General features: G+C 40.5%; 2 protein-coding genes and 1 pseudogene across 8 annotated transcripts; all 3 read left to right on the forward strand.

The window, feature by feature from the left end:
* Positions 1–9,180: 9,180 nt before the first annotated feature.
* LOC125094195 (40S ribosomal protein S6-like) lies at positions 9,181–9,878 on the forward strand (annotated as a pseudogene).
* An 11,796-nt stretch (positions 9,879–21,674) lies between these two features.
* UTP3 (UTP3 small subunit processome component) lies at positions 21,675–23,927 on the forward strand. Its single transcript, XM_047719478.1, has one exon. It carries the CDS (start codon positions 22,423–22,425, stop codon positions 23,851–23,853), a length of 1,431 nt encoding a protein of 476 aa, XP_047575434.1. The 5' UTR covers positions 21,675–22,422; the 3' UTR covers positions 23,854–23,927.
* An 11,811-nt stretch (positions 23,928–35,738) lies between these two features.
* On the forward strand, positions 35,739–118,881 carry RUFY3 (RUN and FYVE domain containing 3). Of its 7 annotated transcripts, XM_047719472.1 has the most exons (19): positions 51,116–51,994; positions 69,197–69,250; positions 87,589–87,762; positions 88,509–88,626; positions 89,475–89,576; positions 91,320–91,443; positions 93,328–93,389; positions 94,865–94,930; positions 96,364–96,433; positions 99,521–99,613; positions 101,143–101,226; positions 103,235–103,402; positions 104,283–104,380; positions 108,921–109,040; positions 110,494–110,593; positions 112,269–112,333; positions 114,832–114,859; positions 115,647–115,715; positions 117,433–118,881. In XM_047719472.1, the coding sequence occupies exons 1-19, from the start codon at positions 51,817–51,819 to the stop codon at positions 117,574–117,576; spliced, it is 1,917 nt and encodes a 638-aa protein (XP_047575428.1). In that variant the 5' UTR covers positions 51,116–51,816; the 3' UTR covers positions 117,577–118,881. The 7 variants fall into 7 exon arrangements, with proteins under 7 accessions (XP_047575431.1, XP_047575430.1, XP_047575427.1 ...); XM_047719471.1 differs by lacking the exons at positions 51,116–51,994; positions 69,197–69,250 and adding an exon at positions 35,742–36,330; XM_047719473.1 differs by lacking the exon at positions 69,197–69,250 and having other exon boundaries at positions 51,122–51,994.
* Positions 118,882–121,896: the final 3,015 nt, after the last annotated feature.

Consider the following 121,896-nt stretch of genomic DNA (forward strand, 5'->3'; position numbering starts at 1 on the left):
TATAAAGAAGTTAGAAAAGATCTTGGCATATGGTAAGCACTCCATTAATAGTGATTATTATCATCAGAACCACCATCATGGTTACTCCCTGTTGAGTTACACAAAATGCAAACCCAGCCTGGAGCTATCTACTTTGAGGAAAGCATTCATGGAAGAACTGGACACTTCCCCTTGGGTTGTGGGCATGTAGGAACATAGAAATTGGTATGTGTTCATGCTATATGACCCTTATAAGGTATGAAAGAAAATGTCTAAAAAAAAGCTATAGTAACCAAAACAGTATGGTACTGGCATAAAAACAGACATACATAAAATAAAAAACAAACAAACAAATAAGAACAAATACATAGACCAATGGAACAGAATCTGGAGCCGAGAAATAAATTCACACACGTGGGGTTAACTATTACTTGACAAGGGAGAGGAGAATATTCAATGGTAAAATGAGAGTCTTTTAAACAAACGGCCTTGAAAAAACTGAATATTCACATGTAAAACTATGAAACTGGACCTCTATCTTCCACCATTCACAAAAATTACCTTCAAATGGATTGATATAAACATAAGACCTGAAACCATAAAACTCCTAGGCAAAAACATAGTGGAAAAAGCTCCTTGACATTGGCCTTGGCAGTGAATTTTTGGATAGGACACCAAAAGCATAAACAACAAAAGCAAAAATCAACAACTAGAACTATATCAAACTAAAATCATCTGCACAGCAAAAGAAATAATGAACAAAATTAAAATAACAATTTAGAGAATGGGAGAAAAATATTTGCAAACCATATATCTGATAAGAAATTAACATATAGAAGATACAAGGAACTCCTACAACTACATAGCAAAAAACCCAAACAACCCAATTTAAAAATAGGCAGAGGACTTGAACAGACATTTCTCCAAAGAAGACATTCAAATGGTTAACATGTATATGAAAAGTGCTCGATGTCACAAATCATCAGGGAAACATAAATCAAAACCACAATAAGATATTACCTCACACCTGTTAGAATGGTTATTACCAAAACACCAAGAGATGACAAATGCTGGTGAGGATGTGGAGTAAAGGGAGCCCTTGTGCGTGGCTGGCAGGAATGTTAATGGGTACAGCCACTATGGAAGACAACATAAGTGCTTTTCAAAAAATTTAAAACAGCACTACAGTATGATCCAGCAATCCCACTTCTGGGCAATATCCAAAAGAATACCAGAGGAAATTAAAACACTATCTTAAAAAGATATCTGCACACCAAGTTCATTGCAGCATTATTCACAACAGCCACATGGAAACAACCCAAGGGTCCATAAATACAGGAATGAATGAAGAAAATGTGATATATATGGTGGAATATTTTTCAGCTATAAAAAAGAGGGCAATCTTGGGATGCCTGGGTGGCTCAGTCGGTTAACCCACTACCTTCGGCTCAGGTCATGACCCCAGGGTCCTGGGATCGAGTCCTGCATCGGGCTCCTTGCTTGGTAGGGAGCCTGCTTCCCTCTCCGCCTCTGCCTGCCACTCTCCCTGCTCGTGTGTGAGCCCATGCGTGCTCTCTCTCTCATTCTCTCTGACAAATAAATAAATAAATAAAATCTTTAAAAATAAAATGAGTTGCAGGCCATATCAATTGAGTCAGCCAGGCACCCACTAGACTGGAAACTTAAAAGCTTAGAAGCTAGGGGCACTTGGTTGGCTCAGGTGGTAGAGCATGTGACTTAAAAAAAGAAGAAGAAGAAGGCAATCCTGCCATTTATGACAACACAGATGGACCTTAAGGGCATTGTGCTAAGTGAAATAAAAAAAAAAAAACTTACTGATTTCACTTATATGTGGAACTTAAAAACACTAAATTCATAGAAACAGGGAATAGAATTAGTGGTTTCCAGCGGCTGAGGGGTAGAAGAAATGGGAAGATGCTGGTCAAAGGGTACAAAGGTATTTATAGATCTTGGATACTAGCCCTTTATCTGATATGTCATTTGCAAATATCTTCTCCCATTCCATAGGTTGCCTTTTAGTTTTGTTGACTGTTTCCTTTGTTGTGCAAAAGCTTTTTATCCTGATGAGGTCCCATAGAGCTACCCTATGGCCCAGCAATGGCACTACTAGGTATTTACCCCAAAGATACAAAGGTAGTGATCCAAAGGGGCACATGCACCCCAATGTTTGTGGCAGCAGTGTCCACAATAGCCAAACTATGGAAAGAGCCGAGTTGTCCATCAATGGTGAATGGATAAAGAAGATGTGGTGTATCTATACAATGGAATATTACTCAGCCATCAGAAAGGATGAAATCTTACCATTTATATCAAACTGATATGCTGATGGAAATAAGTCAATCAGAGAAAGACAATTACCAATATGGTTTCACTCATATGAGGTATATAAGAAACAGTGCAGAGGATCATAGGGGAAGGGAGGGGAAAATGGAATGGGAAGAAATCAAAGAGGGCAACAAACCATAAGAAACTCCTAACTATGGGAAAGAAACTGAAGGTTGCTGGAGGGGAGATCGGTGGGCAGATGGGGTAATTGGGTGATGGGCATTAAGGAAGGCACATGATGTGATAAGCACTGGGTGTTATATGCAGCTGATGAAGTACTGAATTCTACATCTGAAACTAAAAATGTTCTATATGTTGGCTAGTTGAATTTAAATTAAAAACAAAATGAACTTCCAGTTACAAGATGAAAAAGCTCTGGGGTTGTAAAGTATAGCTCAGTGACTAGAGTTAATAATACTGTTTTGTATTCTTAGAAGTTGCTATTAGAGAACTTTAATGTTCTTTGCATAACAAGGACAATGATAATTATGTGAGGTGAAGGATATGTTTACTAACCTTCCCGTGGTAACCATTTCACAATATACATGTATCAAATCATCACATTTTACACCTTAAACAGTTATATGCCAATTATTTCTCAATAAAGCTGGAAAAGAAAAAGAATACAACTGGTTTTACTAACGTGGGGAAGGAAGACAGCACTTGGAACAACTAGCTTTATTTGTAATAGCCTAAACCTGGAAGCATCCTAAACATCCATACACAAATTGAGTGAACAAATTGTGGCAAGTTATCAGCAATAAAAGTGAATAAACTGTTGAAACATATAACAGCAACAAGGATGAATCTCAAAATAACTTATTCTGAGTGAAAGAAGCCAGACAAAATATCTTAAAAAGAGTATATATTGTGGCACCTGGGTGGCTCAGCTGGTTGAGCGTCTGCCTTGAGCTCAGGTCATGATCCGGGAGTCCTGGGATCAAGCCCTGAGTTCTGCTCCTTGCTCAGAGGGGAGTCTGCTCCTCCCTCTCCCTCTGCCCCTCCCCTGTTCCTTCTGTCTCTCTCTCTCTCTCTCTCTCTCTCTCTCTCTCTAACGCGCACGCGCGCGCGCACACACACGTTCCCTCTCAAATAAATAAATCTTTTTAAATTTTTTAAAAAAGAGTATATACTGTGTGATTCTATATATAGAGAGAGAAAGAATGAGAGAATTTGAATATAGGGACTTAAGATAAAAAGGTTCTGCACAGCAAAGGAAACAACCAACAAAACTAAAAGGCAGCCAAGGTGCCTGGGTGTCTCGGTTGGGCATCTGACTCGGTTTCTGCTCAGGTCCTGATCTCAGGGTTGTGGGATCAAGCTCCACATCAGGCTCTTAGCTGAGAACTGCGTCTGCTTGTCCCTGTCTCTCTGCTCCTCCCCCTGCTCATGGGCTCTCTAAATTAATTAATTAAATCTTTAAAAAAAAAAAAAAAGCAACCTACAGGGGCGCCTGGGTGGCTCAGTGGGTTAAGCTGCTGCCTTCGGCTCAGGTCATGATCTCACGGTCCTGGGATCGAGTCCCACATCGGGCTCTCTGCTCAGCGGGGAGCCTGCTTCCCTCTCTCTCTGCCTGCTTCTCTGTCTACTTGTGATCTCTCTCTGTCAAATAAATAAATAAAATATTTAAAAAAAAAAAGCAACCTACAGAATGGGAGAAGATATCTGCAAATGACATATCAGATAAAGGGCTACTCTCCAAAATCTATAAAGAACTTAGCAAACTCAACACCCAAAAAATTAAAAATCCAGTTAAGAAATGGGCAGGAAAACATTAAAAAAATGTTTTTTAAGAAATGGGCAGAAAAACATGAAAAAAAAAAAACATGAAAAACATGACATTTCTCCAAAGAAGACATACAAATGGCTAACTGACACATGAAAAATGCTCAATATCACTCGGCATTAGGGAAATACAAATCAAAACCACAATGAGGTACCACCTCACACCAGTCAGAATGGCTAAAATTAACAAGTCAGGAAACAACAGATGTTAGTAAGGATGTGGAGAAAGGGGAGTCCTCTTAACACTGTTGGTGGAAATGCAAGCTGGTGCATCCACTCTGGAAGACAGTATGGAGGTTCCTCAAAAAGTTAAAAATAGAGCTACCCTATGACCCAGCAATTGTACTACTAGTTATTTGTCCAAAAGATACAAAAATAGTGATTCAAAGGGGCACATGCACCCCAATGCTTATAGCAACATTGTCCACAATAGCCAAATTATGGAAAGAGCCCAAATGTCCATCAACAGAGGAATGGATAAAAATGTTCATATACAATAGAATATTACTCAGCCATCAAAAAGAATGAAATCTTGCCGTTTCCAATGACATGGATGGCGTTAAAGTGTATTATGCTAAGCGAAATAAGTCAGTCAGAGAAAGACAAATACCATATGATTCATGCATATGTGGTACGTAAGAAGCAAAACAGATGAGCAAAGGAGAGGGGAAGGAAAAATAAGACAAAAAACTGAGAAGGAGGCAAACCATAACAGATTCTTAACTATAGGGTTAACACTGAGGGTTGCTGGAGGGGAGATGGGGGGGTAGAGTAAATGGGTGATGGGCACTAAGGAGGGCACTTGTAATAAGAAGTGTTATATGCAAATGGCAAATCACTAAATTCTACCCCTGAAACAAATACTGTACTATGTTAACTAACCTAAACTTAAATAAAATCTTAAAAGAAAAAAATTTGAATATATACTATAAAATATGTAGTAGTACATTTTAAATATTATTTTTAAATTATGTTTTAAGATATTGGTATTAAATTTTGTGCTGTATTAAATAGTATATTGCTTTTTTAATCCAAATAATTATAATAAAATTATAATTTAATAAAAATGATTGTTTTAATACAAATAATTCTAGAAAGTGAAAACAAACCTACAGTGACAGAAAACAGATCAGGGATTATCTGGGAAAGTAGGGCAGGGAGAGAAGAGAGGAAGAAGATTACAAGGATGTCTAAGGAAACTTTTGGGGAGGATACACGTTCATTGTCTTAATGGTGGTTACAAATTCCTAACTGTATATACACGTCAAAAGTTACTGTACAGTTTAAATGTGGGCATTTCATTGTGAATCTATTACATCTCAATAAAGCTATTAAAAGTTCTTCATATCTTCAGAATTCAGTTTTTAAGTATGATCTTAGGTTTTTCTTGAAAATTCTTTATCAAGTTCAGGAAGTTCCCTCCTATTCCTAGTTTCCTGTTTTTTGGTTTTTTGTTTTGTTTTGTTTTGTTTTTTTCCAGAAATGGATATTGTACATTTTCAAATGGCTTTTCTCTGATTATCAAGATGACCACATGATTTTCATTTTTTAGCTTTTTAATACAGTGAATTATAATGACTTTAAATGTTAAATTAATCTGGCATTTCTGGGGTAAACCCCACTTATTCATGATGTAATATCCTTTTTATAAGTTGACGGATTCAATTTACTAAAATTTTGCCTTGAACTTCTGCATTTATATTCATCAAGGATATTGGTCTGAAACTGTTTTCCTATAACGTCTTTGCCTAGTTTTGTTATCAGGATAATCCTTACCCAGTAGAATAAGTTTTGAAGTATCTTTTCCTCTCCAATGTGCTAGAGGAGTTTGTGTAGAATTAGTATTATTTTTTTTTTTCTTTAAATGTTTGGCAGATTTCAGCAGTCAGGCCAGGTCCCGGAAACCCTCTCAAGGCAAGAAGCTGGGGCAATGGCAGAGGCCTTCACATTTGTTTTCTGTCCCTCAGAGATAACGCCTTTTGTTGCCTAACGTCCAATCTCTTAAAAACCATTGTTTCATAAGTCTGTCAGTTTCTTCTCCTTGTTTCTGGTGGGAGAGTAGATCTGGTCTCTGTTATTCCATCTCGTTTCAAACTGAATATTAGAGATTTGAAGTTAAAAGTGAATTTTAGATATAAGTTTTTACAATGAACTAGACTTTTTTAATTTTTTTTAAGAATTTTTTTTTTAAGATTTTATTTATGTATTTGACAGACAGAGATTACAAGTAGGCAGAGAGGCAGGCAGAGAGAGGAGGAAGCAGGCTCCCTGCTGAGCAGAGAGCCCGATGTGGGGCCTGATCCCAGGACCCTGGGATCATGACCTGAGCTGAAGGCAGAGGCTTCAACCCACTGAACCACCTAGGCGCCCCTAGACTTTTTTTAAATTGACTACTCTTTAGACCTGTTTTAGGTTCAAAAAAATATATACTAGACATTTAATGATAAAAAATTTACAAAATTACTGTATCGCCTTAAAACACTGTCAAGGGAAGGCAAAGAAAAATTTAATCATGGTAATTTGGAAGCAATAATTTGGAGGAAAAAATGGTTTCATGTTTATAATTCATTAAACTCTTCACTGCTCCAAACTCCTCTCTACATCCAGTCTTACCCCCATTACTCATTATCTGCCCCGCAGATGGTGATCTTTTCAAAAGGTAAATTAGATCATATCTGATTCAAAACCTCTACTGGCTTCTCATTACACTTAGAATAAATTCAAACTCATTATCTCACCTGATTTCCCATAACTCTCTCTTTCACTTATCATTCTCCAGCTACTTACTCGGGGCCTTTGGACTTTTCAGTCCCTCTGCATGAAACGCTTTTCAAATCTTTGCATGGCTGGTCCCTCATCATCATTCAAGTCTCAAGTTAAGGATCATTGCCTCAGAGAGAATTTCCCTGGTTGGAAACCATCCTAACCCACCAGCAATCACTGTCGTATTACCCTATTTTATTTTCTTCATAGTATTTACCATACTTTGAATTTCTTATTTAGTTTATTTAGTATCTGTCTCCTCATTAGAATAAAAGCTGAAAATGGCATTGTCCTGTTGCTCACTTCTGTTTCCAAGATCAGAGCACAAAAACACCTAAAATATATTAATTGAATAAAGGATGAATGGAGAACATTTTCCTAAGGAGTTGAAAACTCTCTAATTTTAACTGTATGCAGCAATATTAGTCTCTTTTTTGAACAGGCTTTATGGTGTCAATGCTGCTTTTTGAAGTGTTGTTCCCAGATATGCATACAGTAGTCCAAGTGTTATCTGATCAAGTATAAAACAGCAGAACAGTAATATATTTCAATAAATGCCACTTAAGATAAGAGTATCACACTTTTGGCAGCTATGTCACACTATTGCCTTTTAACAACTTTATAGTCAACTAAATCCCCCTTTTAAAATATAAGTGCTTCTAGGGTGCCCGGGTGGCTCAGTGGGTTAAAGCCTCTGCCTTCAGCTCAGGTCTTGATCCCAGGGTCCTGGGAGCCCCACATCAGGCCAGGCTCTCTGCTCAGCAGGGAGCCTGCTTCCTCCTCTCTCCCTGCCTGCCTCTCTGCCTACTGTGATCTCTGTCTGTCAAATAAATAAAATCTTAACAACAACAAAAAAGCCTCTGCTTAGGATCCTGGGATTGAGGTCCGCATCAGGCTCTCTGCTAGGCGGGGAGCCTGCTTCCCCCCAACCCCGGCCTGCCTCTCTGCCTACTTGTGATCTCTGTCTGTAAAATAAATTTAAAAAGATAAATAAGTGCTTCTATAAACATTTAATATTTAAACAGTTGGGATTTGGGCATGAGATTTAGCATTGGTCCTTAAGTTTTATCTTATTAAATTCAGACCAACATTATAATTTACTAGATTCTTTTTAAGCCCAGATTCTGAAACCCAGCTCATTGGTTACTTCTCTCAGCTTCACAGCATCTACAGACTTGATACCCATGCCAACAGGGTCCTTATTTAAGTTGTTTAGAGAAATGTTCAGTGGGCTAGTGCTGAAAACAGACTTCTTCGGCACGCATTGGAAGTCTCGCCTCTAAGCTAACACTGATCCATTCATAAGCACATTTGGGGCATAGCCCTTCATTTTCAGTTAATTCATACAATACCATGCTATCACACAGACTATAATTCTCCATGTCATCCATAAGGATTGTATGAATACTTATCTTAAGTAATTAGTCTCTCCTTAGCCTATATCTTTAATATCATGTGATTTCTCCCCTTGAAAGTCTTTCATAATATAAAAAGACCTTGATTTCCTGGAATCTTGCCACTTAAACACTTAAAGGGATGATGATTTTTTAATAGCCTTCTTGGCTTTAAATCGAAGATGTAGCTGGACTCCCTTTATTTTCCTTTTAGTGGATTAAATTCTGCATTCGGTTTAACAAATCATTGTTCCCATTTGTCCTTGAACTTGATATATTAAAAACAAGTTTTGGTAATGAATAGTATTGTCCAAATTATCTCCAAAAACACACCATCTCAAATACATCACAGGGTCATCAGCAACATGGCCTTTATACCTTATCTATATGTACCATATCTCTACCTTCTAGACCTTTGAGACACTACAGAATACAAAAGTAACTTTTGAATCAACCCAGAAAAATAAACTGAGAGAAGATCCTATTAGCAACGGAGGAAGGGACTTCAGCCAAGACAAGCTGAAAAAAATGATATCCAAGAGAAATGAAGCAAGATAAAGCATTCAAAAATGAAAAATTCTTTATGTGTCTACATATACCCGATATAATGAATATATAATTGCAACCGGTTTCATTTTAAACATCCTGAAAGTCCCCCAAACATCCTATAGTCACTCAGAGTTCCACAAATCTGTTGTATATGAAGCTATTCACAAGGATTAAAGAGGGAGTTTTCTAAAGTGAGCTAAAGCCTTTTATCTGACTGGCAATCTATTCTTCCCCACAGGATGATCCTGGCTGGATTGCTCCTATAGAGCCTTCTCCTCCCAATTCCACAAGAGCAGATGGAACTTAACAGGAACCATTATCAGCTCTTTTCCATGGTGCCTTGGAGGCCGTAAGCTGCTTCAGGATGAAACTAAACATCCCTTTCCCAGCCACTGGCAGCCAGAAACTTACTGAAGTGGGGAATGGACGCAATTTTGTACCCTTTAGGAGGAGATCCGGCCACAGAAGTTGCTACTAACGCTCTGAGCGAGGAATCAAAGGATTCAACATCATGAAGCAGGGTGTCCCGACCCATGGCTGTGTCTATCAGCAGCTGAGTAAGCATTCCTGTCACAAACCAAGGAGGACTAGAGAAAGAAAGGGCAAATCTGTTTGGGGTTGCATTGTGGATGCCAATCTCAGTGCTCTCAACTTCATCATCGCAAAAAAGGGTGAGAAGCATATTTCTAGACTCACCGATATGACTGTGCCTCATTGTCTGGAGCCTAAAATAGCTAGCAGAACCCACAAAATTTTCAATCTCTAAAAAAGATGTCCACAGTATGTTGTAATAAAGCCCCTAAACAAAGAAGATGAGACACCTAGAACCAAAGCGCCCAAAATTCAGGGTCTTGTTACTACACATGTCCCCCAACACAAATCAAACATCAACATATTGCTTTGAAGAAAGAGCATACTAAGAAAATGAAGGAAGAGACCGCAGAATATGCTAAACTTTTGGCCCAGCGCATGAAGGAGGCCAAAGAAAAACGCCAGGAACAGATTTCCAAGAGACAGAGACTGACTGTTATCTTGAGGTTCTGGCAGAGAATCTACTTCTAAACTCATTCATGTTTTTGGCAGAATTCGGTCCCTTAAGCTTTAGAGGTGACGTCCCCATTCCTTTTCGGCTGGCAGGTGGAGGCTGTTCTCAGCTTCTAGATGACGACAGCATTCCCTGGCTAGGGGCCTCCTTGATCTTTAAAGGTAGCAATAGTGACTCAAGTCCTGCTCTGATCTCTGCTTTTGCCTCATCTCCTCTGCTTCCATCTAAGGAAAGTTCTCTGCTTTCAGGCCCTCATGTGATTACCTTGGCCCATCCAGGTAATTGAGGGTAAACTCCCCCATTTTAAGGCCCACACCCTTAGCCACATCTGCAAAATCTCTTTTCCTATGTAACAGTTTTACATATTCACAGGATCTAGGGATTAGGGCACTTAACTTGGTGCGGGGAGGGGGTTGCAGGGGACATTATTCTGCCTACAATAGAATCACACAAACACTGCTCCAAAAAGAAAGGAAACAGCAAGTAAAAGGCCCAAGATGGGAGAGAATTTGGACAGGTCAGGTAGCAGGGAGGAAGGCCCCAGAACTGTAGCAGAGTAAAGGAGAGAACTATAGTAATGACACCATGCGCTTCTTTATGGGAGTCATATTTTTCCCATTTGAGTATAAATTTAGAATGTATTTTGAATTTTAGAATTAAGTCATTAAATGTGGAGCATAGGCCTCCTAACTTCTAGTCCAATTCACCTTACAGAGCTACAAGTCATTAATATTAGTTGTTTCATATATACATGGAGAAATTTCTTCTATTTGACATTTTTTAACCCTAAACATTTTTGCTATTGCATACAGAATTTCTTAATATTGATCTGTATCTAATCGTGTATATGTAAAATTTACATTTAGATATCAGGAGACAAAAACTAAGTTGAAAAAGAATATGAAACATGAGGAAGAAACTTCATCCCAAATTCCTTTTAAAAATTAAAAGATTAAGACAAAAAACTGAACTCTCTTTTTTCCAACGCCTTTCCACAGAGACTTTTAGGGTAATCTTCTGTGGTTAAATGTTTATAAGGAGAATTGCACCTGTGCTGTGGTCTGTTTTTAAATAAACTTGCACCTGCAGTGGCTTTTCATAGAACTGCTATTTGGGATACATGTGTCCGTCGTTTGACTATTATGCAGAGCTGTTCTTCTTACCACACTACTTTCTGGACAGGTCCTAGTTTATAAATAACCTATTCCCAAAAATCCATTAAAAAAAAAAAGCTAACAGTTGAGATTTCACGGTTATTTTTTCAGAGACACGATAATAAACAAGATTTCCAGGAAACTCCTCAAACAATAACATGCTCCTTTTAATTCATGAATTCCAGTGGTCTGGTCCCTTGATGCTTTAAGGAAATTCTAATCTATTTTCAGAGGAGGCCTCTGCTCTATTCAAATATGTCTGCTTTCCTTTTCCTATATATGATTTGCTAATTCCTGTTTCAGAATCTTTTTTACTCTGTCATTTTCCTCACCATAAATTTCTTCTTCCTTTCTGCAAGTTCTTTTCAAAAGTCCTAAAATCATTTAAAATTAATTCTGATAAGTCTTCCCCACATAATGTCATCTCATTCTGTTCACTCTATTACTCTCTGTACTCGGCTGCCCATCTGATCTCTCTTTATATCATTTTACATGAGTTAACATATTACATTCTTATTACTTCTCTTCATATGTGTACAATTTATCTCATATACGAAATTAACGCTCTCTAGATGCAGAAGGGGGGTTAATAAAGAGAAGTAGCAATTGGTACCAAAGAACAGGATATGAGGAAATACCAAAAAAGAATTATAAAGAATCAGTTAGAAAAATGGAGGAAAAAATAAAAAATTTTTTGCTCTAACTCTTCTATTCAGAGTTTTTACATCATGTATAAGTACTATACTAATTCTGTTTTTCCTAATAATAAGAAAGCATAAATTCATGATGGAGAATCCTGAGTCAACTATTTTTAAAATACCTAATGCATTTTTTCAAGACAATTGTAGTAATTCTTTGTATCTCTCGGAGTTTCAAATGAGTTGCTTTGGCCCAAAAGGTATGCAATAATTGATTATCTCCCAACCAATTTTGCAATATTATAGTTAAAAATGTATCTTAATTTTAATAATTTATATAATACCTAAAACAACATAATACTTTACACTGTAAAGATATGTGTTAAGAGACACGCTATTCTATCTACCATCTTCCTACTGAACAAAGCAAAGGCTCTAGAATCAGATTGCCTGGGCTCAAATGGCACTTAGGTAAGTTATTTAACCTCCATTTTCTTCAGTTTAATCTATAAAATGAGCATAACTATAGTACATACTAGATGGGATTGATGAGAATTAACAGTTGTAAAATACCTAGAACATGCCGGCAACATATAAACACTCAATTATTTTAGTCACTTTTATTCCTTTTTTTTTTTTTAAGATTTTATTTATTTTTCAGAGAGAGAGAGAGAGCACAAGCAGGCAGAGAGGCAGGCAGAGATGGAGAGAGAAACAGGCTCCCTGCCAAGCAAGGACCCCCATGAGGGGCTCGATCCCAGGACCCTGGAATCATGAGCCGAAAGCAGTGGCTTAACCCACTGAGCCACCCAGGCATCCCGCCACTATTATTCTTTTATGTTGAGAAAAGATAGCATCTTCTTTCAGAATTACATAAATGCTAAGGTATAATGTTGGCAGAATAGTGGCCCATCTAAGATATGTCCATGTCCTAATTTTCAGAACCTGTGAATATGTTACATGGCGAGGAGGAACACAGGTTGCAGGTGGAAGTTTGCTTGCTAATCAGCTAACCTTCAGCTGGGGACATTATGCTAGATCATCTATGTGGGTCCAATGTCATCACAAAGAAAAGAGGGAGGTAGGACAGTCAGTGAAAAAGTGAATGAGAGGCTTGAAGATCCTGTGCTGCTGGCTAGGAGAATGCAGGAAGCATCTAGAAGCTGGGGAAAGCAAGGAAAGGTTTCCTCCCCCAAGAGTCTCCAGAGGGAACACAGGCCTGCTCACACCTTGATTTTAGCCCAAAGAGACCATGTCAGACTTCTAAACTCCAGAACTATTAGGATAATAAATGTGTATTGTTATAAGCCACTAAGTTTGTGGTAATCTGTTATAGCACCAATCAGAAATTAGGTGTCATTTCGACTCACAATATCCTAGTATAATTGGGGCAACAATATGTTTTTATTTTTTAAAAATTTCTCTTTAGGGGCGCCTGGGTGGCTCAGTGGGTTAAAGCCTCTGCCTTCGGCTCAGGTCATGATCCCAGGGTCCTGGGATCAAGCCCCGCATCGGGCTCTCTGCTCCGCGGGGAGCCTGCTTCCTCCTCGCTCTCTGCCTGCCTCTTTGCCTACTTGTGATCTCTGTCAAATAAATAAATATTAAAAAAAAAATTTCTCTTTAGCCACACCTGGCTGGCCCCATCAGTGAAGCATGAAACTTTTGATCTTGAGCTCCATGTTGGGTGGAGAGATAACTTAAAAATAAAAATACTTTTTAAAATATTTCTCTTTAAGGGGTACCTGGTTGGCTCAGTTATTAAGCATCTGCTTTTGGCTCAGGTCACGATCCCCAGGGTCCTGAGATCAAGCCCCACATCGGGCTTCCTGCTCATCGGGAAGCCTGCTTCTCCCTCTCCCACTCCCCCTGCTTGTGTTCCCTCTCTCTTGCCGTGTCTCTCTCTCTGCCAAAAAAAAAAAAAAAATCTTCAAAAAAATTCTCTTTAAGGCACTGAAATAAAGTTGCCATTATAGCAAATATGTGTAAGGTGGTCTACAAGGTTAATGCCTTACCTAGCTGTAGGTACGCCTAACTCTTACCTAGCCCTTAATTCAAATGGTCATTCATTCATTTGTTCTTTCTCTCCACAAATATCTGTTGACATCTACTCAACATAGCAGGGATACAAGTGAACAAGAAAAGTCTGAACTTTGATCAGATGGGTTGACTTTGATCAGATTGGGTAATGATAATATATATTCACAGGATGACAGTGCAATGTGTCATAGGAGCACATATGTTGGAGGAGAGGGTAGACAGTGTCAAGAAAAGCTTCTGAGAGGAAGCAATGTCAATGGTGAGATTGAAAGATGAGTAAAAGTCAGGCAAAAGAGGGATGACTATGGTTTAGGATAAAATATAACACTGACAATTTGGAGTTGAGGTAAAACATGGTTATTCAAGGAAATGAAGGTACAATATGGCAACAGAAATCCAGAGACCATGTGCTTTATATGTTTCAACATATCTTCCCTTAAGTACCTAGTACAGTGCTGTATGCAGTGCAAAATTAAAATGTATTACATGGGTGTAAATTTAGCATTATTATATGATTTGGTTGTAGAGTAGTGATTTTGTATAGATAATTGAAACAATTCTACCAAAATCACAGAAGGAAATCTGCCCAAAATTAATCAATGTGGAAATAGTAGACCAATCTCTGAATGATAACCTTTTTTATGCCTTATGATTATTTGCCTAGACTCTGAACACATCTATTGCACTCATGCCAAAACAAAACTGAGGAGATGAAATACGGTTGATGCCTCCCAATTTTCTTATTTTTCTGCCATTATGTTGGTTGAATCTGAAACCGTACCTCTGACCAATCTTAGTCTATAAATCTGAGTCAAAGTTTTTCAGTACACATTGAAGCAGGAATGCATAGGTCTCTGGGCTCTACAAGTTTTTCATTAGTGATAAAATATAGATTAGGTAACAGTACAATGAAATGATTTAAAAAACCAAGTTCAGTGCGACAGACTTGAGTTTAACCACCAGTTATATAATCTTGTGCAAATTACTTCACATTTCTGAGCCTCATCCGTGAAAAGAGGATAATGGTACCCTTCTCAGTGATATACTGTAGTAAGATAATGTACTTAAAAGACCTAATGCAGGACCTGATACATAATTAGCATCTCCCAAAATATTCAATGTTATTTTTTTTAAGATTTTAATTTATTTATTGTACAGAGAGAGAGAGACCATAAGTCTGCAGAGCAGCAGGCAGAGAGAGCAGCAGGCCCCCCGCCGGGCAGACAGCCCGATGAAGGGCCCTATCTCAGGACCCTGAGATCATGAACTGAGCCGAAGGCAGAGGCTTAACCCACTGAGCCACCCAGATGCCCCTCAGTGTTATTGATAATCGCTAGTGGAGAAGGCCCAGACAGGTATTAAAACTGGTGGACATGATAAAAATGCAAGTTGAGCACATGAGGAGGCTTTATTCAGATGGATTTTGTTGTTGGTGATGGTGATATGTTTCACAGGGCACATTATAGGTCTTAAGCTTTAACAGATTTAAATTATACATTTAAATGCATACAGCTCATTTATTAACCTGAACCTTTTAAGTTTGACACTTGGTGAGAGACAGACAGACAGTCCTGTAACTGTAGCAGCAAGCAAATAATATACTCCCTCTGGTCCAGTTCATGCGGGCTAGCTACTTAGGTAAAAGCAATCAAATCTTACTTTGCCTGTTTTCAAGTAAATATCAAATATAGTTCCATGTTCCAACTGAACGTTGAGGATCCCCAAATGTCTTTTCTAATTTAGCCATTTCTCCATAGCTTCAGACTCATATATTCGATGTCAATAGACATTAGACACTTGAACTTCTTCACAGAAGACTCAAATGCAGCAGTTTTGAAGTCTACAGCTCATTTCTGCCTGTTTCCTGCACACTGCTAACCTCTTTCCTCCTGAGTTTTCTATCTTAGTTTGGGGGGAGGTGATATCATCTACTCATTTGTCCAAGAAAACCTGGGAGTCACTGTAACTCCTTACCTCTCATACTTAATCAGACACTAAATCCTATAATACCATCTCCCCAAATAGCTCTTAATCTGTCCACTGTTTATACCCAGGACCCTAGTTTAGACACTAAAATTCATCACCTAAATGTTGAATGTAACAACCTCCACACAAACATCCTGCCTATAATCTTACCTCTTCCTATCAACTCTGTCCTATTTAAAATCCTCCAATGGTTTCCCTCTTTTCTCTTAACATAAAGTCTTAAGTTATCTCTAAATACCACAAATAGATACAGATCAATCTCCCATTTGCAGAAGCTTATTAAATTCTTGGGTTGTTTTTAATAACTTCTAATACCATACTGAAATTTAACAGAGCTCAATTTAAGTCTCATTATTTGATTAGCGATTTATCAGTACTTACTATGTATGGTAACTGAGTAATTGTGTTAGATATTATAAGGGTTAGAGATTAACAGTGATATATCTGGGAGGAAAGATGAGACAAGTATATAAATATTCTTAACACAATTGAGAAAATGTTTTAAAATCCCAACATAGGAGTTAAAGGGCTATCAGATGCTAATGGAAGGAAGCATATCAGAAAATACAGCCTGAAGAAAATATGGTTTTAGGTAGGCCTTGGAGGCCATCTAAGAATTGAGATATAGGGCAGCATAAGCAAAGGCCAAGAGATAAAAATCTCAAAAAGAGAAAAAGAACATGAGTATTTTAGTTTGGCTGGACTGTAGAATTCTTTAAGAAAAATAGTAGGAAAGTAGCTGGAAAAATAAGTCAGGACCAGATAAAGGTAAACCCTGAACATTAGGTTAAGAGCTAAGGTCTTTATTCAATACAGAGAATGAGGAATAGCTTAAAGAAAAACATTTTTTCTGAGCCATGTTCAAAAGACCTTCACCATTAAAGCTATAATTTTCATAGAATCAGTAGCTAATATGTAAATAATTGTATCCACAAGGTTCCTCATGATATAGAAATATAAAGGATTAAAATAATGTTTGGAAAACAATTACACAGTATTTAGTTATATTAGAGTTTGGAAGGAGAAATGGTATTACAATCTCATTAAATTCTTCCTTTCATAATTGAGGCCACCAAACCAAGTCATCATCAGTTAAAATCTTAGACGTGTTCATGTGTGTATCCCATATTTCAGTACAGGTCTGTATTTTACTTCCAGATTACTTTTAGGATTTGGGGGTCTTTAAATAGATACAGATCTTAGTTGAAAAAAGAAGCTATAACCTACTAGTTTCAGGGTAAGTGGTTTCTGAGAGAAATGAAAGCAGATGACAACTATGTCTTCTCTTCCATTTTCTTTTTTATGGTTAAAAATAATCCTTCTTTCTTTTCTGTACCCAAAATTAGTTCAAGGAGTTTCTGTGATTATATCAAACTATCTAAAGAAGTTGAACATCTAGGATGTGTTTTCCCATTATTACTAACATATAAAATTATTTGCACCATTACTACTTCTTTGAGCATTAAAGAACAAGCAAAAACAAGGTACTTCTTTTGACAACTTCAGTTATCACAGCCTAGTCTGTGACACTGGCATTAAAAGTAAAAATGCATTTAACTATTAGCTGAAGTACAGAAAGCCATATAATAAATATTTGATGTTTCAAATGTCACTTTTAAGTTTTAAAAAGGGGGGGGGCAGCTGGGTGGCTCAGTGGGTTAAAGCCTCTGCCTTCGGCTCAGGTCATAGTCTCAGGGTCCTGGGATTGAGCCCCGCATCAGGCTCTCTGCTCAGCGAGGAGCCTGCTTCCTCCTCTCTCTCTGCCTGCCTCTCCACCTACTTGTGATATCTCTCTCTGTCAAATTAAAAAAAAAAAAATTTTTTTTTTAAAGCTGCTGATGACTAGAGAAGGACAAAAGACACGGAAATTCATTGTTAAAGGTTGTTGTTTTCATATGCGGACACTGAGTTTAGAAACATATCTACTCAAGTACTGACCTAGATCCTGGGGATTTAAAAAACGACCACATGGATCCAGACTGAATGGGGCTCATAGATCTAGTGGAGGGAAACAGAGTAGTAGAGCACATAAATTATAACAAAATGTTTCAATAAGGGAGGGATCAAAAGTATGGCTGGAAAGGTTATTTTTGGCAAAACTGAGGGAGGGTCACATATGCCATGAGCTTTATCTTGATAGTGAGAGTCACTAAAAGTTTTTAAGGAAGGATGTAGGTTGATAGAAATCATATTCTAGGAGGATATATAAGTCCTCCTAGATATATCTGATGATACTGAATCAAACGTACAGCACAGACTGGAAATGAGACTTCTAAAGAGGATATTTGAAAGCCAGGACTAGCTAAGTGGTTAGCTAGAGCACAGTGTGGATTCTGAAGCCAGATTACCTGGGTTCAAGTTTAGTTCTACTCTGACTAGCCTTATCACCTTATTTAAATTCTGTGTGTCTAAAGTTTCTTACAGCAGAGATTAGTATAGTACCTTCCTCATATAGTTGAAGAGCTTTGTAACATATAGTTCAAGAGCTTGTAACAGTCTTGGCACATAGTAGCTGCTCTCAATGTTAGCTTTGTTGTTGTTGTTGCTATTATTGCTCTTGCTGCCATAATTGAGATCAATTTAAGCAAATCTGGTGGTAGAATATCTTCAACACCCAGAACTCATGTCCTGAATAAAGTATCCTAATACCACCTACTTCAAGATTCATAAAACCCTACCTTCCCCAGTAAGAAAATCCCCCCAAACTCCTACACTAAGGCAAAAAGGGTATACTGGAAAAACAAACAAACAAAAACCTGTTGGCCCTCATTACCTGTAGCTTGCTAATGCTAAGGCACGCATCACAATAATGTAATAAATATTCAAGTTGATGATAAATTATAGTTGCCACAAATATAATGGTTAAATGTCCAATGTTATTCAGGATTTGTTCATTTTCTCTGGGGACTGTTTTTCACTTTATTTTTTTTAAAAGATTTTATTTATTTATTTTAGAGAAAGAGATAGAGAGAGGGTGTGTGTGAGTGGGGGGAGACACAGAGGGAGAGGGACAAGCAAACTCTGCCCTGAGCGCAAGCCTCCTGTGAGGCTCCATCTCACGACCCTGAGATCGTGACCTGAGCCGAAACCCAGTCAGATGTTTAACCGACTGAGCTCCCCAGGAACCCTGTTTTTCACTTTAATTGCCATAGGCTCATAACAAAAGTATTAAGCTGTCTTTTCAGAAAAACAAATTGTTGACCAAAAAAACTTCTTCACCTAAATGGTAAATAATTCTAAGATTAAGCCATGGATGATCAGACTATGGGAACTTCTGGAATTGAAAAACTGGCTTCTGAATGGGTCTTTATCAAAAAGATCTGAGCATGTTGGACTACAGCACTCTCTCAACACACACAGGATACCTTAACTCTTTTCTAAATACTTAGCCAATGTTATCTTTAGTATAAATAATATTAGAGCAATGTGATCATTCCCATTAAAAATGTCAAAAGTAGGGCGCCTGGGTGGCTCAGTGGGTTAAGCCGCTGCCTTCGGCTCAGGTCATGATCTCAGGGTCCTGGGATCGAGTCCCGCATCGGGTTCTCTGCTCGGCAGAGATCCTTCTTCCCTCTCTCTCTCTGCCTGCCTCTCCATCTACTTGTGATCTCTCTCTGTCAAATAAATAAATAAAATCTTTAAAAAAAAAATGTCAAAAGTATTTTTCTAACTTCTCTATAAAAATACACACATTCTGGTCCTAAAGTATGGCCATAAATTCTCAAATAATTCACAACAAAATTAAGCAGAAAAATTGGGATCTCTGGGTATAAATAAAACTTAATTTGTATATATAATGAAAATTTAATAAATTTAAAGCAGGGTTATAATTACAGTCCCACTTAGATGCAACATTCTTGAAGCAGTATTTCAGAATAACAATCTAGAGGCAGTCTCTCACCCCTCTGATCTCTCACAGCATGGGGCCTACATCACACACTGCTTTGTATTTTAATAATCTGTGTGCATGTGTTCTTTTATATCTGATTATAAATACTTAATTATAAATTATTAATTCTTAGTTATAAATTCAGAGGGAAGAGACTCTGGCTAATTCACCTTTGGATCTACTACACATGTAGTATGCTGCTACAGTTAGTAAGTAGTTAATATTTTTAAATAATAAAACCTATTAAAACTTACATTCAAAAATGAATTCTGTGCTTACCATCAGGACATAGGACTTTTACCCACATTTTTTAATTCATTAAATTGTATTATATTTAAAAGGCTTTAAATGCTTACGATACCTTTTGGCATTTTAAAAATATTTAGTTCAGGGGCGCCTGGGTGGCTCAGTGGGTTAAAGCCTCTGCTTTCGGCTCAGTCATGATCCCAGGGTCCTGGGATTGAGCCCCATGTCGGGCTTTCTGCTCAGCAGGGAGCCTGCTCCCCGCCCCTCTCTCTGCCTGCCTCTCTGCCTGCCTCTCTGCCTACTTGTGATCTCTCTCTGTCAAATAAATAAATAAAATCTTTAAAAAAAAATAAAAAATAAATAAAAATATTTAGTTCAAAATATTACCTTTCTAAAAATTTGTATGATTTTTCCAAATGACACTATTTGTTCTGCAAAGAAATTGTACGTCACCTTTAATTTTAGCATCATATTGAAAGTTCAGATTCTAAGCCCCTACATTTGAAGGTGTCATTAATACTCTGAATCTATCATACGTAATATCTGAAAACGATAACCTTGAACTAGTCTAAGATTATAGGGCAGTCCTTTCATATTTCTAGCCCTAACAATACTTTCAAAGACAAAGACAAGTTTGATTAATTCTTCCCTATTCTCACCCTCTTCCTCAAATATTTTTTTAAAAGATTTTTATTTATTTATTTCACAGACAGACATCACAAGTAGGCAGAGAGGCAGGCAGAGAGAGAAGGGGAAGCAGGCTCCATGTGGAGCAGAGAGCCCGATGCCGGGCTCCATCCCAGGAGCCTGGGATCATGACCTAAGCTGAAGGCAGAGGCTTTAACCCACTGAGCCACCTAGGCGCCCCCCTCAAATATTTTAATTTATGCTCTTAGTTTCTCTGTCATCCACGCAGCAAAACCTACCCTCTGGAAAAAGTCTGAAACTAATTTACACTGAAGAGGCAAAGGATTGGTAACAGCTCAATGTGAAAGTTTGGTACGGGAGCCCTGTCCCAGGTTTCTGTGCCAGGTGTGCTAATGTAATCTCCCCAAGTCTCTGTTTCCACATGCATAAAACGAAAGTAGTTAGAATTAATGATTCCTAAGATTCATTCCTGCCCAGATTATCGCCTTTAAGGAATGTCTGCAGCCTTCTGCATCATTCATTCAGTTGTATGCAGCATTTAAGACCGGTAATCAGATACAGTACTTTCAATACTTATTCATTAAACGAATATTGATTGAACACGTATTCTGTGCCTGGCAATACCAGTGTTTGCAGAGATCTACTAGGTGATGACAAAGAAGGAGGAAAAGACAACGAAGGAAGTAAAGAGATGGAAGAAGCAGCGCTTAAGCTCCTGCAATACAGCAAACCCGTCCCAGAGTCGGGCAGGAGAACTAAACCCGTCCTCAGTAAGGGGGATTGTGTGTCCAGAGGCACGTCGAGTGTTTCGGCCGCTGAAGGCCGGGTGACAGGCTTACAGGTTACGTGCTCGCAGCACTTACCCCAATTAGAATTTGACACACTTCGTGGGATTTGATTAACGCGCGTCCCTCGCTAGATCACAAGTTCCTTAACTGCGGGACAGCGTGTGCGTGTGTCCACCATTTTTCCCAGAGTCTAACACACTGTCTCACGCTTAGTAAATGTTGAAGAATTGATTTAAAAAAACAACAACAACAACAACAAAGACCCCCGCGAGCGTGTCGCGTCCAAACATCTTCAAGAGTGAACTGTCCGCTAAGAAGTCGCGGCGCCCTCTGCAGCCAACTCGAGCGCCTGGAGAGTCAGCTCCAGGAGCGGGGCTCCGCCCGCGCACCGACCCCCCGGAGACCCCCTCGGGGTCACAAATCACCACCGTCACCGAGCCCTGCTGGCGCCTCGCTGGAGGTGGGTTAACAGCCTCCCCGAGGCCCGGCGAGGATTCTCGAAGCCGGCGGCGCCGTCCAGGCCTCCGGTTACGGTGCCCAGAAAGGCAGTATTTGGACGTCGCGGACAGAAAATCTGCTTAGCTTCCAGACAGACGGGCGGAGGGGATAGGTAACAACTGCAGTCACTGGGGAGTTCCGACACGTCTGCTCTCGCTGCCAGCCGGAAGCGCCCGGCACGCCACGACAGCTCACCGGACACGCCCCGACCTCTCCCAGGCGTGGAGATAGAGCGCCCTCTAGCGGCCCCGGAGACCGCGCCTCGAGATTTCCGCAAGATCCCGTCTCCCAGCCACGCCCAGACTCGCGAGAGTAGGAACAGCGGTCTCAAAGGGCTCCACGGAACGGAACTTCCTACGTCTAGTGTTCCTACACGGAAGGATCTTAATTCACCGGAATCAATTGGCGTTCAGGGGCAAAAGCGAAGAGGGAGGTGCTCTTAAGGTGACAAAGCCTACCGGACGGAGCGGAAGTCCTTGTTCACACGCCGCGCGGAGAGGATCCTGGGGGCCGGAAGGAGGTGGAAACTCCAGCCGCGGAGCAATTCGCGGGCGAGCTGGCCTGGGAGGAGAGCGCGTGGCTGTTGGGAGAGGCGTGTTGCTGGAGCGCGTGGCGGTTCGCGGCGGTCGGAGGTTACCGAAGGCCTGACATCGGTGTGGAACTTAAGCCCGTGAGTTATGGTGGGGAGATCCCGGCGGCGCGGAGCGGCCAAGTGGGCAGCTGTGCGAGCCCAGGCTGGTCCCGGCCCAGAGGACGAAAATGAAGACGATTCAGAATTGCCACCCTCGCCTGGGGACTCCAGCTACTACCAAGATAAGGTAGATGATTTCCATGAGGCCCGATCCCGGGCTGCCTTGGCTAAAGGCTGGGGCGAAGTGGAGAGTGAGGAGGAGGAGGACGGTGATGAGGAGGAAGAGGTTCTACCCCTAGATATTGCTGATGAGGACGATGAAGATGGAGAGAGCGCGGGGGATGACGCGGATGCCGATGACGATGGCGGGAGCTCCGTGCAGAGTGAGGCCGAGGTGTCCGTGGATCCCAGTTTGTCATGGGGTCAGAGGAAAAAACTTTACTATGACACAGACTACGGTTCCAAGTCCCGACGCCGACAGAGTCAACAAGAAGTAGAGGAGGAGGAAAGAGAGGAGGAAGAGGAAGCGCAGCTCATTCAGCGGCGCCTCGCGCAAGCCCTGGAAGAGGATGACTTTGGGGTCACCTGGGTTGAGGCCTTTGCAAAACCAGCACCTCAGGTAGATGAGGCTGAGACCCGCGTCGTGAAGGATCTGGCGAAAGTTTCAGTGAAAGAGAAGCTGAAGATGCTGCGGAAGGAGTCACCAGAGCTCTTGGAGCTTATAGAAGACCTGAAGGTTAAGCTGACTGAAGTGAAGGATGAGCTGGAGCCGCTGCTGCAGTTGGCGGAGCGAGGGGTCATTCCACCCGGAAAGGGGAGCCAGTACCTGAGGACCAAGTACAACCTCTATTTGAACTACTGCTCCAACGTCAGCTTTTATTTGATCCTGAAAGCCAGGAGAGTCCCCGCGCATGGACACCCCGTCATAGAGAGGCTTGTCACCTACCGCAATTTGATCAACAAACTGTCAGTTGTAGATCAGAAGCTGTCTTCTGAAATTCGTCATCTGCTCACATTTAAAGATGATGCTGGGAAGAAAGGACTGAATTCGAGAGCAAAATCCACCAAGGCCAAGCCAAAATCCGTTTCAGAGACTTCTGCTGCGGCCTCTGCTGTTGCAGCTACGTCTGATGATTCCGATCTTGATGATGAAGCTGCGCTGAAATTCTACAAGGAAATAGAAGACAAGCAGAAGTTGAAGAGGAAGAAAGAAGAAAATAGTGTTGACGAACAGACTCTTGAAGATCAGAATGCGAAGAGAGCCATTACCTATCAGATCGCTAAAAATAGAGGACTTACACCTAGAAGAAAGAAGATCGATCGCAATCCCAGAGTGAAACACCGGGAAAAGTTCAGAAGAGCCAAAATCCGCAGGAGAGGGCAAGTTCGTGAAGTCCGGAGAGAAGAGCAGCGTTACACCGGTGAACTCTCTGGCATTCGTGCGGGAGTTAAAAAGAGCATTAAGCTTAAGCATTAAGCTAAGCTTTTCACTTAGCTTAAGTTTTTCGGCAATAATTTTAGATCAATAAATTTTTATCTTTAACTGGTGAAGTGATTGGATTGATATATAATACCTGACCTTAGATTTAAAAAATTCTTGTCAACAGGGAAATTTGGTTTGTTGCTCAATTTTTTTGTTGTTGTTCTTTAATTTATATTGCAGTCATACTAGGAATTTGGGCAGCCATACAAAAGTGCCGGTAGAAGAGGTGGTGTGGACCAGAGTTCTCCAATATTCTGTCAAGTAGTCGCCTAGGAAAGTTTCCTGGGTGGTGAAGGAACGACTGTCAAACTTAGAACACTTTTATAATTTTTCTTGTGAAGAGAATGCACCTTTGGAATCATCTTATTTGTAAGATGGCCTATAAAATAGTTCTGACATATTAATTTCATTTACCTGAGTGTAATTCTTGAGCAGGATACTTGTAACTAACAGGTCTAATGTCAGCTTAAGGATTCTGTGTGGTAAAAGCTTAGGATGAAGAGGAACTTTAGTTAAAAGTAGAAAAAGACACGACTTAATTACATTAATTGTGAACATTTTCTGATAGTCCTTAATGTGATAAATAAGGTAAAAGTTTCATTTTCAGTACTGTACTGGGGACTTCCAACAGTTGCCGTTTGTACACTCTACTTGCGGAAAATTTGGCAGGATTACTGTGAGGTGAGTGACAAGTTCAAGTGGTAAAAAAGAACAAAAGTGGGACGCCTGGGTGGCTCAGTTGGTTAAGCAGCTGCCTTCGGCTCAGGTCATGATCCCAGCGTCCTGGGATCGAGTCCCACATCGGGCTCCTTGCTCACCAGGGAGCCTGCTTCTCCCTCTGCCTCTGCCTGCCATTCTGTCTGCCTGTGCTCGCTCTCTCTCCCTCGCTCTCTCTGACAAATAAATAAATAAAATCTTAAAAAAAAAAAAAAAGAACAAAAGTTACACCTTTCCTTAGTTATTCTGGTCTTTAGAGTAGGAGGGAGATGCTGAGATGGTGAACTTGAAAATATTTGGGATGATGCCAGGGAAGAAAATGACCAGCCTACTGAAGGAAAGTATAAAAGATGTTGTAACTATGTCAGTGTTCATTAGCTATTGTTAATTAAATATCTCTAGCTATTAGAGATACAAAGATGATCAGTGGTTAATATTTATTAAACAATCACCATGTACCAGTTGTGCATCACCTCATCTAACCTTTAATAGTAACTTTGTGAGGTGTGGTACTGTTTTATAGATTTCCCTTAGGAGGATGCTGAAATTCCAGGAGGTTAACTTTATAAAGGATGCAGGCTTGGGATTTGGACCTAAACCATCTTAACTTGAGCCTTATCTTAACCTCTGGTTTAAAGTTGCTTCCTCAGCAAATTATTTTATCTTTTGTTTTCTTATAAAGAGGTGGATTGGAAATAAAAGTCAGAAGTGCTAAGGTACTTCTGTAAGCACTTTATTTATACTTAACATCCTTACTCCTCACAATTTTGGTGCAGTAAAATCTATTAGCCATATTGTAAAGATGAGGAAGCTAAAAGAAAAAATAGCTTTAAAGGTCACGTAGCTATTAAGTAGAGTCAGGATTTCAATCCAGCCTTTCTGGCTTTCCTTTCCTGTTACATTAGGAAAAGTACAAGTTTTGCTATCAACTTACTTGGGTGCTTTTGAGTTAATTACTTGATTTCCAACTCATTTTCTTTATGGTACAACTATACCTACCTTGGAGAGGTGATGTAACAATGGTTAAGAGCTCTGAGACAATAGAAAGTATGTGTTTTGGTTCTGCCCCCAATTCTTGGCACAGAACTCCTAAACCCTTGTTAATTCCTAAGTGATAAGAGCACTCAGAGCATTTTTTTGTTCTAATGAGGTGACTGGGTGGGCTCCTGCTTGGCTCTGGAATGGGGGCTGGTGCCCAGAAAGTTCAGGCCACAATTAAAAGCTTGGAATTTTCAGCCCTACCCCCATTCAACAGAGAGGGGAGAGAGGCTGGAAATGGAATTACTGATTGATTATGCGTATGTGAGAAAGCCTTCATAAAATCCCCAACAATGTGAGGTTCAGGGATCTTCCAGATTGGTGAATGCATCCACACGGACAGGGTGATGCACTCCATGGGGACAGCATCTTCTGTGCTCGGCACCCTCCCACACTTCACCAAATGCATCTCTTCGTCTGACTTCACCTGTATACTCATATCCTTTAACAGGCTGGTAAATGTTAAGTAAGTGTTTCCATGAGTTCTATGAGCCACTCTAGCAAATTAATTGGACCCCGGGAGGGGGTCGTGAGAACCTCAGATTTGCAGGTGATGGGGCAGAAGCACAGGTTAACAGCTTGAACTGTCCAGGTAGAGAATGTCAGAATTTAGTTAAATTGTACAATACCCAGCCAGTGTCACAATTGCTAGGGGGAGGAGAGGGGCTCACATCTGGTGTTAAGAAATACTGTGAGTGTGGTACTATGAAAGAAAGAGGTGTAAAACAGTTTTCCCAATTCGAGAGCAGACTAGACTCCGGGTTTGTAACCCATTTCCATCACTTAGTCTATGAGTTGGGGTACATCTCTCTGTTCCTTAGTTTTTTTCATCTAAACTGGGAGAATTAGTAGCAGTGTCTGCTTTATAGAGTTTTTGTGAAAATTAATATTAAATTAATAAATTAATAATTAAAGCACTTAGAAACAATGCCTGTTACACAGCAATCACCTAGTAAGTTTTGGCTCTTAACTACAGGGTTGTGACAACACAGTACATAGGTGCCCAACGAATTGTAGCTAAAACAGAAACAGAATAAAGTATAGTTTGTAAGAATGATTGAGAAATTAATATTCTCAGTTTGAAAGAAGAGGGGAGCATTGGGTGAACACATTAAGGAATACAGAAAACCTAGCATAAGACAAAGGAAATGAAGTTAGAGGTTAAAAATATTTGATGTTCTATGTCAAATCTCTGCCAGATGTATAAAGTCATGATGAGGAGGAGATATTTTAAAGGAAGAAAAGCTTTCCATTTAGGAAAATGGAAAAAATTGTGCCTGTTAAATATTCCACCAAAGACTCCTTTAGAGACCTCACAACACATTGTAAACATTAATTCATTCTGGAATAGCTAGGATATAGGTGGTGCTATCCTAATTACAGACGTAAAAAATGGCCTTGCCTGATGTGAATTGATAGTTAATGAAGTAACAAATTGCTGGATATAATATTTACATCATCCAAATTTTGTATATATTTAAACATTTAAAGGGCACTGAGATGTGGGAGGTACCATCCTAACACAGGAATAACTACTCAGTGTGATCACTTACCATAGTGACTCACTTTGTGAATTCAGGAGTGTCGTGGGTAACAGTTCCAATAAAATAGATGACATCAATAAAATTGATGGCATCAATCAATATAAAGCAACATCCTAATAGTTTTATGTCAGCATGTTAAGCTATGGGTAACTTAAAAATACTAAAAAGTAAAGAAAATACCAAACTAGTGATCCAGTGATTTACTCTACCGCTAACCAGCTGACTAGCTTTGAGTAGTCAATTTCTCTAAGCCACAGTTTCTCACTTATATTCTTGTGAAGGAATTAAATAAAAATAAATGTATCCCTTTAATTTTTGTGTAGAAATAAATTTGCTTCACAGGCTTCTTTTTTTTTTTAATTTGGCAGACAGCGATCACAAGTAGGCAGAGAGGCAGGCAGAGAGAGTGGGAAGCAGGCTCCCCACTGAGCAGAGAGCCCAGGACCCTGAGATCATGATCTGAGCGGAAGGCAGAGGCTTAACCCACTGAGCCACCCCGGTGCCCCTGCTTATCAGACTTCTAAAACTACCTTAATGGTCAGAGCTTTTGGCTCCTGGGAAATTACTTTTTGTGGTCTTAAAGATAAAAATAGCTTATAACTTGAATATCTCTAAAAAATGGCTAGAATTGCTTATTCCTTGCTATTTGTCTAAAGTAAAAGTTTTAATATGTTACAGTAATATAACATTATCAAAATAATTCAAGAAAAGTGAAGGTCAGTGTAATTTACATCTCAGATCACAATGAGGAACAAGTACCACTGACTGAATAGAAACTGATCCCAAAAGATCATGTAGGATTCACCTAGAGTTCCAAATCATTCAAACTGAATATTACTTCAGGTAATAAATCAGAGTTGTTTTTTTTAAGATTTTATTTATTTATTTGATAGAGATCACAAGTAGGCAGAGAAGCAGGCAGAGACAGGGGAGGAAGGCTTTCTGCTGAGCAGAGATCCCGTTGTGGGGCTTGATCCCAAGACCCTGGGATCATGACCCGAGCCAACGCAAAGGCTTTAACCCACTGAGCCACCCAGGCGCCCCATAAATCAGACTTTAAAAATTCTTTTAGATAGTGATTCTTTTTAACACATTTGCATTATGCCACAGAAACAAATTAAAAAATGTACCACCACCCAGGAGCACCTGGGTGGCTCAGTGGGTTAAAACCTCTGCCTTCAGCTCGGGTCATGATATATACATGTGTTAACATGTATATTTTAAATTTTGCTTAAAGTATATTTTCTTAATATCAAAGTTTTTAACTTCGTTACTTCAGCTATGCATTCCAGAGGTTTTCTGGATTCCTTCAGCTATACATTTTTAAGGAAGAAAAAAATGATTTTTTTTCTTACATTTGCTTCAAAGCGAAGCTTTAAATGAGAGTAAATATTAAGAATCCACATTTTTAAAAGTATAAACAAAACAACAAAAAGAAACCCTGGAGGAAATGAATAACATGGTCTGCCTTAAGGACAACAATGTAGGGTAGCAAGTAAAAGTTTGACCTCTGGAGCCAGACTGAGTTCAAATCCCAGTGTCACCACTTACAATGTGTCTTTGATCTACTTAATCTCTGTCCCAACTTCCTCACATTGAATAATGTATGATGTTATGGCCATTTAAATAGTTAAACCATATAATATACATTTAGAACAGTACCCAGCAGGTAAGTGTTTAGTGTTAGTTAATATTAATTTTTTTTATTGTTAATCCATTAAAAAAAATCACTCCCTCCACTTGAAAGAGTTAATTTTCTCCTTGGTTCTCTCAGTACTTTACAAACCAGAGCACCTAAGGACTAGGCGGTAAGTTTAAGAAGCAGATTCCTGTGCCCTACCATCACAGACTCGGATTTAGCAGGCCTGGTGTTAATTCAGGGATCTGTATTTTTGACAGGCACCTCAGATGATGCTAATCCAGGTAACCTATAGAATACACTTTGGGAAACACTGCCCTGGGCACACTGGTTTTCGGTTTCTCTTAGCCAATAACAGAGACCTGAATGAAATTAATTACAGGAATGAAATATGGGTGGTATTAACATGGGACTACAGAACCTCAATTGTTAGTCCCATGAGAATCTGTTGAAAGCAATGGACCGCCAGGCAGAACAATAACCTAGGCTCGACCACATTTTACATACCAGGAGTGGGTTCCTGGACTCTGAAGCCAGGAGTCCTTGGGCCTCAGGAAACCTTACACTAGAGGCCTGTTCCTTTTATTTACCCTTAAGCGTTGCTTTATGTGGCCCATGCCAGTACATACACTAGGAGACCATCTTATGATGGGTGAGGGGATTATTCAAAATAAGCAGATGACTAAACAACTTTATTAGCACTCATAATTGTTTTATACTTATTACATGAGCTCTTTTAGACATACAGCTGACATTTGAACAATATGGGGATTAAGGATGCAAACCCACACCCCCATGCAGATGAAAATCCCCTATCATTTTTGACTCCCCCGAAACTTAATAGCCTAGTCTTGACCAGAAGCTTTACTGATAATATAGATGGCAGATTAACACATGTTTATGGTATGTGCATTATATACTGTATTTTTTTAAAGATTTTATTTATTTGTCAGAGAGAGAGAGATTGAGCACACACAAGCAGGCAGAGAGGCAGCAGAGGCAGAGAGAGAAGCAGGCTCCCTGCCAAGCAAGGAGCCCCGGGCAGGACTCGATCCCAGGACCCTGTGATCATGACCTGAGCCGAAGGCAGCGGCTTAACCAACTGAGCCACCCAGACGTCCCTATATACTGTATTCTTACAATAAAATAAGCTAGAGAAAAGAAAATGTTACTAGGAAAATCCTATGGAAGAGAAAATACATTTACCAAACTGGACTGTTACTTATTGGAAAAATCCACACAGAAGGGTGCCTGCACAGTTCAAACCCATATTGTCAAGGGGCAATTGTACTTACGTTTCTAATTACATCATATTCAAACCTACACATAAAGGGAAATTAAGGTCAAACAAATAAGTTTATTCCTTAAGCTTCACTTAACTCTAACTCGTCACAATCACTTCTGTTCAGGGTCCCAATGGCGCAGAGTTTTTATAAGATTTCAGGAAGAGGAAAAGGATTTCTGAGAACTACTAGAGGAGTAAATCTGTTGTGTATTGTAAAAAGGAGAAACTCAAAGATGTCAACTTTGGGAGAAGACTCATTGGTGAAAGAGACAGACATGTTGAAGTTGGACTGATTAACTGTTTAGTTAGGATGCTGTGGGACCTCAAAACAGGCATGTAGCTCTTACATAAGGAAGGCAGAGAGTTCTTTTTGAGTAGAATCTGGGAGGAAGAGTAAGTGTGGCAATATGGGGAATGCCAAACATTTTAAAGTTTATCCAGGAGCACCTGGGTGGCTCAGTTGGTTAAGTGGTGCCTTTGGCTCAGGTCATGATTCCAGGGTCCTCGGATCAAGCCCCATGTCAGGCTCCCTGCTCAGTGGGACATCAGCTTGTCCCCCTGCTTCTGCCCTTCCCTCTGCTCATGCTCTCTCTCACTCTCAAATAAATAAATCTTTTAAAAATAAAAAATAAAGTCTATCCAAAGGCGACAAGGGCGAAACAAGGTTGGAAGATAATATTGGAAAGGTAGGGAGGGGTTAGATCATGAAAGACCTTAGATTGTATCCCAGATACAGAGAAGACAAGCAAGGTTTTTATGAATCTATGCAACATAATTAGATCAACCTTCAGATAAGCTAATTACTCATTCTAACTGCTGTAGAGCAATGGAATTGGAATAGATTAAAAATAGAGGCAGGAAAACCAGCTAGGATTGCAATAATACAGGCAAAAAAGAAGATTCCAATTAAAGCAGCAAAAATAAATTAAGGAACAGATCTGACAGAAATTTAAAAGAGAATCTGATAAAGGCATGAGAAGTGGGAAAAGAGTGAATAAAGTCATACAAGGCCAGAAATCTGAACAACCACATAGTTTCAGCAACACTACTGAGGTATTAAAATTCCAAGCTGACACAAAATATTATAAGCTTCTCTAGCATAAGCCTTTGAACTCCACTTTTCCACAGTAAACACAAGGAACACCACTTTGCTCTTTGCTATTAATAGAACTTCATAAAATACATATATATATAATTATCAAACTCTTAATCAAAATCATCCCTCAACATGTTTTATTTTCTATTATAAAGGTTAGGCCTTCATCATAGACTATTTTCAAATACAGGAAAGTGGAAAAATGGAAAAATGCATCCATATTTCTTCCACCCAAAGAAAACTGCCATCACTTGATCTGGGTTAAGTATATTGCTGAAGATAAATATATCTTAAGAGTGCATTGTAATCTCATTAAGAATATTATATTAAGAGTTCCTCTTGTCTCTCTCTGCCTACTTGTGATCTGTCAAATAAAAAAATAAAAAATAAATCTTTAAAAAAAAAAAAAAGAATATTATATTAAGAGTAGTGCTTATAGGAGCACCTAGGTGGCCCAGTCAGTTAAGTGCCTGGCTCTTGATTTTGGCTCAGGTCATGGTCTTGGGATCAAGACCCTTGGTGGGCTCTACACTCAGTGGGGGGTCCGCCTGAGGATTCTTTATCTCCTTCTCCCTCTGCCCCTGCCTGCTGTGCTGTGGGCTCTCTCTTTCTCTCTCTCTCTGGGACAAATAAATCTAAAAAAAAAAAAAAAAAAAGTAGTGCTAATATTTCTAAGAGTTTAACAGATAAACACGGAGAGGACATATATATATAGACTAAGTATTTTTGTAATTAATGTTTTGCAAAAATAAGTCAGTGACAGTCATCAAAACCTTGTGAATCAAAAGGAAAGAACAGGGGACTCTACAGAGAGCTTTCACACTGAGGCTTTATATTAACTAATTGGTGTAAATAAATTTCTGGATTAAAATCAGAAGTTAAACATGAAGTCTTAAGTTGAGTGTATAGTTTTCAAATAAGCCTTTCCCCAAGTACCACACAATGAAAAACAAAAATTTTTTTTCAAGATTTTATTTATTTATTTGACAGACAGAGATCACAAGTAGACAGAGAGGCAGGCAGAGAGAGGAGGGAGCAGGCTCCCCGCAGAGCAGAGAGCCTGATGTGGGGCTCAATCCCAGGACCCTGGGATCATGACCTGAGCCAAAGGCAGAGACTTTAACTCACTGAGCCACCCAGGCACCCTTATTTTATTTTATTTTTTTTAAGGATTTATTTATTTATTTATTTGACAGATAGAGATCACAAGTAGGCAGAGAGGCAGGCAGAGAGAGAGAGGAGGAAGTAGGCTCCCTGACGAGCAGAGAGCCCGACGTGGGGCTCGATCCCAGAACCCTGAGATCATGACCTAGAGCTGAAGGCAGAGGCTTAACCCACTGAGCCACCCCAGTGCCCCCCTTATTTTATTTTTTTAAGATTTTATTTATTTGAGAGAGAGAACACGGAAGGAGAGCGAGAGCAAAGAGCGGACTCCCTACTGAGCAGGAAGCCCGATGTGGGCCTTAATCCCAGGACCCTGAGATCATGACCTGAGCTGACCCAGGTGCCCCATGACCTGAGCTGAAATACCTAACTGACTGAGCCACCCAGGCACCCTTATTTATTAAGTTTTATTTACTTAAATAATCTCTACATTACACATGGGGCTTGAACTCATGACCCCGAGATCTTGAGTTGCAAGCCCTTCCCCCTGAGCCAGCCAGGAGCATGGAAAACCATTATCTTGGGATCATTACAAGCCTATACACAACACTGAAAAAGAAAAAAAGCAAAAACAAAAACGTTCCATCTGTTCCCAAGTAGTATTTTTTTTCTCTCACCACAGTTCTAAAAAGCTGATGCTAAAAGCACATCCATGATACTGATTTCTAAAAAGTGTTGTCACATGTTCAAAGGGTCCATCCTTAAGATCACCAGAGGATTTCAAAAAACCTTATAAATAAAATAAAGGATAAATAAAATAAAATAAATAATAAATAAAATAAATAATAATAAATAATAAATAATAAAATCAATAATAAATGAAATGAAATAAATAATAAAATAAAATAAAGGATAAATAAAAACAAAATGAATATAAGTTGAGAAGCATCTCTGGCTTATTTCACAAGAAAATGAATAAAGCCCGATTCTTACAGTAGCTTGGATTTTGTCCCTTTAAAACAGTACAGTAAGATGTTCTGTGAATTTTCAAGAAGCAACATGTTTAGGCTTGTTTTTATAATCTTGGCTGCCTTAAATGTGTGCAGCAGCTGAATCAACCCTGACTGCACTGAAGCTGATGCAGAGCTGTGATCATATTATTGATCCAAAAGCTAAAAGCATAAGCAACTAGGAACTTGGAGTAGCATCCACCTTTAAAGAAAAGGCTCGGGGCGCCTGGGTGGCTCAGTGGGTTAAAGCCTCTGCCTTCGGCTCAGGTCATGATCCCAGGGTCCTGGGTTCCAGCCCCGCATCGAGCTCTCTGCTCAGCGGGGAGCCTGCTTCCCTTCCTCTCTCTCTGCCTGTCTCTCTGCCTACTTGTGATCTCTGTCTGTCAAATAAATAAATAAAATCTTTAAAAAAAAAAAAAAAAGAAAGAAAAGAAAAAAAGGAAAAGGCTCACAAAGAGCCTTACCTATAAATTTTAAAGAACTCCTGTTTCAGTTGGCTTTCTGTATTCATTACACGGCCACTTAATTAACGAAATAAAACATAAATAGAACTGCTTTTAAATGCAGAGAGGCACACACACAAAAAACAATTACACTGCAAGATTCCACAGCATGTCAGTGTTTCTTATACCTATAGGGATCTTGGCTAACTAGAGAGGAGAAAGCTGGCCATTTAGACTAGATAATGTTTTGTACTTGAACTCAATGACTTCCTTGGTTGATTGTGATTTGTGAGGACTCTGCTCTTTCCTCCTACCTTCAGTGGAGTTAAGAGTATATTCTTGTCAAATTCTTTACTGAAACATTGCAAAACATCTCTGTGAAGGAGCTATAATCATACTTAAATGTTTCTGCATGCAAAAACAAGGTAGAAGATCCAGTTAAGGATGGACATTAAAACCATATAACACACCTGGAATCTTTGTTTTTCTCTTCGAGGTATTTTACAGTTTGTCATTCCTAAAAGGCAAACATGTCTTTTATCAAGATTCTCACCCTCACCAAGACTGAAATAAAAAGGCCAAACAATCTCTCCAAATGCTAAAGATACAATGAAAAAGGTTTTTTTCCCTCAGTTGAGTTTATTTCTGAAAGTTATATGCTGCTTTGCCAGTGATAAAATATAGCTAATAACATTATAGCTAATAAGAAGATGACAGATCTTGTCTTAAAGGCTTTCCCCGTATTTCTGATTTAATCTCCACAACATGTCTGTGAGAAAGGAATATAATAATTTTTACAAAAGAGGAATCCTGGCTCAGAGCACAAGTAACTTAGTCAAGTAGGCTGCAGCGCTGGGATCAACAGGTCAGGGAAATGCCAGAAACAGAAAAAGCTACAAGAAAACGGTCAGGTTCCTTGGAGTTAGCTTCTCCTAAACATTTTTTAAAATAGTTTTTGTTTACAAGTTTTTTGGTGAAAGATAGTATTGGAAGTTTCATGTTAATTCCTTGTAACTTCAAGAGTGATTTTCAGAGAATAACAATAAAAAGGTTTATTTTCCCAGAGAAGTACAGCTTCCTCTACGGAGGGAAGGACAGAAAGAGAAAAGCAGGCAGGCGAAAACGTTCCACAACAGTGATTTTTAATTATAAGTCAACATGGATCCTACGCCAGCATTTCGCAACCTGAACACAAAGCTAATCCGCTAGGAAATCCGCGTGGAGGTTCACAGAATCCAGCGTAAGAAATAACGATAATAACCGGAAATCGTCTTTATTAGAGAAAGAAGCGTTTACTTAGGGGAATTACTGGATCCGTCATCATCGAGGCAAACACTGAAAATAAAGCAACAGCGGCCAATGACTAGCGAGACACAGGCACGATGGAAGGGAAAACCGTCGACCGGTACCAGACGCTTGTCGCATAAATTCTCCTGTTTGGTTTAAAATGCACTCATGCGCACCCGGAACACCCGAAAAACCGGGAGCTCAAGTCCAAGCAGAGACGGGGTGTCTACAGGGCGCACATGACAGGGAACAAAAGAGGTGGCGGAACGCAGACAGCCCCCTCGAGTTTCTCCCAGACGGAGCTCAGAAATGAGAACCGTGAATCAACGGTTCAAGTTCGCGTGTGTGAAAGGCAAATGGTACAGTTTAATACCCGCGGGGAGGGAGGCCCCTTTTAAGAAATCAGCTTCGCCCCTTCTCCCACCCTGATCGTGGCGCCTCCGCGCTCCGGCTGAAGTTAGGCGGCAACCCCGGAAAACGCCGCGGGCTGCTTCGCCCCGTCTCCCACCTTTCAAGCCCCGGGGGCCGGACACCCCTGACGGCCAAAGGGGGCCAGGCCCGGGGCGGGTAAGGACGCGGCCCCGGCGCCGCCTCCTCCCTTAGGGTCGGGAGGGAGGTCCCCGCCGGCGGAGGGAAGCGGAAGGTGGGACGTGGGAAGAGGAGGACGCCGCCCCCTAGGGGAGCCGCGCCGCTGGCTGGGGGCCGGGGCGGGAGGAGCCGCGCTGAGGAGGCGGCGGTAGGGGGACCGCGCCGTCGGGCGGGGCCGCCGCTCCTGCTGGCTCGGACCCCGGCAGGGCGGCCTGTAGACGGCGCGGCGGAGCGCAGACGCCGGCCCGCGGCCGAGGAGAAAGGTGGCGGCGGCGGCGCGGACGGGACGAGGCGGCGACTCGCGGCGGTGACCCTCTGCTCACCTGCCCGCGCCCGGGAGCGAGTCGCAGGCGGCGGCGAAGGAAGGAGCGAGCATGGCTGAGACCTCGCCGCCACCCGCCTCCGGCGCGGAAAGTTGCAGCGAGGAGCCGGCGAGGGGCGGGGAGCAGCTGCCGGAGGAGCCGCGCCGCGCTCCAGCCGGGGGAGCGGACCGAGAGGGCGAGGCGGGGCCGCCGCCGGCCTCCCCCGCGGGGCAGTCGGAGCCCGGCTCGCCGGTGGCCGCCCCCTTCTTCCTGCTCTACCCGGGCGATGGAGGCGCCGGCTTCGCAGCGCGCCCGCCGCCGCAGCAGCAGCAGCGCGCCTGGAGGACCCCGCCGTCGCCGGGCTCCCCGCTGCCCTTCCTGCTGCTGAGCTACCCGAGCGGCGGCGGCGGCAAGCACCGTGAGTGGCGGCGGGAAGGGGGGACTCGGCCGGCAGGGGTGCGGGGGGCGGGGAACTGCCGCGGTCGGGCCGCCGGACTGTTTACCTCCGCGTCTCCCCAGGCCGCGGGCTCCCGCCCGGCCTCCCCTCCCCTCCTGGGCCGGGCGCTGGTCCTCGCTGGCCTCCCACGTGCTCGCCGGATCCCGGCCCCGGGTCCCCGGCTGGGAGCCTTCCCCGGAGAAGCCGAGGAGGGGGCGGCGCCCGGAGACCCGGCGGCCGCGGCGGCCCGCCTTGGGAGGGCTCCCGGCGCCGCGGCCGCCGAGTAGGTGTGGCTGCTGCGCCGCCGCCGCCCGGGCGGCCTCAGCTGTACGGGTAAAATTTTTACGAGCGTTCACGCCGCGGCCGTAGATCCCACAGATTCGTCCCCCCCGGATCGGGAAGAGAAATCGGGACCAGTCCCCGAGATGTCGAGATGGGGATGTGTGGCTCTGCAGCGGCCGCTCCCGAGGTTGGAGCGTTTGGCAGGAAGAGGCCTCCACCTTTTGGCAACCCGGACGCGGGAGCCCTCTGGTTGCAGCGGACCCCACTTTGTGCTCTGTCGGTCAACAGATGTTTATTGCTGCTCGCCGTGAGCGGGACCCTAGAGCAGGCAATGTGTATAAAAAGACTGGGAGGAATGTGAAATCTGGTTTGACAAGACAGGGTCTTGCAGTATGAAAATGTGGCTGAAGATACAAGGCGTGCCATAAATGTCAAATACTTTGCTGTGTGAGTTCTGAAAAGGGGGAGAAACTTGCTTAGAGGGATGAGGGGATCTCTCTTTCCCAGAGACAGAGCTAAAGGTTTCTTTGATCGCCGCAGCAAACCTTTTAACTGCTCCACACAACCGAGAAATCCCGACTTTGCCTTTTCTAACCCCTCATCCATCCCCTATGAGAAGATTAACATTAGTCGAATATTTTCTGTGTGCATGTGCTGTGATTATCAGAGTTAATCCTCACATCTCTGTGAGATACGATGCCACGTTTTCAGATAAAGCTAAGGGTCACTATTATTGAGTGACCTGTCCCAGGTCACAGCCTTAGAGAAGGAATGAAGTTGACCCAGATTCCCTGCCTACCAAGCACGTGCTCTTTAAGCAAACCCCAGACTTTGGAAACTGATGGCATGGTTCTCCTAGCTTAGGGGCCATTGGATTCAGCTGGAGGTAGTCGTCCTGGGTGACCTTTTCTGTATTACCTAGAAAGAGGGCCAACACTGACCACTGACTAACAGTCTTAGTAAAACCATAGTTTGTGTGTTGGAGTGGTCTGTGCTAATCTCCAGATGGGAGTCTAATCAAGGTAGAAATTAGTCCTTTAATAAGCAGAGGAGATGGAGATAAGAATATTGACCACAGTACTTTCAGTTTTCTAAGGAATCTGCTTTCTAGTTTATTTAAGCACAGCCTCTTTTTTATCCTTTAAAATTTTATTTCTGTGTAATCTGCCTACTAACTATCACTATAGAGTGAAAACAGTCCTATCAATTCTTTATAACTCTCAACAGTTCTGGTACAAAGTTTGACAGAAGAAATTTTCAACTGTTGGCCATTGTCATTTGTGGGGATTATCTGAATTTAGGTTAATTTATTTGATTCTTCCCCCTATTAAGGGTTGGCTTTATTTATTTATTTATTTATTTATTTTTATTGTTAGAAAATTAGGGCCGAAGGGGCACCTGGGTGGCTCAGTGGGTTAAAGCCTCTGCCTTTGGCTCAGTTCATGATCCCAGGGTCCTGGGATCATGCTTGCATCAGGCTCTCTGCTTAGTGGGGAGCCTGCTTCCCCTTCTCTCTGCCTGCTTCTCTGCCTACTGTGATCTCTGTCTGTCAAATAAGTAAATAAAATCTTAAAAAAAAAAAAAAAGAAAAGAAAGTTAGGGTCTAAGCATGATCAAGATCAGGAATGGAAGACTTAAAACTGAAGTTTCATACCTGTGATCTCTTAGTCTCTACCTTACAGTAGTAGTAGTGTATTAAAGTAGTTCTTGAGTTTTCATTTTTATCTTATTTGATATTTACTTCAGAACACAGTCATACTTGGAAAAAGGGGTACTCTGTATATTAATTACAACATTTCTTGGTGCTCAGTGAAATATTACTTCCTATGATGTACTTGAGTATCAGAACTCTGGGTCTCCTGCCTGTTGACTTGAGCAACCTTAGAGCAGTTTTTTGTTTTTTTTTTTTTAAGATTTTATTCATTCATTTGACAGACAGAGATCACAAGTAGGCAGAAAAGGCAGGCAGAGAGAGAGAGAGGAGGAAGGGGAGCAGAGAGCCTGACGCAGGGCTCGATCCCAGGACCCTGCGATCATGACCCAAGCCAAAGGCAGAGGCTTTAACCCACTGAGCCACCCAGGCGCCCCCAACCTTAGAACAGTTTTAAGAAGATTTCTCATTTCAGTCGCCAGGGCAGTACTTGGTTTCAACGTCAACACCCAGTGAATGTTTGCCTCCTCAACACCTAGTTTTTAACTCTTGCTAATCTATTTGCCAAAAACGCATAATATATAATAACTTTGAGGTATTGTATATTAAGTCAGTGTCATCTTTTTATTTTAGAAATCTGTATTCAGAGATTTGGAAAATTAACCTTTACATTTGAGTTCAGAAGCTTTGTTTTAAATGACACTGATGAAGAAGAGCAAAAATGTGGGGCGGGGGGAGAAGTAGCCTAAACTTTTCAGAGTTCATGATATATAGTGTTTCAGTGTAAAATCCTGCTAGATATAATGTCCATAAAATATTCAGCATGCTCAAAGCAATATGAAAGAAGGCTTCTGATGTGCCTTGTTGGATCATGTCCCTTTCTGAGTCTTGGAGTGCTAATCTGGTACATTTTGATGCTTCTAGCTTTGAAATCTCGATGATTTAAAAAAAAAAATACTTGATTTATAAAAATTACAAGTAACACGTAAATCTTCTCATTGTTTAAATGTTTACCCTGCAAGAGTACATTGAGTACAAAGTACAGTTTCCTCGGGGGGGGGGCACCCCCACCCTCATTTCTTTTCAGAGGCTATCACTTTTGAGTTTGGTGAGTTTTCTTCAAGAACTTTTGCATGCATTCGTCAACGTGGATGTATTCATCTTGCATGAGGCCTTTTCACCCTGTGTAGAACCTTCCATACCAGTTTCTCATAAACTGTATAGGAAGGAGCTACTTTTGTGCCTCGGTACAGTACTTTTAATGCCTTCCTTTTCCATCCCAACTTTTTTTTTTTTTTTAAAGATTTTATTTATTTATTTGACAGAGAGAGATCACAAGCAGGCAGAGAGGCAGGCAGAGAGACAGGAGGAAGCAGGCTCCCTGCTGAGCAGAGAGCCCGATGCGGGACTCGATCCCAGGACTCCGAGATCATGACCTGAGCCGAAGGCATCGGCTTAACCCACTGAGCCACCCAGGCGCCCCCATCCCAACTTTTGAAGTCTTCTCATGGATGGCAGCATGAGTAAGAGACGGCTTCTTGGTGTTGAGGAAGAGGCACTCCCGCTGTGTATATGGTTATCAGCTTCTGTTGGCACACACTCGTTCCTTCTTCCAACTCCCAGAGCCGTAGCAAACATTGATGTTTATGACAGTGACATGCAAATGACCTGCATCTTGCCCTTGTCTTATCTCATTACAGCAGTGTACCAAAAAAAAAAAAAAAAAAAAAGTCCAATGGTTGGGCCCAGGAAAGTTCAGAGAATGAGGATTCTGGAAACATCCACAGATGCACTTTAAGAATCGATGATTTGGGGAAGGAACTTCTCGTTTATGTATAAATGCAGGAATGAGTAAGGGAAGAAAAAAGTGTTATGTCTAGTTTATACACATACACGCAATATAAAAATATATATAGATGTACATGTGCATGTACATACGTTGTTGTGTGTGTATATGTATATATTTATTCATTGATCTTAATTTATCCTCCATGGACATTTCTGGTTTTTTGTCTCTCTTTCTTCTGTTTTCATCAATTAATAGTATTCCATAAAGCATTACACGTGGTCAGCAGTTGAATACACATTAATCGGTTCATCTGCTGAATGTTTTTTGTTTTTTCTTTTTTAATTTTGAAAAGACAAAACTACTTTATCCTATTTCATAAATATAGAGGCACCTGCTCAAACTCAGAAGTCCTGGGGGTCGGACTGAACCATCAGAACCCCAGCACTTTGAGCACTCATCTTTATACTGGTAGATTTGAGAATGGCAGATTGAGTTGTGACTTTTTTAAAGACAGCTTTTTGGTATAATAAACAGAGCAGAGCAGTGTCTCAGTTTACAATACTGTGATTCACAAGTCTTCAGCTCTTTTCCAACTACATTAAGAATGCTTTCCCTGAAAAAAAAAAAAATGCTTACACCTGTGTTAAGGATCACTATCTATAGGCAGCTATAAACACCCATTAAAAAAAAAAAAACACACCCAACCCCATCCTTCAGAAATGTAGCATCTTCAGACAGTATTTAATTGTAGGTTAGTGACTACCAGAACTGGAGTTTAGGACTCAGGAGTATTTATTTATTCACTTATTTTTAAAGATTTTGTTTATTTGTTTGACAGAGAGAGAAATTACAAATAGAGAGGCAGGCAAAGAGAGAGGAGGAAATAGGCTCCCTGCTGGGCAGAGAGCCCAATGCAGGGTTCGATCCCAGGACCCTGGTATCATGACCTGAGCCAAAGGCAGCAGCTTAACCCACTGAGCCACCCAGGCGCCCTAGGATTCAGGAGTATTTAAATAGCTAAATGCAGGTAGGTCCCTTCCACCTATAGCTGCAGTGACCCGAGCTGAGGTAGGGGAGCTGGGTCATGCCCCCATTTCCTGTGTCCTGTGGCTGCGGTAACCTGTCTGGTGCTTCCTCTTCCCAAATTGGCTTTTATCACCACTGCTGCCTAAACTTTCACTTCTCCCCTTCCTCCTGCCTCCTTCCTTTTGTTTGCACCTCTGGTCTGGCATTATCAAAAAGTCAAAGCACGCTCTGAGATTGACAAAGCAATGATTTCAGAATATTAGAGGTTATCTCTGGGACTTTTTTTAACTGTTCCCCTCCTGTTCGTCATTGGTTGATTGTTAGAGAGTTTTCTTTTTTCTTATTTCTGATCTTAGCTTCATTCTGGATACTGGAGGATCCAAAAAGACTCCATTAGATGAAGTTTAACTATAGTTCTATAACCCAAACAACTTTAGATAAAGAATGTGAGTAGTAAGATAATAGTAGTACTTAGAAGCAGCTGCCATTTATGGAATATTTAGGTGTGCCTTGCAGAGAGCTAGAAAGTTCACATGTATCATCAATACTTACCGATTTTTTTTTAAGATCTTATTTATTTATTTGACAGAGGGAGAGATCATAAGTAGGCAGAGAGGCAGGCAGAGGGGGGGGGGGGGAAGCAGGCTCCCTGCTGAGCAGAGAGTCCGCTGTGGGGCTGGATCCCAGGACCCTGGGATCATGACCCGAGCCGAAGGCAGAGGCTCAACCCACTGGGCCACCCAGGTGCCCCAATACTTACCGATTTTTAAATTTCATAATATTTCCAATAGGTAGAAGTGCCAATACATAAAACTACTCTCTTAACAATGAAAACTGAAAAGAAAAAAATGGGAAGGAGTAGTTCATATAGAATTCATAGATGGATACAACATATTTTTCATCAGAATATTTGATTCAGTATCTCTAAGTAACTTTTCTAAATTATTATAAAATACAGAAATTCTGGTAGAGTTACCTTGGATTTCGAAGTTGACATTCCAGAGACACAGATCTTGTGGTTTTAGGATAGTTCTTACCTCAAATTTTAGCACTTATCGGAATCACCTGGATGTCTTATTTGCACAGATTATCTGGCCTTATCTCCAGAGGTGTTTGGTTTATTTTTTGTGAGGTATAATTGACATATGACATTATATTCGTTTTGCATATACCACATAATGATTCAATATTTGTTTATAATGCAGTTTTTTAAGTGAGGTACAGAGAATGAATTCATATTCCTGCATAGTATGATACTATAGTTCATGTCCTTAATCATTGTATGCTCCCTCAAATCAGTTTAGGTAGAAGGCAGTAAAATTTGCTGAGAGAGAGAGCAAAGGAAGGGTGGCAAAGAAAGCAACTTTTAGGGCTAAAAGATTAGTATTGTCCTCAAAACATATTCACCTGACTTATTCTGTCTTGTATCTTTTTCCTTTTTGTTTGGCTTTTAAAAGAAATTTATGTTAACGAGGTAGAATCTTACAAAGAAGCTAAGGGAACATATTTTTCTAGTGTAGGTTATAGATAGTAAAAAGTCTGGGAGGATGATGGTGAGAGTGTAGCAGAATTAACTGGGTGCTATTTCCTTGTTGTCTAATATTTTTGGAAAGTCCTTAAATAAGAGCATTGCCTAAGAGATAAAGTGCCTCTTTATCATTGTACAAAAGGTAACATGTAGCCATCATAAATAAAGGAATCCCAGGGCGCCTGGGTGGCTCAGTGGGTTAAGCCGCTGCCTTCGGCTCAGGTCATGATCTCGGGGTCCTGGGATCGAGTCCCGCATCGGGCTCTTTGCTCAGCAGGGAGCCTGCTTCGCTTCCCTTCCTCTCTCTCTGCCTGCCTCTCTGCCTACTTGTGATCTCTCTCTGTCAAATAAATAAATAAAATCTTTTAAAAATAATAAATAAATAAAGGAATCCCATTTTATTTATTTATTTACTTACTTACTTACTTACTTATAAGTAAGCCCTACACCCAATTGGGGCTTGAACTCATAACCCCAAGATCAAGAATCACATGTTCTGAGCCAACCAGGTGCCCCAAGGAGTCAAGTCAGTCGAGTATCATAAGCATGGCTTGCAATTAGGAGGAATGAAATGCTTTATTTTTTTTTAAGATTTTATTTATTTATTTGACAGACAGAGATTACAAGTAGGCAGAGAGGCAGGCAGAGAGAGAGAGAGGAGGAAGCAGGCTCTCCGCTGAGCAGAGAGCCCGATGCGGGGCTCGATCCCAGGACCCTGGGATCATGACCCGAGCCGAAGGCAGAGGCTTTAACCCACTGAGCCACCCAGGCACCCCGAAATGAAATGCTTTTAGAGTTTTAAAAGCAGTCATATTTGAAAGAGTACCAATATGGTCCCCTCCTCTACTGTAGCTACATCTAAATAATTATGAAAGGTTCATGGTCTTTCTAAAACATCAGTCAAGGGCTTCTGGCCAAGCTGGTATCCCTGTTTGCAGGGCCCCTCTTCATGACTGACTGGTTCTACAGTTGCTCCATACCAAATCGACTTGACAGGCAACAGGTGTCAGAGGGAGAGGCGTGGAGGTGGGGCAGAGGTGGGAAAGTTTGAAACATTATAGAACGGAGGAGAAGAGAAACTGTCACACACTCAGCAAGAGGCATGTTGAAAGCAGAAGTTGTTTGAGCAAGCTGCCTTTTAGAATGTGGTTCCTCTAACTTTAAATCTGTTTAGGGACTCTCCGAAGACATACGCATCTGTTTCCCGTGCCTTTTTTATGAACTTAAGAAATCTGGTCATCTGATATGAATGGTAAAATTCTGACCCATCTCTTCTTCCTTCCTCAAGGCCTGAGAGATGCCCCAGCATACCCTTTGCTCACATTTCCTTTTTGTTTTCCTCTACCTCAGTCCTGGGAGCATCTCACCCCCCCCCCCAAATTCTCAAGCACTTATAGCGACGGTAATGGCTGGTATCTATTGACTGCTTACTTTGTACAAAGTGCCATGCTGAGCATTTTATTTACATTACTTCCTTTAACTCTGAAGTAGTTAATATTACGTCTGCATTTGCCATTGAAGAAGCAGGCACAAGTGGCGCCTCGGTGGCTCAGTGGGTTGAGCCTCTGCCTTAGGCTCAGGTCATGATCTCAGGGTCCTGAGATTGAGCCCCGCATCGGGCTCTCTGCTCAGCGGGGAGCCTGCTTCCCTCTCTCTCTCTGCCTGCCTCTCTGCCTGCTTGTGATCTCCATCTCTCTATCAAATAAATAAATAAAATATTTAAAAAAAAAAAAAAGAAGCAGGCACAGAAGCAAATAATTTGCCAAGATTACTCAGCTTCCAAGTGGTGGATCTTGGGTTCGCTGTGGGTCTTCTGGCCCTAAGTCCACATGCTCTCAGCTTCCTTCATCAGTTCCACTACTGAAATCCCATCCTAAATTGAGGGCTCCTTTTCAGACAGCAGCAACCCTCTAGTTTCTCATTCTACTCAGCAAAGCTCTGCTTGCTAAATGAATAAATGAATGTGAAATCCACAAGTCACCAGTTTGATAGAGAAAATAGTTATATATGTAAACAAAACACTGATTAGTCGTCTGTGTGTCAAGGACTTAGGAATTTCTTAAAAACCTTTAATTGCCTATTTCTTGTCTATTACCTTGTTCTTCATGTTTATAGTGACTAACACAGTGTAGGTGCCCTGTGCATATTAGATGAACGAATCTATTATGTACAAATGAATAAAGCCTGTGTTAGAATGACTTGATTATTGGGGCATAAATACAGCTTGATTTTGCAGAACTTGGGGGTTTTCATGGTTAAGGTGAAATAGGAGGGTGAAAACATACCATTGCAAGAATACAGAGTGCTTTGGAGTTCTATATTTATACCAAGATCTATTGAGACTGATATTTGGTAGGTGCTACTTTTAAGCAGTTGTATAGAGAGGTGTGCAAAGCAGGCAAGGTTCTCAAGGAGCCCATGATCTTTGTGAGGCTAGTTATTTAGTTTTATTTTATAGCTGCGTAAATTGGGACCAGAGCAGGATATATTTGCCTGGAATACCTACTAAGTTGCTGGCAGCCTTACATCTGTGGATCATTGCCTGTGGCACTTAGCCACGAAATTGGTTTTTGTTATTAAGGTAGGAGTTAGTTGGTCTTCTGCTGGTTAATTTTTTTTTTTTAAGATTTTATTTTTTTATTTGCCAGACAGAGATTACACGTAGGCAGAGAGGCAGGCAGAGAGAGAGGAGGAAGCAGGCTCCTCACTGGGCAGAGAGCCCGATGTGGGGCTTGATCCCAAGACTCTGGGATCATGACCCGAGCCGAAGGCAGAGGCTTTAACCCACTGAGCCACCCAAGTGTCCCATGCTGGTTAATTTTAACAAGTGAAAAAATTATACGTTATAATACTCCTGGTGGTGTTTGTTTCTAACAAAATAATGATTACTCAGCTTCTCGGTTATAATCATTTTATAGTACTTATTACCATTCTCAGTTAATACTTCAAAGTAGTACTGAGTCATTCAAATGTTATAAACCTAAAATTGTAGAAATCTTAGCATCAGAGGTGGACATAATAGATTTTTGTTTGAGAGAGGGAAGGAAGTGAGAGGGAGGGAAGTGGGAGGGAGGACTAGAGCATGTGAAAAAATCATGATCATTCAACTGAATAATCTTATAATTTAGGGGCATCTGTGTGGCACAGTCACACAGATCAAGAGCCTCAGACTCTTGATCTCAGCTCAGGTCATGATCTCAGAGTCATGAGATGGAGCCCTGTGTCGTCAGGCTCAAACTGGACATGGAGCCTGATTAAGACTCTTTCTTTCCCTCTGCCCGCTCCTCTTTTGCACTTTCTGTCTCTCAGAAAAAAAAAAAAACTTATAATTTAACAGAAACATCTGTACCTTCCACCAGTGTCATCATGATGGTAATTTATCAAAGAAACCCTTCTGTGCTAATAGCAACTAGTAAAATGTGGGGGGCGTGGGGGTAAGATTTTTCTTCTTAAATTGTAAAACTGCGATCCAGGAATCCTGGGGAAATAGAATTTGTGAGCTTTACAAACGATTTAGTTGCACAAGTTGATACATTTTAAAAAACACCATTATGTGCAGTATAGAAACTAGATAATAGAGGAGGAGACAACTACCTATAAAAGAAGTAAGTGAAATGGTCTCTTACCTTCAAATCTTTTAAGAATTGACATACATGGGGCACCTGCGTGACTCAGTTGGTTAAGCAGGGGCCTTCAGCTCAGGTCATTATCTCAAGGGTCTTAGGTTCAAGCCCTACCCCGCCCCCCAGTGGGGGAGTCTGTGGGTTATCCCCAATGGGGGACCTGTTTTTTCTTCTGCCTCTCCCCTCGCTTGTATTATGTCTGTCTCTCAAATAAATAAAATCTTAAAAAAAAAAAAAAGAATTAACATACCTACAAGGAATCTATTTCTGAAAAGTATCTAAATAACATCATTTGAAACAAAAAAAGATTAGAAATAACTAATAAAATAACTAATAATAAATAAATAAAATAACTAATAAAAATAACTAATAAAAAGATTAGAAATAACCCATATATACTTATCAGCGTGAAAATGGATCAGAAAATTCTTTACACATATACAATGGAATATTACCTCATAATACAGCAGCCAAAAGGATAAAAGGATAGTGTGCACCGTGGCTGCACACTACGGTGTGGATGAGTCTTTAAAAATGCAGTGTTGGGGCACCTGGGTGGCTTAGCGGGTTAAAGCCTCTGCCTTCGGCTCAGGTCATGATCCCAGGGTCCTGGGATTGAGCCCCACATCGGGCTCTCTGCTCAGCGGGGAGCCTGCTTCCTCCTCTCTCTCTGTCTGCCTCTCTACCTACTAGTGATCTCTGTCTGTCAAATAAATAAATAAAATCTTTAAATAAAAAATAAAATAAAAATGCAATGTTGACTGAAACCCTTTCTGTAAAGTTAAAAGAAGATGAAGCTAAATATATTGTTTAGGTATCCATATAGTCATAATAGTATTTTTTAATTTTTTTCATAATAGTGTTTTTAAAGTAAGGTAATGATTTACACAAGCTTCAGAAGTAATTGCCTCAAAAGTGGGGGCAGGAATTCAGAAGAGAGAAGGAGCACAAATTCAAGTTGTTGGTTCATCAGTTGGGCGATGGTTCTGTGGATATTGGTTATGTTTTTTAATAATTAAAATCATACATTGAAGTTAGCTATTTAAAGAAGTTCTGGAATAAGTCGTTTTAGAAAATAATTCCCCCCTTCATTTATCTTTTCACACTACTGATTCTGTCAAGTGTTCTTAAGAGGCCCTAAGTTAGCAGATGAGGAGGAACCCAGTTATTTTCAGCTCTTTTCCTTAGTGGGGGGTACGGTCAGTAGTGTATCCTTCGTGGTGATCAGGAAGAATTTGGTTTCAGCACGCAAGAGGAGAGATCTGTGCTGGGTTCTCAGTGTCTCAGAAAATACTTACTATAAATCTGACCAGAATGTCAGTGGAATATATGGTTTGTAAAGTGTGAAAGCTAATAAAAATTTCCTCTTCCTCTAATCTTAAATTTGTTGAAATTAATATTTGGGAAATTTTATGGGGATGGTGCCTCATATTAAATTGGTTTTGCCTTTTGTTTAGTTTTTATTTTCCCTAATTAAAATTTAATCCTTGGGTTGGAGTGCTGACATGTCAAGGTATGAAAGAAAACATGGACTTTGGTTTGGGGAGCGCCTGAGGGGCACAGTTGGGGAAGCATCCAACTCTTGATTTCGGTTCAGGTCACAATCTTAGGGTTGTGATTGAGCCCAACATAACAGGCTCAGTCTGGAGCCTACAGCCTGCTTGGGATTCTCTCGTTCCCCCTCTGTCTGCCTCCTCCCCTCCGAAAGGCAGATCTTGAAATCTTGGGTATGCTGCTTGCTAGTTGTGTGATCTTGGACCAGTGATTTGGCTCAGCTTTGGGTTTTTTTTGTATGTAAAGAGTTGATACCAGTATCTGCTTTGCAGAGTTCTTGTGAGGCTCTGATACAGTATTTGTAAAGGACCTACAGGAAAATAGAGGTCCAGTACATGATAGCTACCTTAAGTAATAATTTTTCCACGTTGTATAACAGGGACATTGAGCATGACAAATCAGTCTTCCTCTTTTAATAGTAGCTGAGTAAATATTCTTTAAAAGGAATGTGACTTCTGACTTTGACATGTGAATCTCATTTGCTTTGAATCAATTACAATGTGGAAAATTTGAGCTGTGTAAGCAGCTAGAACATAGTATTATTCAGATCATCACCTTGGATTTGAATTTCACTTAAGCCTGTTAGTTCCATTTTAGGGCCACAGGCTACACCTCAGTCCTCCTCACAACTACCTTACAAAGATGTGCTTTTATTCACAGGTAAGAGCAAAAGAGAAAAAAAGTTCCAAGGTTTGTCTCACTGATGACTTAATGGTATCTTTACATTCTAAGCTAGTACTAAACGATGTTCAGAATTATTTTTATTAGTTTAAAATAGTGCCTGTTTTCATAGTGAATTCTTGGCTTGTGAACAATGAGAAACTGTTCATGCTGAAGATTCCGGGGTGTTTACCTGCCATCAGATACGCTTTAGAGAGTGGAAATACAGGATTTCCTTCTTACCCACAGTTCTTATTTCTGAAATGACTGCTAATACCTCCTCCAGCTGATAAATAGGGGCAACTAAAAGCTAGCTCACGCAGGAAGGCTTTTCTTTCCCTTCAGCTTCTCTCCTGGTGTCTTCTACCTGGAGAGAAGGACCTTTGGCAGAAATATTAACCAGGTTTCTCTGCCGTTGACTGGGAAGTTCTTGTTATGCTGGTGTGTTGTAATCAATCCCTCTGTGTTCAGAGTGAGTGAATGCTTCCTGGTTGGTTGGTAAAAAGATTGTCATGGTTTGTGACAGGCTCAATTCAGGTATTGGTGGACCCAGGACATGTCCAAGTATTCACATTTCTTTTTGTTTTCACCGTTCTGTATCTTAAGAATGTATCAGTGACCTACAGTGTTGATGTCATGTGTACAGATAGGCCGGGCTGTTTGGCATTGCGATTCCTGGAACTATACAGTGTAAGTTTAATTTAAAGGTTTTAACAATTGCTTACGAGATTTTGAAGTATTGCATAGCTTAAAGTGAAACTATAACCTATTTCCCTTAAAGTTTTGATGTGTAAGATGGAAATGTATATGGCTAGAAAGGAATCAACCTGTAATTAAATGTGAATGTATTAAATGAAGACTTGTGTTCAGGGTTTGGATACATAACTCTGCCTCCTTGGAGAGGTGACCTTGTCTTACTGCTGCACACCCAGTGCCTGGATTGCTGCCTTGCATGTGGAATACTCGTAGTGAGTATTTACTGGAGGAATAAATGAATGAATGAATAGCTCTGGGTCCAGATGTAGGATAATGGTGGAAGAGATTTAAATAGAAATGAATAAACCTAGGATATTTCATTTTCCTTACTTGCTAATTTTCTTCCTAATTGTAAATGATCATATACGAATATACATTTTGACCTTTACCAGTTTGCTTTCCCTCTACCAGTATGAGAAATGCCTGTTTATCTACAGAGTCTTGTTTTTAGCGTTATTTCTTTGAGATCAACCTCAAATTAAGATGAATCATTTATGAAATTTTAATATATGTGTAAATGTAATATATCATGCATCTATATTGTATATAAAATACAATTAAAATAATATTCAAGGAGAATTTTTTTTGTTTTCAGAAATCAAAGTATCCTTCTGATAAGAAATCCCCAGTATATAATAAATCATCTTAGGATATATTTCTTGAAGTTATAGGTTTCTCCTTAAAATCAGATCCTTAGGGGCACCTGGGTGGCTTAGTGGGTTAAGCCTCTGCCTTCAGCTCAGGTCATGGTCTCAGGGTCCTGGAATCGAGCCCCTCATCAGGTTCTCTGCTCAGTGGGGAGCCTGCTTCCCCCCTCTCTCTGCCTGCCTCTCTGCCTACTTGTGATCTCTCTCGCTCTGTCAAATAAATAAATAAAATCTTAAAAAAAAAATCAGATCCTTAAATAGAACAGATACTTGTTTTCAGTTGTCCAAAGCATTTTCAAAGAAAATCTTTATCATGCCTTATCTCGTCGTTTATGTGGCTCAGAAAGCACACACCTAACCTTGAGCTCCCAAGGTATAAATGCCTCATTGGATAATATAGTAAGCAGATAGGTGTGTGGGTGGGTGAGTTGGTTGGCTGATTTAAGAGAATATGATAATATGCCCTTGGGATATTTATTCCAGGATGAGAGGCTTTTAAAAATATAACTTAGCTTTATCTTCTGACTAGAAACATAATACAGGGGTGCCCAGGTGGCTCAGTGATTAAGTGTCTGCCTTCCGCTCAGGTCGAGATGCCAGGGTCCTGCGATCGAGCTCTGCATCAGAATCCCTTATCGGAGGGAAGCCTGCTTCGCCCTCTCCCACTCCCCCTGCTTGTGTTCCCTCTCTCGCTGCATCTCTCTCTGTCGAATAAATAAATAAAATCTTGAAAAGGAAACATAAGACATACTTTATGCAGACACTTGGTAAATACAGCAGCATCAGAAGGGGGAGGGTGCCATTAATTGGAAGGGATTTTGCTTTTTTACACCATCAAGTTTTTTTCTTGCACTTCTGTCCTGTCTAGAAAAGTCAGGTTTTTGTACCTTGGGGAAAGAAATTATAAATGCCTTCGAGTATGATATTTAAATTGCAAATCTGCCTTAGCTTTTTCTTAAAACACCACCGTTGGCAGAGTCAAGAATTTTAATAGCTAGGTATATGAGAATAAGAGATTAGAGGTGAATTATGTACTCGTTAAAGTAATCTGCCTCTTTCCCCCATCTTTGCTACGGAGTGCCGCCCAGTGTTCATTGTCTTCCCGTTATCCAGCCCTTTTATCCCGGATCGGGCAATGGATGAGGATCTGTGCCTTGTGTTATGTCTGATCACAGTTTGACTAGCACAGTCTGGGAGTGGGTGGTCCAGGATGAGAACAGCAGCCTAATTGCTCTCCCTGCATCAGCAGCATCTATAAAGCATCCTGGGAATTGCTCGCCCCACGTTCAGAGCAGCTGGTCACATGAGCCTGGGTTTTCAGCTCAGTTCATTAGTCAGCCATTTTGGTCAACACCCTGCTTACCGCGCACAACCAATCCTATTAGAACTCAGCATCCCGGCTCATCTGAGCAGATCCTGGAAGTGATTTCTGCAGCTCAGGATTTTTTTAAGCTAAATTGAAAAATATTATTTTGGGGGGATTTTTTTTGTTTGTTTTTTGGTTTTTGGTTTTTTGGTTTTTTTTTTTGTCTGCACAAAGGAGGATTTTTCACTTACTCATGCAGAGGCCAATTTTTTAAAGGCAGCTAAGGTGGCATCGGCTGTGCGGGATTTAAAGCCTATAGCTCAGCTGCAAAAGGAGGGGGAAGGGAAGATACAAGGAGAGAAGCTAGGAGAAGACCAGGCATCATCTTCTTTTGCTATGTGCTAGGAACTATCTACGAGAAAAGATAGTACAGAATTGTTTATCTCGAGCAATTGGTTCTTAAACCGTAAGGCATTTTTCCTTGTGTTTTGTTTTAATCTCCCCCACCCCTTTTCTTGAGAGCTTTGTTCCAGAGCTTTGGATTTGGGGTTTTTTGGTGAGGAGGTTTTATTTATTTTTGTTGGGGTGAGTGTGTATGTGTGTGTGTGTGTGAGTGTGTGTGTGTTGTGGTCCCAGCTGAGTCATCATGTCTGCTCTGACGCCTCCAACCGATATGCCAACCCCCACCACTGACAAGATCACACAGGCTGCCATGGAGACCATCTACCTTTGCAAATTCCGAGTGTCTATGGACGGAGAATGGCTCTGCCTGCGAGAGCTGGATGACATCTCACTTACACCTGACCCAGAGCCTACCCATGAAGGTATGGTCAGACCCTGTCCACTAGTATCTCACTAGCATCCTCATTGTTACAGTAGGCTGGGAGGGTCAGGGATAGGTAGGAAGATCCCATACTCTAACCTTTTAGCAACCACGGAAACCTTTCATCCTTACCTCCTACCCAGTTCCCCTTCTCTACTCTATGGGGAAAAGATACTTTTTCCCTGCCGCGAGGTATCCTTTCAAAAGATGCTGGTCCCTACTTAGAGCTCTTTGTCTTTAAGCCTCTAAAGAGAAATTTGAAGTCACTTATCACATTTGGCCCTAATTGATAATGAAGAAGCTATTAATACTGATTATGTACTAAGATATTATGGAAATTGCAGTAATTCTTAATAAAGTATGTTAAGACAGCATGACTATAAGATCGTACATGACATAATTGAGACACTTGGTGTTTTACCAAGGGGCATCAGGGTATAATGTTAAACAGGCTATGATATCTAGAAATTATTTGGTCAGACATTATCTTTTTCTAATAATGTGGACTATAGATGAGAAAGCAGTTTTACATTCAGTGCTTATTGAATGAATATGGATGCTTTAAAAAGGATAATGCCTTGAAAAGGTTAAACATGATTAATAAGGTAATCGCTACCCATGGGATCTATTGGCCATTGCTTTTTTTTATAAGTTATTTGTGGTAACTGTGATTACCCATTTGAAATTTCCACGGTCAATACCTTTGAGACTCTTGTGGTCGCTTAACTTGTGACTTCCTCCCGGAACCTTTTCTAAATTATCAGAGGTTTTCTGCTTGTACCCCCTTAATTCTCCTAACTCAATGCTGTAAGGAAGAAAATTAATTTGAGTCATAGATGCAAATATTTTTGTTTCTTATGTAGTGACTTCTTAGCTAGTGTTTATTCTCTAGCTTTTAAATAATGAAGACAGAAATGAGAAATTCTTTATCAACATCTGTCTGGTATTTAGGCATATCTGCAGAATAGAGAGCATGAGGTGAATTGCACATAGCAGATTGGGTTAGGGAAAAGTGGTTCCTTGCCCTTGACCTTGTATTGCAATCTTATCATGACTCAGATCTCACCCTTTATTCCGAAAAGGATTTTTTTTTTTTAAGATTTTATTTATTTATTTGACAGAGATCACAAGCAGGCAGAGAGGCAGGCAGAGAGAGAGGAGGAAGCAGGCTCCCTGCTGAGCAGAGAGCCCGATGTGGGGCTTGATCCCAGGACCCTGAGATCATGACCTGAGCCGAAGGCAGCGGCTTAACCCACTGAGCCACCCAGGCGCCCCCTGAAAAGGATTTTATTTTCCCATTTGGGCTTAGCCTTGAGAAGGTTTTAGAGAGGATTAATTTCACAGAACACAAAGTAGTCATTTTAGTGTGTCTTTAAGGGCAGTGTTTAAGTAGTTTTTAAGGCCCTTTGCATCTTTTCACAATTGGTTTTTCAGTTAGGCAGCTTCCTTTGGCTCTGAGTCTCAGACTCAGAACATGTACAAGGGTTAGAAGACATCAGCTGGAATTCCACAGAATGCCGGTACTGTTTACAACGGCCTCCAAAGGTTTAAGAATCTTAAGGGAAGAAAAACACATTTTTAGAAGGCTACCAAGAAGTCTATAACCAATGCCTCAATTTTCATATTTTGTTTTCAAAAATTTTCTCCTCCATATTGAACGATATGAAACATGAAATACTCCCTTAATTATAAAACCCAGTATATCAGTGTCTCAAAAATAATTTTCATCAGTGTCTTAAAAATAATTTTTATCAATTTTAGGACTTTGACTATGTATTTGTTTCTTGAACAAGATTCCTATGAGTGAGCAAACTTGAGCTGTTTGGTTCCTGTAAGCAATTGTAGTGGTGCTGTATGAATCCTTCAAAGGGGCCTGTGAATATATATATATATTCATTGGAAAATATACCTGAGCCCAAACCAAGCTCTAAGTGGCACATTCTTTGATGAAGGAAAATAGACCAATAGGGAGTTCTCAACATCTTAGAACCAACTCTAGAGGGTGTGGAGGAAAACAGAGAAATGCTGTCATTGAATTTTGGAGTTTGGCTTAAATTGGGCAAGAGAAACAACAACTTCAAGTGATTAGAAATGGAAATAATAAAAGAAAGTCCAGGCACAGGAAGGCATCTAGGTTTAGTGATCTAGGAAACAAGGCGGTGCTTTACGGGGCTTTGATTTCCTTTCTCTGCTGGCTGACTCAGAATGTCTGAACAGTCATTTGGACTCAGGAAGTGCCTGCTTCAATATTAGTGCCAGTGGTAGTTATTAGGTATAATTTAGCCATCACCAGGCCAGTGGTAATGTGACTCTCACCTTGTTGACAAAATGGAGCACCTGGTACCTGGACACACAGGACTGTTCACACTGTAGTTCGCAGCTGACTCGCTGACGGAAAGCTGTCTGACCACACAATCCTGCAGTGAGGTGTTCTGACTCCCACAAGAGAAAAATGGGCAAAAAGCAGAATATACCCTCATGAGACGATAATCTATATTATGTGTGGCCTCAGCAATCGAAGCTTTGCAGTTTCCAGCTTTTGTTTCCTGAAAATGAGCTCCTCCCACCCCTCACTGTGCACCCCAAAGTACAGGCCTAGACCTAGAGTTTCTGCCTAGCTTAACCCTTAAATGCACGGGAATGGAAGCATTCATTTCATTATTTCAGTGCTTATTGGTAGTCAAGGAGGTGATCTTTCAGTACACTTTTGAAATTTTTTTTTTAAGATTTTATTTATTATTTATTTGTCAGGAAAAGAGAACAGTGGGAGGCAGTGGGAGAAGGAGGCTTCCCACGGGGGAGCCCAATGCAGGACTCGATCCCAGAACCCTGGGATCATGACCTGAGCCAAAGGCAGATGTTTAACTGATTGACGCCCAGGTGCCCTTCTGTACACTTTTTTTTAAACCAGGAGGAAATCTACGAATCTATGATTTTAAGTGGATTTCCTGTAAAGATAGGAGCCTAGGACTAATTCTGCAGGAGAGGAGAGGGTTCAGGAAAGGCTCTGTTCAATGAGTGAAACTGGGCTACACACTGTACATAACAAGGTGATCATCAGGCAGAGGTAGGGTGAAGGGGGGCCGTTTCCAGCAGTACCTGGTGAGCTGGGTGATCCAGAAAGTAGCGAGTAGTTAGCAGCGGTAACTATCTCATTGTAGGTTAGGAGGATTAAGTGAGGTAGTTAATGAAAAACACCCTATAAATGTTAGTTATGTGTGTAGTAGTTATTCACGGAGCCATAGCTTGAGATGCAACACATTCTTAAACACACTACCAATTTAATGTATATTTCTGTTTTTATGGCTAACTCTTTGGAGCAGTCTAAACTAGATGTTTACCAGATAGACTAAAGTAGTAGTGAGTAAGCTTAAATTCATGTTTTAGCATTGTCCTTTCTTGGACCTCCAAAAACAAACAAAAAAAAATTGATTAAAAGTATAAGTCAGAGGATGCCTGGGTGGCTCAGTTGGTTGGACGACTGCCTTCGGCTCAGGTCATGATCCTGGGAGTCCCGGGATCGAGTCCCGCATCGGGATCTCAGCTCCATGGGGAGTCTGCTTCTCTCTCTGACCTTCTCCTCGCTCATGCTCTCTCTCACTGTCTCTCTCTCAAATAAATAAATAAAATCTTTAAAAAAAAAAATAAAAGTATAAGTCAGTTATCAAGCAATACTTATTTTCCTTCTAACCTTCTACAGAGTGGGAATCTGATGTTGAGAGACAGTACACACAGATGATCAATTTAATACAATAAAATACACCATCTGGTTACAAAGACATCTGTAGGCTTTGAAATTACTTTTTTGACTTAGAAAGCTTCCTTTTCAAATGCAGATAATAAGAGACAGACTATGGAAGAAGTGGTCTGTAGGGCAGACACGGTGATTTCCAGGTCGGAGAGCCTTGTGTGGCGGCAGACCTCATCCATGCTGTTGCCGCGTAACTCTGCAGTGTCCCTGACGTTGCAGGTTGCTTCCTAACAAGAGCAGGCGTTACTGTCATATTTAAAGAGGTGGCTTATCTGACACATCTGCAAGTGTAGTAGTGCTGCTGCTCTGTATGCCAGGATGTGTTTTGGTCCGTCTGTTGGTCAGAAATATTTATTGGCCGTCCCTCGGTGCAAAGTCTGGTTCTAGGGACTAAGAAATTGATAGCCCTTCCCGCTTCCCAGAGGACAGTGCGGGTGCAGATTGTGGGTACAGATTTGTGATCGGTTTTTCCATTCAATAGGAAATACTTTACCTATAAGACATATTAGGGAATACTCTACTGATAAGTTAAAATAATCGAGGAAAAATCCCCTAAAGATGTAGTGGAAGGTGTTACCCAGTGACTATGGGAATGTCTGGTGCTGAGCTAATCCCATTGACATTTACTAATAATGTACTTTTTTTTTTTTTTTAAGATTTTATTTATTTAACAGAGAGAGAGAGAGCACAAGTAGACAGAGCGGCAGACAGATGGAGAAAGAGAGAAGCAGGCTCTCCACTAGGCAGGGAGCCCGATGCAGGGCTCGATCCCAGGACCCGGTGATCATGACCTGAGCTGAAGGCAGCCGCTTAACTGACTGCGCCATTCAGGCGCCCCTAATAATGTACTTTTACTCATTAATATGACTGCACCCTAGTATAACCCTATCCTGCTTGGGGAGCTACATATGTTTTCTTGTAAAAAGTGCATGTCCCAGTGGGCATTTTGGCAGGGAAAGCCAAATGGCTATTTACCAAGAAGCTTCATAGCATGAATTCACTGTAGTCTAGTGCAGGGCTTCCAAACCTAGGATCCTTGATCTTAAAAATCATACATAAAATTTTATATCTATATTTTTTTTCTGGAAGAAAAATCCTTAGTGTCCATTAGAACACCCCCCCCCCCCAAGGAAAAAACTAATACTTTAAAAACTCAGGTTTTTATCATACAGACCCTTGGTCCTTTATTCAACATACATTTAAGTATCCTACTTATCATTTATGCCCCACACTATCGTAGGTCCTAAGGTACAGCACAGTGAACAAGTCCAGTCCTCTGTATTTTCTGGACTTACTGGCAAGTGGGGGGGTGTGGAGTGGGGTACTTCAAGCAAGTAAAATGATAGTCGTTGCAGTACACTGGTACAGAGTCAAAAATCTTATTCCAGGGCAAGTTTCCGATTGAAGTAATGTTTGAGGTAAGACCTAAAATATGCACAGGAGTTATCTGGGCATTAAGTGGAGGCAGCGGGTATTGGGCAGTGGAGGTGGTGAGGAGACAGTACTCTCAGAGACCCAGATGCCAGAATTGAAAGATTTATCAGTATATATTTTCAGCCCCTTTCCAAATTTCCTTTCCAGGTAATTTTCACCTCTAACCAGAAATATTAATAAAGCCACATGTTCTACTAGAAATAAAATGTTAGAGGTACTGATGAAATAGCAGATTTTTTTTTCTCCTCTGATTGTGCATAATGTTAATTTTTTAACCATAAAATCTTAAGTGTTTTTAACAGTGAATAAGTGTATTATGTGTGTGCATTTACTCCTATACTTTAACAAAATGAGCATATATTTAATAGTATAATATGTGAATTTTAATAGCCCTCCTACATAAGACTTAATAATAATAGTTGTTTCTCTAAATTATTAGAAAAACAAAACAACTATTACTCTTATTTTATAAAAAAATATCAAATTTATTTTGTAGATGGTTTCATTTTTAAATTGGAGCTGTTGGATACTTCTTGTAACAAAATTCTTTATTGGAAGTAGGAAAAACAGTAATGAGCTATTAAATCCTGAACAAAACTGTGGGGTCATCCATTTATAAAAAGCCATTCTTAATGGTAAAAAGTTTAAACCAACTATTACTCTTAATATTGAATCCTAGTAACATGCAAATTTTCTATTTTCACTTATTTATATGCGAACATGCTCTTACCTTTTTGATGATAAGCATGTATTTACTGAGAAAATTTTAAGCATGCAATGCTCAATGCTTCTTCTGTGAAACTAACTGAACTTAATGAAAAATCAAGGCTCCAGTTATTTTTATAAGTGAACATGTTAATCATATCAAAAGCATCACTTACCTATATAAATTAGCTCTTTTGCATTTAATGCAACACATGTATACACACAAGGCATCTGGCCGTTATAGTTTTCTGTTAGGGATAAACACGCAAAGAGTGCTGCATGTGTTGGGGCGTAAAAGGAGGATATCTGTGTTGTGGTCCGCTACAAAGTCTTTAGTTTTGTCTTTCATTCTCATTTCTAAAACTACCAGGAACCAATAATGTCACATCTAGATTCCTGCACCTACTTGCAGCTTTTCTCCAAACCCATTTTTCTTCCTATACTGATTCATTCTTCATAAAATTGCCCAGAAGTCTTTATGAAAGCAAACTTTTTGTTCTTGTACAAGAGCCCTATTTCGGGCAGCCTTCTGTATTACATGTAGAGTACTCCTGGAAAGGAGGTGATGGGGTTGTCATGGAGATGTTATCACTTACTGAGTAGTGCTTTTGTGCCAAGAACTGTTTCCTCTGAGTGGTGGGTACGTAGTATCTCATTTAATCATTACGTAATCCTTTGAGCCAAAATATTATTACCCCGCTTTTACTAATTGACACTTGGGGATATAGTAAGTGGTAGAGCCACAATTCAAATGCAGGGAGCCACCATTCAGCCAGAATTCAGTCAATGTAAGTCCAGTGACAGACCTGCATGTAACCAAGGACATCTTCCCCGGTGACATATTTCCAGCAGTTTTGCACACCATTGTTCACAGCATTGGCCAGCTTAAGTCCAGTGAACGTCAGAATGAGGTCAAAGCATGTCATTTGGCGTATGCTTAGTGATTGCCATCAATTAAATTGGAGATTATAGCTTTTATCCACTTGTTTTCATTTTCTTCTTTCCGCTCATTTTTATGAAGTGCATGAAAATACTTACATGATTGCACAGATAGTACCAAACAACAGAAAGGGCACATTGCTGAAACTGTCCTGCTGGCAGGCAGGAAGAACCTTTATGTGCTCAAGTATCAAGTAGATGTACGAAGTGATGTGAAAAGGTGCTTGTGGTAAGAGAAATGTTCATGATTATGGATTGTTTGAAATAGTCACTGCATTGACTCCTTAGTCTTTAAAGGCAAAGTATTTCCATCCCCTTTTTTGGAATTTTACTTACCTGGTGTGTTTTGGTGTGTTTGTTTGTTTGTTTCCAAACTCCCATTCGGTACTTCACGATTGCAGCGAGCGGGTTGATTCTCGCTTCGCCAGGACCCTGATTATTCTTGATGTTACACTGTTCCCTCTTGAGATTCTGCATGCTGGCATCAAATCTGGAAATGGAAGGCCCCTTGACTTCCTTCATCCACAAGACCTTCTCTAGCATGGGCAACACTCTTCATCTCCTGAATCGTTGGGTACTGTCTGTGCCACTTGATTGAATGCACTTGGAATCATTCTCCAATGATGAATTTCAATCTGTGTGATTCCTCACTTATGAAATTACGTAGAAAGTTCTTTGGGGCAAAATTTTCTTTTGCCTCCTTTAGAAGGCCTCGTGGTACTGTGTACTGTTTATGGCAGCTGTTCAACGACACACTTTGGGTGAACTCAGTGGTACCTCCTAACCCCAACAGATAATCAGTGGCGAAAGAAAGGATTATTGAAATGCCTTCTCTCCATTACACACAATTTATGGGTTTTTTTTTTAACTTTTTTTTATTTTAATTTTTTTTAGTCATTTATCTTCTATTCCAGACTCACTGTATCTTACCTAGAAAATTGAAGTTTAGTGTAACTAATAATTTGTTATTGTTGTTTTCTAATATATCCACGACTAATACTCAGCGCTGATGAGAGTATAGGAAGACTGGGGCGTGGGCTCTGCTGGTAGGCATATACATTGGTGCAGACTTTTTGGAAATCAGTTAATCACTGTGAATCAAGAGACTCAAAAAATTAAGTTCCAGTAATTATACCAGACATCCATCTTCAGGAAGTAATAGAGATACTGATTCAAGGCACAGTTTTATGATTTATAGTAGCAGAACCTTAAAAAGCAGCACAAGTATAGCCGAACAGGAAAATGGCCCAATAAATTCTAAAACGTCTGTACAACAGGCACGAGAAATGGTGTTGTGGAACAATATTTAATGGCATAGGGTATTGTTTAGAATGTAATTTTTTAAAAGCTGTCTCCCAAACTACATACACTGTGGTCACAGTTTGTGTGAAAGGGAGGGGTACACATTCACCACAAGTAAAACAAAATGTATCAAAAATGTTAAAAGTTATTCCCTCTGGATAGTGGAATGACAGGTGATTTTTAGGATATCCTTTATACTTCTTTATGTCTCCCAAATATTCTACAGGAGGATATATTACTATAATCAGGAAAAAATGCTATTTTTTTTTAAAAGCGGAAAGGAAGCTTTTTGAAAACTGTAGGTGTGCGGTCACCCATCTGCCCCATACTTAGGAGTACTTTCCATAACAGGTTCACGTATCCACGAAAAGGAGCAGTTGCCTGAACGCAGGGCTATTGCTTTGAATTCTGTCGTCAGTGTCATCTTTCTATGTGTATGTGTTTGAGTTTTTCCATGTTATAGGCCTGTGTTTATTTACTGGCATGCTTTGTTTTCAGAGCTCGGTTTCTGAAAGCTGCAGCAATGCCCAAGGGTGACCACAGGGTCTAGACTCAAGTGCATTCAGTACAGTATTTGATTTATTCTTTTCAGAAGGGTTCAGAAAAGAAAAACCAAATTGAGAGGATTCTGGTTTTCGTAGATTCCCATTCTTGCTGTTTGCTTTTGATATGGCGCACCTTTCGTAATCTGCCCTCGGCGAGATTACGGGAACGTTTGCTGCCAGCAGCCTGGATGGCCTCAGATCTCCACCGTCAGGGTCTCCAGCTTGTGACCGCATGTGCACCAGGCAGTCTGTGTGAACTTCTCCACGTGCGGACGTGGTAGCTTTCAGTACCGTCTCAGAAGCTTTACTGGGCAAAGTTCTTTGGACAAAGTTCATCCCTTGTTGCTCTGCTGTGGAATAGCTTGGCTAGTCATCCTTTCAAGGTAAGTTTTGCCCACTTTTATAAAGTCCTCTCTGGGAGAGAAATCTCAGCAGAGCTGTGTGAAGCCTCAGAACCGACCATCGTGCTCTCCGTGAAATCAGCTTTTCCTGGGGCGCTTGGGTGGCTCAGTGGGTTAAAGCCTCTGCCTTCGGCTCGGGTCATGATCTCAGGGTCCTGGGATCCAGCTGCATCGGGCTCTCTGCTTGGCAGCGAGCCTGCTTCCTCCTCTCTCTCTGCCTGCCTCTCTGCCTGCTTGTGATCTCTGTCTGTCAAATAAATCAATAAAATCTAAAAAAAAAAAAAAAAAATCAGCTTTTCCTTCTCATTCCAGTTCCTTCCCAGCTCCTTCATGCCCTGCGCTGGGGTCTGCTTCCATGCACTGTCCTTGATCACCGTGACTCACCCTCTTTCCTCCCTGTTGGTGAGCCTTTCCGGACCTTTCTCAGAATAGAGCTTTTTCTTTAACCTTTAATTTGTGCCTTTCTTAATGGAGTTTACATTAACTCTTCTTTGGGCTATCAGCTTCCATGCCAGGTCGTTTCCTCATACCCTAACCACTGACGTATTTATCATTTTCTAGATGTAAATCTGTGCCACATAGGTAACTGCTCAGTGAGGGAGCTCGATTAGAATTCAGCTGGTCAGATTCCAGACATGGGGACCTGTGAGGCTTGGCTGGAAAGGGCAAGGGCTGTTCTCTGCTCTTGGGGTGTGCTGTATTTTGGGTTTTTTGGCAGTGCCTCCATTTGGGGGGGGAAATAGAAAGTATAATGAGGCACGGTTTTCCATTATGGCTCCCCCCAGCCCCCCACCAGTCTACTATGACTGCTATGAAGTACTTTTTTTTTTCCAACAGAAAGCAAGATCGACAGCAGAAAGGCAGGGGAGGGGCAGAGGGAGAGAGGGAGATGCAGACTCAGCAGGGAGCTGGATGCGGGGCTCCATCCCAGGACCCTGAGATCATGACCCGAGCTGAAGGCAGGTATTAAATCAACTGAGCCACCCACGTGCTCCTGAAATACTTTTGAGTACAGAGAAGTAATATGAAAACCTGTTCCTTAGAGTTTTTCACCTTTGAACTTTGCTGGAGAACAAACAAAGATTTGATGAGCTTAGAAGCGCTGTGTAGAGGGACATAGAAATAGATTTGTTGACAAATTGGCCCCTAAGTACTTATTTTTCATTATAATTAACTATTCCCAAATAAAATCTATATGTCAGTGTGCTGAAAATAATGGAGGGTTTTTAAGAAAATGTATATGTTATTGTTATGTACATCTGCATTTTATGAAAACAACTCTATTTTTCTAGTTATGTAAATGATATATTCACACTGTAAGAATACAGAAGAGTATAAAATATACTCTTAAAAAAGGTAAAAAAAAGAATACAGAAGAGTATAAAACACAAAATAGTAAAATTCACCAAAAGTTCTAGCACCTATGGATAACCACAGATTTAGTAATCAGATTCTCTTTTTTTATTAATATATACAGAGTTCACTTATAAGCTCACACAGATTTTACATGTAAAATCGTATCATTCCTGTGTTGTGTGACCTGCCTTTTTTCCTCCATAGTATCTTTCCACATCAGTAAATAAATAGAAATCTGTATCACCTCATTAAATGTCTTCCAATTTTTGGATATGCCATAATTTCTTTGACTTCCTTGTTACAACTTTTAGGTTGTTTCTAAATTTGCCACCACTGACAGTTTGGGTACATCATTATGATTATAATTTGAGCACTTTACTAATTTTCCTTTTGAGATATGGAGTTTCTGAGTCAAATAGTAAGATATTTTTGTTTTTTAGACACATTTCCAAGCACCATAAACATAAAAAAAAATGTCTTTAGTAGCATGGTATCTTGAACTTTCATATTAGCTACTTTGCAACTCATTTTTGTCTTTCCCTTCTGCAGTTGGTTGTGGTTTCTCACAGTACTAAAATCTGAACTTTCCAAAGGAAATAGTTGTGTGTGTGTGTGTGTGTGTGTGTGTGTGTGTGTGTGTGTGTGTGTTTTAAGGACAACTGATTCCGCAGCTATAAACTGCATGATAATATTTTATCTTTTTTCTTTCTTTAAGCTAATGACAATATCCTAAGCAGAAGAGAATGAATTTTACTGTTAAAAGTATAATGAGAAATTTCACATTTTCTGTGATTGCTGGAGTCTGTTTTCTGGGGTGAAAGACTGCTGGGATTTCTCCTTTCTTTCTTCTAGAGCTATAAAACTTAGGATGTGTTCTGCATTTTTTTTTAAGATTTTATTTATTTATTTGACAGGTCACAAGTAGGCAGAGAGAGAGAGAGAGAGGGAAGCAGGCTCCCTGCCGAGCAGACAGGCTAATGTGGGGCTCGATCCCAGGACCCTGAGACCATGACCTGAACTGAAGGCAGAGGCTTAACCCACTGAGCACCCAGGCGCCCTAGGATGTGTCCTGCGTTTCATCTGAGAATTCCATAATGTCTAGTCCTGTGGGCAGCAAGCTTCCCAGTTGAGGGTATCAGACTCTTCATGTTTATTTCTTGCGATTCAGGGAAGGCAGCAGAGGGTCTACTGATGTGGGGGTTCCCCTTTTCCTCATCTCCTCGGTCCCTATCAGCCCATATCCTCCCCAGCCTTCCAGTGTCCCATAGCTGCTCACCCGACTTAGGAATCTATTTTGTCTTCTCTTATCTCTGCAGTACCAATCCCTTTTTATCTAATGTCACAGTTACTTAGTTTTCCTCAAGGGAAGTGTGTCTAGGGATATTTTCTGTTTGTGACTTCTGTACAAACTGCCTTAGTAAAATCCTTTGCTCAGCCTACATACCAAGTATTAAATGGCTCAAGCGTTGCTAACTGTACTAAGAAAGCCTGTATTTCTCTTGTGTCTTTCTCCTTTCACACAGAATACTTTACTTCTAACACTTCTGGTCACCAAATTTGTGTGTGTGTGTGTGTGTGTGTGTGTGTGTGTGTGTGTGTGTGTGTGTGTTGGGGGTTGTGGGGAGGTCCTAACACCACGCAATTCTGTGACACCACCTGGGTGTCCTACTATAGTTTAACTCAGTTCTGACTCTGTCCACCTGGAGACAGTGTCGGATCCCACAGGTTAAGGGCTCAGTCCTGCAAAACTGCCCCCCACTCCAGACACTCATCACAAGTGTAGATCCCCAGGTTACCTACAACTTCTGTCCAGCTGGGCGACAAATCAGAGGCTCCCATGACCTCTTTCCCCTTAGATTCAGTTATTTGCTAGAACAGTTCACAGAGCTCAGGGAAACCTGAGGTTTGCCGTTTAGTAAAGGATATGATAAAAGGATACAGATGAACAGTCAGATGAAGAGATACATAGGGAGAGGTCTGGGAGGGTCCCCAATGTAAGAGCTTCTTCCCGGTAGATTTGGGGTGCGTCACCCTCCTGGTATGGAGACGTGTTCACCATCTGGAAAGCTTTCAAACCCCATACTTCGGGGATTTTGTGGCGCTTCCCCACATAGCATGATCAGTAGACTCCGTTTCCGGCCCTTCTCTCTAAAGAAGTGGGAAGTAGGACGGAAAAGTCCAAGCTTGTAATCATGACTTGGTCTTTCTGGGCTCCAGCCCCCATCCAGGAGCCCACACCGAGTCGCCTCATTAGAACAGAAGTGCTCCTAGTGCTGTTATTCCTTAGGAACTCGCAAGGGTCAGGAGCCCTGTGTCAGGGACTGGGGAGGAAGACCAAACAGAGATTCTCATTTAAATCACAGGATCGCAGTGGCTTAATGTTACCTTTTTCAGGACCATTGGTGTTTCTTCACTGATGTTTTTGTTTTTACTCTACTGTGGGGAAAAGATAGATCTTGACCTAAATTACTAGTTTATTAGAACAAAACCTCTTAGCATTTTTAAAAACTACTTTGGTAGTTCCTGTGCTAATATTTGTATTACCAAGCTAATTGTGTATTATTAGTTTAACAGCACCTCCTCTGTTAAACCTGTCGTTTGGTCTGCTTATGTTGACTTGTTTTTTCCACCACGTTTAATACTTATTTTAGGGTCTTTTTTTAAAATCCCACTCTATTTGCTTTCTTAATTATGGCAGATATACTTAGAAGAGTCCAGCTTGTTAGCCAAATGAGAATACAGGGCATATGTTGGTTTCTTGTAAAGGCAAAGTCGACACAATACCTAGGAGTGGCTGAGTACTTTTGCTAGCTTTTTTTTTTTTTTAGCTATATTTTCTTTTCTTTTCTTTTTTTTAAGATTATTTATTTATTTATTTGACAGACAGAGATCACGAGTAGACAGGCAGGCAGAGAGAGAGAGAGGAGAAAGCAAGCTCCCCGCTAAGCATGGAGCCCGATGTGGGGCTCCATCCCAGGACCCTGGGATCATGACCTGAGACAAAGGCAGAGGCTTAGTCCACTGAGCCACCCAGGTGCCCCCTTTAGCTAGCTTTTATTTTCACAAAAGTCCTTTAAAGAGTTATTTATGATCAGTAGTTGGGGCTTCAGAAAGATTTTCCCCCAAGAAACTGTAATACACTTTGTAAATCAGAGACACCTAGCCTCAAGGAGACAGTACAGCTTGGTTGTATTTGTCTCTAAACTTGAGTGTAATTTGGTTGTCTATAGTAATGACATTCCTGAAAAAAACCATGTATCAAAAAGAGAGCTCTCACAGCCCTGGACATGGAAATCGTGGAGAAGCACTTCGAGCTCTTTCAAGCATTTCTTTTCTTTCTTTCTTTCCTTTTTTTTTTTTTTTTTTTTTTTTTTTTTAAGATTTTATGTATTATTTGACAGAGAGAGATGCAGCGAGAGAGGGAACACAAGCAGTGGGAGAGGGAGAGGGAGAAGCAAGCTTCCCGCTGAGCAGGGAGCCCGATGCTGGGCTCAATCCCAGGACCCATGGATCATGACCTGAGCAGAAGGCAGATACTTAACAACTGAGCCACCCAGGCGCCTCTCATTCAAGCATCTCTTAAGAGAGAAGGAGGTTGTGGAGCCTGGATGGCTCAGTGGGTTAAAGCCTCTGCCTTTGGCTCAGGTCATGATCCCAGGGCCCTGGGGTCGAGCCCTTCAGTGGGGATCTTGTACCCCCCCCCACCCCGCCTGCCTCTCTGCCTACTTGTGATCTGTCAAATAAATAAAAATAAAATCTTTAAGAAAAAAAAAGAGAGAGAGAGAGAAGGAGGTTCAGCTAATTCCCTCATCCAGAAAGAAAAGATGGAATTACACAGGGCCCAAGGCCTTGTGAGAACAGCGGCCTCAAATCTTTATCCATGTCAGAGCCAGGGACCCTTCTACGAGACCACACTGCCATTGCCACCAAGCAGATATTTTACAGTACTACCTAATCAGTCTGCTGACTTAGTCATTCTTAGACCTGAAACAGAACCATAGCCCAGAAGATAGTTCACTGAGCCTCAAATAAGCTATGCTTCCTAATTCGGGGCTCTCGTACAGTTCCAGCCTTGTCTCTTATCTCTTGACTTTGAAAAATGACTTTGTTCATGCGCATCTCATGAGTCTGTTAGGTACAGCATTTCTGACCATTTAATCCAAGCGTCTAGAGTGGAGGGGTGGTCCTGATGTTTCATCACCAGACTCTTGGCACTACACACGGTGACAGTCCACTTGGCATTTCCAAGCTTTGCAACTCCTTTCCTTGTCAGTTAGTGCTTTGAGTGGGAACTGAGGCTGTTTAGCTAGAGTAACTTCAGAAGCTCCCTTTACTATTTCACATTTACAGTATGTATTTGATATAGGTCTGATTGCTACAGCTCTGAATTATGCACCATCGATAGAAAAATTGTAACGCAGGCCTCTCTTCTGTAGATTATTGTTCTCTGAAATTTGTGAATAGGTATTGTATGACACAAAGTTATTAGAGATTTTTAGATCAGGCAAAACATGCTCGAAAGCAACCAAGTATTATCCCTAAGAAAAATGAAATGTTCTGGGGGAAAAGATAAGAATTGCCCATGGTACTACCATCTTCAACTCATGTATTTAGATACTTTCATTGTTTTAATAACTTGAACATATTCCAGAGGGCATAATTTTTTTTAATATTTTATAAATCCTTCTTTGAGAAGGTTGTAAAAGAACATCACAGTATCCATTCCTTATTGTAATGAAATGCTGAGCACGTCACGGTAAGTAGAGAACAACTTTGGAAGGAGAAAAAAACACCTTTTTTAATCTTTCGGGGGAGGAGAGCTCTTTTAAATTGATTCCTTCTCTGACACAATTTTTAAATTTGTTTTAAAAGCATAACAAAAAATATATCTGATTGGAACAGACTGGGAAACTGCTGTAGTTGGGACATGGCAAGGGGAAAGTCAGAGAGACCCCTTGTACTCAGCACCCCTCCCTAACTAGAAATTCATTTTCCAGAGTTCTTCTGTGCACAGGTCTTGGAGGACCTCTGTATTTTGCTTTGATAACTAGGTAGACTTTATTAGGTGACAAATACAGTTTATAGGTAAAGAAAATGTAGGATAAAATAGGAATATTCACCTTACTGACTTTCACTAACTTTCACAAGGTCAACATAGCAAGTCCTTTTTTTTTTTTTTTTAAAGATTTTTATATTTATTTATTTGACAGATAGAGATCACAAGTAGGCAGAGAGGCAGGCGGGTGCGGGGAGGAGGAAGCAGGCTCCCCGCTGAGTAGAGAGCCCGATGCCTGCTCGATCCCAGGGCTCTGGGATCATGACCTGAGCGACCTGAGCTGAAGGCAGAGGCTTCAACCCACTGAGCCACCCAGGCGCCCCAACATAGCAAGTCTTTGGAGTAAACTCATGTGATAGTTAAGATTATATTCTTGTAATTCTGTAATCCTACGTAGTATAAATCTGTAGCAGGAGATTCTACTTGAAAATGATATTTTAACATTAATTTACTTTAAAAATAATAGTAACTAATGCTGATACTGTGCTTTTTCTATATGAAACACTATCTTTATTACATATATATCGACAATTGCAGAATCCAAAAAAGCTCTGAAAACCAAGCATTTTTCGTAAATTTGCCTAGACTCATTTGGTGCTAAAACATGACCTAAATTTATTTGAGGCTATTATAGACATTATTCTTTCTTTTTTTTATTAGTTATTTATTATTAAGTAAAAATTAACCAATTAAATTACAGTGATAACTTAATAAACTGGTGAGAAATGATAAATTCTTTTCTAAGATCATGATTCCGTGTTATTGCCTCAGACCCTATGGTGGTTTCTGTGGTATATTTTTCAGGAAGGAAGGTTTATTGTGGACAAAGTATCCTTTGCCCATTTTCTCATTTTTATTATGCTTCACTTTCTGACAATTTCTCTTTATTTGCTGCATATTTATACATAGGAAATTCACATGATTTTGTGTTTGCATATGAATATTGCAATAGTGTACAATATAATAGCTTCAGAATTACTGCAGGAGAAGCTGGTATACTTTTCAAAAAATTTCTATAGGTTCTCAAAATTTATTTCCAAACAGTCATCCTACAGCTTTAAGACACAGAGTACTATTATATTGTAATCTTCGTGTTCTTTCCTGTCCTTTTGCCTCACGTGGAATATTCTGTGTACAAGAACATTGAATTTGTAGTAAAAGGAGAGAGTACTTTTATAAGTGATTTGTCTTCAAAGTAGCATCGTCTCCTTTATTTTTGATCTGGGGAAGAATTGGGGGGATGGAGGGCTTTGGGAAAGGTATTTAGATTTTTCTTTGGTTATTTTAAGAAGAGTCACTAGTTTGTATCATGACATTTGGCCTGAGTCTAAAAAGCATTCCCTTATTTTCCAGCTTCACTGAAGTGGTCAAAACAAACGTTGAATGAAATCAACCTTGTGTGCACTTAAAAGATACCAACAGACTAGTCTTGATTTTCAGTGGGATGTGCATCTTTGTTATCTCTTCCTAGAAATTTTGAAATTATTTTAGCTTTGAAACAGATTTAATAGTCTTAGTTGATATCTCTGCTTGATGTCCTACTCCTCCTATGTTCCCAGCCCCTTTCACTGTTAATCTCTGGGTTAAGCTGAAGCATTCTAGGAAATCTCCCTTTCGGTTATCCCTTTTGAAACCTTGTTTTTAATAGCACTTTTCTTTCTTGGCTTGCATGACATTTTATCTTTCTTTTCCTTTCTTTTTGCCGTTTGCAAAGACTCTTGGGAGGATTTGACAGATTTGGTGGAGCAAATGCGCGATGATACAGAAGGTGCGTGCCACACCAACATCTTTCAGCTTTTTCCTTTCCTCTTTTTCCTTTCTTTCTTTTCTTTTCTTTTTTTAATTTCTAACCACCTTTTGATTGTTTTCCATAAACCAGACTGTCTGCTTTAGGTTTTGTTTCTCATGGCAATAACTGGAGTAGTAAGAAATATTTGCCAGATTTTCCAAACAGGTGCCTGATTCGAACAGGGTTAGGGTTTTCAGAGTCTTACATTTAAAATCTTTCTCCTTGTGGTTCCAAGCACAATGTCATAAGTACATGTTTATGCTGTCCCTTTAGGATGTTTGTTGATACCATGTTTTAAGGGGAGTTTATTTCAAGTTATATCAAATTTTCTATGGCTTTTTGTTTTTTCATTTATTTGTTGGGAAGATGTAAATCCTTTTATCTTTCATGAAAGTATATATTCCTTTGAGTTCCACAGTATCAGAAACAGATCCCAGGAATCTGAAGTATCCAGTCTGGAATGTTGTTCAGATTTGCACATTTCCATAGCATTCAGCACTTTCAGCTTGGTCCTGTAATAGCATTACTTTCTGGTGGAATTACTTTAAAGAGTAGCACCTATGTTCCAATATATGAAGGTTCCCCACACCAAGAGTTATTTCTTCTGTAATAGGCACCTAACTTTAGGGAGCTTGAGGTAATTTACATAATTTATAATAAAAGTAGAAAAATTGAAATTTGGCTCTACTTTACTGTATCATTTTATATTCTCCCACTTTGCCTGGGCCCTGAAGGTCCCCCAGCTTCAGCACACAAACATCCCCTGGCCTGCGTGCAGACTGAGTGGCCCTTTCACTGCCTGTGCATGAGGGCATCAGCCTCCTCTCCTGCCTTGCTCCTGCAGTGTTTCACCCGGAGCATTTAATGCCTTCCTCTCCGCGCCCCCCCCCATGCATCCTCCCTCTGCCCAACACACCTGTCAGTCCAGATGGGAGCGCCTCAAAGGAAGTGCTCCTTGACAGCTGTGGCCCACATTCGTTTCTCCATTCACCAAGCCTGCAGGACTTGGAGCTTGAGCCTTTTTACTTGTTCTTCTTGTGTGTTTATCGTCCCTAGTTCAAGTGTAAAATCTTTATGTCTTAAACTTCTCAGTGTCCCTGTGAGACCTGGGATGGTACTGTGCTCAGTCCCTTTGGTCGTACCAGACAAGACTGCCCATGCCCAGTAGTATCTTCTTCATCATTGTACTTCGAATGAGTAAATTATTCTAAGTTTCATCTCATTTCCTATAGTCAAACTGTGTCTTTATTCCAACTTTGATTCTGCTTTTATTGTAACTAGTTGTGTATAATTCATTGAAAAAAATGAATATTAACATAGTTGATTGGCAGTTCATAGACAAAGGAAAACGAAGAGGCGGGGGTGTTGATTCATTCTCGAGTAGCGTTTACTGTTATGTTAGTGGCTGTTCTGATGATTTACCAGGCACCACACAAGTGTAAGGTTTTGATTCCTTTAATAGGCTCGGCCCTAAAGAAAAGTGCTTCATAAAAGCCAGCTAATCTGTGCCATTCTTTTTTTTTTTTTTTTTAAGATTTTATTTATTTGTCAGAGAGAGAGGGAGAGCGAGCGAGCACAGGCAGACAGAATGGCAGGCAGAGGCAGAGGGAGAAGCAGGCTCCCCGCCGAGCAAGGAGCCCGATGTGGGACTCGATCCCAGGACGCTGGGATCATGACCTGAGCCGAAGGCAGCTGCTCCGTGCAATTCTTGAAGACTTCTTCCCTAGGACTCAACCTGGCAAAATTCCATTTCTTTAATACAAAGTACCACTTCAAGAATCAAGCCTACTGTGAGAGGCAGCCTCATCTTTTTCATTGTGTTTTTGAGGGAATTTTTGTGAGTGATTATTGTAGGTAAAATCAGAAAGGGGAATAAGATGAATTGTAACCGTATAACACATTAAAAACCCAGAAGTTGTGAACTGTCTCAATATTTTGATGATCTCAGTGGATTACCAGTCACATAGTATATGGTAATGTTGGTCAAGAATGTATTTTCAGAAAAAAAAGTCTTTCTAGAATGTAGTTTTAAGAAAAAATTAGAATGGGGGAGGGAAATGGCTTTACTCATTAACTTTTTTGAGTCATTTCATCCTTTTTTTATTACCATTTTCTATTTCTCTTGCCTCATTTCAGTTATGTGAAATGCTAGTTTTACTGTACTGTTTAAATTAAGAGTTTTTATAAATGCATACTTGTAACAAGAATAAACATGAGGTAAGGAGTGTTGCCCATGCATAACACACTAAGCAGCTCAGGGTCTGCGGTGGATCCCGGTTCCAGACCCTGAGAAAGCAGACAATGTATGTGGGCTCAGATCTTCTCAGGAGACCTTCACTGCTGAGCCGTTTCAATTCTATTTCTCATCTGTTACCATGGATTTGTCCTAACAGTTGCCTTTTTAGTGGATGAAGTGTTAACACTGGTTTCCAGCCTCCTGAGAATTTGCTTTTTAAAATAACAAACTCTAGGAGGTTATAAATTAAAACTGTTAGCTTTTGGGTTTTGTTTTGTTTAAATTTTGTCGAGATTGAAGTTTTTCTGGTGAACTGATTCCTTACAGTGGTGGTTGGTGTTGCATTCAATGTGTCTGTAACTCTTGTTTGATTGAAAAGGAAGTGTCGCCTTCAGGTGGAAAGGTAGCATGCTTTCAACACTGATGCATTATCTGGCATCTCATCTCATTACATACTATTATTGATTTGTGTCTGAAATTTGGAAACTCACTAGAAAATTATGAAAATTAAATGAAATAATAAAAGCACATATTTACTATCTTTAGTTTCTCAATAAATATTAAATTCCTTTCTGTACTCATCACTAGCCTCTTAAACGGACTCTGAACTTGCAGTTACCCAGATTACTACCCATCTCTCTAAGCATTGAAATGGTTGGGACGTTACTTGAATTAAGGAAATAATATACCTGTATGAAGTATTATTTGATCAAGATTGCTTACTGGTTCCTTCACATATTTTCTTTTGGGTTAAGACTTAACATCTACCATCTTTAAAAATGGAAGGAACACATCTAAGAGATACTCTTAGCATCTAGCGCTGTGTCACATAGTCATTCAGTAAAGGTTTATTTTAAATAACATTCTTACACTTGTTTATGGAGAGCCATCATAATTTTAATTTCTAAACACTTGACATACACACATTTGTTTAGTCTTCAAAACCCTATTACATTTCATAGATGAGGAACCTGATGTCTGCAGAGGTAGGAAAGGTTCCCAGTGGAATACTGCTGGGAAACAGAGAGCAATAAACCATAGATACACACAGCAACCTGGAGGAATCTCTAAGCAGTTATGCCGAGTGGGAGGGGAAAAGCCAATTTTAAAAAGTTACGTGCTGTGTGATTACATTTATATAATCTTAAAGTGATAAAACATATATATAAATGGAAAATAGTAGTTGCCCAGGGTTGAGAGGGGGAAGGGGGCTGGAGGAAGTGGGTTTGGCTGATGGCAACATTGTGTCTTGACTGTAATTCAGTGTCAGTATCCTGGGTTTGATGATGTAGTCTAGTTTTGCAGGATGTTACCCTTTGGGGGAACTAGGTTAAGGGTACATGAAATTTCTATTATTTCTTACAACCGCATGTGAATCTACAATTATCTCAAAATAAAAGTGCAAGGTCAAAGCAAAGAGATAAGAAACTTTCCCAGAGTCCCACAGGGAAGAGTGCAAGTAGAGTTGAAACTCTGCAGGCTTCCCCCAGAGCTTGTGCCCTTAACCACTACACCAAAGTTCAAACTTACTTGACTCAAGACCCACTGTAAAATATGCTTTATCAAAACTCGGTACATACATCATTTATTTGTATGTGTCCAGAACATACGTTTTGTAAAACAATACATGACCTCACCTCACTATAAGAGACATAGTAAATCGATTGTATACTTCACTGAGGGGTGTGACCTTTAGTTTGAAAAATGTTCTAGCCATGCAGATAGAAGAAAAAGGGCCTTTCCTGAAATGACTCTATTTCAGATTCTGTTTCCTGCATACAATTATTGGCGTCCTCTAAATTGGGCCACTAACCCTGCATCCTTCTCTTTCTCTTTAAACCTATCTCCTCTGGTGAAACCATCTAATAATTGTCACTATTATCCCTATGCTAGTGATTATCCAGCCTCAAACTTTAATTTGCATTTACAACTATGTGATGAAAAATATGTTGAGAAGTGTCCTTTACCGTATTCAAAAAACAAGTTGATTTTGCCCCTTACCCCAAAACAGTTACTCAGTTTTTTTCATTTTCATTTCCAGTTTCACAGGGCAAAAATCTTGGATTATTAGTGACTCTTCTGTTTTCTTACTGGGTATAGTTCTTCATGGCAGGCAGTTTGGGTCCTCCTCCCCCAAATTCACTTTGCATTATCCTCTCACACCCATCATCTTCAATTTTTGATCATACTACTTCTCTGCTCAAATCCTACCATGGTTCCCATTGCTGGGTTCAAGTCTAGTTTAGAGACCCTTCTGTGCTTTCCACTTCTTCCCAGGAAGACCTCCCCTTTCCATTCCTATTCCTCTCACCTGACTTCACACACCCATTCCCACCCTTTGGAATCCGTCCTTCCATGTTTCTGTGATTTCACAGTGAGGGTCTTCCTCAAGGCCTACAGTATATGGTAGTATGTCATTTGGAGCCCAGGTGTACAGTATTCCAAGTGTTAAGCTAAGGTTTGAGATTACTCCCAATTTTTTGCTCAGGTCTGGGGTTTATCCTACTTATAAGCTAAAAAATGACGCTGGTGTTGTTTCTTGGATACTGGCAAAAGACAAAAAACTCCTAGTCAGAGACGAAGGACTTTGTTATTCATGACGCCGCAAGCAGCCTGAGCTTGTGTCTAGGCACACTTCTGTCTTGCATAAGAGCCCCACCTGGGAGACATCGTCTGACTCAGCAAGATGCTCCCCATCCAGTGGGTTTGTGTTGCATCTGAGGAATACTGAATCTGGAGAATGCATTGCTTTTATAGGAAGCGGGGAGAAAGCCTTACCTCTCATGACTTATCAGCTGCCTAAACAGCCCTGATGAATGACCCAGGTTAAAGAGTGATCAGGGGCTTGCAGTCTTGATACAACCCAGTAAAGATGTGTAGTAGCACAGGAGTCCCAAGGAGGATTTTCTTTCCTAACACTTTATGGTAAAATGTAAAGATATGGGAAACTTCTCCAGTGTCACTCAGGGAATGTGAGAGACAGATCTCACTCTTGTAGACCAGAGCTCTCGCTCTTCTGAGTCACAGTGGTGCCCCCAACATTTAAATTCTTGCTGTGGAATAAGTTGAACAAAGCAAGGAATTCATGGATTTGCATTTATCTCCTAAATTTCTTATGCTGCGTCAAAACAAAGGTCATTGACTATTGTCCTACTTCTAAAAATTCCCAGAATTCTCGGTGTTCTTCTGTCGTGTTGAATTTGGGAACTTTCCAAACAAATTGATTATATTATGATATGGGGACCCAATAAGGAAGAAACCAGCGTATTTTCATAGGGAACTCTTGAAGAGGATTATAAATCGACCTCTTAATGATTAGAGAAATGGATGCCTAAAAGAAAAACAGTCTTTTCCTCTACTGCTCACAACAGTTCTGACACCAATTATGTGGGGGGTTTTCCCACACCAGCCAATTCTCCAACGTCTATTCAGTTCTGACGCTATCTACCTGGAGTTAATGCAGACTCTGTGCGCAGATTAAAGGCTCACTCCTACAAGGTACCGCCTCATTTCAGATGCCAGTTGCAGGGCCAGCTTGTCACCTCTCCTTCTGACCAACCAGATAGAGATCAGATTCTTGTGACCCCCCTCATAAGGTTTGGTAATTTGCCAGAATGACTCAGAGGCCTCAGGAAGGATTTACTTGCTAGATTATGGAGTGTTATAAAAGAATGCGATTCAGGAACATCCAGGTGGAAGGGACGCATAGGGCAAAGTACGTGGGAAGGAGCACAGAGCTTCCCTACCCTCCCTGGGTGCTTCACCCTCCTAACACCTCAGTGGTTCACCAGCGCAGAGGCTCTCTGAAGCTTCTGGTTAGGATTTTTATGGAAGTTACATTACATAGGCATGATTGATTAAATCATTGGTCAGTGATGATTGAACTCAATTTTCAGCCCCTCCTCTCCTCCTTAGAGTTGGGGAGTGGGGTATAGCCAAATATTCTAACCCTCTAATCGCATGGTTGTTTCTCCTGGTTAACCAGTCCCCATCCTTTTTTTTTTTTTTTTAAGATTTTATTTATTTATTTGACAGAGATCACAAGGAGGCAGAGAGGCAGGCACAGAGAGAGAGGGGGAAGCAGGCTCCCTGCTGAGCAAAGAGCCCGATGTGGGGCTCGATCCCAGGACCCTGGGATCATGACCAGAGCCGAAGACAGAGGCTTTAACCCACTGAGCTACCCAGGCACCCCAACCAGCCCCCTTCCTTAAGGGTTTTCCAAAAGGTGCTCATTTTACCTTTAACTCTGGAGCTATTCAGGTGCCAAGGACAAAAGTCAAATATTATAACAAAATATGCTTCCATGGCTCTTATCACTTAGGAAATTTCAGGGGTTTTAGGAGCTCTTTGTTAGGAATCAGACGATAGAAACCAATATATATTTATATAATGTGATGAGATATATATATATATGTGTGTGTGTGTGTGTGTGTGTGTGTGTGTGTGTGATGATATATATGTGATATAGATATATGTGAATATATATATATATATATATATATATATATAAATTATTTTACAATGCCTAAGAATGAGTGTGATAATAATAGTGATAGTAACAATGGTTTGGAAACATTAAATTGCCCAATAAGCTTATTCTTTTCAGTGCTAATGCCAATCAAAAGGGATTTTTTTGGTTATGTGCAGAGATGAGAGAACAATAAGGAGGTGGCAGTTAAACTTTGATCTGAAGCAAGAAAAAATAAAACCTCTTTTTTATTTTTAATTACGGAATTTTTCGAGTACATAAGGAGAATAATGAACCCTAGAGTTTTCATTACCCGGCTTCAGTAATTGTCAATATTTGTTGATCTTACTTCGTCTATTTCTACATTTTTGTTTCTGGAGTACTTACAATCCCCAGCTTATGATTTTTTGATTTGATGATGGTGCGAAAGTGATATACATTCAGTAGACATCATTCTTCCAGTCTTGAATTTTCATCTTTTCCCAAGATGTAGAATAGTCTCCCGTGATGCAGGACAACAGCAGAGAAATGTAGCAGTCAGGCCAGGCAGTCACAAGGGTCAACAGCTGAGACACTTAAAAAAAATTCTGTGCCATACAACCATTCTGTCTTTTTACTTTCAGTACACGATTTAATAAATTACATGGGATATTCGACACTTCATTATAAAATAGGCTTTTGTTAGATGATTTTGCCCAACCGTAAGCTAATGTGAATGTTCTGAGCACCTTTAAGGTAGGCTAAGCCAGACATAATGTTTGGTGGGTTAGATGTATTAAATGCATTCTTAACATAATCTTTTCACCTTAACAGTGGGTTTATTGGGATGTAACCCCATCGTATCTTGAAGAAGGTCTGCTATTATTTTTTTTAGGATTTATTTATTTATTTATTAGAGAGAGAGAGATAGAGCACAAGCAGGTGGAGTAGCAGCAGAGGGAGAAGCAGGCTCCCTGCTGAGCAAGGAGCCAGATGTAGGGCTCCATTCCAGGACCCTAGGAGCATGACCTGAGCCAAAGACAGTCTCTTAACCAACTGAGCCACCCAGGTGCCCCCAAAGATCTGTTATTTTAAAGGAACTCCAAATGCTATGCCTTTCCACTTGCAAATACTTAAGTATCACACCTAACAAAATTAACAATAATTTCCTAATATTACCTAATATTTACTTAACCTATCTTCAAAGGCTGCTTGTCTCAAATATGACTCTTTTCATTTGGCATATTTGAATCAGGATCCACATAAGATAAACATTATTACGTCTCTTAAGTCTCTAGGGTTTTTTTTTTTTTAATTTTTATTAATTTTTTATACTGCTATTATCCTCCTTATTTTATTTCTAACTTTTTATTTAAATTGCAGTTAGTTAATGTAGAGTGTAATAGTAGTTTCAGGTGAAGAATTCAGTGATTCATCACGTAAAATACCCAGTGTTCATCACAATGTGACTCCCGCCACTTGCTTAACCCATACGCTCCCTCCTCCCCTCTAGTTTTTGTAAAGAACAGCTTTACTGAGATAGAGTTCACATACTGTCAAGAGTCTCCACTTTAAACTGTACCGTTCAGTGGTCGTTAGTATGTTTACAGAGCTGTGCATGCATCACCACTACCTAATCCCGGAATACTTTCATCACTCTATAAAGAAACCCTGTACCCATTAGCATTGACTCCCTATTCCCTCTTCTCCCCAGGTTCTGGTAACTACTAATCTACTTTCTATTTTTATAGATTTGCCTGTTCTGGATATTTCTTTTTAACAGTCACTAAATTTGAGGCCTTTTGTGCCTGGCTTCTTTCACTCAGCAGAAGGTTTTCAAGGTTCATTCATAGTATGGCATGCGCCGGTACTTCATTCCTGTTTATTGCTGAACAATATTTCATCGTACAAATCACACTTTATTTATCAGTTCATCAGTGGAGGGACATTTGGGCCATTTCCACTTTTAGGCTATTATGAGTGAAGTTGTTATGAACATTCATGTACAAATTTTATGTGGACATGTGTTTTCACTTCTTGGGGGTATAGACCTAAGGATGGAATTGCTAGGTCATGCTGGGGACCATGGTTTAACCTTTTTCCAAAGCTGTTGCACCATTTTACATTCCTGCCAGCAGTGCAGATGGGTTCTCTGTAGTCTTGTCCACACTTACTATTTTCCTTTTTAAAAACTTTTTAAAAAGTATATCCATATTTGTGAATGTGCAATGGTATCTCATTTGCATTTCCCTGATGGGCATTTATTACATGGACTTATTAGCCATCTGTGTATCTTTTCTGAAGAAATGTCTATTCAAATCCTTTGTCCATTCTTTTTTACTGGGTTACTTTTCTTTTATTGAATTGTAAGAATCCTTTGTATATTTTAGATACTGGATATGATATGTAGATTTTTTTTTCTCCCATTCCATGGGCTGTCTTTTCATTTTCTTAATCATGTCCTTTGAAGCATAAGTGTTTTTTAATTTCAATAAAATCCACTTTAGTTTGTTTTAATTTTTTTAATCCGGTTATTTTTTTTCTTTTGCTTATACCTGTGGTGTCATCCAAAAAACCATTTAGTCACATTCTATAATCCTTTTTATATGTTGTTAGATTTGGTTTGCAAGTACTTTATTGAGGAGTTTGCATCTATGTTCATAAGAGGTATTTATAATTTTTTTCTATCTTTGTCTGATTTTGGGCTCAAGGAAATATTGATCTCATAGAAAAAGTTGGGAAATATTCCCTCTTCTATTTTTTGGAATTGTTTGGGAAGGATTGCTTTAATTATATTTTTTAATGTTTTAAATGTACATTTCAGTAGTGAACCCATCTGGTCCTGGCTTTTTCTTTGTGAGTTTTTTTTAAATTACAAAATCTTTTAAAAAAATTTTATTTATTTATTTATTTGACAGAGATCACAAGTAGGCAGAGAGGCAGGCAGAGAGAGGTGGGGGGAAGCAGGCTCCCCGCTGAGCTGAGAACCCAATGTGGGGCTCATTCCCAGGACCCTGAGATCATGACCTGAATCCAAGGCAGAGGCTTAACCTACTGAGCCACCCAGGCGACCCACAAATTCAGTATCTTTACTTGCTATAGATTTTCTGTTTCTCAAGTTACTTTTGGTAATTTGTATATTTCTTAGAAATTGTCCATTTTATTTAGGTTGTCTCATATCTAGGCACACAATTGCCAATTAAATAATTATATTCCTTTATAATCCTCTATGTTTCTGTAAAGCCAGTAATTATGTCTTCTCTTCATTCCTGATTTTAGCTATTTGAGTCTTCTCTCTTTTTCTATTGGTCACTCAAACTAAATGTTTGGCAATGTTGTTAATCTTTTGAAAGAACCAACTTTGAGTTTTATTGATTTTTCTCAATACTTTAATGTGCTCTTTATTTCTGTTCTAATCTTTATTACTACTTCTTCCTGGGGCTTTCCACTAATATATATATTTATTGGTTGCCCTTGAGGAAGCTGTCTGTGAAACTGGCGAATTATGACATGCTGGATCTAGAAGAGTCATGTAGGTCGGTTCTTCTCAAACTTGGAGTGCACATACAGAAACCCTGGGGTCTGGTTCAAGTGCAGAACTTGAGGTTCTGCACAATGGTTCAGTGGTACCATTGGAGCCCAAGGTTTCCCATTTCCAAAAGCATCCAGACGACGCCCGTGCTGAGGTCAGGGCTGCATGTTTGGTGGTAAAGGTCTAGTTCATCTGGTATCAGAGTCATCTGTGGGGTTTTCTAAACCGTGTTGTTTCTCTCCATTCCAGGGATAATAATATGCGCCCCCCCACCACTAGTGCTGCAGTGAGTCATTGTGATTGACATTGTATGTGTTGTTCCTGTCAGATTAAAGAATTACTAAATAAGCTTAACCTTCTCACTTGACAGATGAGGAAATTGAGGCCCCAGAGAAGTAAGACTCCTTGCCTGGTGGCATATAATTAGTGCAAATAGGTGACTAATATCAAGCACATTAAGATTGGTGGATATAATCTTCTGATGATAAAGCTTGATTTTAGCAAAGTACCGCTTTGATTATGCTATCCAAGGAAAGGCAGCAGTGAAGTAAATTTGTTGTTAAAATTTCTCAACTTCTAAAAATAAATACATACATACATACATACATACATACATACATACATACAATTTTCTCAACTTCTTTAAGATTTCGACCCAGAGAAGATTTTACTGAAGTGAATTTCCTCTTTGGTACTCTAAGTAGAGTGTGTATGATATCTGGAATGGCATTAAGGAGAATAGATCGATAAGATAGTCTGCTTTTCCCTCTCCCACTTCCCCTGCTTGTGTTCCTTCTCGCTATGTCTCTCTCTATCAAATAAATACATAATTCATTTTTTAGTGATCTCTACATCCAACATGGGACTCAAGCATACAGCCCTGAGATCAACGGTCACGTGCTCTACCAGCTGAGCCAGGCTCCCCATCTATTGATTATTTTCAAATGAGGACTGAATAAAAAGTTCATGATCCTCTTGTACAAATAAGTGTCATCAGACTACTTAAATGGTGGTTTGGGGGTTTTTTGTTGTTGTTTTTAAAGATTTTATTTGTTAGAGTACGAGCCCGGGGAGTGGGAGGCTGAGGGAGAAGCAGGCTCCCCGCTGAGCAAGGAGCCCAATGCAGGACTCAATCCTAGGACCCTGGGACCATGACCTGAGCCGAAGGCAGACACTTAACCGACTGAGCCGCCCAGGCATCCCTAAATAATGTCGTATTACAGGATCTTTTCGGTGCTTTCAGTAATTTCTTTCACTATCAAGGATAACTCATTTTACACCCAATTTCATACTCTAAGAAATATTACAGAAAAAATCCAAAATAGATTTATTTAGGAATTATTGGTCTTCAGACATTCTGAGCACAGAGTAAGCTTTCCTCTCTGTACCTTTCTGTTAGTCATTTTTAATCTCATACTAATGTTCTTAGGTATCTTGGGAAAAATTCTATATGACCACTTTTGTTTCTCACATAGGATAAATTTTTGATCTGTCAGATAACCAAGAAGTTCTAAAAAGTAACTGCTTGTGCATACAAATTATTCCCACCTTGCCAAAAATTGGGCACAGTATAATAATATTAACATATGTTAAATATAACTTAACTTTTCTTCAACTATTCATAAAACATTTCAGAATTTCTCTCTATGAATATTAGCCATTGCACTAAAGAGACAAAATGGGGTCTTGGTCAGATGATGGGTTTGCAGAATGGTGTGACCCAGTGTCACTCTTAGCTTTGTGATTTTGGGTTCACTTTTGTCATCTCTGTTAACTAAATGAGCCTCATTACTCTGTAAAATTCATTAAAATTTCCTCATATGGAAATCCGCATTCTTGAAGAGCTATAATGAAGATCTAGATGTTCTGGAAAGAACTTCGGTTTGCAAATCAATTTATATGCTTATTACTGTAACTGGAGTCATTTTTGCACAGTTTGTTCAGTACCCGGCTCCTGTTGCGTTCCCCACCCAGGTGCTTTGTGTCACCATCTGTCTGCCCAGCAAAGCTAGACACGTAGAAGTTACTCTCCATACTTCCTCCTTGATACATTCTACCCCTAGAACGTCTCCCAAAGCTAAATCCCTCTTCTCCGCACAGCAGCGGCGGACCGCTCTAGTTCACCCCCTCCTCGTTTTCTCCCCAGCTTTTGTGTTAGAACCTTACTTGCTCCGCAGCTCTGCGGTCCTGCACCCTTCCAGGCCGCCGTCTACACGGCTCTGGGAGCGGCTTCTCTGAAACTCAAATCTGTGAGCTACACCTCTCATTAAAATCTTGGCTGACTTTAAGGTAAAATCAAGACCTTAACCAGGACCCTTAGAAATCTCTCCTTTACCTATTTCCCTCATCTCTTCTCACAGCATGTGCACCGTAAACTTCTGACATGTTTCCCATTTTATTTTTCGTAGTGGGCCAAGTTCTTTCATACTTAGGTGCCTTTGCCCGACCTGTTCCTTTCATCCTGCTCCCTTCCTAGCTCTACGCCTACCCCTCCTTGTCTGACTCCTCCTGTTACTGAAATACATGGCACCTAATGATTTACTTTTTTTATATATATATTTTTATTTATTTATTTGACAGAGATCACAAGCAGGCAGAGAGGCAGGCAGAGAGAGAGGGGAAGCAGGGTCCCCACTGAGCAGAGAGCCCGATGCAGGGCTCGATCCCAGGACCCCGAGACCATGATCTGAGCTGAAGGCAGAGGCCTAACCGTCTGAGCCACCCAGGCACCCTGGTGATTCACTTTTTTAAAAAAGATTTATTTATTTATTTTAGAGAGAAAGTGTGCAAGCGGGGGTTGAGGCAGAGGGAGACTGAGAATCCTCAAGCAGACTCCCCGCTGAGCGCAGAGCCCCATGAGGGGCTCGGTCCCAGGACTCTGAGGTCATGACCTGAGCCAAAATCAGAAGTCGGCCACTTAACCCACTGAGCTACCCAGGCACCCCCCAATGGTTTCTGTGTATTAATCTTGTACTCTGCTACTTCTGTAAGTTATTGTATTTTTGTACAAATTCTGTTCATTTGATTTTCTGGATGTAAAATGAGATCATATGAGAGCAGTAATATTTGATGCAGTTCCACAGGTTCTGTGCTTCTAGTTTCTTTATCTTCTTCACTTGTGTTCCTCCACTACCCTCAGTACAGTGTTAAGCAATAGCCATGTTAATGGATATTTCTTAATTTCCTTAAAGTGCTGCAGAGTGGGGGCACCTGGGTGGCTCAGTCGGTTGAGCGGCTGCCTTCGGCTCGGGTCATGATCGCAGGGTGCTGGGATCGAGCTCTGCGTCGGGCTCCCTGCTCAGCGGAGAGCCTGCTTCTTCCTCTCTCTCTGCCTGCTGCTCTGCCTACTTGTGGGGTCTCTCCATCTCTCTAATAAATAAATAAATAAAATCTTTTTAAAAAATGCTGCAGAGTGAATAAACATTTTATAAGCTAAAAACAAAATAGCCTTATCCTCTGAAAACTTAGATCCACATACTTGCCCTTTAAATATGAAAGGAAAGGGGACGGGTCAGGTAGCTTTCTTCTGTAAATGTTCCTGTCATGTCCTGTGTATACTTTTGTCAGTGTTCTTACTGCAGTACGTTTGCACTGCTTCTCAAACTTGTACACATCCAGTGGCAGAGGAAGTTGTAATAGGACTTACATACAACCTGCCGGATACTTTGCATCAGTATCACATCTAGTATTTTAGCCTTAAATACATAAAACTTATATTTGAGTCCATAGAAAGGGTATAGTTGATCTAATATAAAAACATTTTAATTTTATTTGTCCTGGAATAAAATTGATCTTTGTCAAAGGTGTTAATGTTTATTGGGAAATTTCAGATTTTCTCTGTTAGCTGTCCTGTTTTGTTCTCCAGATATCTGTGTGCCCAACTTCGATAAATAGTAAGCACTTTGGTGTCAGGAGCTAGGTCTTTCATCTCTGGAGTCCCAGCATTAAACATAGTATCTAATACCCAGTAGATGTTTACTGTTTATTGAAGGAAAAAAAAAAAAAGAATGAATGAACAAAAGTTCAGTTTTGGAATAATAGTGTTAAATGTTAGCATTGTTAAACATTTTAATTGTAGATATTTTTCTCATAGAAAAATATAATGACACTGTGAAAGTCATGCATTTTTAAAAATCATTTTCTGGCCTATACAACATAACAAAACTTTAAAAAGAAATGTTTTGTAGATGTGCCTGGGTGGCTCAGTTGGTTAAGTGTCTGTCTACCTTGGGCTCAGGTCATGATCCCAGGGTCCTGGAATCAAGCCCTGCATCAGGCTCCCAGCTCAGTGAGGAGTCTGCTTCTTCCTCTCTTTCTCCCCTTGCTTGTGCTCTCGCTCTCTCATTCTCTCTCTCACGCTCTCTCAAGTAAATCTTTAAAAAAAAATTTTTTTTTTTTTAGGGGCGCCTGGGTGGCTCAGTGGGTTAAGCCTCTGCCTTCAGCTCAGGTCATGATCTCAGGGTCCTGGGATCGAGTCCTGCATCGGGCTCTCTGCTCAGCAGGGAGCCTGCTTCCCCCTCTCTCTCTGCCTGCCTCTCTGTCTCCTTGTGATCTCTCTCTGTCAAATAAATAAATAAAAATCTTTTGAAAAATTGCTTTATAGTTAAAAGTATAAAATATACAGGAAAGATCACATTGTAAGCATTCAGTACGATGAATTTTCACACACTCAACTATTTCACGTAACTAAACCCATATCAAAAACCAGAACTTTACCTGCCCCTCAGAACTCCTTCCATGCTCTAATTGTGTCACTGAAACCCTTTTTAACAGCATTTATTCGTTCTGCAAAATCATTTTATACTTGAGTGTGATTTAAGATAAGTAACAAACCAATTGTATAGAGTATTTTTTATTCCAATGACAGGTTAGTGATTTAGTGATCATTACTATTAGCCAACATTACAAAATGTAAAAAAGAAATAATATAAAGTACTATTTTCAGTAGTTTACTTTAGTACTAAATAGAAAAAGTAATTAAAATTATTTGTAATGCCCATACTCTTATATACTATTCAACACAAAAATTACGATAATAAGCATCAAATAATAATCATTTTTAAAAAGCTTTTGCATTAAATAATTAATAATGAGCAGTTAATTCTTTTGAGCTATTGTGCCTAACTTTCAAATTACCCTGATTTTTGTTTGACCTTCTTTTATTTGTTTAGAGTAATAGTTCTTAATGGGGAAGAAGCCCGATTTTGTCTCCCAGGAACAGGCATTTGGTATTATCAGGAGAGTTTTTGGTTGTCGTAACTGGAGAGGGCTACTGACACCTAGTGGGTAAAGGCTTGGCTGCTGCTAAACTTAATTCACACAACAGCCCCCCACCAAAAAAGAATTATCTGGCCCAAAATGTCAGTAGTACTGAGGCTGAGAGCAATATTTTCTAAAGAATGAGTGGGTTGTGTTTGATGCAGATGGGTTCAAACAGGTTATAGCGCCATACTAGTAATGTACAGGGTATTAGGACTTTAATTTCCCTAGGCATTAGCTCATCTTTCTCCATAGCTTATTTACCAGACCCCAAACTGATGTCTTGAACATTCTGCTAATGATTCTAAGAAGAATGAGATGAGGCAATGTAGAAGTATAAATCCATCACCACTTCTGGCAAAAGTCTGAAATCCAACTCTCTGATGACATTTCCTTGTCATCTGTTGGGAGGCAGTAGAGAATCTAATTGCTCTCCACAAACATTCATGCACACTCACACGCCTCTGTGCCATTCCTTCCATCCAGTGATTATGGGAGGTTGGAAACACTGGAGTGCAGGGTGCCCAAGTGGCTCAGTCAGTTAAGGGTCCAGCTCCTGACCATCTGCTCAGGCCATGATCTCTCAGGGTCATGAGATCGAGCCCTGCCTGGAGCTCTGCCCTCAGTGTAGAGTCTTGCTTAAGATTCTGTCTCTCCCTCTGACCCTCCTCCTGCTTGCTTGCAATTTCTCTCTCTTTACAGAAAGTATGTCTTAGAAACACTGGAGTGCACAGAAATGCCAGTAACAAAGTTGAAAATTAGTATCTGATAAAGCCGTTTTTTAGGGGGTTAGATTATTATGTATTTCAGTGTCACCTTGTGAATTTGTTCTGGTCTTGACAAGTTGACCTGCCCCGAGCAAAGAGCCACATTTGAGGCACGGCCTTAAAACATTTGTTGTGCAAGAAAGAATCAATGACAACATATACCACTTCTGACTTCTTAATGAAGCGTCTCTCTGAAAATATCTCAGAGAACACAACAAACCAAGATTTAAATAGTTGGGATTATAAATCTGCAAGTCCATAAACTTAATGAAAAGTAGCTTAGAATTTGGCATTTGATTCTGCTTATTCATCTGTGAAAGCAGATACAATTGAAAACTTTTCATGAAGAAAATTAGGAACAAGTTGAATGAAATAATCTGTTTTATGTTGTAGCTTTTTTGTGTTATGGGTACATGGATTTTATTAGTATTTTTTGTCAACCAGGGAATTGGTAAAATAGTTCATGGATGTCTGGGCCTTTTCTAGTTTTTAAAAATATGATACATTTGACCTTTGAGAGGATCCATTAACTTTCGTGTCAGATCTAGATCCAAATTCTGCCATTTATGAACTGTTTGGCCTTCAATCTGTTAACTCTGTGGGCCTGCTTTACCTCTAAAAGAAGGGACGATATTTAATGATGAAGTCACAAGAATTAAATAAGATAGTCCTGTAAAAGAATGGCCAGCAGAGAGAAGGATAAATATCCGTTGGAGTCATTGGTTCATTTGTAAGTAGATTCTAATGGCCCAGAGCATATGTGTCGGAGGCAGAGAGCCCTGGTTTAGACTCTGGCTTTGTTGTCTCTTAGTGGCTGGGCTCAGGGCCCAGCTTTACACTCTTAAGCTACATGAGTATGTTGGCGCTCTCGGTCACTGTCTCACGGCCTGGTGTAAGGAGGGATTGAAATCATAACCGCCGGGAGCAACCCACAGTACCCGGCACAGGGTAGGCACCAGCAAGTGGGAGTTGTGAGTGCCTGGATTGTTCTGAGTTCTGTCAGATAAAATGTGGTGCTTAGTCCCTTTCCTCAAGTAGCTTATCACACTGTATGCTGAGTCTCAAAACTGGGGGAGCTAATACTGTTAATTAGTTTATTTAGTAATGCTTAGTTTAAATAATAATGTAATTAGCGTAAGTAATAATACTAATAATGTATATAGTGTATTTGGAACAAAGTCTAAGTACTTTTTTTTTCCTACGTTGGCTGTAATTTTTAGAGCGCTTGATAGACTGTGGAGAAAGAGGGGGCAGGGCCAGGGTGGCATCATGGAGACTGGCGGGAAGGCTGTGCAGTAGTGGGCTGTGATGGGCACCCGAGTTAGGGTAATGGCAGGGCTGGTGGTGAGAGTATTAAGACTGTGCTGAAGACCTGAAATTGGATAAAATAAGTAATTTCACTGTTGCATCAAGAATATTCCTAAGGGGGGGCGCCTGGGTAACTCAGTTTGTTAAGCATCCACCTTCGGCTCAGGTCATGATCCCAGATCCTGGGATCAAGCCCCGCATCGGGCTCCCTGCTCAGTGGGGAGCCTGCTTCTCCCTCTCTCTCTGCCCCGATTGTGTTCCCTCTCTCTCTGTGTCTCTCTCTCTGTCAAATGAATAAATAAAATCTTAAAAAAAAAAAAAATATTCCTGAGGGAAACTGGCATCTTTCTTTTTTTTTCTTTTCAAGATTTTGTTTATTTATTTGACAGACAGAGATTAAAGTAGGCAGAGAGGCAGGCAGAGAGAGCGAAGGGGGAAGCAGGCTCCCCACCAAGCAGAGAGCCTGATGCAGGGCTCAATCCCAGGACCCTGGGATCATGACCTGAGCCGAAGGCAGAGGCTTTAACCCACTGAGCCACCCAGGCGCCCCGTGGCATCTTTCTTTTTAACAGCAAGTAAAACTTGGCAGAGAATATAAACCAAACAATATAGTTTGGTGCCACTGTCTTCATTCTTAGTAAGATACCAACAGCCCTACCGAGCATTGCTCTTGTACCTTCGATGCTCATGTCAACACAGTGACATGCTGAATTTTTAAATGTGCTGTTTGCAGTAACCATGGTCCGTCCTCTCTCTCTTTGGCTGTAGATCCTAATTATCTCATGGCTAATGAACGCATGAACCTGATGAACATGGCCAAGCTGAGTATCAAGGGCTTGATTGAATCCGCTCTGAACCTGGGGAGAACTCTAGACTCCGACTACGCTCCCCTCCAGCAGTTCTTCGTGGTGATGGAGCACTGCCTGAAACACGGCCTGAAGGGTAGGCCATGGCCCCGGGATGCAGATGTGCGCACAGCTGTATTCAGGCAGCACATTCCGAAGGAGAAAAGCGTTCTTTATGGAGCCCAAGAATAAGAGGCTTGAATTAGTAATACTAACCTACTAGAATGCCCCCTGGATGGGCACAGGGATGTGGTTGAATTAAAGAGCACACAGGGTTTATGAAACACTGATCTCTAAATTCTAGAGCTGGAACAGACATTACTAGTCCAGTATGGCCCTTCTGTTTGACAGGTGGAAAGAGGCCTAGAATGAGCGCTAACTTGCCCAAGGTCACGCAGTGGACTCTTGCTTTTGCGCTCTTCCACTTAACCATAAGGTTTGAGGACAGGACCTGGTCTTGTTCTCCTTGCTTTCTTTCCTGCTCCTTCCCTAGTACCTAACAGCCTGTTTCTGGACTATGTATTCTTTTCCATTGGACTGTTTTCGTCACTAATACCATGCAGCTTTAAGTACTATAAAATGTTTTATTATATCGGGTTAGTTATAAGTTCTTCCTGAAAGAGAAAGGACTGAGTCTTGGGAAGTGGGAGGTTTTTAATTGTCACAAAACGTTACCTGTTCTGAAAGCATGAATAGTTTTAGAACTGTCTAATAATCTGGGACTAGTTCCCTGAGAAAAGGGATTGAACGGATGAGAGAGAAGTGTGTGTACGTGTTTGTGTGTTGAGAGCATGTTTATGTTGCAAAGAATATTAAAATACTGCTTTGTTTTTATCACCTTAGCTAAGAAAACCTTTCTTGGACAAAATAAATCCTTCTGGGGACCTCTAGAATTGGTAGAAAAGCTTGTTCCAGAAGCTGCAGAGATAACAGCAAGTGTTAAAGATCTTCCAGGACTTAAGTAAGTTTAAGGTTGAATTCTGTTAGGAAAACATTCTTATTAACTATCTCCTTGAAGACTAAAGATAATGATGACCATAATAATTTATTTCATAACAATCCAAAAAGAAAACTCTATTTATGCATCAGAACTATTGTGGAGAGCTGCTCATATCGAATATGAAGAGAAGTGTGCCTGTGAGGGATAATTATTATTAATTTTAAAGAGGTTGTATTCATGTTAAAAGACCAAACGTTTTCTTATCCTCTTAAAGCACTTGTGGGAATCATCAGTTCGAGTCTCACGAAATTAGATCTAAAGAGGGAGCATGCTAGACATGACTAAGAAAAAGAATGTTTGAGAGCCAAGATTAAAACAGTTGTGAAGTGAACCTCTGCTACAGACACTGGGAACCTGCCTCAGAACTTGAAAAAGAGTAGTAACCATCTTACTAAGTTAGGCTGGTTTAACTTTTATTAGATAGCGGCCTACGTGGACTGTGTCCGCATTCCTAGTATGTGGGTACTTACATGATCCATGCTAAGTCTCTGAGGATTTACGAATGCTAATGTGATGGAACATTTTCACTTGGGCCTCCCAGAGTATCTGTCTTCAGATCGTAGTCTCATTCAGTAACTAATTCTTCACAAGAGCACTTGTTCCAAACACACACCCCCAGACCCACAAGCCCCTTCATTGCACCATTCACTCCACGCAGAATTCCTCACGTAGAAATGAGGTGGAGGAGGTCGTAGGGAGCATCTCAGTGTGCATGTTCTACTGAGGACTATGAGCGAGAGGACGGGAATCTCTCCCACCGTGGCCCCAGCTCTGCTACTTTGAGTTGTTCGGTTCCTGTGTTTCTGTAGGACACCGGTAGGCAGAGGAAGAGCCTGGCTTCGTTTGGCATTAATGCAAAAGAAGCTCTCAGAATATATGAAAGCTTTGATCAATAAGAAGGAACTTCTCAGGTATGAACATCTTGTTAAACTTTGTTCTTTTCTTGCTGTGTTCTATATCGTATGAGGTCGAATCATAGAAATTTGCCATTTTCACAGATCAAAAACAGTTGATATCGTGGCAATTTCATGTAGCTCGACTAATACCTTCTCCCACACCTCACACATACACACTCAAGAACAGATACTTATTTGGTACATATGTTCAGTCTGTCACTGTGGCACATATACAGGGCAGTCCAAAATGTGATAACCCCCCCAAAAACAAGAAAGGCTTTTGACATCTTGGCATGTACCCAAGCTCAGTAAGCCAGGAAACTGACATGTAACATGAAATTTAGAAACAGGCATACATGAAAAGATTTCCAGATGGATTATAGATACAAACAGGAAAGGGAAAACAGTAAAACTTTTAGAAGAAAATATAAGGTAGACACAATTTTCTTTTTTTTTTTTTTTTAAAGATTTTATTTATTTATTTGACAGACAGAGATCACAAGTAGGTAGAGAGGCAGGCAGAGAGAGAGGAAGGGAAGCAGGCTCCCTGCTGAGCAGAGAGCCCGACGCGGGACTCGATCCCAGGACCCTGAGATCATGACCTGAGCCGAAGGCAGCAGCTTAACCCACTGAGCCACCCAGGTGCCCCTAGACACAATTTTCTTAAATAAGACATAAAAAGCTCTACTCCTAAGGGAAGAAAATTGATACATTGGTCTACATTAAAATGAAGAACTTCATTTATCAAAAGACACAAGGTTAAAAGGCAACTCGTAGAGTGAAAGATGCTATTTGTAATATATATCTTCAACAAATGATGCATATTCAGGGTATGCGAAGAACTTCTTCAATCCAGTAAGAAAAAGAGAGCCAAATAAATGTTAAAATGAGTAAAGGGTTTGAATAAGCATTTCACAAGAGAAAATCAAAATGGCTAGTAAACAGAAAAACGGGGGGAAGGGGTCGTGGCTGCCTCAGTCAGTGGAGCATGTGACTCTTGATCTCGCCATCCTGAGTTCAGTCCCACATTGGGTATAGAGCTTACTTTATAAATACGTATCGGGGTTCATGGGTGGCTCAGTCGGTTAAGTTGCCTGATGGTTTCGGCTGAGGTCATGATCTCAGCGTTGTGGGATGGAGCCCTGCCTCAGCCTCCACGCTCAGCAGGCGGTCTGCTTGAGGATTTTTCTCCCCCTCCCTCTGCCCCTCTCTTCACTCATGAGTGCACGTTCTCTTTCTCTCTCCCTCTCAAATAAATAAGTCTTAAAATATATATGTACACGTACATATATACATACACATATATATATGAAGATACATAAGTTCACTAGCTATCATGTAAATGCAAATTAGAATGGCAGTGTGGTAACACTATACCTCCACTTATAAATAAACCAGCTCTCTGAGGCAAATTTTGAAAAACCAATTTTTTAAAGATGCTTTAAGATTGAAAAATTGTCCCTTGCATCTCAAATGCAAATAAATATTTGGGAAAAGCATAAACAGTCACTTCAATGAAAGTATCATTCTCACCACTTTTCTTTCAGCTGGACTAATATCTAGAGTCTATTCATGCACGTATTGTCTAAAATAAACTATCCAAGCCATCTGTTTTTGTTTTTTTTTTTTTTTTAAGTTTTTCGCTATTATTTTGGTACCCCTATTCAACCATGAGGCCAGCATTTTCTGCTCGTCTCAAGATTACATCATTGGATTCTTGAGGTTTTATTATTGATATTGTGTGGATTTCACTTACAGTGAATTCTACGAACCCAATGCCCTCATGATGGAAGAAGAAGGAGCCATAATTGCTGGTCTCTTGGTGGGTCTGAATGTCATTGATGCCAATTTCTGCATGAAAGGAGAAGACTTGGACTCTCAGGTATGCAAAAGAGGCTTAGTCACCAAGCGTGTCTCTGAGCTCTATTATCTCAGAATATGGGTGGATCAGATTATACCAACCAAATTAAGGGAAATTCTGTGAGTCATAAATCGGATTTTTACTTTTTTTTTTTCTTTTCTTTTTTTTTTTTTTTTTTTCTGGAGAGGGAGGGCGGGTGGATTTTTACATTTTTGATGTGAATTTAAGCAACTTACTTTTCCTTCTAACTTGACTCATTTATGTATTATGAATGTTTTTCACATTCTTGTCTTGATTGTAATCCCTGTCTAAAATACTTTGTACAGACTGGGGCTCCCAGGTGGCTCTGTCATTAAGCGTCTCCCTTTGGCCCATGTCATGATCTCAGGGTCCTGGGATCGAGCACCGCATCAGGCTCCCTGCTCAGCGGGGAGCCTGCTTCTCCCTCTCTCTCTGCCCCTGCTGTGTTCCCTCTCTCGCTGTCTCTCTCTCTCTCTCTGTCAAATAAATAGTTAAAATATTTTAAAATAATAAAATATTTCTTACAGACTAAAATACAGAGAGACACAGGCTAAAATACATACACAGGCGTGGCGGTTACGAATACAGACTAAAACTAAACTGTTTAGGTTCGGATTCTGCTGCTTTATTTTTTAGCTGAATAAATTTTGTAGTTAGTTTCTTGATGCGTCACACTTCTTAGCTGTAATACAGGGAGAAAAAGAATTATCTGTTTCTATTTCATAGTGTTATAGTGAGGAATGAAAGAATTATTACATGCGATGCACCTGGTACAGAGCCTGGCACATATGAATTGCTCAGTAAATAAAGCAATCACTTTCACTATGACTCTTTCTCACCCCTTCTCTGAAATACTACAGCAAATTTCTGTTACTTTATACTCTGAGAAAATGGAAGAGGAAGTAGGATATTTTGACCTCAATTTTAAAAGAGAAATAAGGGGCGCCTGGGTGGCTCAGTGGGTTAAGCCGCTGCCTTCGGCTCAGGTCATGATCTCGTCCTGGGATCGAGCCCCACATCGGGCTCTCTGCTCAGCAGGGAGCCTGCTTCCTCCTCTCTCTCTGCCTGCCTCTCCATCTGCTTGTGATCTCTCTCTGTCAAATAAATAAATAAAATCTTTAAAAAAAATAAAAAAAAAAAAAAAAGAAATAAGCTGAATAATAGCAGTCCTGAAAAATTTAGACATATTGCATCAATGAAAGTTTGGAAGAAGAAATACCAAAATGTTATAGCGGTCCTCTCAGGGTGGTTGGGACTATGGGTATTTTGTATTACTTCCTTTTACTTACCTGCATTTTCTGAAACTTCTTTAAGGAAATATGCATTCTGTTTGTAATTAGAATTTTTAAAACATTACTCCTAAAAGTGAATAGGGATTCAGTAGCAGAATACTTGAGAGAAACCAAAGAGAAAGAAACTTTAAGGCTTAAATTTATAGTAAGCTTTCTGTTGACTTTCTTAGAGCCTCCTGTTGACTTGCACGACCTGGTCTTCTGGTCCTGTTGCCTTAATCTCGATTCTTTACTTACTTTCACCTATTCTCAAGTTCTTGATATAACAAAAGGAAAACATTACATTTTCATCAAAAATATTTTTTTTTTTAATTCAGTTAATTCATGACAGAGAGAGAGGCAGAGGGTGAAGCCATCTCCCCCACGGAGCAGGGAGCCCGATGTGGGACTCGATCCCAGGACCCTGGGATCATGACCCAAGCCGAAAGCAGATGCTTAATGGGCTGAGCCACCCAGGCACCCCATTTTCATCAAAAATTTCAAATAATGGTCATGACTTTATTGCTGTTTTGAATGCCCAGGAAGAGATATTGTATTATGCCTTTAAAAAAGTATCTAATTTTATATTAAATTTTGAAAATTCTCTCTGTAGGTTGGAGTTATAGATTTTTCAATGTATCTCAAGGATGGGAACAGCAGTAAAGGTAGTGAAGGGTATGTACAGAGACAATTGAGTTTCTTTTTTCTTTAATGTTCTTTGATAGCATTTAAAGTTTACAACAATGGTGCTTTAACAGATTTGCTGAAAGAATTTCTGATGATACAGTTTTCATAGTCTTGTCAAAAAGAGCTGACTCTTGTGCTTGCTAAACCCTAGAAGAGGTTTTAGTGAAGTGATTTTCCTACTGTGTGGCTCAGGGGCTAATAAAATACAGGGGTTTATAAAGGAATTCAGTGTTCCATCTCTTGAAGTAGTATTTGAAAACATGGTCTTCTTGATCAGGAGGATTGCCCTCGGTTTTGTTAAAACGTGAAATATGAAACATGTATTATGGACTTATATGAAACATTGACATTCCGGGTAGCAGAGTGAGGAGTATATGGGGACCTGCACTACTGTTTCAACTCTTGTAAATCTAAAATTATTTCAAAAAAGTTTTTGAAATATCCATATGGTCCTTAGAAATTAGACATCAGAAGTGTACTGCCTAATACTCTTTATAAATTTAGCAGTTGAAAGCACCATTAATCGGACATTCTTAACTTTGGACATTGAGCCAAGACTACATTGTTTGTTCTTTTAGTACTAGAGGTATGTGGACTTGATTTGACTTTAATTGAAAAGTCTGGCTTTCTAACTTGGCTGTTACAAATTAGTTGGTTCCAGAAGTGAAATTCCTGTTTCCACTCTTTATTTTCTCATGTAACATTAAACACTTGATCTTTGTGAAAGCCTTTTATATCATTCACTTTGAAATAAAATCAACATTGAAAGGCAAAGATGTGGCCTTTGGGAATCACAATTATTATGCCAAAATCAGCTTAATTTCATTCCTATGACAAATGGAAAATTGTTGTTATAAGGAGTACTGGCAAAACTTTAGCTAAATCCAGGCCAGCAGGGAGCCACGACAAGGCCTCCAGCATCAGGGACAAGCAGCACCAGGAGGCCCACAAGAGACTCCTGGTAGCCCAGCGGGCAGCTTCTGTGAGGCAGAACTCATCCAGGGAGAGTGCGGACAGTATTGACGTTTATGTCCCTCAGTCTCAAACCTGACTCTGAGACCAGGAAGCGGAAAGCAAATAATTTAAATTATTTAAAAACTACACACACAAACTAAAAAAAGAGAGACAGAAAAAAAAAGCTATCAATTATGAGAAGAAAATTTTTATTTTTTAAATGCCTCTGATAGAATATATAGAATGTAATGTCATACCTATAACCGAAGTTATTAAGGTATGTAAGCTGCAATAAAGGCCTTTTAATGTGGGGAATTTTTTGTTTCATTTTTAAGTATCTGAGTCTTTTTGGAGGCGTTATACATCAGGCTTGTCTTTTGGTTCAGTGTGTCTGTACTATGGTTTTCTTTCTGTGTTATATGAAAAGACTGGGGGGAGGGGATTTTAGTACTTCTAATGTTATTTATTTTATTTCTATTCCCCTCCCCACACGCTCCCCTCCCACCCAGAGATGGCCAGATTACTGCAATTCTGGATCAGAAGAACTATGTAGAAGAACTCAACAGACACCTAAAGTAAAGAATGAGTTAATACTTCTACTTTCCTGGGGATTCTGTTGTGAAGGAAAGGAAGAGTAAACAGTCAACTGATAAGCCATGAGGATCAATTCAGGCGATACTCAACAAAAATACGGACTTCCTGCTTGCTGGGCACTAAGCTAGGCACTAAATTAAATGTCGTTTAACTGTTTTGGTGACCTCTAGTGAAAGGCAGTATAAGATTAATATGTAATTATAACTCTAGTGATTAAATAATTATGTTCAAATTATGAATTATGTTAAGAATTCTTAAACATGTGACAAACGTCCTTAGTTCAGTAGATCCAACCACATATTTCGAGATTGAGCTTGAGCAAACCACTTAGTACCTTTAGATTAGTTGTATCATGTTGGTCCCTTGCATTTTTCATTTATACATTGAATTGATGGTATTAACTTACCCTCCCTTTACTATCACTAGCATTAATTTACCAAATACTCACTATTTTTCAGAACTGTCCAGAACATGAAACAGTCTGTTGATATTTTCAAGTATATTGGTGTTCTTGTTATGCTAAAGACTATCAAATAATTCAGAAAAATTAATATACCCATTAACTTTTTTTTTTTTAAGATTTCATTTTATTTATTTGTCAGAGAGAGAGGGAGAGAGCGAGCACAGGCAGACAGAATGGCAGGCAGAGGCAGAGGGAGAAGCAGGCTCCCTGCCGAGCAAGGAGCCCGATGTGGGACTCGATCCCAGGACGCTGGGATCATGACCTGAGCCGAAGGCAGCTGCTTAACCAACTGAGCCACCCAGGCGTCCCGTCCCATTAACTATTTTTAATAATTCTCTTACAAAGATAATTTAAGTAAAACCTATAGCATGAATATTCCAGTATCAATATAAATATTGAATAGTCTTGATTTCAACTAGAAAATTCAAGAACAATTTAAGTATATTTTCTCTGGGGACCAAGAACTAATAATGACTACAGTGAATTACGGAGAGGTTAGTCAAGTAAAAATACACATTTGATAGTGAAATAAAAAATGTGAGTTACTCTTTTCATGCCTCAGTTTCTTTATCTATATTTAGGGATACCTGTTGCATAGGGTTGTTGAAAGGAGTAAATGAATAATGCAAATAAAAACACTTAGGAAAGTGCTTGGTACATGGCAAGCCCTTGATTCAGGTAGCTTGTCATTATATGTACGTAAACTTTAAAGCTGAGAGTGCCCTGGATCAGCTCTTTTGTTTCATCCAGCAAGTGCTTTAGTGCAGAGCTCAGTGCCAAGGGTACAGCAGGTACGATCCACTGCCCCTTGGGACTGTCTTAGAGCCTGCAAGTCCACCGTGAGTTGTGGACATTAGGCGATGGGGTGATACCTGTGATGCATGTGTACCCGGGTAGGGCAGGATGTTCTGTTTTTCAGGAGAAATGGTTCTGTTTTTCTCCTCTTTACAGTGCTACGGTAAACAATCTTCAGGCAAAAGTGGATGCGCTAGAAAAATCCAACACGAAACTGACAGAGGAGGTAAGTGTTTTGGAAATGCTTTGACCGATACACAGTTTACTCATGTGCAGTAGTGGAAGCTATTGGAGCTTGATACTCATCCTTTGCTCATCGAGCAGACATTTGGGTACTGCTTCTGTGCGAGAGCTACACAGTGATTTCTGGGTGCACTGATTGGCGTGTGCCAGACTGGCAAGCTCCCACCCTCATGGGCCTTATTTTCTTCATGGGGTGGGAGGGTCGATAACTTAAAGAGCGCTGGTCGGAAGGCCAGCAATCCCTGCTAGCGTGTCATGCTGCTGACGAGCCACGTATGAGAGTCAGTCACTTGACCTCCAAGAGGCCCGGTTGCCTGCCCAGCAGATGAGGTGTTTACACTTTTCCTTTCAGCCTCATGGTTACTCTGAAGATCACAGAATATATACAGGAAACCCCTTAGAAAAGTCCCCAAATTAAGAATAAAAATTAACCTTGTGCTTTGATTCTGATTAGTAAAGAAATTTTTTAACTTGTCAGTGGCTAAACTACATTTTTTTCCTTTTATAACATTAGATGTTTCTATGAAAAACCTTTTTTTTTTTTTTTTTTTTTAATTTATTTACTTGACAGAGATCACAAGTAGGCAGAGAGGCAGGCAGAGAGAGGGGGGGAAAACAGGCTTCCCGGTGAGCAGAGAGCCCGACGTGGGGCTCGATCCCAGGACCCCGAGACCACAACCCGAGCCAAAGGCAGAGCCCCAACCCCCTGAGCCACCCAGGCGCGCCTCTGTGAAAAATCTTAAATGAAATATTTCCAGTGGCAAAGACTTTATCTTATCTATATCTTAATCTATTTCTTATTATAACTATCCTTTTACATACCCTGGCTTACTTTTGGTTTAAATAGAACCAAGTTCAGACAGCAGCAGGAAGATGCTGTTTCAACAGCTTTCTTCAGAACGTTTTCATTGTCGTAACTTTAAAACACCTTCCCTATTACTCAGCTCTGTGGGCTTCACTTTTGGACGTAGATTCTTAAATTATGTTAAAACTTAATGGAAGGACCCCTGGGTAGCTCAGTCCGTGAAACATCTGCCTTTGGCTCAGGTCATGATCCCAGCCCACTGGCATCGCGTCCTCTATCTGGCTCCCTGCTCAGCCGGAGGCCTGCTTTTCCCTCTGCCTCTGCAGCTCGCCCTGCTCGTACTCTCGCTCTCTCTCTGTCAAATAAGTAAATAAAATCTTTAAATTAAAAAAAAGAAAAAGTAATGGAAATGATCCTTAGAATTTTACCTTATAAAGCTTTTGAAATACTCTGATTAGAAATGTTGTCCTGTGGGCCACTTGCTCCTCTGTTGAGGCAATAGGGCACCGCAGGGAACCAAGGTCTCCGGAGCCGGTGGGCTACCTGCGTTCGTGTCCCAGCTCTGGCACTTGCTAGCTTTCTAATCCTGGCCAGCAACTTAAGCCTCTATTTCTTGGTTATCTTCTCTGTAAAATGGGAATGATAAAATAATAGTCAAGTTTTTGTGGGAATTAAATGGTGATACATAAGGACCCAGGCCAGTGCCTGATATTACCATAAGCGGCCAGTAAACATGGTCATTAATTTTATTCCCTCAGTCACAATACTTGTCCTCCTGACCTAGATTTATTTTATTATTACCAATATTAATTAATTCATTTATGTACTTATTTTGCCAGTAACATTTAATTTCTTGAAACTTTGAATTTTTAGAGACAGGTAAGCCCTCTGTGTTTTATAACTTTATAAAAGAAGTTTATAAAGAAGCGATAAGACAAATTAGATCTGCCTTTTCCCATTTCCATCTATTTTGGATTTAAGAGGGCCAGTAAAAAACAAAAACCAAAACCCCTTTTTTCCTCTCCTGAATTCTGAACCGATATGATGAAATGAGAAGAATTAAGCAGGTAAAGATATGTAAATACACACTTTATTACTGGTAAAGCTGAATTAGAAGACCCACTTGGATGTACAGCCATAGTTTCCTGATACTTTCTCTGATGTTAAGGTCTTGGGAGAACCTGTTTGAGGATGTCTCTGGATCTAGAAAGCAGGCACCCTTGTCCAAAGTTAACTTTTTTATGCACTGTTAGGCCCATGGAGCAGAGAGGGCTTTATGGGCTTCCAGACTTCCCTCTGGAGAGCATGCCTGAGTCCTGGCTCCTCTGTACTTAGGCACTAGAACGGGAACCAAGCAGAACCTGTGCTTCCTGCTCGTGAGGAGATCATGTAAGGGGAGACTAGCCTGGCTGAGAGGAGCTGCTGAGTGTCCTTCCTCCTCTCCTCCAGGCTCTCCCGTGTTCTCTGGGGGGAATCCAGGTTAGCAGGTGCGGAAGAGGAAAAAGTGTCTGCACTTTCCTTTCCCCTCCTGTAGAGTACAGATATAAACGTCCCCCTGAGCATACACTGCTAGTAGTGTTACCTTACCTGTTCAGGCGCTGAAATGACAGATCTCTTTGATACTTAATGGCATCTTTTAGTGAGAACTTTGAAGTTCCATTTCTTTACTCTTAAAAATCATCTATCAAAGGTCTTACATAGGGTTTATGAGTCCCCAAGGCATGACGTGACCTCTTCATTAAAAGTTTTAGAAACAGGTATTACAGCTAAATGTAAGTTAACCATGAGAACACCCTTGAGGTAAATAATCTTAAGTTAACATTTTGGTACTGAAAAAGAGTTTACACAAAAAGCAGCAATAGGAGATACTTTTTTTTTTTTTTTAAGATTTTATTTATTCATTTGACAGAGAGAGGGAGATCACAAGTAGGCAGAGAGGCAGGCAGAGAGAGAGGGGGAAGCAGGCTCCCCGTCAAGCAGAAAGCCCAACGCGGGGCTCAATCCCAGGACCCTGGGACCATGACCTGAGCCAAAGGCAGTGGCTTAACCCACTGAGCCACCCAGGCTCCCTAGGAGATACTTTTTATTTTTATCTAAACTAGTTTAAAAATACTTTTCCTAATTTCCGATACAATAAACATTTTTATGCGATTACAGATAATCTTCTTTCCTTCTCTAAGAATACGCAAGCCTGAAAGTTATGTCCTAGCAGATCATGGATTATTTTATCCTATTTACCCTAAATTTTTTTTTTTTTTTCAACAGCTTGCAGTTGCAAACAACAGGATTATTACCTTACAAGAAGAAATGGAACGAGTTAAAGAGGAAAGCTCCTACATACTGGAATCCAATCGGAAGGTTAACCTTACTGGATTTATACAATATTCCTAGAGAGTGTGTTAACGTGACAGGGCGGGTGGGGGAGAGGCTCTACTCTAGAGGACTGTTTGGAAGCATCAAGCACTTGCACTGTTTTTACCGAGATTCCCTGCAGAATCGGGTAATGATGGAGCTTACATGGGTGTGAGGTTCTTCCTACAGACGCTCCCTGGCTTCACCTCTGTCTCTATCTGTTGAGAAATTTCATGAACCGGTCTAATTCAATGTCTTGTTATGGACTCATGATTTGCACTGTATTTAAGTGTTATGTTTATTATATTGAATATACTGTTGCTTTCAGGCCCTGTTACTACTTGGTAAGAAGTGTTTATTTAGTGCCGCTGGGAGTTGCCATGTAAATGAGTTTTCTAGATAACTTGATCCCTTAAGGTATCAAACTTTTTATATATGTCTACACAGATTTTTTTTTGCAAATCTTTTTTTTTTTAAAGATTTTATTTATTTATTTGACAGACAGAGATCACAAGTAGGCAGAGAGGCAGGCAGGCAGAGAGAGAGGAGGAAGCAGGCTCCCTGCAGAGCAGAGAGCCCAATGTGGGGCTCGATCCCAGGACCCTGGGATCATGACCTGAGCCGAAGGCAGAGGCTTTAACCCACTGAGCCACCCAGGCACCCCGATTTTTTTGCAAATCTTTTAGGTACTGCACACTCCTAAGCAATCCTAGGCAGAGGACATGATGTAACACGTTTAGCTGTTCATGATGACTGAAAGTCCTAATTACCAACATCGGCAATTCCATACTCAGTTATAATGACACCACTTATGGGGCTGTTGGAATTGATTGAGCTTCTAGCCCCTGTACTTAAATGTTTCCAGATTGCTCTGGGTGCTTTTTCTCTGCTTTCATGATCTCGCTGACATCTCTCACTTCTCATTGCTGTTGGTAGTAGTGTCTCCCCACTGCCTTTTATCTGCATGCTTCTGTTCTGTGATCTAGGAATCCAGATCGCCATGGTTATTAAAATTGTTCCGCTAGAGTAACCAGCTAGGCTCAGAGTGGGGACTAGAGTAGTTCTCTGTGAATAGTGGGTTTGACTTTAATGTGTGGGTGTTGTGAAAACAACTGTGACTGCTCAGAATTTTCTGATGATGTACTTGTTTTTAGCTATGATCTCTCTGGATGGTTGGAGACTCCAAGTGTGAGATCTCTGAAGAAGGAATATATTACCGTTTGAACCTTTGGCCCAATTCACATTTTACAGTGAATGCCACTTTGTATTTAGAAGCTGACTTTTAAGACTTCTTGCACTTGATATGATAACCTATCTTAGGACTTTAAACAAAATGACGAGAAAACCCAGTTCTGCTGAGAATTTTTTATTTACTAAGCCGCTTCATTTTCTTTGTTGTCTTTATTCATTGTTATACCTGCTTAGTTAAATATAAAATGTAATCATTTTCCCTTACTAAATAGCAGTGTCAGCTAACTCTATATAGATTTTTTTTAATCCTTAAATATATGTACTATTTTGTTTATCTTTTCAAGGGTCCTAAGCAAGACAGAACTGCAGAAGGGCAAGCACTGAGTGAAGCCAGAAAGCATTTAAAGGAGGAGACACAATTGCGACTGGTAAACTTAACTTGTGTTCTAGTAGTTCAGTAACCCATTCAACATAAAGGCCCACTTAGATGTTTGATCGTAACAGACCAGGCTCAGGAACATTAGTAGTGGGCCAACAAATTTTTGTAGATCCTAAAAAACTGTTTCTCACTCCTTTGTATTTTTAATTTTGAATATATTTATTATAAATATAATTAGACATAAAGGCAGATTTTCATATGGTTGCTTTTTACCTTCGCTGGACATTACTTGCATAAAACACTCTTTTTTTTCTTTGAGTTTAATTCAATTAGCCAACATATAGTACATCATTAGTTTCAGATGTAGTGCTCAACACTCTTAATCAAGGATATTACCTTCTTCTGTAGGAAAGGCTCACTGCTTATTGATGAATACAGTGGATTTTGCACATAGGAAACCTGTAGAAAATTTCTAATTATCTGATTCAAATAAAATGGCATTGAGGAAGCCCTCTTAGCTAAGTCTTAGGGTGGACTTTTCCATGTCATAATATTTGCTAAAGAGAATATTGTTCGTACAGAGAACAATGATACTTTAGTTGCTTCGGTGACTTTTCTTTTTTAATTAAGTTTTTTTTGAGTGTAGTTCACACAGTGTTACCTTAGTTTCAGGTGTATATTTCTCACTCTTTTTAACCCATATTCCTTATAACGCTTTCCCAGTCCACTTTCTGAGTATGACTATTCTCAATAGCCAATGGGATTTTGCCAATTTTTTTTTCAGTTTTATAGTTTGTGTTACGAGAACATTACGCATACGGAACCTACTGTTTTAAACTTGGTGATCCCCATTCCTATCCCAGTCCTCATCCTGCAAAGATTCTGTTATGTCTCCTTGGAGGATGTATGTGTGTGTGTATAAATGTGCAATAGTGAATAATACTCCTGTAATAGGTTTTAGCCAAGGATTAGTACATTGATACATCCCCGGTATTGGTAAATGAACTCCTCCTGCAGTTGTGATGGTCCGAGAAATGAAAGGATCTCCCCCCACCAACAGTGTCTCTGAAAGTAGGAAGAAGCTGAAAATAAAGGTGATTCGGTTTCTAAAAATTATGACCATGTAACAGTGTATAGAATAGAATTTCAGATGTTCTGAGCAAACAGGAATATAATTTTAACATCCTTGAATTATCACTTTCCTTCTATGGGTTTATGAATTAGATCTCAAAACACTTTCTATGAGGAAGATCCTAGAAATAACCCATGTCAGCATTTCAGAAGCAATCTGATTGAATCAAGCTAACCGTGCACAGAGGGACACCTCAGTTACGTGGCACATGTATCTTAAAAATCTGACACAAAATTTTCCAGATGCTTTTGTCACAAAAAGTTACCGGTTTATTCAGAAAGGAAAGAAACCAAGCAAGTTCCTAGATACGCCCCAGGGAAGAGAATGGATGGAGAAGGAAATTCAGGTCTTTGTAACTTTGATCCTCCAAATCATGTTGCAGTAATAATGATTGGACCAAAAAGGGGGTTCATGTTACGTGATTATAAAAATTCAGTTACTATATCGATCATTTTCACTTACTGAGATGTTTACCCTCGAGACCCAGAGTATCTTTCGGGCTCCTTGGGCTCTTGACGACATCCAACATCCAGCAACATCCAAATTGAAGAGAATTGCAAGTGCTTCATTCGGCGCTGGCTAGCGGAGCACGTTATGTACATTTCTGTGATAGAACATGACATCAGTTGTCTCGCTGTAATGAAGTGCCTCAAGTATGTGTGTATTTCAGACATATTCAATAGCACTGTCTCTGGCCTACCAAGTTTTTGGGATTTGTAAATTATTGAATAAATGATCCGTTTTTTAATGATCCTAATTATTATTCCTTTGTTAATATCTCTGCATTGAATGATAGCTTGTAGCTATTTTGCCCAAATATTCAGACCTGAGAGTGTTGGAGTTTACACCTTTTCCTGTGGAATTTCATAGTTTGTCCTTCGTTGAGGAAAGAGAAAATAAGCAGTTTATTTACCTTTGGGGGCAGGATGTGGAGAAAGAACTGGAGATCCAGATCAGCATGAGACAGGAGATGGAGTTGGCTATGAAGATGCTGGAGAAGGACGTCTGCGAGAAGCAGGACGCCCTGGTGTCTCTGCGGCAGCAGCTGGATGACCTCAGGGCTCTCAAGCATGAACTTGCCTTCAAGCTGCAGGTAGGGCCAAGAAGAAGACACTCACCGGCTCTGTAAGCTCCCGGGGTTCCCTCCGCCCCTCTGGTCTCTCTGGAATCACGCTTGACGTCCAAGAGGGAAGACTCGCGTCGCATTCGGAGGCTGGCGGCCAGTAAACCGCTGTAGAGATCAGACGGCGTAGGATCCTGTGCTGCTCTGGAAAGCCATAGCTCCTTTTCAGATTCTGGTGGGGAAAGAGGTCTTTTTTATCCTGTAAGATAATTTCTACACTCCAGCCTCCCCTGTCAACTGAGCTATATATTCCATTAGCTTTTTTTTTCATTCTTTATTTAAATTCAATTTTTAACACACGGTGTACAAGTAATTTCAGTAGACTTCACTGATTCTGCAGTTGCACATAACACCCAGTGCTCGTCCCATTGAATGGCCTCCTTAATGCCCATCACCCAGTTACCCCATCCCCCACCTCAGTTTGTTTCCTAGAGTTAAGTATCTTTCATGGTCTGTCTCCCTTTCTGGTTTCGTCTTATTTTATTTTTCCTTCCCTTCTCCTATGTTCATCCTTTTTTTTCCCCCTTAAATTCCACATGGAAGTGAAATCATGTACTTGTCCTCTTCTGATCACCTTACTTTGCTAAGCAACACACCATTAGTTCTTACACTGAAATGATAAACTGATGAGCCTCGTAATGTTCATTTCTGTGACAAAGCTGCACATAGCAATACTGATTTTAAACGTTGCATTTTGTTTTTTCCCCATTTGGAAATTAACTGATAGACAAATATATGAGCAGTTCTGTTTCTCTGTTTCACACTTACCATTAGGTTCAGAAAGCCGTGTGTAATTTATTTCAGGATTTTATGTTCTATATACATCACTCATATTTCTTTTCCATAACAGAGTTCAGACTTAGGAGTAAAACAGAAAAGTGAACTAAACAGTCGTTTGGAAGAGAAGACTAATCAGATGGCCGCTACCATCAAACAACTCGAACAAAGGTAAAAGTGCTATTTCTTGAGTGAAACATCTTGAGCTTTCCGTGCTGGAAGGGAAGAGAATGCTATGCACTTGGCAGACAAAGTGTATGAAATTCTCCCAACTTAACACCAGACATGCTAGTAGAAAGCCAGTTAAATTTTGTGTTTCTCTAAGATGTCACTGAAAACATTTTTAAGAAACTTCAGGCCCTCCTGACTGTTTTGAACAGCAGAACAGTAATCCTCTTACATGATCCCATTTCAGTGTCATGTTGGAAGAGGGAGGCCCACAGGATGAAAGCACTTTTTAAAAATTTTTTTAAAGATTTTATTTATTTTTGTGAGAGAGAGAGCAAAGTTAGACACGTACAGTTGAGGGAGGGTGTGGGGGAGGGAGAGGTAGGCTCCCTGCTGAGCAAGGAGCCCTATGTGGACTCTATCCCAGGACCCTGAGATCATGACCTGAGCTGAAGGCAGACTTTTAACTGACTGAGCCACCCAGGTGCCCTGAAAGTACTTTTAAATATGCTCTCAGTTTTTGTTTTATTCTGCGTCACCAAATTCTTGGAACGTGCTGGTGCTAGTGACGCTGGGATACCGAGGGCCCTTGTAATACGTGAACTCCTTTCTCTCCTCCCTCCCATCTCCCTTTTCTCTCCCCTTTCTCCTGAGCGGTTCTGCAGTGTCCACTGTCACCCTGCCCGCAATCTTAGATCTGTCCGTCTCCAGCTCTGTCCTCCTCTGAAAACCCAGTCTTGGGTTTTCATCCTCTGACCAGCTGTTTCCGTCAGGTACCTACAAGTCAGTCTGCCCAAAACACACCCTCTCCCGGTGCCGCTTTTGTTTCTCCTTGGCTGAAACCACCTGTTTTCTTCATGGTGACTCAGCTGCCAAGAGAAATGGCCAAGATTTCAAGACTGAAGGAGCCACAGCACCCGTGGTCACTCTGCGTGGCCAGTGTGGGTTGCCACTTCGAATACCACTGATGACCCTTCTTTTACTTGAGCCGCGTTGACTGCAGGCCCCTGCGCGCGCCTGCACTTTCCCCACCTGTTCCTTGCCCAACAGCCCCACCGGTTAGGAAGGCCCTTCCTCTTCTCACTGCCTTGTTCTTCAATCCTTTTTTTACCTTCAGGCTCCAAAGCCACCACCTCTCCTAAGCTTCCTCTGATGATGCTTCTCAGATTTATCTACCCATTTGTCCTTATTGGAATTCCCATAGCCTTACATCCACACCTGTCCTTAATGCTTCCTTGTCACCTTCTGCTTCACGTTCCAGCCCTTTATATATGTATCATCTGATGAGACTGTGAATTCCTCCAGGTTACTTAATGAATTTTTTAAGTTCCCTCATTGGATCTGTCTTAGTGCCATGAACACACAAGGAATTCATTTAGCAGATGCATGAATGAACAGATGAGTGGATGACTTCTTTTATTCAGATAAATCTTGACCAGGAAGGTTCCTGAATGGCACTGAATATTAATGGTAACTCACAAGTTAATTGCAAATCAGTAAATAAGTTTGAAGCTTCTGATTTGGCTGATTTTAAATAAAAAGTTATCAGTCTATCCAGAAAGTTCTCTAAGTGCTTGCTCATAGCAGTTATATGTTTATGATTTAACAAATTAATTTTGGTGTTCATAAATTGGGTTTTTGAACTGTTGCATAGAATTATTTTTTAATAGTTTTTTGACTTGGCATTTGAAGTAGACAGAACTAAAATAATGAGTTCTTCAAGTATTAAGCTGACTTATTCTCTTGCTATTTTTGTCTTTCCCGTTTATTCATTCTCTCATTCCCCTTTCACTCCATTTTTGTTTTTATTTTACTAATTTAGTGAAAAGGATTTGGTGAAACAGGCAAAGACCTTAAATAGTGCAGCAAATAAACTGATCCCAAAACATCATTAGGCATTTTGCATTTCGTCACCTCGCAAGTCTGATGTACAACTTAACTGTAAAGAAAGAAATCTGAAAGTTATTTCATTTAAGCTCTGATTCTACATAAAATGTCACCAAAAATCAACTCTGAATTTGTTGGACTTAAAAAACAACAACAACAACAACAATTTGATATCTAGGCCATGGGTTTTTTTCTTCTTCTTTATTTTCTCCCTAGAGTTAGAACATTTAGTGTAAGTTCTTAATTAATTGCCAAATAAACTTCAAGAAATTACTTTGTTGACCAATAAATAAACACACCATTAAGAAAAAAAAAGGTTGAGTTGACCAATAAATAAACACCATTTAAAAGTCGACCAATAAATAAACACACCATTAAAAAAAAAAAAGGTTGAGTTGACCAATAAATAAACACCGTTTAAAAGTTGACTAATAAATAAACATACCATTAAAAAAAAAAAGGTTGAGTTGACCAATAAATAAACACACCATTTAAAAAAAAAAAAAGGCCTAGGGAATGGACACTCTGTGCATCTTTTATTGATGCCTTTACAGCTCAGTCTCAGACAGTACCAGATTCTAGGTGCGCTGTCCATGCCAGAGAGCCTGCTCTGCCATTGCGATGTAATGGACTGGAGGTGACAGCCCTACGGACATGGACTCTTCTAAAGTAGCTCTGTCTCCTAGGCCACGTCCCCTCCCCACGTTCCTTGTGTAGGTTTACTCCCCAAGCCACAGATAAGTACTTAGCATTTCACTACAGTTCTGTTCTCCGTAACCAAGATTGCTTGCAACTTTTTTGCCTTAGTGACTTTGGTGGGGGAAACAAACCCGCATCCTTATATTTCTTTAAAGTTCGTAGAGATAAAGTTAGTGATTAGGTACCTTACGATAACATAATAATGTGGAAGCTTGGAAAACCCTCCTAATATTCGCCATCTTCTACCTCTGCCATTTTCCTGCAATTCCACTTCCTATTTAGGTAGCTCAGAGAGAATAATTTTAATGAAAAAACTCGTCTCCTATAAAAACAAAACACAACACAACACTACACAATTTTCAGATCTATCCTGCTTTTCCTTTTGGAGTAAAGACAACAAGGTATAAACATAAGTGATGGTCTCCCGCCTGTCATTTCTTGCTAGAAACATTTACTTAAGAGTTTCTATTACTTTCTGTTCCGATGGGGATTTGCTAATGTCTCTGGGAAACTAACAATCTAATTATTAGAAAACCATTTCAGCGTAGGAAATAGATACATGATAAACTCTTTATTATTAGTCTAAAAATAAAAATTTCCCGTAGATCTCCATACATAGTAATTAGCAGGGCTTCTTTTTCTAAGTGACCACAGATCTACTCCCCTTTCTAGGCTTTACATTGTAAATAATCCTATAAATACTTGGATTTTTTTTTTAATGACTTTTGATTTGGGGGAACAGGCTTTACATAAGCTTTCGTTCCTTCAAGAAGTCTTGACAAAAAAAAATATTTTTTCTCATTTTGGTATGATTTGCAGCATTTCAGCTGCTTAGGTGGGAACAAAGATAACCCCCCTTTGCTTCCAGCTTTTGAAACTCTTTACCTTCTTCTTGGAAAAACCAGAATTAAGAGAGTAAGGTAGATTTCATGTGTGCTTCTATAGGTCCTTACAGACTTGAACCAAAGTCAAGTCAAAGAGCATATGACCAACCTCATGGAATAAACTGTGCTCTTGAACTTATTTTAGTTCTTATAATTTTGCACCTTTTCTTATCTTCATCAGCCTTTTGTGGTGATGAGTTGCCTTTTCTACGAGCATTTGGGAAGAGTGTTCCAACACTAAAATAAAACATTTTAAAGACTACAGATAGTATGCTTTCCAGTTCTATTCTATAGAGCCCCGGATGGTTCACCTCTTAGAACGCGCTTCTTTATAGGTGCAAAGTTATGGGATTTATAGAAGAAAGCATTCATTAGAATTTTCCAGAGAATGCCATCAGGAATATCATATAGGCCCGGTGCTGAGTTCTTTGTCCACTTAGTCACACACCACCTGGTAGGAATGGAAGAGGAAAGAGATGGCCAAACTCTGACAAAGGCTTTTCCTTAGAGAAGAACTCAAAGCCTAGGTAAGGGTTCATGTACAATGTCGTGATTTAATACAAATTGTGGTGTAGGGAAAGGACCAGGAAAATGTTCTCGTTCCACGTGTAAGAAGGTAGTTGCCCATTTGCAAGTTCCAGTTATGTGTGTAAAGCAGAAATATAAGGTACCAAACCTGTTAGGAAATAAACCCAAACAAAGAAGTGGGTTTGACTTTAATTACTGTGTACTTGAGGTTGGCTTTGGATATGGATTTTCTAAAAAGTGATGTTTTATTGTTTATCATCTAATGGCTGTAAACTGTAGTACTAGAATAAAAAAAAAAATTGGAAAATCAACTTTTCCTCTGCCTGGTTCACCTTCACCTGGCCTTTCTTTAGAGTGTGTTTCTTCTCCATCTTGTTCCCCATCCTCGTACAATTTCTTCCCCTGTGCCCTGCGAAGCATTTTTTTTCCCCCCTCTATCTCTCCACGCCTCTTCCTTGGGTTGCTTTATTTTGTGTTGTAAACTTGGTCTTCCTCCCCACCGTGGCTTTTGTTTTTTATCACAAGTTCATGTGGCTCACATCCAGATTGCGCCAGGCTGAGCGGGGCCGCCAGTCGGCCGAGTCAGACAACCGGCTCTTCAAGCAGGACTTCGGAGACAAGATAAACAGTCTGCAGCTGCAAGTGGACCAGCTCGCCAGGCAGCGGTGAAGAGAGGGCGCCAGGAGCTCCCAGGGCGGTCGTGGGTAATTCTAAGGCCGGCAGCAAGAGAAGGAGGTCCCCTGAGCCAGCCCTCTCCGTTCTGTCTTCGCAGTGTCCTTTCTCTGGAATTAGCATTCAGGAAGCTTCGCATATATCGACATTCCCGTATCTTTGCCAACATGCTTTGCGATCAGAAAAAGAGGAAACTAGAACCCAAGGCCCCAGATAAATAGAAAGGACTAAGAGAATTAATAGCCCACATAACACTGATAAAAATAGTATTCCCTACATTTTTACTGTGTGCCGCAAACTTTATGAAGCGCTGCACAGGCATCCGATCCCAACATCTTCCCACCAACCTGTTCGTAGGACCTGTCTTACCCGCCCTCTCAGACGAAATTAAAGCTTAGATGCGTTCAGTTTGTCCAGATTGACACAGTTCAGCAAGTAAGTAGCAGCACTTTAAAAGTCTGTCTCTCTGACTCCAAGTCCTTAACCACTCTTCCATATTATCTGTCCAGTGAGACTCAGTTCTTTGCTGAAGCCACTGACTTCAAACAAAGAGAACTTTGTTGTTGGATATAAAAGCACATGGCTGCCAGGGGCACTAGTGGCGGAGAGTAGAACTGGACATTGAACATTAGAGACCAGCTAATTAAGATGAAATGGGACAACAGAGTTGGTACTTTCATGTTGTTTCTTGCTGAAATTCTGTACATAGTGTCTTTTAATTGTAGTTAACCCTACTAAACATCATTCAATTGACTACAACTCTTTATTAAGAGTTAATCTTAAATACTGATATTCAGAGTGGTGACCCTCAGGCACTGGGAGATCTTAAAGTACATCCCTTTTTTAAGATTTCATTTATTTGAGAGAAAGAGAGAGAGAGCATGAGCAGGGGGAGGGGCAGAGGGAGAAGCAGACTCCCTGCTGGACATGGAGCCCCACCTGGGACAATCCCAGGACCCTGAGATCATGAGCTCAGCCAAAGGCAGGCACTTAACTGACTGAGCCACCCCTTAAAGTACATTCTTTTTTTTTTTTTTTTAAGATTTTATTTATTTATTTGACAGACAAAGATCACAAGTAGGCAGAGAGGAGGAAGCAGGTTCCCTGCTGAGCAGAGAGCCCGATGCGGGGCTCGATCCCAGGACCCTGGGATCATAACCTGAGCCAAAGACAGAGGCTTTAACCCACTGAGCCACTCAGGCGCCGCAAAGTACATTCTTAATTATCCAAGAAATAGTAAACATATTGTCTGTATTTAGTGTTACTGGTTTTACTGTATTGTGTTTTAACACCTTAAAGCCTGATTGTCCATATATATCTGGTAACTTTTTATTAATCAAGTAGTAAAATTTAATTGCTGAGCTTTAAGAAAGGGTTTGGCATTCTTCAGAGAATATGATTGCAGAAATTCAAATTATGATCCTTTTCATCTCCTGCCCATCCCAGGCACCAGCTTGAGTTAGAACTAAAACTGGAAAGAGAAAGAAGGTTACAGAACAACAGGAGCATCCCAGGAAAGGGTCCTCAGAAGCCACAACCCAAAATGGTAATATTTGTTATTCCCTTGGTCATTTACTTAATTTTTAGGGGCTACCTCGTTGAGCTGGACGGTTTTCTTTCTGGCGACACAAGCGTAATGCTATGGCCTCGAGTATGTACATGCAGACAAGACCTGGAGTGAACACAGGCTTTGGTTCTCCGTCCACCTCTAGACACTCTCTCTAACTTGATTTCACTTTAAGTAAGATTATTTGGGTGTCTTAACAAAAATTCATGTTCCTTGGACTTCTGCCTAATACCTTTAATACTAGGTTAGAGTAATCCTTCCCGACTCTGAATTTCCTTTTATTGTCTTAAATGTGGATTTGCTTCTGTATGCCTTTTCAGAATCGTGAGGATTTCAGTTTTACTATGCTCAAGGTACTTTTCTTGGGAAAATTAGAACAAGAGGGAACTAGAGTTGCTTGGGGAAAAGAAAGTAATACAGAGTGTTTAAAGAACAGCAGTAGAAGTTTCTACACAACAGCCTTGGGAGAGAGACCCCCAGCTCCTATAGTGGCAAGGGAGCAAATGTTCAATGAGACCATCTCTGGGACCCAGGAAATTGGAGCCAACCTTTTCAAATAATAAAATCGAAAAGTATGTAATACCTTTTGTGTCAAAGACAAACACAGGAGAAAAGTAGCTTCTTGGTTCATGTTATATATAACAAAGGACAAATGTATAAGCTTTCTTATCTAGCATTTTTAGAGAAAGAGATGCTAGTTTGCTGGAGCGTAGCAAATAATAGTAAATGGAAATATAGTATGTGGTACTCATTACTACTCCTTTACCGTGTGCAAAATACTCTTCTTTTGGCACCACGCCATCTTTATTAGTTTAGTTTCGCAAACAGAAAATCTCCTTACCCGGGCTTGCAGAGATTTACCTAAATGCTTGGCCTATCTTACCTGCTTTTCCAGTGAGCCCTTGAGTTTCTCAATCTTAAATTGCCCTGCAGTCGGGGTTCCAGGAGTGTAAATATTGCACTAACCTCCTTTCTGTGACACTTGAGTGGTCTAAGGACGTACATTCTATTTTTGGAGGCTGATGGACGGCAGCTCAAGACAGACAGCACTGTGTGCGCCACAGAAAGAATTTGTCACTGAGAACCGCCCAGGCATGGCTTACGAGTGTTGGTAGAAATGCAGTTTGGAACTTTACATTTGGTCCTTCAGAGTAGACGTATCATCGAGTTGTATGGGCCGTGTAAGTTGTCATGACATCGTGGCGGCTGCTTGACTGAGTGTCCAGAGGATTACAGTCTGCTAGACATGCGGTGCTCAGTTTTCCCAATTTTCCAGAGCTCAGCTGGGAGTGAGGGTGGAGGCAGATAGAGATTTACAGAAGTAACTAACATACCCTAAGAAGGAACTGATACCTTGAGCTCACTTCGTAAATAAATCCAGTATATTCTGAATTTTCATTGAACCTCAAGAGTTAAGAAGGGAAAATATCTACTCTGAAAACCGTTTGTGGCAAACGCTTCAGAATAATTTGTTAAGAAACTACTTAGAGCGAAGAATGAGGGAAAACATCTTGAAAGTTAAATTCCTTCCCTAACAAAAAAAGCTGCTTAGCTTTATATACCTAAGCTAAGACAGTACAGAAGAAATGTCTGCAGTACCATCGCTGTTGAGCATTCTGAATAACTAATGAATTGGGCTATTTTCTTTTGGCAGGATGGGAAGCACAAAGTTCAAGAGGAAAATGTTAAACCAAAAGAGGCCCTGGACGAAAGCCACAGGTGTTTGTTAATAAAGTACTAACAAAGCTAGAACGCTCGTTTGGGGAGGCGCAAAGAGGGAGGGTTTGATATATACAGTGGCACAGACCAGACAACAACCTGTAATAGTAACACTCCAGACAGACATTTTGAAGGGAGAATGAATAAATCAACCCGAGAACACAGACTAAACCACGCCCACTTAGTCCGCTTCAAGAAGGTGATTAAGCTGTCCTCTGACTCTTCCCCGGTTAATCCCCAAATTCAGATGATCACTTCAGCGATCATTTCTCATCTTTACTGCACTGGTATCACAGAAGAGCGAAGTACAAATCATAGCAGTTCTTAGGTTCTTAAATGAACTCCAGTAGGGCTTGTTTCCCCCACGTGCTATGTGAAAGGCAGCTCTGTTGCCAGTAAATCCTCTTATTTTCTTCATGTCCTTTCTATTAAGGGTCTCAAAAAGCTTCACTTGATGCCTTTTTCTTTTTCTTTTTTTTTTTTTTTTTTTAAGATTTTATTTATTTGACAGAGGGGAGATCACAAGTAGGCAGAGAGGGAGGGAAGCAGGCTCCCTGCTGAGCAGAGAGCCCGATGCGGGACTCGATCCCAGGACCCTGAGATCATGACCTGAGCCAAAGGCAGAGGCTTAACCCACTGAGCCACCCAGGCGCCCCGATGCCTTTTTCTTAACTCTTCTGCTCGCTATGAAAACCATAGGATTATTCAAGGAAGTTGCCTTTTAATAATTATTTTAGCAGGTAGAAATAGAACAAAATATTACACAGTGCCACTGCATTAAAAAATGAAGGAGTCCAACTGTACAACATTCTGGAAGAGCCAAAACCATGGACACAGTGCTTGCCAGGGGCTCGGGGGTATGATGGATTTTTTAGGACCGTGAAAACACTTACATGGGACTGCGATGATAGATACGTGTCCTCCAATTGTCCAGACCCCTAGAATGTACAACACCAAGAGTGAGCCCTAATGCAGCCCGCAGACTGATTAGTTACGATGTGTTAATGTAGGTTCATCCGTTGTCACATCGTTTACCCCCCTGGTGTGGAATGTTGATGTTGGGGGAAGGTGGAAGGGCAGGCGAGGTTATATGGGAAATGTCAGGACTTTCTGCTCAGTTTTGCTATGAATCTAAAATTGCTCCCAGAATCAGTCTGTTCTAAGAACAGCAGCAGCAGCCAAAGTTAGTAATGAGAAAGATCCCGTAGAGGGGCTTGGAGAGAACTATACTGCATACATATACTGCATACATACAGGCAGCTGTCCTTCTCCAGGCTTTGATGCCTCAAGAATGAGGTAGTGTGTCACCTGAGCAAAGTCACTGCTGGAGAAGATAAATCAACACCGTTCCAACAAAAAGACTCCTTATGCAGGTACTTGACCTTCAAGGCCAGAATGATTCCAAAGCTCCCTAAGAGCACACGGCCTGATTGAGGACTAATCTTAAATGAGCCTGCAGATCAGCATGGGCCAAAGAAAGGGACTAGAAAGGCTGTAAAATTAATGAGGGCTTAAAAGAGCCTTTCAGAATCAGCCCCATTCCAGACTAGAACTAAGTCATTTACAATCAGGAGACCTTACAAGCCAGCATCTGATTTCAGCCCTGGGAATATAAGACACTATCTTCTACCTATATAGTGCCCTGCAGCTTAAATAGTGTGTTCCACATTCATTATCTCCTTAAAAATGTAATTCTCCAGAAGAGAAAACTGGGGAGCACAGAGAAGAAAGATGGCCCACCTAAGCAGCTTCTGCTTCTCATGTCTTTGTTGAAGTCCTTTGCTCTACGTAATAGCTGTTTCCATAGCCTGTCCTGGCCAGAGCAACAATCCTAAAACATAGCCAGGTTTCTTGGAATTAGAGTTTGAGGAACAGCTTGGACACTTCTCACACTGGTGGTCACACTGCCCCTCTGTGGAAGAGAATTAGAACCACTGTGGATCTGTGGTGTATTATCCCCAGAACTGCTTCTCCTCTTAAATTCTGTTTCAAATTGGAAAAAGGAGGGTGAGCTTAGCTAGGTCTCAGGAAGAAATAGTTCAGCATGAATGGATACTCCCGTGACAATCTCATTCATTCCCCTTACCCTGATTAATTTGCTAAAGTTGACATTTTAAGGACATTTGGAAGAGGGGGAACTAATACAGGACATATAATGGATAGATTTCTATAATATCATAACAAAAGATACTAAAATGAATAGCATTGGCCATTGGAGTTTTACAGGCTGGGATATGAACGCTAAACTATTTTCTTGGTAGTAAAAACAAAGCATACAATATAACTCCAAGTCTGTTTTTAAGCAGGAACTATAATTTAAGTCAAGGATCAGAGTTTGCTAATAAGATCTAACCACCAAAATTTCCTCTCCTTGGAGGTCAAGATTAACAATTATGTCAACGTAAAAGAACCGTGGTGCTGCTTTTCCTGTGCTTTTGCAATGATTCACATAGAAATATAATAAGTTGTTTTTTCCTATTTTTAATTTTCCATTGTAGGCTGCCGTCTCACCCTGTGGATGAACAGGTAATGGCTCCCCCTGTTCTCAGACATCTCGAATGAATTCTGTAGTCACCTGTACTGTCCCTGGCTGTACAACGGCAGCATGGAAATTCGGTGAATGCACACAGGCCCCTGGGGCCCCCCCTTGTAACAATACCCTTAACAAGTGCATTTGCCTGAAACTCGCCTGCCCGGAAGTCGCAGAGCTCTGAGCAATTTACTAAGTAAACAGCAGGTGTCGCTTCTTACTTGAAATTCTCTTTGCCATACTGTGGGACCTAAGAGAGCTCACTGTACCTCTTTTCCCCTTAGTTTTTCCTTCCATAAAAAAGACTTATTGATCACTTGGAAATAAACAAATATAAATGGTTGTGAGTTACTTTGCAAGTAAAACAGGCTATGACAACCTGCAGAGAAGGAGGGTAAGTGCGGCTATGACTGAGCCAGCCCATCCTTCATCCGTGAGATACAAAAAAAGCCTACTGCCTTCCATTCTTGATGATACAGTAGGACAAGAGAGATGGGGCTTTTTTTTTTTTTTTTAGCTTTCTACTTTACACTTGTATCCTTGAATTTTCTTTTTAGAAATAAAATCACATTACTTTTTTATAAAAATGAAAAGAGCTCCAAGAATATTGATGGGATTACCAGAGCTGCTTTAAGGAGTTAGAACCATATGTAATTTGTTTCTCTGGTTTGCAGATAGTTTATAGAGTGGTTCTATTAATTTTGTGATTTAAAAAAATGAATATTCTGCAAGTATTACTGTTTCTGGGCTAAGAGACACTAACTCGCTCAATGTGTGGTTTAGAATCAGCTGCTGCTCTCTGAGAAGCCACAGACGTGTCAGCTATGCCGGGAAGACGGCAGCCGAACCAAGGTAACAGTGCTGAGGCCCAAACGGGTTCTTCACGGGGATGGCCCTTTGAATACTAGGGACTTTGCTGCGTAGAGTACAGAGTGGGAAGAAAAGCCAAAGGATGCAAGCATTTATAAAATACCTGTTGAAAAAATACGGGTTGTTTTTTTTTTCCAGCCATAGTAAGTCATGTCAGTAAATCCCCATTAAAATAAATATAAGTAATTTAAAAAATAAACATAACTAAAGGTTTATTGAGTGCCTGTTGTGTGGAATGTGCTATTTCCCGTGCTCGAGAAGGAGTAATGAACCTGTGGTAAAGCTTGTCTCCTTTGTGTCGTCAGTTTATGGACGAAGCACCTTGGGCTCAGAGATTTTAGGCACATTTCTCTAAGTTCCTCAGGTCGTAAGTGGCAAAGCCGGGCCGCAGCCTGACTTTGGCCCCCAAATCTATACTCCTCCGATACTTCATCCTGCGTAGACCAAATCAGATAGTTTGGGGCGGGAGGGATTCTCTGAATTATTTGGAGAATCAGCCTCTGCCGGGGAACACGCTCTGCACCAAACCACTTGCTTTCCCCTTGGGCCCGCGGGGTCTCTGCAGAGCGCTTGCCCGAGGCAGAGGGAAGGACGCGTTCGTGTGTGGTGAGTGGCTCTTGGACCCGCTCACACTGCTGTCCCCCAGCATGGCATTCGGTGCCCGTTTCATTGGAGATGCTCAGAAATGGACAAATGACTGTAAGAAACAAGTGCTTGGAAGAGATAAGGAAATGTGCCCAAATTCCGGGTTGCGCCCAAATGCTGCCGTTTGTGACCTTGCTGAATTTTAGCGAGCAAAATTATAGTATGACCTAGTCTCAAATGCGCAGAATCTGATGAAGATGAACCTGCCTCTCTAGAATTAGAATTGGAATTCTAGACATTATTTCCCCAAATAAAGAAACTGCTAATCTAATTCGGGCTTTTCTGAGCCATGCAGGATACCCGCAGTATGTCAGCGGGAAATTCCTCTCAGGCTTTCAAATAAAAGTGGCCCCTACCTCTACCGCACTGTCAGGAAGGTGAATTGTTTGGGAGAAAGTGGCATTATTAATGGGGCCAGTTACTCTTCACAGCCTTTATACAGGGGCCCTTGGAGCTCTGTGGGCACCACCCTGTCACAGCCTTTCCAGTGACACTGCCAGAATGACCCACGTGCTGCCCCATTGCATGACCACGAAAGAGTCAAAACGCTTCATAAAGGGACTGATTTCCCTATAAAGAGGATGCAGGGGGCTGTGCTCCTGCCGCACTGATAGCCCAAAGGATGTGCTTATAGAGCTTTCCAGGAAAGCATTGAGTGCATCAGTGTATCAGGAAGTACACTTTGGGTTCATACTCAGCAACATTTTTAACCCTAGGCTGGCTACCGGGCCCATCACTTGGCCACTCACCGCCTCATTTGGAGTATTCTTAGATACTTACAAACTGATTTTAGAATTAGCCCCTCTAAAAGTGAATGTAATGAATGAAGGTATTCTAAAGATACATTATTTGTGTATTATTTAGATCTAAGAATGAGATGGTAAGCTGCTTCGTAGACAGACTGTGCTTGGTCAGATACCATCTGGCACTTAGCAAACATTCAGTCAATACTTGACGAGGCATTGAGCATTTTTCGTATGTGGCCTTTTATAGCGCATGTATCCGTATGCCCTGCACTTCTGTTCCCCACCTAACCTCCCTCTTCTCCTCGCAGAATGTGTGTAAGAACCACAGAGGGAGCTTCTGTAGCGCCTGCTCAACAAATGAACTGCCTCTTCCTTCAAGTATCAAGCCTGAGCGAGTTTGCAGTCCCTGCCACGAGCATCTGATGAGACAGTATTCCACCAGCCCATCGTAAGACGGGAAGCCGAGACCTGGACCAGTGTCTCCACCCGTGTTAAATGTCAGGATCTCCTAGAGCCCAGAACTTAGAGTCAGCTCCAGCATTGATAGGAATGCTTTAAATAAACCGGGTCCAGGGAGAAAAGGCAGTGGTTGGGGGTGCTGGAAGGTTTGCTCAGTTGCCCTAATGACTGTAGGAATAAAAGTTACTCAGCTGAGCCTCTCTCTTCTAAATCTTAAACAATCCCACCTTTGAAGGCTTTATTTTTTAGCATGTCTTTGGAGGAACTATTTTTATAAATAGTGACAATACTGGCATGAACATAATAGGAGAGAGGGTCCACACAGATTAAGAAAAAAAAATAGGAAAATGATCATCTCCTTCTTTTACATTTGCAGATTCAAGGGTGAAAGATAAATGTTAACTGAGATCAAAATTTAGATGTTTTATATTATCCCCAGGTGCTGCTAGACATAAATGGTTTCCTCTTCACCCCGCCCAACTACCTCTTTAAAGTATCTCTACCAAACTGTGAACCCAAACTCAGGGAAAAGAAATTACAGAGTAATATAAATTTTGAATGTACTTAAAACAATGTAATTTATTAATAGTTTCAGGACCAGAAAGGTCCTGGCCTTACAAGTGTTTTCAGTATCAGAATAAGAGGAACATTTGCCATTTCTCCACTTAATGACTTCAGAAATAAGTATCTGCCCTTTTCAGAATGTCCTCCTGCAAAATAGAAGCCAGCTCCCTTCCTAAGCCTTCCCTGCTCTCCCAAGTCATAATGACAACTGTGTTTTAAAGATAAGGTTTGAGTTTTGCAAATAGGAGGTATTGAAAGCAAAGGTTTGTCAGGTGTAAAGTAAAACAATTTTAATTTGTCCGTGGCTGAGATCAGTTAGCTCAGAATATTTATTTTCTTGAATAAGGGGTACCTTTCTCTGAGCCAAGAATTAGAACTGGTTGGTAGACAGATTTTTGGGGAAGTGTGATACTTAAAACATCTCTTCATATCAAACCCTTTGGGGAGAATTGGGGGAAGTGCCTTCCACAAGGGAAGAAAAACTTTGGTATGTGCTATTTTGATTATGTTACATGCATCTAGGTTATTAATTACAATTAAGACCTAAGAAGATACGGATTCTGTAACCGGTTTAGAATTCTAGGGTGGAAACATCCTGGAACCATGATACTTGACAAATTCTCCTCAAAAGGGTTATAGCCTGGGAAAGAGTTGTTATTCCAAAAGTCTGGCCTGTTACATGGTGAAGCTGAGCTTTTAAAAGTACTGGGGAAAAATAAAATCTAATAATTCTAGCCTAGGTTGTTGACTGTTTTTATCCCTTTGGATAATAGTGTGTGTGTGTGTGTGTGTGTGTGTGTGTGTGTGTGTGTGTGTGTGTGTGTGACATCATCTTATTTTTGGCCATCTGCATGTTCTCAGCGCTGTTCTAGGTGCTACAGGTAATGTGGGGAATTATCCCAAATTAGCAAAAGCTATTTTATAATTAGTTTTGAATCAAATTGCAAAGAGGAGGCAACTCGGTACCTGGAATGTGAGGAAGAATAAGTAATTAGCCACTTGAGATTTTTATTGTGACTTAAAACACACAAAGCTATTTAGGCTTTTCCTTCCCCCCCCCCCCCCCCGACAAATCTCCAAAGATCTCTTGGTGCAGCTGTCCACAAAAGCAAGGGAACCAAGTCATGAATGCCTTGACCTTATGTTAGTTCTGTCTTCCTTAAAAATTGTGCTTTCCAGTATTCACAGTGTAGCACCAAGAATACCATTCTTAGGAATAAACAAAGAGGCAAAAGATTTGTACACTAGAGACTACAGAACATTGCCTAAAGAAATTAAAGATCACAACAAACGGGAGGACACACCATGTTTATGGATTGGAAGACGGTATTGTTAAGATATCAATATTACTCAAATCCATCTACAGATCCCATGTAATCCTATCAAAAACCCCAATATTTTTTGCCTAAATAAAAGTACCCATGCTAAATTCATATGGCATCCCAGGGGACACCCAAATAGCCAAAACAATCTTGAAAAAGAACAAAGTTGGAGGTCTCATTTCTTACTTCAAAACTTAGTACAAAGCTACAGTGATCAAAACGGTATGATTTTTTTTAAAAAAAGTATGGTACTGGCTTAAAGACCTAGACCAATGGAATAGGAGAGCTTAGAAATAAGCCTTTATATATATATGGTCTAATGATTTTTGAGAAGGGTGCCAAGACCAGAAGGGGCTTGAAGGACAGTGTTTTCAACAAATTGGGTAAGAAAATTGGATGTTCCAAGCAAGGGGGAAAAGTGGGACCTCTACTAAAACATATACAAATATTAACTCCAAATTGTTCAAATACCTAAACAAATGAGCTAGAACCAGAACTAGGGGGGAAAAAACAGGAAAAGATTCATATTAAAAATTTGGCAATAATTTATTGGATAAGACACCACAAGCACAGGCAACAACAATAACAAAAAAAACATGGGTTGGACTTTGATCAGAATCGTGGAGAAACTGGAACTCCTGTGTGCTGTTGGCAGGGGTGCGGCCACTGCCGAACAGTATGGCGGTTCCTGAAGAAATTAAAATCACCAGGTAATACAGCAATTCCCCTCCTGGGTATACTACACTCAAAAGTGAAAGCAGGGACTCAAACATATTTATACAACTATGTTCATAGCAGCATTTACAACAGCCAAAAGGGGAAGCAACCCAAGTGTCCACCAAGAAGAAACAATGCGGCAAATACATAGAATGGCATATTCAGCCTTAAAAAGGAAGGAAATTCTGACGCATACTACTACACAGATGAATCCCGAGGACATTACAAGTGAAACAAGCCAGTCACAGGACAGATAGACTCCACTTGTGTCCACTTGTGTGAGGTCTCTAGAGCAGCCGAATTCAGACACAGTAGAATGGTTGCTGCCAGGGGTTTGAGGGAAGGGGGAATTCAGTTGGGGAAGATGAATATGGGTTTGCACACAGTTCTGTCTGCTGAGGGGGTCTAGAAGCCGACACTTGGTAGCAGTGGGCACAACCCGATATCTAATCTTTCATTAGAAACTAAAGCTTGGAGTGAGCCTGGGTGGCTCAGTCAGCTAAACATCTGCCTTCTGCTCAGGTCATGATCCTGGGGTCCTGGGATGGAGTCCCGCATCAGGCTCCAGTCCTTCATCGGGCTCCCTGCTCAGCAGGGAGCCTGCTTCTCCCTCTCCCTCCCCCCTGGTCATGTTCTCCCTTGCTCTCCTTCAAATAGATAAGCTCTTAGAAAAAGAAAAGAGAAAGAAAGACTGAAGCTTGGGTGTTGTGGGGTTTGTTTGTTTGTTTTAAGATTTTACTTGACAGCACGGCAAGGGGAGTGGCGGGCAGGTGGAGATGGAGAAGCAGGCTCCCCACTGAGCAAGGAGCCCATGCCGGGCTCAAAACCAGGACTCTGGGATCATGACCTGAACTGAAGGCAGACGCTTAACTGACTGAACCACCCAGGCACCCCTAAAGCTTGGTTTCTAACACCATTATCCATTAAAAGGAACCAGGGCTCTTTGAAGAAATGGCTGATGTTAGGTCTGGGACATCTTGTAATACCAGAAAGTAAGAAAGTAGCATAAAAACCAAGGGTTCAAGGACACTGAAGGGATACAGTGGCCAATAAAAAGCTCCCAGTGGCCAAAGCTGTTAACTGTGAGCAACGAAATAATGTAGTATAGGATTATAAGCCAAAGTACAAAATATCTGAGCTCCTATTAATACAAAAGATTTTAAGTAAGTGAGGGAGAAGTGGCAAATCTACACAGAAAATACCCAAACTATTTTCTATTTCTTCAAAATGAAGCTTAACTTTCCACCTTTTGAATGTGGGCTGTGCTTAGTAACTGCACAATATAGAAAGTACAATTTTTTTTTAAATTACAATATAGAAAAAGGAAAAAGGAAATTTATAGTCACCCAGCAAACCCTATCTTGGTCAGGTGATCAAAATTGATGTCAGTGATGAGTCATGCTGAAAACATGCATCTTTAATAAGATGAATGAATATGGGACCCTGGTGTTCTTCCTCACCAAATCCTATAACCCCACTGTAACCATGAGAAAAACCTCAGAAAACTCCACTGAACGACATTCTACAAAATACCTGACTAGTCAGTACTCCTTAAAATTGTCGAGGTCGTCAGAAACAACGTCAGAGGTTACAGAGACATGATGATTAAATGTAATGTGGTATCCTGGAACAAGACAGACAGGAGGCAAAAGCCAATAAAATCTAAAAAGTGTAGAATTTAGTTCATGGTAACGTACTGACATTAGTTGT

This window comes from Lutra lutra, chromosome 2 (assembly GCF_902655055.1).
Source record: "Lutra lutra chromosome 2, mLutLut1.2, whole genome shotgun sequence".
Lineage (NCBI taxonomy): Eukaryota > Metazoa > Chordata > Mammalia > Carnivora > Mustelidae > Lutra > Lutra lutra.

What these genes read in the sequence shown, in the direction of transcription:
- UTP3 (XM_047719478.1), top strand. Translation starts at nt 22,423, where the DNA reads ATGGTGGGGAGATCCCGGCGGCGCGGAGCGGCCAAGTGGGCAGCTGTG.
- RUFY3 (XM_047719471.1), top strand. Translation starts at nt 35,985, where the DNA reads ATGGCTGAGACCTCGCCGCCACCCGCCTCCGGCGCGGAAAGTTGCAGC. An exon ending in AAAGATCTTCCAGGACTTAA is followed by an intron (nt 88,627 to 89,474) that starts GTAAGTTTAAGG and finishes GTGTTTCTGTAG; the next exon opens with GACACCGGTAGGCAGAGGAA. An exon ending in AAGACGGCAGCCGAACCAAG is followed by an intron (nt 115,716 to 117,432) that starts GTAACAGTGCTG and finishes TTCTCCTCGCAG; the next exon opens with AATGTGTGTAAGAACCACAG.